At 37.2% G+C, this 144179-nt stretch overlaps 1 protein-coding gene across 1 annotated transcript; it reads right to left on the reverse strand.

Moving 5' to 3' along the window:
* Positions 1-13499: 13499 nt before the first annotated feature.
* Positions 13500-110237, reverse strand: LOC149206414 (cysteine-rich receptor-like protein kinase 2). The gene is made up of 7 exons (XM_089393719.1): positions 109854-110237; positions 109616-109747; positions 15136-15278; positions 14827-15034; positions 14474-14708; positions 14247-14397; positions 13500-14158 (listed from the first exon to the last, which is right to left on the reverse strand). Exons 1-7 carry the CDS (start codon positions 110146-110148, stop codon positions 13730-13732), a joined length of 1593 nt encoding a protein of 530 aa, XP_089249845.1. The 5' UTR covers positions 110149-110237; the 3' UTR covers positions 13500-13729.
* Between the last annotated feature and the right edge of the window lie 33942 nt (positions 110238-144179).

The following is a 144179-nucleotide window of genomic DNA, read 5'->3' on the forward strand; positions in this document are numbered from 1 at the left end:
TTAGGCCTAAGGGACTATCTATGAAATGGGACATCTAGATTTTTCTTTTTTGCCTCTTTTCCAAACTCTCTAAACATGAAAAATATGTCGAGTTTTACGTTCACTGGACTCGTTAAAACATCAAACAGTGATGGACTTGTCGAACATGATGAGGCTGAACCACTCCTTCTCAAGGTTCGTTAAATATACTTGGAGGGATTCATCTAAAGGATGGACTTACAAATCAATCATATGTTATCCTCCTCAAGCTTGTTAAAAAATAAAGAGGTACTGACTAGTATGGTTGGGGAAATTTGGAAAACAAGGGATTCCATTTTGCTAATGGCAGCGAGTCACTCTTGAACACAACACTCTTCCACTTCATCTTTGTGGCTATTGGGTTGGGTAATCTACTTGTCTTTTGGTTATCATACCATTTTTAGAGCCTCCATCTCAGTTTTGGGTCAATGCTGCCAACTCCATTCAGTGTTGTCGGTGTGTTCAAGAAAAGTCATTTAGTTGATCTCTGCTACAATGCTCTTAAACCTTCATTTCATGTTTAACTTTCTTGATCCAGTTTCATGTCAACATCATTCTTCTCATTCTGTCTCAATCATCATACATGTTTATGTCATTGATGGGGGATACATCAAGGCCCTTCTGATATGGGTCACTTCCTTTCGACTTCAGCACATCATCCAGGAAGTTGACGTAGAAACACCCCTTGGTACCTTAGTGCTTGCATACATCAATGGCAAGTTTCTTTGCTCTTGGTGACAGGTTTACATGAATGGCCTTGGATTGAAATATTTTGTGTGGTGTTTGACATCAACCCATTTATTCACACCATACGGATTTTACTATGCTACCTTAAGATCCATTAACATCATTGGTGGTTTCTCTTGTGCCTGTTAATGGATTACATCATTGGACGGTAATCAAATGGTGTCTACCATGTTCCACTCCAGCTCATTGATTCACATGGTTAGACTCATACTTTTATTGGTCATGTCAATGAGATAAAAGACCCCAGATCTAGTTTCATCCGTCCAGGCTATGATTTTAGGATTATACATAGATCACAATGTATGGTGGTCATGATCATATTGATAGTCATCTAATCATGGGTCCACTAGTTTCATCTGTGGATGTGTCATTTGATCATTGTTCATGTTATGCTAGCTTATGACTTGAGTATGGGTATGCCTCCCTCATCATACAAATATGTCATGTTGTAAATGTATTGTAACTATAACACCCTCCTCCCACATCTACCCAAGAAACCAGTCATCCTAGGTAAACATGCGACGAGAGGCCACTATGATATGATTCGACCTCCTAAGTCACCTTAAGGAAGTGGAACCGACAAAAACAGACCATACAAACATTCAACATCAGCTTCAAGACCCTTAGTAACCAATCCAACACTTCAGACAACTTGCCCTTGGATCCCACTGAACTTTTGGACAACTTAAGCCTCACTCGTTCTCATGTTATAGGCATGACAACATCCAGAAATCCAGAGTCGCTCTCACAGGCTTGCTTCCAGCATCCTGGGAGTCATTTAGTCAGTGTTATGCCAGCATCCCTAGGATTTGAGCCACTTTTTCAGGCCTAGAGCCCAAGTCACTGCCCAGAATTGAACCATCTCTTTAGAACAGTAAAATAACATGGAAATGACAGTACTAAAGAAAATACTTGTTTAAGACCTTGACTGGATCCCTCCTAGCCATGGCAGGCATTTCGTTAAACATATCATGAATATGTAAACTACAAGTGTAAATAACATATCTGAGCATAGGGGTCTCATACTTATCCGAGATTCGCCATGAAGCATTGATGTCTCAACATATTAACTTCCACTCCATACATTAGACCACAGATACATTAGACCATGAAATCATAGCCATATAAACCACATATAATCCAGCATAATACTCATAGAAATACAAGGGGAATAACATTTCATTAATTATGAAAAATCCAAACCAAGGATGGGACTTCCACATTCCACCCGACTATAGAATGGCTAAGCTAAATATCTCTTCATCCATTCACCCTCATGCCATATTCCAAGCATGAATGTGGGAGTCAAACCAAAAGAACCAACCAGGGCATACCAAGGCTAAACCACCTCACCCTCATCAAAATAAACCAAGCTTTATCATGATCCATCCCGGATCACTAGTCCAACACAATAAACATATCATAACATGCTTTACCATGATCTCCACTCGATCACTAGACCAAACAAGCATCGATACCACCGTATTTCTCCACCTACACCGTGAGGAATTTTCTTGTCTCCTAGTCTCTCAAGCTTTACCTCAATCCAAACCTGAATCACTAGGCTCTAAACTTACACCCCTATTTCTTAGGCTTTACTGTAATCCACACAGGATCACTAGGCCCTAAACCGAGATCCACTCTCCAAGCTTTACCACATATCCCAATCTGGGATTACTAGGCCCAACAAAGAGAGAACCACCTCTTGGATTTACCATATATCCTTCCATTCACCAAGAAGGATTCTTGGGCCCACCAAAGCAACACAATCTTGCCTTACCGTAACCCATAGTCTAGCTCAGGGTTCACTAGGCCAGTGGCTTCACCGTGATCCACAGTTTGGTTCAGATACCACTAGGCCATGTGCTCTATCATTCGAAGATCCACCCCACTACGCTTTAAATCCATCCAACTCAACCAAAACATGAGAACCCCATCACACCATGGTTATCCAGAAATGGAAAGGCTAAGCTGAAAACATTGTTACACCTGGAAAAACCCATGCCATAACAACAAAAGAACCACATGAAATACCATGCATGCCAAATCTAGCAAGGAAATCACACATGTAAAGTGATACCTGTAGAGAACCATGTTGTAGATGTTTGATCCTGCTCTTCCTTTCTTTCTCCTTCCTTCTTTTTTCCTTCTTTCCCTTTCTTGATCCCATGCATAATCATAGAAAAAGCTTGAGCCAAGAGCTTACACTGACTAAGATCTTTCTCATTGATTTTCAGAAGCCTTTTTATCAATGAGGCCTCCATTTTCTTCATTTTCCATTATTTTCCTTCAATATCCTCCTCACATTCAACCTGTGACCTTTCACCTTCCTTTACTCCTAATTTCCATTATTTTCATAAATAAATGTACCAAAATACCATTTTGCCTTTCCAAAGCCTTATCCATTTCCTTTACCAATTTCCTTAGCCATAAACAACCAAATGAACACCCCCTGGGATGTCTTGCCTCGCCATTCAACTTGGAATATGTGTCCCATCACCGTGGCCTTATATATATATATATATATACATGGAATTTTCACTAAGGTTGTTACAGAATCCTCCCCCTTGTGGGAACATCGTCCTCTATTTTAAGCCACGCCAAGACCTCGAAAAAGCTGCTGAAAAGCAAACACACTGCCCATGGAGCTTTACAATTAGCTCGTTGCAGTATTTACAAAGAAAAACCTGCTCAAAAGAAGTACATCATAACAAACTGACCAAATAACAACCATACCACATACAGGAGATTTATAGCACAACTCATTACGATATTTACAATAATCACATATACATATTCACTAAACTAGCAAGTAAAAGGATACAATGCCCATATCAATCAACAAGGGAATTCAGAGGATCACACCCCCTACCTCAAAATAATACCAGGATTCACCTCCTTCACAGGAAGTCCAGAATCCACTATCACAGTCAAAGCTGCATCCAAAGTCCAACATTATAATCTTGTGCCACTTGTCCCCTCAGTGAACAATTAACTGCTCATTTTTCCATGGCACACTCCCAATGTGTATCTGATTCAATCTGGCAATGCTAATGACCAAAACCAATATATCTGTGATCTTCCCTTCTTTGCTACACAGTCCCTTGGGAAATCTGGTCACCCTCTTCCGTGAAGTCACTCACCTTCCATGTTCCTCGACATCCCCTATCATGGGCAATTCATTCCTTCGCAAGGATTCCTCGCATCGGAAGATCAAACAACCAAGGCATATACCTTCCACAATCATCATACCAGTCATAACATGCTCATGGAAATCAATGGACACTATTGGGTACCAGTGCACCACAATGGCCCTGATCCTGAAGTGCTTTACCGACATACTATTGAATTTTCCAATTCCTTTTGCTATTGTTGCTAATACTTGCAGTCAATTTCAACCACCCAACTAGGAATGTTCATGCACTCTTGTTTGAAGCACATAATTTCTATTAGATTCAAAATAAATGGAAATAAATTCACATCATACCTCATTGATAGCTCGTCAATAAGGTACACTTGCAATAATGTTTACTTCCTGTCACAAAAGTCAAAATAACATCTCTGATCAAATCAACAGGTATAAAAATATCACATCAGGTTAGCTCAAACACAATCATCATAGATCAAAATCATAAGTCACATGTAATCATCATAAACTAGAATCATAGATCACATGTAATCATCATAGCCCATAATCCTAAATCACATGCATAATAAAATTGAAATAAAATGTTGATACTTATCATTTCTTCAATCCTTACCTTGTACCTTTGTCTTTTTCCTTACGCACTCTAGATCAGTTGTCACATACACAGTGCCAACTCCTCAACCATGTACACATACACGTAGTGTGCTTCACACACATACAACCACACATGACATACAACACTATGCAATACATGCACCTAGTACCGCGTGCCTTCAACATAGCATGTATGACATGCAAATGATATCACACGTACACTAGTTCCATATGTACAAGGCCCCATCTGCACAGCGTGTGCACAACGTCACATGTACACGACACCACCTACATAATGTGTACATAACACCTCATGTACACTGCACCACTATACAACGTGTACACAATACCACATGTAAACATTACCACATGCAAGACATGTATGCGACATGATATGTACACAATGCCACATACATGTACACATCACCACCTACACAAAATTCCACTTGTACAACATGTACACAACACCTCATGCACACAACACTATATGTACATAGTTCCACATGTACAACATGAACATAACACCACCTATAGATAGCACTGCATATCCAACATGTACATATAATCATTTGTACACAACAGTGTATATGTAATATTCGCACAACACTACATGCACATAACATCACATATGCAACATGTGCACAACAATAGTACCACACATCCAAAACCACATTTTCTTTACCAAGCAACCTTGCTTCTAGTGTCTTATCCATTCTTGTCCCATCATGTCACAGAGCTCACTGCTTTCATTTCGCTATTGTATCCCTCGGTATAACCTGTCCATAACATAGACATAATATAATCACATAATATAAACTCATAACCATATGATATTGACCTTGTATATTTTTCATGACTGCTCTTCTCAATTGATTCCTCGTAAGACTAGGAACCTCTTCATGTCATTTGCCTGTGTAAGAAATCATTCCTCCACAAGAACAATTTTTGATGACCCTATCATACAATGACATAGCTACATACATACATACATATATAATCATTAGCATAAAATTATCATCATTATGTGAGACAATGACATACATACATACATGTATACATATATAAACATTAGCATAATCATAATCATAACAAAATTACCAATAACATAAGGTATAGGTTAAGAGAACTTCCTTTATTCATACACAACATGCACAACATTGAGAAAAATAGTTCCCAACATAGCCAAGGCATATAACACCTCAGATCAATTTACTTTACCTTTTCTTGTTACCTTTCACATGTTCGTATTGTCACTGTCCATTTACCACTATGGACCAACCATTCCAATCAACTGTCATAGTCCTAACTTTTGTTGCACTTACTCATACATAAAGCTTCATCCATGTCTTATATTACCTGTTGTGTACCACATAGCTCTCCCCGAGCTCCAATAAATTTCCTCTTTTCCCAACCAATTCCCAAGACTTAAAACATACAATACCAAGAAACAAACAAGAAGCAAAACCATGAAAACCAATAACAACACAACACTGCAACAAAGTGGCATAACTATGCACCAAACACACTCAATATCGCACATCAAGCACAACAATCGTAAAAAACCAAAAGCACAAGGCTAACAACAAACACCATGACTCAATCCCCATGGTTCCCAAGGAAAGCTCAACCAGATCCTTCTTGAAGATTTCATGGTAACCTCTTTTCCATGCAATCCCCTCCATCATACCACCATAAACACATAATTGTCAGTGCATAAATAAATATAACAATACACTAGATACATTATCTTGTTTTGCCAAGCATGTTTCCTTGTAGCTGAACACGTCCATGCCATCTCTCAAGGAACTCCAATTCCCTTGACAAATCCACCTGTAACTAGAGACTAGCTAATATACCTGTCAATTATAGGTCCATGAATATAGAACATATCCACATAATTTTAGAGAAATCAGTTTTAAGAAGACGTCATGTGTGCAAAGTACTCATTCGTTTGGAATTAAAGTTTCCAAACATAGCCAAAGGAATTATTGCCCAATTCCTTTCATTTACCCTTTTACCTTGCTACAATCGAGGCTTACTATGTATTGTCACATCACCCAACTGTTAGTTATATAAACACATCAACTATTACCTTGTCACACTAATACCAAGCATGTTCCCTGCAAATGCTCACACCACATGTTCCAAATATCAAGACAATCGTATATATCAATTTGAAATCAACTTTTACAAACAATCATGTCATAACGCATGGTCAACTCATAGCCATTAGACATAATTTTACAACTATCAGCTACATTCAAGTACATATCAACTGTCTCAACACATATGTGTTAGTAGAATCATCTTAAAACAAGCTCATTGGAGCACATACTCATATTATGAAATTCATCAAACATTCAACTAACTTGCAAACATACCATGTTAAATAAATCAAGTAGACACCAAGCACTCAAACACCAAATAGATGCCATAATCAAACAATCAAGCACAAGGTAGGTGACATAAACAATTTCATACCTTAATGTATCTTAGGGGAAGCAATATTGTCTGCACAATCAATCTAGTTAGCATGATATAACTTTACAAGATATTAATTCAAACATAAATAATATCACGATACCCAAAATAGTCACTAGATAACATGTTTATATCATAACTCATACACAATTATCATTTATGCATAACAATCACATATGTACAATCAGTCTAGATTAGTGCCACACAATGCAACATGATAAGTCGACTCATACCTGAATTTCATAACCCTAACCATCTGCATAGGCCAATCTAATTTTGCATGATACATATAACATAAAGATATAAATTTTATAACCCTAATCACAAAGTTACTAGCATATAACAACAACACTCTATATATCATGCTCATCAACAACATATAACCTAACCATTAAGTTATCTAACATAAAATAATAATAACAATGCATACGAGCACATGTTACTATCATTCTTGACTATTTGACACATGTGCTTATGACTATACTAATCAACTATCATCTATCATGTATGTAACCATAACATCAAAAGACATGTACATAAACCTAATGTATATAACCTAATTCATATAACAATCCTTGACTTACATACATGGATTCCAAACATACAATACCTATATGACGATCTCCTCTTACCCCAAAGTCCAATGTTGCAACCTCATTATGATTATATGCATCTCCTTCTCTATCGCATCCAACATATTAACATCATAACATACTTATATCATCATGATAACCTAAATTACATACCATGCCTTCACAAGTCATGTTTGACCTACATTACATGCATAACTATAACCAAGACCATTCATGCATGACAACTGCATATACACATATAACAAATGAGTACCAAACCATATACACATCATTCTAGCTAGAGTCCAGTCATCAATGCTTGACCGTATCAACTACAAAAACCATGACCTCATGCATGACAACAACCATTACTCCGTTGTACACATTGTCATATGAAACCATCAACATGCATAAGAAATGCCTAATCAACTACCCATACACATGAATGCATGTAGTCAAGCATAAGCAATTAATTCATGTAACCAACCTACAAGACTGATAGATGTAATCAAACATACAATAATGAAACCTACCATACAAGGATGTAATCAAGAAAAATATAACATGTAAGCAACCTATAACAATATGTAACTAGTCATATTCTCATGACGATGCATTCCACCAAAATCAAAATCAAGTTCCTCATGACAACCTCAAGTTTCACATGACGACATCACTTCAACCCTGATCGACATCATGCAAATGCAACAAACATATGGAATGCAAGTGTAAGGGACATACATGCAACTGACATGCATGCATGGCCAATAAACATTTTCCATCTAGTCTGATGGGTGAACCATGCTCTGATACCACTAGGTAACACCCTCCTCCCACATCTACCCAAGAAACCAGCTAGTCATGGTAAACATGCGACAAGAGGCCAATATGATATGATTCGACCTCCTAAGTCACATTAAGGAAGTGGAACTGATGGGAACACACCATACAGACATTCAACATTAGGTTCAGGACCCTTAGGAACCAATCAAACACTTCAAACAACTTGCCCTTAAGTCCCACTAAACTTTTGGACAACTTAAGCATCAGTCGCTCTCATGCTATAGGCATGACATCGTCTAGAAACCCAAATTCACTGTCACAGACTTTCCTTCCAGCATCTAGGGACTCATTTAGTCAGTTCTATACCAGTGTCCCCAAGATTTGAGCCACTTTTTCAGGCCCAGATCCCAAGTCATTGCCCAGAATTGAACCATCTTTTCATAACAGTAAAATAACATGGAAATGACAATACTAAAGAAAATACTTGTTTAATACCTTAATTGGACCCCTACTAACAATGATGGGCATTTCGTCAAACATATCATGAATATGTAAACTACATGTATAAATAACAAATATGAGCATAGGGGTCTCATACTTATCTAAGATTCGCCATGAAGCATTGATGCCTCAACACATTAACTACCATTCCATCCATTAGAACATAGATACATTGTTCATTCATATACAAGTAAAATATGATGAGAACCATACATAGTTGTTGTCATAAAACACATACATAACCAACATAATAGAGGCAGAAATAGCCATGGAATCACAGCCATATAAACCACATATAATCTAGTATAATTTTCATAGAAAAACAAAGAGAAATAAAATTTTATTAATTATGCAAAATCCAAACCCGGTATGGGACTTCCACATTCCACCTGACCGTAGAATGCTTAGCCAAATCTCTCTTCATCCATTCACCCTCATGCCATATTCCAAGCATGAATGTGGGAATCAAACCAAAAGAACCAACCAGGGCATATCGAAGCTACACCATCTCACCCTCATTAATAGAAACCAATCTTTACCATGATCCATCCCATATCACTAGGATAATACAATAAACATATCATAACAGGCTTTACTGTGATCTCCACCTAATCACTAGGCCAAACAAGCATTGATGCCATCAGATTTATCCACCTACATCGTGAGGGATTTTCTTATCTCCTAGTCTCTCAAGATTTACCGCAATCCAAACCAAAATCATTAAGCCCTAAAACGAGACCCCAGTCTCTCAGGCTTTACCAGAATCCACACCGGATCACTAGGCCCAAAACTGAGACCCACTCTCCAGGCTTTACCACATATCACAACCCAGGATTACTGGGCTCAATGGAGAGAAAACCACCTCTTAGCCTTACCGTATATTCTGTCATTCACTGGTAAGGAATCCTAGGCCCACCGAGGCAACACAATCTTGACTTTATTGCAACCCATAGTCTTGCTCAGGGTTCACTAGGCCAGTGGCTTTATCGTGATCCATAGTTCGGTTCAGGGGCCACTAGGCCATGTGCTCTATCATTCAAAGATACATCCCACTAAGCTTTGAACCCATCTGGAAATCCATCTCAACCAAAACATGAGAACCCCATCACACCATGGCTATCCGGAAATGGCAAGGCTAGGCTGAAAACACTATTCCATCTGACAAAACCAATGCCATAACAACAAAATAACCACATGAAATACCATGCATGCCAAGTCTAGCAAAGAAATAACACATGCAAAGTGATATGTGCAGAGAACCATGTTGTAATAGCTTGGTCTTGCTCTTCCTTGCTTGCTCCTTCCTTCTTCTTGCCTTCTTTTCATTTCTTGATCTCATGCATAACCATAGCGAAAGCTTGAGCCAAGAGCTTAAACTGACTAAGAGCTTTCCCAATGGTCCTCAAAAGCCATTTATTAATGGGGCCTCTGTTTTCTTCATTTTCCATTATTTTCCTTCAATTTCCTCCCCACATGCAACTTGTGACCTTTCACCTTCTTTTTCTCTTAATTTCCATTATTTTCATGAATAAATGTGCCAAAATGCCATTTTTCATTTCCAAAGCCTTAGCCATTGCCTTTGCCAATTTCGTTAGCCATAAACAACCAAATAAACACCCCACAGGATGTCTTGCCCCACCATTCAACTTGGAATACATGTCCCATCACCGTGGCCTTATCTCTCTCTCTCTCTCTATATATATATATATATATATATATATATATATATATAGATAGATAGATAGATATATACATATATATACATGGAATTTTCGCCAGGGCTGTTATGGTAACAGATGAAGCTCGCTGGTTGTCTTTGATCCCTACTTGTTACAAGGTAAAGCACTTCATTCATTAGTCATCATCTGTGACTTTGCGCTTTAGGGTGAATTTTCTTATAGGCCATTTTGTCACATCTGATCAGTGAGCCTCCTAATGGGATCAATCAACATCTTATTCCCCCTTGTCACCATCTTGCACAAATCCCTAAGCATGTACCTTTCATTTCCTAGAATTTTGGCCCTAAATTGCGTCATCTAAGCCAATTTGAGGACCAACGCTCCCTATAAGCCTACTGGGGCATGTTCACCAGTAGGTTGCTCCATTGTGGCCTGCGTTGGTCACCAGCAGGTTGCTCCCCTTTGCACCTGTGTTCATTCTAGAAATCTGGGAGGATGATCGGGATTCCAAAAGCTTCACCTTCTAGGAGATTCTAGAATTTGTTAGAACTACTTACCTTGGATAAAGCATTTGGATCCTATCCATCCCTACATTGGATTTTTCACCACTTATTTGTTGATCCTATCCCTCCATCAAAGGGGGATCTCTTACCTTAGGATAGTAATTGGATATGAATTCCCAACTTACCATAATTCTCTATATATATCTAGCCTATTATGAGGTTGGGGATTGGCTTTTGGAGAATAGTTTTTCCCTTATGATGCTATAGTGAGTGGTCATCATTCCATGCATTTATGGTGATTGGAGGTGCATATTGTGACAAGGAAAGGACAAGTCAACAACTTGGAGGAGCTCTCTACAAGATAAACTACTACTTATGGTTGTAATTTCCTTCTGTTTACATTAATGCAATGAATTTATTGTTTTCCGTAATGCAATGAATTCATTGTTTTCCTATATGTATGTTGTTTCATATATTTCAATACCATGTTTATCTATTGAATGAAGTACTTATATGATAATGCATACATCTTTTAGTTTCTTGGCTTGTGTTATCTCAATGTGCAAGTTCTAATTTTGGCAATCGGAGCTGGAATTGGGGCTTCCAAGCTAAAGAATAAGCGAAGCATGCGAAGGATTTGAGGTAAGCCTCACTCCATTATCTATTTATTTTAAGGAAAAACATTGGGTTCCTTGTCCCTTATTTGTTCTAAGTTAGCCACCGACGTAGGGGAGATACTTTTGTCCGCAATCGTAGATTTCGTATAACAGAAAGTTCTAGATAAAGCCTATGCACATTTTTAACATGAAGGGAAGTTTCATAATGGATCCATCTCCCAAATGACTATCTAATGGATAGTAATACAAACCTAATGACCCCAACAAGGAAAGAAAGGAATTTTGTAGTAGTGTTTGCAATTATTTTATTAATATGGAATGTCACACTTAGTTTGATTCTTATTTCATGGGAGTGAGTAAGCACTTCTTGGTAAAGAACATGAATTGTCTTGGTTATTTTTTATTCATTTTTCCATTTTAGGATTTTTTAAAGTCTCTTATACTTTTTTGTTACCATTCTTGGAGAACAATTTTTACATACTTGTTCAAGTTTTGTATATTGTTTGGACCATTATGAAGGAGGTTGAATGACAAGGAATAGAAGCAAGTGAATTCACAAAAAACAATGAGTTTTAATGTTATCTTTATGGTAGTTGTATCTATCAAAAAGGATTAATTGTCTCTATTGTTATTCTAATGGACAATTGTTTAAGCCATGGCTTAATTATGAAGTTTTATGACCTTCATGTTAATAATGCATGTTGCAAGGTTTATCTATCCTTTCAATTCTACTGTAATTGGTGACTAATTAAGAATGTGAATAGGAACATTATACACTAATTCATTTCCTATGAATAGATATGTTCATCATGAAGGATGATTGCCAAACAATAAAAGTAAAAAATTGTTAACATTGTAAGTGCTAATATCAACCTTTATAATAATTATAATTGGTAAAATGGAATTGCAATTGTGATTTGGTTGGACTAGAAGAAAGTTCATAATAATGTAGGAAGAAAATGTTTTTTGTAAACCAATTAAATCATTATTTTTTTTTGTCATTAGACCTAAATAATAGATATCTCTCCTTAATCTAATTGTATTTAACAAAGGATTTTGATATTACAACTTCAAATCTACCTAATTATTTTCCTAAAAACCTTTATGTTTCGATGTTTTAAGAAATCCCATTTTCTCAATTTGACCTTAAATCACGATAAATTGGCTAAGGAATACCTATAAACCAATTGTAAATCCTGTAAACATTCTATAAATTTCAAAATAAATAATTCATTATTGTGTAAATTCATATAATTTTTGTTATTTGTTTTAAGCATTTGTTTATCATTTTAATATTTTTATGTTTATTCCCATTTAAGTTGATACATATTAGATCAAAAAAAATTTATGTGCATTTAAAAGTCATGTACTTTTAATCAATCATGTTCTCATACAGAAATGAGATGATATACACTCCTCGTTAAAGCCAAACGAATATTGTTGTACTTCTTGTAATTCAAATATACTAAATCTATTGATGGTATGCAACACTCCAATAATATATTAAATCAGTAAATTACTACCACTCCAATATTTTTGTGCTTATTCTGACTTGAATATATTAGATCCCTATTTTGCATGTCAAATACATAGCTAGCTCTTTCAATCCATTCTAACACAAGAACAGCAAATCTGTTTCCATCGGGTTAAATTCCAGACGTACACTTTGAAATCACGTGCTTTTCTATTGAAAATAATCCACACTAATATTGTTGCACTTGTTCTGGTTCAACTATATTGAATCCATACATTTTATTCAACACTAATAATATATTAAATCCATATATTTTATTCAACACTAATAATATATTAAATCCATAGATTGCATGGGCCATTCGAACATTGTTTTGGGTATTTTGAATATATTAGATCCCTATACTACATGTCAAGTACATAGTCCTTTTTTCAATCCATTTAAAAACAAAAATAACATATATGTTTCCATTGGATTAATTCCAATGTTACAAAAGTTAGTTTGTACCCCTTCTTGAAAGAATGTTGGTATGTGTTCATAGTACTTATAAAACATAATAATCCCCACCATGTGGGATTAACTAATTCACTAACTTTGAAACATTTCTTTTTATCATCTTGGACCAAAAGAGCTTATTGAAATGGTGTTTAGTGACATTGGATTGTGAGAGGAAGAGTGAACGTTTGGTAATGTACCACCATCTATTAGTGATATAGGTGAAACACTTGTGTTATTATTTGAATTTGAATGGTTTAATGCAACATTGATGTTTGAATTTGAATGGCTCAATGTAACACTAGTATTGATGTTTGACTGTAAATGGGTGACATCTATATAAGGGGGTTGAGTAGGTTCTAGAAGATTTTGGTCTTTACTAATGAGGAATGTGACAACTTCAGACATGGAAGGACGAAGTATTGCAGATGTTTGTGTGCAAAGAAGAGCTATGTGAACAACTTGTAGTATCTCCTCTTGGCAATTTTCTTTGATGTTGGGATCAATTATGCTTGCAATAGTGCCTGATAGATGATAGTTCCAAACCTGCACCATACATACATTATAAATTTGAATATTATTAGAATTTTATTTGAAGAAGCAATGAAAATTGTCTATATGATGATTCCATTACCATTGTTAAGAGAGATGGTATGTCATCTCTGTGCATAGGAGTTTTATTCCTTCTGCCACTAATAATCTCAAGGACTAGCACCCCAAAAGCATAAACATCAACCTTTTCTGTCAAATGGCCATGAACTAGATATTCTGGAGCCATGTAACCTCTGTGAAAACAAAAATAAGAAATCAGACACATTTTCTATTAAAAAAAATAATAATAACTATCAAATTCATTCTCACCGAGTTCCAATGATTCTTGTGCTAAGATGACTTTGATCTTCTGAGAAGTATTTAATCAACCCAAAATCTGCAATTTTTGGCTTGAAAAGGTGGTCTAATAGAATATTGCTAGCTTTTATATCTCGATGGATGATGCGTATATCTGATTCTTGGTGGAGATAAGCTAGCCCACTTGCAGTGCCTAGTATAATGTCAAACCTCCTTTTCCAATCTAGTACATTTTCCAGGGTCTCATCTGTTGTAAAGTACAATTCTATATCAAATAACTTAAACATAACTTGAAAAGATAATATTTCTCAACATTTGAAGATTGATCATAAGGAAAATCAGTTTATTGAGACAAGAACTATTACCAAATAGAAATCGATCAAGGCTTTTGTTGGGAAGGTATTCATACACCAAAAGTTTTTCTGGGCCATCCACACTACATCCAAGAAGTTTGACAAGGCTTTTGTGTTGAACACAACTTATCAAATTGACTTCATTGAAGAAATCGTTCACACTCTCTTCTCTATTGGAAAATAGTGTCTTCACAGCAATTTGTCTACCATCTAGAAGGCCCTGGAAACATGCCCATTTTATTTTGTTCAATAATGATGTAAATTTATCTATGTATTTTAAAAAATCAAAAGTTTAAAATGAAATTAGAAAATTGAAATAACCTTATACACTGAACCAAAGCCACCTTGACCAATTTTGTTTATGGGATCAAAATTTTTAGTGGCAGTCTGTAGAGTTTCAAATTTGTAATTTAGTTTTGATTTGGATATAGCTATTGAGAGTTCACTTGATGGTTTGTAGTGACCTGTAAAAAAACATGTCAAAGTTTTTAGAAATATAATATAACAACATTATCAATGACCATATGATATTTTACACATTTTATTGTCTGTAGTCTACACATTTTTCTTTGAAGCTTATTGTAGTTTTGATACTTGTGTTTTAATAAATGTGAAAAAAATGCAATGAAAACATACAATACTTTACAACATAATATCGATATAATTTTAATTAATTAAGGTTATAACATCCATTGGAATTGTGATTATTGGAAACTTTTGGTATTAGTAGGATTATAACATCTATATTGTTCGTATTTATGCTAACATTATTTCAATAGAGTTACATCTTGGTGGGTGACTGAAACCTTGAAAATGGTTGTGCCTAGGTTCAAAAAATAACTCATTATACAAACTTCATAGCTTTCATAGAGATGGGAGAGCCAGGGTCATCCACTTTCAAGGCCATAATCATGAAGGAATGACTTATAAAGCCTCCCCCCCACAATCGTAACAAAGGAAACTATAGGAAAAGACAAACAATATTTTCTTAGAAAAAACAACAAAGGCCCCATGCTATGAATCCATCTCCATGTGCATTAACAACTATATGATATGCATCAATGTTCATGCAGAGACGGGAAATTTTAGGATTTTTCAATAGAGAAAGACCTTACTCACCTCAAGGATAAGAAAAAATTGAAACCCACATGAGTTGTATAGCTCAAGCTAGGCTATAAATAATGCTTTTCCACTAAATTCACTAACATAAGATAACATTTTTGAGTATTTTAGAATGGCCCCTACTTCTCTAATTCAATAATCTTTTTTTTTGCTACTAGGTAGAACAATTCAATGTAGAACAAGAGGATTTCACTTAGTTACTCATATCGATATGCATGTATTTGGTACCATAAGAATTTTGTCGTTAAAAAACCATGACAGGAAAACGAAATAAGATTGAATTTTATGTAAAAACATTTAAGGCAACCAAAGCAACAAGATGCACCTCCTATATCAGCATCGATGTCTACATGAATGTCTTTAGTGCCCTTCCTAAATACATTCTCACCAACTATCAAAGCATGGTATGGATCCAAACCCTAGATAAGCACATATTATTAATCTACATAAATTACTACAAATAAATAAATAAATCATTGTTCTAAGAATACCCCACAAATGAGGCCAACATTAAATATAAAGATCTAGAGACAAAATGTGCAATGAACACTAAAAATAAGTGAAATCATAGCTTAACTCCACATGTCGATAAACTACAAACAAAAAATAATGTTGATGCATTACAATTAGAATCAATCCTTCCTTATAATGAGGGAAACCTAAAAGAGGAGGAGCCAACAACCATCACATAATAGAAGGAAAGAATTCCTATAGAGAAAAAGCAAATAAAACCCATCTTATCACCAATAAAGGACCTAGACATCAAAAGAAGAAAAATCAAAAGAGGTAGATCATGTAGTTCCAAGGAAAATAGAAATTAGGGGAGAAATATCATGGAGGAATCAATCTCATCAAGTGTGGCTAAAGAGGTCTCTCATGACTCATATATATATGGACAATATGATAACACTCTTGTGTAACAACCTCGGGTTGATTTTATATATAACTAAAATGAGACCAAGGTCATGTCACACATATTCCAAGTTGAATGGAGGGAAAAACGTTATAGTGGGCATCACTTGTGGTTAATTAATGGCTATGGAAATTGGCGAAGGAAAAGAGGCAATAAATGGAAATATAATAAAATAAATAAAGGAAAATAGGAGAAAAGGAATATTAAGGGACACAAATATACATGCAGAGGAAATTAGATAGAAAATGAGGGAAAATGAAGAAAAGAGGAAAAAGGAAAGGAAGAGACTACACATCAATGATAAAAAGATGTCAAAGAAACAGTTCATAGCTTTTGTCAGTTCTAGCTTAGATCACCTTCATAAATAGATCTCTAAGAGAGGAGAGAGGAGACACTTGGACACAAGCAAGCAAAGGAGAGTAATGGATCACAAGTAAAAGGTTGGAAAAGAAGCTACAATAAGAGGACATTCCATGTAACAGGTTGCATGTGTGATTTCATTGTTGAGATTTGAATGCATGGCGCATTCATTTGGTTGTTTAGTTGTGTTGTTGTGATTGGCGTGGGATTTTCTTGGATTGACAGTGGTTTTCATCATTACCTTGTCATTTCCTAGTTAGCCATGGTGTTGTGGGTTCCTTGTTTTGGTTTAATATTTGGATGGCCAATAGACTTTGGATCTTGGTGAGGTGGTCTCAGGAAATCCCCAAGGGTCAAGGGTGGAGATGGGATTTCTCTTGGAACTCTTAACGAATGGGAGGAGGAAGGAAAAATCCGTTGAATATCATGAAGAAATTTGGAGGCATCCAAGCTTGTTTGTTATTAGTAATATTTGGACTGGTTTAGGTGAAATTATTGTGGTTGAGGGTTGAGGTGTTTTGGCCTCTGGAAGCCCTGGTTTGTTCAATTTTGATTCATCTCATGAGATCCCACATTCATGATTGGAATATGGCATGGGGGTGATTTGTTGAAAGAGAGATTTGGTTCATCCCAATCTATGGTCGGGTGGTACGTGAAGTCCTTGACTTGGTTGGTATCTATATATGTTAATCTGAGTTATTTCCTTATTGTGATCGATGAGAACATGTACTGGTTATTTTGTTGATTTATCATTGACTTGTCATGAATTCATTCTAGTTATATGTTTGGTTATATGCATGGTTAAATGATGTGCTCTTGCCATTGATCTTGTTTATGATTTTTTAAAGTTAATGAATGGTTATATGGATGCATGGGATAACTAGTGTTGTTGCAACTAGTTTGAGAGGGAATTGAGCATTCTTGATTATTCCTTGATGAAGTTAAGGAGACATGGAACATATATGAATTCATCACCCATATTTATTATGTTTAGTATGTGTTTGACGAAATATTTCTCATGTGTTTAACAACTTTTTCATAAGATATCTCCTTGGTACTTAAAGTTCTAGGTTGTTCTAGGCAGTGGCTTGTACGCTAGCCTAGAAAATATGGCACTGATTTCGTGCCTACATGCATGGAACTGGGAAATTTCAATTGCAACCACATGGAGGGAGGCATGTACATGTGGTTGGGCTATGAGCTCAGTTTAAAAGAAGTTCCAACTCAGGACTTGAGCACTAGGGATTGTGATCTAACACCTAGGTTATCTGATGTCCCTAAGAGGTTTCAGTATGTTTTTGTTTAGTAAACCCCACTTCCATAATTGGAACTTTGATGTTGGGTCATGTCATAGTAAATCTCAACTCATGTTTAGCTGGAGAGCTTGTAAAAGCGAGTAAATGTGGGATGAGGTTGTTACATCTTATTCCAAGAACAATTTGAGTAGGAATATCTAAATTGCCTCCCTTAAGAGATATCACACAATGATACAAGGAGGACATGTAGAAAAGGACCAGGGGAGGAGGAATTACTTTCAACCTAAATCACTTCAATGAATTGGGCATGAAATTAATCACTCTTAAATTAGAAGAAAATAAAAGGAGTAAAGTGTTGTGGGGAAAAGTATCTGACTCGGAATGACCCTATCCCGACTCTAAGGGTGATAGTTCCTTAGAAACAACTGAAAGTAAAGCTTTGATAGTTTTCCTTTATGAAAATACAGAGAAGGAAGAAAAGATTGACCAACCGATGTCTTTCGCTTTTGTCGATCCCGTCTTCTCTCTTTGCCTCTTGCTCCCAGCTCCTTGCTCTCTTGCCGGCCCAGCTACACACAGATCCTGCAAAAACGAGAGAAGGAAACTACAAGAAACATGTACTCATAACTGATGCATGGATTAGGATGAATCAAATATACAGATGAAAACAATACATCATTGCAATACAAGTATATAGGAGAACATCAAAAGCTTTATTGATAGAAGAAAAAGGTTCTGATAAGGTTACAACCATAAATGGCTCCAATCCAGCAGCACCTCCCCAGCAGCAAGAAATCTCCTCTTCTCCTCTATAAAAGCAATCACCCAATAGCTCTAACTGTAAACCAACAGCACTTCCTTGCTTTGCACAAAATTCCAGCCTCCCTAGACCTCATAGAAGAGCTCTATATATAGGAGATTTGGAGAAAGGATGAGTCAGCTTGAGACTGACCTAAAGCTGCCTTGTGTCCTCTCCCTCTTCAGTTAAACTTCAGTTCTTGAGTCCACTTGGAGATCCTTGCTTCCACATGGAGATCAAGTACCTCTTACTCATCATAGGGCGAATTCCTTGAACCAAGTGTCAGTTTGGAAGCTTCCTGGGCAGTTGACACCTTGCAGAATGACTGTGCCACTTGGCCAATCTCGCCCAGCGCAGGTAGCCTTCATTGGTTTTGACTTTCAGCGCAGGTACAAGGAGGAGCAGTTGACATTCAGCGCAGATGCTCAGTGGAGTAGCTGACATGATCCAAAAATAGCCTGTTTTTGAGTGTTTTCAGGTGGAGAACTGATAGGAAGTGTTGTGGTTTGCTGACCTTGTTTCTCTAGGGGTAAGAACAACATGTTTAGGGACTGAGGATCCCTGTAATTATTGACATTTCATGCTCCATGCTGCGAGGCACAAAAATGTCTATAACAGTTGCCCCCTAAAGTATGAGGCCGTTTATCGGGTGAAATGCTTTATCCAGAGGGTCCGAAGTTCATTCAAGTGCTGAGAGGTGCCCTGTAATACAATACAATACAATACATTATTTTTCATTCTGTTTTCATGATCTAGCTGAGGCGGGCATTCCCATGCTCAGCTTTATAAATACATTTTGGTACATAGAACAGACGACCATCTGATGGTAGATTGATAATTCTCTGCTGAAATTATCATCCTTTGAGTAGGATGATCATCTGCTGCAATGATGTACATGACAAATGCTTTTATATTTCCAGAATATGTATCGTAGCCCGGATGGATGAAACTAGATCCGGGGTCTTCAAACTCGTTCGATCTTCACTCTAAGTACAAGTCGATCCATGTGAGAATTTCGCTGAAGTCGAACATGGAAAGACATCGCTTGATTACCGGTCAATGATGAAAACCGTTAACAAGCGCGAGAGGAATCACCGATAATGATAATGACCCTCAAGGTACTGCAGTACAATTCAAGTGGCGTGAATAAAGGACTTGGCGTCGAACGCCACGCAAAATCTTCTGGTCGAAGGTCATTGATGTATACCTGTCGCCGGAAGTGAGAAACTTGCCATTGAGGCATGCAAGCTTCAAAGTACTGATGGGGTTGTTCCTAGATCAACTTCTTGGATAATGAGCTGAAGTCGACAAGAAGCAATCCGTCAAAGGAGGGCCTTAATGAATCCCACATCAATGACACGGAACGGAGCTAATGATTTTAGTGGAGGTGAAAACAAACTGTGACATATGATTCAGGGTGGCGATCATGAATGGATGAAGGATAATGTATGGCAGTGGATGGGACACGGTTGAGACTTTCAGAATGACCTCTCTTGAACATATAACGACACTGTTGCGATGGATCGGTAGCATTACCCCAAAATGTGGATGGTTTGGCGAAGACCATGGTGATGAGACCGGTGAATGAAACAACCCAACCCGATGTGGTACGGAAGAAAAGTGTCATGTTCAAGAGCGACTTGCTACCATTAAGCTTTGATGTTCTCCCAATTTTTCCCCAGTCATTTCTGACCAGTACCTCTTTATTTTTGTCAAGCTTGAGGAGGATAACATATGTTTGTTCTATAACCTGCCCTTCGGGCAAGCCCATCGCTATGATTTAACGAGCTTAGCGATAGGGAAACTCGTTCTCGTCTAAAGACAAGTTTGTCGCTATTTAATCATTTTAACGAGTCTAACGACAAGGAAAACTCGGTCCTTTTCATTTTTAGAGAGTCTGAAAAGGTACAGAAAGTTAACTCTATAATTCCTTTTTCGTCATCTAATCCCTTAAGTCCAAAAAAGTATAAAACAATACAGAAGGGATGGGTGTTCAGTACTTTTAACGAGCCGAACAAGACAAGCGCTCGATCTTTTTGTGTAATAATCCCTCAGGTCCAAAAAGATTAAAGTCTAAAAGAGGGATAGCTCTTCCGGTCCCTTTAACGAGCTGGAAGGCCAGAACTCGGCAAACTTTTCATATTTTACGAGTCAGAAAAGAGCTCAAAGATGACTCGTCTTTTGAGGAACGAGTGATAAACAGGGATAGCAACTGATTCCAGGTACAAGTTGGAATTTTCCAATCACGGCAATGTCACAAGGATGGCTAGGTGAAATCACTCTTCGCAGATGTTCCTCAAAATGGGTAAACACACAAATGGAAGTGAATGATCGGCCAAATGACGGTGGAAGTGACGGTGCACAAACACGACCAAGGCTTTTATGGCTGATGAATTTACGATCTCAGAAGGTTATTTACCGGGATAGGTTCTTTTTTAGATAAAAATGAGCTTAAACTTTGGAGGGAACATTGCTCACTGCTTTTATTTATTTTTTAACGAGCATGAAGACCGCGTTAAAACTGCTCGGATCTTGCGTTTATTTTTTAACGAGCATGAACCATGTGCTAAAACTGCTCGATATACCAGTCATAAGATAAGAATGCCTCCTCTAAGGATCCATTTTTTATAGAGCTTGCGCCTTACCACAGCTATGCTCCAACTCATCCTCCCTTTATGTAAGTTCCGAAAACGGTTAATCTTAAAACCAGATAAATAACCTCCCCTAGCTTGCACTCCAAAAGGTTTGCATGCCCCCAGGTATAGGGTAGGATTTCGAGGCTGCCCCTCCTCTCCCCCACCTCTGCTTTTCTTTGGGTGTTCACAGCTACTTGTCATCTTGCCAATCTAATGTTAACGATACTAGTCTTCTCGTTATTTTAAGGGGTCTTACGCGGTACTTGTCTTCCCGTCGGCCCAACTTTTAACGAACAGCTATTCGTGACAAGAGAAGAACACTACTCAAAGACAAAACATTGGTATTATTGAGGGAGGCTTGCCTCTTTCTTATTATCCGAAGAGGGTTCTATTTGCTGCCGCAAATCAATCTCTTTCTTCGGCGATGTCTATCATTAGGTTACTCAAAGATGGTTACCCTATGTCACAACAATAGAATCTCTTTCTTTGGAGGCTGCCCCTACTTATCCTTCAAAACATTTGTTTTAATGGGTGAGGCTTGCTTTTCCCCAAAGATGGTTACTGCTTGTTGCAATAAGGGAATTCCTACTTGGGCATTGCCCACTTCTTTAGACAAAGGTGAATGACTCTTTTGCCAAACACATAACTTTAACAAAAGATTATTATTCCAGAACAACCCCTCTTCCATCCACGGACGGGGTACGGACTAGTCATATTCTTCTGCGGAAATTCTACCTTATACCCAGGGTTTCTTCTGCCCGAAGCAGACCAGGGTGCATGCCCCCTGGGTTCCAGTCCCTCTCTCCGAATCACTCACATTCATCGGGAAGGAGGACTGGGGGTGGAGGCATATCTTAAGTGAACAGACCATTTAGGATTGGTATTTGACTATTTGCGATGCGAGATCCCGGAAATGAAAGTTGGTCTACGAGCTTGACCACCCTCCCTTCGTGTGGAAAACACATTACTCTAAAGAGTGAGGAGACTATCGCTCCCATGCAATAAATATAGTCACGTCCAAGGAGTAGGTTATAATCCAAGGGTCCTTGGACGACCATCACGTTCAAATTAACGGTCTTCCCTTTCAATGTAACAGGCACATTGGGGAGGATTCCTAATGGTCGACTGGTTCCTTTATCAAAACCTGAGAGATTTCTTAACTCAGGTAAAAGCGCCGGGGAACCCAGTGCTTTCCAAGCAACAGAGGAAAGGATACTCACAGATGCCCCTTCATCAATGATAGTACCAGCCATAATCATTCTATAGATCTGGACAATGATTCTGAATGGTATACTGGCTGGTAACCGGGGTCTGCCTAGTTGATTCCAATCAAAGGATACAACCAGGTTGCTTGGTGGTGGGACCGAATATACGGCCGGGTATGACCCTGATGATGTTCCTTCCTGCGATAAAGGAATGGGCGCATTGCCCTGACGCTCATCAGAGTCGGTGCTAATGAAAAGAACCTGGATGGTGTCATCCTTATTCTCTTCAGTGAGGGTGTCGCATGAAGATGACTCTTCGGCGACAGTGTCATTTGAAGATGAAACTTCTGAAGGTAGAACCGGGTCAACTGCTGTATCGACCTTTGGACTTTCGTCCGGTCTGGATTCAGTAGGTTCATTTTTAGTGACTGACGATTCAGCCGACCACTTGAGCGGGCCAGCTGTATTTTCAACCAACGAAGGACTTGGCACGAGTTTTTTGTATCCAGGAGGAAGTTTTACCGGTGAAACCGGACGATCTTCCAAAACTCTCTTCGCTTCGTCTAAGAAGGGACAACGGTGGATGGCATGACTGCCTTCACACAACTTACAGGGGAATCTTACTCCCCCTTTTTGTCTTGATCCTTCACTTTCGCTGGTTGACGGAAAGCAATCAACCTGATTGTTAGAGGTTGATGCCCCCGAATTGTGCAGACGAGGGGACCAGTCCCTTAGTATCCGGGGAATACAGGGACAATCTCTGTGGAAATGGTCTCCTCTACATATGACACATGGCGATTTAGGCCCGGTCTGTGCAGTGGGTGGGTTTTTGTCAGATGTCTTTTGCTTGCCCCCAGTCGCCTTAGGCTCCTTCTTCTTCTTTTCTTTCTTCTTCTTTTCCTTCTTCTCCTTGGGAGGCTGACTTTTGCCGGCTCTACCTTGCGAAGACGAAGGATCGGAGGAAGAAGTTTTGGAAGTAGAAGGCTGGTGGGCAGCTCTAGACTGATCTAACTGTTGACTCGATTGATCAGGAACCATGGTGGCCTGAACTACATTGGTTGCGAACAACCAAACTGGCAGGCCTATTGTCAGTCCTGGAAACGACAATGTGGCCATATGGGGCGCGCCAAATTCTCCCCAAGAGGAGAAAGGACTAGGACTTCCATCTTGTGGACTTCCTTGGTTGGGGCGTTCCATGTTCTCAACTTACAGATCAACGCGGGAATAAGAGGTGATTATGTTCCGTTTAAAATGAATTTTATAACGACGCTTTATTAGACACAACTTTGCTTTTTCATGTTTTAAGAGTCGAGAAAAAGCTAAAGATGACTCTAGTCGCCTTCGATGTATTAACGAGCCCGAAGTGACAAATGCTCGGTTGGACTTTTTTAGTTATAGAGTTTGAAAAAGGCCAAAAGAAACTGCTCTGGAGATCTAGGCAGAGGGTGTGCCAAACCTTTCGCGAAACCACAGAATACGTTTTACGGTACGGGTGGTCAATCTTCGTGAATGCTGTGTTCACTGCATCGCAATCAGTAGGGCGGCCGACACGGCTTCCTAAGGATAAAGGCTTTATTCCTATAAGGGTCTCCCAATATACTCGACGGTATGCGGGAGCACAAGTCCGTATTGATACTTATCGCTTCACCGTGGAGGAATCACCCAACCACTCAACGCTAAGATATCACGTTTAACGACGCCGGAACACGTCTCTAGCTTAGACCTCTATGTGTTTGCGTTATGTTTCAATGCGTTGTTATGTAAATTCAATTCATTTTAATGTTGATCTTGCTTAGTAGTTTGCCTTTAAGGATCACCACGAGATGTATATATACAACTTCCTAAATGCAATCTAAGATGAGAAGCAAAACTTTTCAATCTTTCAACTTTGAAAACCTTAATCTACTGAGGGAAAAGAAAGACATCAACTTTTCACACAGATCATAGAACACACACTAAATGCACTTTTTCCTAAATCAACATGCAAACTGTCAATAATGCATATGCACAATGCAGATATTTCTTTTCTTTATCCTTAATGTTGATGTAAGACAAAAAGGAAACTGTTGTATAACTTTGAATCTAATTTCAAGCGAAAGTAAACAAGCTTGTCCAAAATCAAAAGACACCTTAAGATCGACTTGTTTAGACACTGGAAATGTATAGATTCAAACCACAAAATGAAAAACAAACAAACTCAAACAGCCATGAACAGTAATAAAACTAGCTCTTAAGATCACAAAGACACTTTTACAGTTCAGGATCTAAGAGGCCACAGCTATACTGGTTTGCTTTTCACAATGGGAAACTGTAACTGAAACAAGAAATACTGAAAGAACAATCACAGTTTCATCACACAACTGAGGCGGAATAATGTCAAGGAAAGTTGGTTTACAGCAAGTACAAATGACAAGCAATCAGCAGCAAAATAACAGTGAAAACAGGGCCAAGACTCAGTGGGAAACCTCAGGAAGACATAGCCTAACTGGTTCAGCGCAGGCTCTGGTCTGTCAAACTGACTCTCAGCGCAGTTCCCGAAGGGAATACCTGCGTTGAAATGCAGACTGCCTTTGGACAGCCTGCACTAAGACACGAGAGTTGCGTTCACAAGGGTTTCCGGGTCATAAAAAGCTCAAAAATTCACTGTTTTTGCTGAAATAAAAAGCTATAGGTCAAGTACAAGCTAAGGGATGATCAAGAGGATGAAAAGCTATCACAAAGAGCACAAGAGTCCTTGTGGATCAGCTCTTCAAATCATAAACTTGCTCAGAAACTGAGCCAGAGCAGCTGCCCTCTACTTTGCAATTGAATGACTCAATTGCAGTTCGATTTGGTGCTCTCCTTGTTTATGAGATGAATAGCAAGAAACACAATAAACCAACAAGATACTATTTTCCCCAGCGGAGTCGCCAGTTTGTTGTGGGGAAAAGTATCCGACTCGGAATGACCCTATCCCGACTCTAAGGGTGATAGTTCCTTAGCAACAACTGAAAGTAAAGCTTTGATAGTTTTCCTTTATGAAAATACAGAGAAGGAAGAAAAGATTGACCAACCGATGTCTTTCGCTTTTGTCGATCCCGTCTTCTCTCTTTGCCTCTTGCTCCCAGCTCCTTACTCTCTTGCCGGCCCAGCTACACACAGATCCTGCAAAAACGAGAGAAGGAAACTACAAGAAACATGTACTCATAACTGATGCATGGATTATGATGAATCAAATATACAGATGAAAACAATACATCATTGCAATACAAGTATATAGGAGAACATCAAAAGCTTTATTGATAGAAGAAAAAGGTTCTGAGAAGGTTACAACCATAAATGGCTCCAATCCAGCAGCACCTCCCCAGCAGCAAGAAATCTCCTCTTCTCCTCTATAAAAGCAATCACCCAATAGCTCTAACTGTAAACCAACAACACTTCCTTGCTTTGCACAAAATTCCAACCTCCCTAGACCTCATAGAAGAGCTCTATATATAGGAGATTTGGAGAAAGGATGAGTCAGCTTGAGACTGACCTAAAGCTGCCTTGTGTCCTCTCCCTCTTCAGTTAAACTTCAGTTCTTGAGTCCACTTGGAGATCCTTGCTTCCACATGGAGATCAAGTACCTCTTACTCATCATAGGGCGAATTCCTTGAACCAAGTGTCAGTTTGGAAGCTTCCTGGGCAGTTGACACCTTGCAGAATGACTGTGCCACTTGGCCAATCTCGCCCAGCGCAGGTAGCCTTCATTGGTTTTGACTTTCAGCGCAGGTACAAGGAGGAGCAGTTGACATTCAGCGCAGATGCTCAGTGGAGCAGCTGACATGATCCAAAAATAGCCTGTTTTTGAGTGTTTTCAGGTGGAGAACTGATAGGAAGTGCTCTGGTTTGCTGACCTTGTTTCTCTAGGGGTAAGAACAACATGTTTAGGGACTGAGGATCCCTGTAATTATTGACATTTCATGCTCCATGCTGCGAGGCACAAAAATGTCTATAACATAAAGGGTAAACCAAGGGGGAAGACCAATAAACCAAAATTACAAAAAACGGGTTCCCTATAGATCAACTCTAACCAAAACAAGGCTCTCTTAGATAAGTTCCAATCCACTCTCCATCTAGTGAAACATGAAAATATTTTGGAATAAAATAGGCCTCAATGGTAAATGGTAAAGGAAAGAACTACCTCTTGAAGAAAAAAAACCCTATTAGAGAAACGAGATATCATGCTTCTATAAGAGACGAAACATAACTATGAATCCATGCTAATATAATAAATATAAAATGTAGTGTTATAATGAACTCATCTCCTTGTAAACAACTCTAGTGGCAAGGTGGATGGTAAGGTCATGGTATGGAATGCAACTTGAATCACCATGAGATGCCTAGTAGTGGTAGTGAATTTCATCTAATGACTTTCCAAGAATTAGGATCTAGGGATAAAAGGATAATCACCAACATCTATGGACCCCAAACAACCCATGTAAACAAAATCCTCCTCTATTCCCCAAAATAATTGGAAGAAATAAAAAGGGAACAAGAACAAATTATTGGTGGAAGATTCAACCATAACAACCCTAGGAGAAAAAATCGGATGAAATATGAATCGAGAGAAGAAAATCAATGTTTTGAAAAAATAATTGACTCTCCAAGGCTCAAGACATGCCCATGGGTTGTACATTTGCAACAAAAAACGGTGGGGGGGCCAAAGTGTAGGTTTTAACCCCGTACAAAAATTATCTGCATATGAATCTAAAACATAGAAAATAAACAATGCGAGAGCATAACACATAAAACACATATACACAGAGATTTTCCCTTGGATCCCAAAACTGAGACTACCAGCTTGATTTTTCATTACATTCCTTTCAACGTTACAATACTTATTTACACATGTCGAAGCATCCAATACCATGGACCGAAAACCATCGTGTCCAAAACCATGTACGAAAAACCATGCACAAAACCATAGGTAGGTTCACCCAACCTAATATAGGGTCCAAAAAAAATTTCTCAGGTCGCTACCCCAGACCCCGTAGAGGGGGGCTACCCGCCCCCCTCAAACCCCGCCTGTGACCCCCCCCACTACGCAATAGACGCAACGAAGGGGGTACTCTGCCCCCCTCTAACCCTTGGGTTAACTACGTAGGGTAGTCGTGGAAAGAATATAACACAACCCAACATTCTCCCACTTCTTGTTTTCTTTCCACAGAAGAGCTTCGTCATTTATCCAGCCCTGAAACGCCCATTGTTTCTCTACACCAAGAGAACTTCTCTGAGCTCATAGATATTTTCAATGCATCTGCAATATTCTTCAAATTGTCCACCTTTACCAGCAACACCTTTTTGTCTTCTATCATATCCCTCACCAAGTGATATTGAACATCAATGTGCTTTGCCTTTGAATGGTAAGAAGGGTTCTTTGCCAATAAAATTGCACTTTGGTTGTCACAGTCTATCCTTATAGCTCCTTGTACTAACCCCATACTTGAACACAATCTCTGCAACCAAACTGCTTCCTTGCTTGCATGGGTGGTTGCCATGTATTCTGCCTCTGTAGTTGATAGTGCCACTACAGATTGTTTCTTACTCATCCAACTGACTACACCTCCAAATAGGTTAAACACATACCCACTTGTAGATCTTCTCTGATCCAAAACTCCAGCCCAGTTTGCATCAACAAAGCCACGAATATCCAACACTCTATCCAATCCTGGTCTTCCTTGGTAGCACAAACCATAATCACTAGTGCCACGTAAATACCTGAAAACCCGCTTCACTGTTGTCCAGTGCTCCACCCTGGTTTTGACATAAACCTGCCCGATACTCCCACTGCATGTGCAATGTCTGGTCCAGTACAAACCATTGCATACATCATGCTACTGACTGCACTTGCATATGGAACATGGGACATGTCCTCTTCCTCTTCTTGTGTCTTGGGACACTGTTCGGCAGATAACTTTACACCTACAGGAATAGGAACCTTCACCGGTTTACTATCCTGCATATTAAACCTCTACAATATTGTCTTGACATACTTCCTTTGGTTTAACCAGAGCTTCCTCTTTGCCCGATCTCTTTTAATTTCCATGCCCAAAATATAGTTTGCAGCACCAACATCTTTCATGTCGAATTTGGAGGACAATTGGGTCTTCAAATCCTGGATAATTTCTTTGTCATTTCCAACCAGCAACATATCATCCACATACAGGACCAGATAAATAACACGGTCACTAATTAATTTAAAATAAACACAGTGATCTTCTCTGCTTCTGGTGAAGCCAAGTCCCCGTATAAATGTATCAAATTTCTGATACCACATCCTTGGTCACTGTTTTAACCCATACAGAGACTTATTTAACTTGCATACCAGTTCTTTCTTACACTTCACCGCAAAACCTTCAGGTTGCTTCATGTAGATCTCCTCTTCTAGATCCCCGTGAAGAAATGTTGTCTTCACATCCATCTGTTCTACCTCAAAATCAAAAGCAGCAACAACAGATAAAATTAATCCAATAGAAGCTACCTTGGCAACAGGGTAAAAAATATCACCAAAATCAATTCCCGGCACCTGGGAATAACCTTTTTCTACCAACCGAGCTTTGAATTTCTCCACCTTTCCTTATGAATTTGTCTTCTTTTTGAACACCCATTTGCTGCCAATGGGTTTCCTTCCAGCCGGCAACTCCACCAGATCCCATGCCTCATTTTTGTGCAAAGATGCCATTTCAACAACCATGGCCTCTTTCCAGAGTTTTCCATCCTCTGAATCTACTGCTTCCATCACAGTTCTGGGATCATCATCAGTAATAGATAAAGCAAAATTTGAATAGAAAGCAAATGGACTACACCTTTCTGGCTTCTTCTTTCTCGAACTGATCTTCTCACACCTGGAGTTTGGGGCTCTTCATCTTCTGATTCCTCCTCAGTTGTAGAGTTTGATTCTTCCTCCTTAAACTCAAACTCTATCTTCTCAGGTTCCTTTGGTTGGACTTCATGTTTAATAACATCTTTCACCTCTCTGAACACCACATCTCGGCTGTACACAACCTTCCTTATTACTGGGTTCCAAAGCTTATAACACTTTAAACCATCCTTATACCCAATAAAGATGCACTTTTCAGATTTACTATCCAACTTGGTTCTTTTCTCCTTTGGAACATGTACATATGCATCACATCCAAATACCCTCAGATGTGAAAGAGAGGGTTTCTTACCAGTCCATACCTCTTGTGGAGTCTTATCCTCCAACGCTGATGAAGGTGATCTAATGTTGTCTCCACCGCCTTTGCCTAGAATTCCTGTCCTAACCCGGCACCACTGAGCATGCTTCTTGCCCTTTCCATCAATGCCTTGTTCATTCTTTCTACAACTCCATTTTTCTTAGGTGTGTATGGAGTAGTCTTCTGCCGTGTTATACCACACTTCTTATAGAATTCTTCAAATTCCTTGTTGCAAACCTCTCCACCGTTATCTGACCTCAGCACCTTTATCTTCTTCTCTGTCTGGTTTTCCACCAGAGCCTTGAATTCTTTAAACCTACTCCAACCTCTGCCATCGCTGTAACCTCTGCATCTGCTTTATCTTCTACAGTCTCCTCATGGACTGCAATCCCCTTCACTGCTCATTGGCCTCATCGAAGTACCCCAAAAGCTAACAAATTGTTAGTTGCGTGGACAGTGCATGACTAGAGGGGTGAACTGCTTGAAAATCACCTTGTTAGAATCACAGGGCATGAGGTTACAATTTCTACAAATTCAACCCCGAAAATGGAACTGATAGATCTGTGGCTAGATCTACTGCATCTCGATCACGAAGGTCATAATCAACCAAATAAGCCGCTGCTTCAAGTGCTATTGGTGGTACTTATGCTGAACCAACATAATAAATTTCTGAATTGACAAAAGTTGCGTAGGATGCTGCTAGTTTAATAAGTAGTGCTGTTGTTAGTCCTAGACCGATTTCGTATATTTCTTTTTAGTGAAATTTACCCTTTACAGATCATTTCCCTATCATTTCCAGGTGTTGATATCCACTCGATCCAAGAAGAGTCAATCCAGTCGATCCTGGTTTCAATGCACTAGATGCCGGTACTCCATGCCAAGAGGGGATCCACTCAATGTTGGTACTCGATGAAGGAAATGACAGGTTTCAATGCCATTACTAAATCCAGGACTCTTTTCCGACAGTACTCGCCTTTTCTCATTATGTAAAGACTTCAGATTTCTTCTTAAAGAAATATATCCATTTATTCCTTGAGAAGTCATCTATAAATTATACATAGTACACAGACTTACCCAGTGATGGAACCTTCATATGTCCAAACACATCACTGTGCACAAGCTCTAATATCTATTTCTCCCTCTTACCGCCAGAGGGGAAACTCACCCTATTCTGCTTCCCATATACACAATTTTCACATAAATCAAAATCCAGAGAGCTATTACTCATACCTTATACCATACCTTTACCATGAAGTATTCGAAGGCCCTTCTCTCCAATATGTCCAAGCCTTTGATGCCACAACATGGTCTTCTCTCCAGAGACCACAAGATTTTCTACTCCACTTTCTGGAACCACAGAACTGTTGCACCCATCAACAACAGTGCTACCTTGCAGCTTCTATAGAGTTACAATCTGAACTACCCGCAACAATACCAGTGCTCCCCGAACCATCTTGCAGGTATCCTTCTCGAACACTATTTTTACATCTGCATCATCCAGTTTGCTTACAGAAATCAGATTTCTGGCCAATGCAGGAATATGTAGAACACCCTGAAGTTTTCTAAGCCTTCCACCTTGCAACTTCAACTTTACTTTTCCGCGACTAACGATTCTAGCCTTCCTATCATCCCCTAAGAATACATCACCACCATCATATTTCTCATACTCGCAGAACCACTCTCTATGGGGAGTGAAGTTAAAGGATGCACCTAAGTCAATCAACCATGCCTCATGATCTACATGTGTACTTCAAGAGTCCAAGTACACATCCCCACCTTCATCTGAGGTGTTTTTCGGCTCTGCAGAAGGACCATCATCAGATCCCTTTCCTTTGTCAAAAGCTTTAGATTTACAGTCCCTTTTGTAGTTCCCTTCCTTTCCGCATTTCCAGCAAACTACCTTTACAAGTTTTCCTGGAGATTTAGATCTCCCTCTAGATTTAGATCTCTCGCTCGATGACTTATTGTTGTTTCTATTTTGGGACCATCCTCATACAGACAAGGCATCACCATTCTGGCTCTCCATATTTTTTCATCTCATCTCCTCCGTCAGGAAGGATAAGACTTTTTCATCAAACTGCAAGGTAGTTGCATTACTATGTATTGCAATAACCAGACTATCCCACAAATCTGGTAGAGAACACAACAAGCTGATGCACTTATTTTCATATGAAATTTTAATATCAACAGATAATAACTGACTTACCACAGTATTAAATGCATTCAGATGCTCTGTCACCGAGTCTCAATCTTTCATCCTCAGGTTATACAGCTTTTTCCGTAGGAACAATTTACTCACCAAAGACTTAGATTGGTACAAAGTCCCTAACTTGTCCCACAAAGCCTTAGATGTATCTTCCCTTGATACAATCAACAATACTGAATCTGAGATACACAATCGTATTATGCTCTTTGCCTTCCGATCCAACTTCTTCCATTCTTCATCGGACACTCCCATTGGTTTAGTACCTGGATCTACTGTGATCCACTGATCTTTATCCACTAACAGATCCTCCATCTTGAGTTTCCATAACTCAAAACTCTAACCATTAAATTTCTCGATCTCTATCTTTCCACTGCTCGCCATCTTCTTTCACCACCAGAATCGATCCTGCAGATCTCCCACTAAACAGGGTCTACCACAAGCCCGAGCGAAACCCCTCAACAACAAAGGCATCCCCTTGAAGCCAAAACAACTCCGATACCAAATGTAGGTTTTAACCCCATACAGAAATTACTTGCATACAAATTCTAAAACACAGAAAATAAACAATGCGGGAGCATAACACATAAAACACATATACACAGAGATTTTCCCCTAAATCCCAAAACCAAGACTACTAGCTTGATTTTTCATTACATTCTTTTCAATGTTACAATACATATATATACATGCCGAAGCATTCAATACCATGGACCAAAAACCATCGCGTCCAAAACCATGGACCAAAAACCATCGCGTCCAAAACCATGTGCGAAAAACCATGCACAAAACTATAGGTAAGTTCGCCCAACCTAATATATGGTCCAAAAAAAATTCCTGGGGCGCTGCCCCAACCTTGTAGAGGGGGGCTACCCGCCCCCCTCAAACCCCACTGTGACCCCCTCGCTGCGCAATCTGTACAACGAAGGGGGGGCTCCGCCCCCCTTCTAACCCCCCGATTAACTACATAGGGTAGTCATGGAAAGAATATAACACAACCCAACACAAAGAATAATATTAAAGCTAGATAGACTCTTTCTCTTAAAGGAATTATGAAAAAGAGAATACAATGGAGGTGCTACCCATCATAGGTTTAGAACATTGACCAACTCATATCCTTAAAATGGGATAATTATAGAAACTCACAAACCACACCATTCAAAATTGAGCAATTCTAGCTCTCTCATCCAAACATCAAGGAAAAAATGGGGGAATGGTAGGAGGAAAACAACATACAAGGAACAAAAATGTACAAACTCCAACAAAACCTAAGCACATGAAATACAAATTCAAACAATGGAGGAAAGAGAAGAATTGAAACACCTTCCAAGACATATGGTAATTGGAGCAAAAAAATTGTTGTAATATAAAAAACAATAATGGACATGGGAATGACTTAGAACTTCAAGAAACAAAAGAATAGCCCAAGGACGGAATCATAACCTGCAAATAGCAAGAATAATGTCTATGGAAGAAAAAATCTAGATTCAAAGAGAGTGACAAGAATATGATATTCTTTCACCAAATTTCCATAGAAATGAGAAATTACAATAAAATAACTACCTAAATAATGTCCATGGAATAAAATTGCAATTCCATGATGAAATATCTAGGATCTCATGGACTACTTTGGCAACCTTCTCTTAAAATTGGAGAGGGAAAGATTTTAATAATGGAAGACATCATTATGAAGATATCTAAGCTAGTCATCGATGAGAAAACACCATCCTAATGCAATGAATAACTTATGAGGAGGTAAAAAATGTTGTAAATGACATGGCCTTGGGCATGGACCATGGACTATATGGGTTCACAACAAACTTATTTCATTTTAATAGGAGGTAATTGATCTGAACTGGATCATTATATTGTTTTTCACCCATCTAGATGCTTTCAAAGTGGAAGAAGTGGAGGAATCATCTCACGAGACTATTTTTATCGGTGGGACCTAATTTTGTAAATTAGGGCCTAGAACATTTTGAGAGCATTTTGAGGCATCAAATGACATTTTTTGGGGTTAAAACTTTGTCACTTTGGTATAACACCTTTTTCTCCTATTCTACACACAAATACCTTTCCAACAGTGTAAGATCACCTCAATCAAACTCTATATGCAAAATATATGCCGTGCTCAAAAGTTGACCTTCCTATTTTCACCACTATAATTCAACAAGAGGCCACGTCAGCCCCCATAGCTCATCGAAAAGGTGCTATCCATGCGATTATGGTGAATAAAACTCTAGAAGAGTCCATATTGTAACTCTGATTAATATTTGACAGAGCTATACCTAACCACTAGTAGGCTATCATAATGTGTTATTAGCAAACCACTAGGAGGAAAGGGGGTTCCATTCTTTTCGAGTGTATCTTGTTCCATAGAAAAGTAGTCAAGAGGGATAGGGAGAGAGAACAAAAAGAGGATTTTTTCATTGTAGCCCATGGGCCATGGGCCATACTTGTTTGTACTCACATCCATTTTCTATTCAGAGAAAGAGAGCAGAGCGATCTCACCTTCTAGCTAGGTTTCCTCCTGAATGGGTTTCCCGAGATATATCTTTGTGGCAATCATGGTTTGTGATTTTTTATTTTGTTTTTCTCTATTTCCTACATAATTATAATTTACATGCAAACATAATACAAAATAATTTATAGATCCAAAAATATGAAGAGAAACAAATCCTCATTGTTTAGATTTCATATTTTTAAGTATAATTTATCAGAGTTGTTGTGATAAACTCTCTAGTGGAATGTCCACAACGCTTTACAAATCCTATTGGTATGAGAGTCAGGTTTCTTTGGCTATCTTGTGGATATTTGTGGGGAATCTAGATCGGCTAAGACAAAGGTTAGAAAACCCTAGTCACAACCAACAAATCTATTAATAACCCTTGTGATCGTGTAGAGGAGAGGTTTTCGCGGTTGGAAGCACATATTGAAAATATAATTTGTAATGTAAATCTCCTCATGTTTTCTTTGTAAAATGAGATCATGTTATTTAGAAAAGATGGGGGATTTAACATAGAGGACAGATCAAAGGGTAGATCAAGAGATTGGGAAGAAAAAAATAACAAGCTAAAGAAAGGACCCAAAAGAGATCAACCCAGTTTCACTGTCGTGAAATATTCAAATTCCTTGTTCAAAATGAAAGAAAAGGTCGATATCAAGCCATACCAAGGTGAGATCGATGCTATAAATCTAAATCATTGATTCCAACAATTAGAAGTTTATCTCAGTGTTCATCATATAGAGGAGGAAGAAAATATTTCATTTGCACGACTAAAATTAGAGGGCCATGCCCTAACTAGGTGGGAAAGCCACACGAAGACCTTGAGGTTGGAGGGAGATCCTCTAGCGACCAAGTGGGGGGATTTTAAAACCCTCATTAAGTCACAATTTGTTGGGCGCGGGATCCCCCAAGGGAATTTTTGGGGCCTAAAGCCTAGATTTTGGCCAAAAGTTGTAACTCCGATGTAAAGACTCCACATTTTGTGGGCACAGAGCACATAGCTTGTAAATGAGTCATAGGGTTGTCTGCCCTCAATTTTATTATTGTAATGTCAGCTGTAGAGATATACCCATGGTCCGCAGACGATGGGATTGTATAAATAGAGCGAGGCTCTAAGTAGTTAAGACATCACGATAAGGATGAAGAGTTGAGTCATATCTGAAGTGTAAAGTCTAGTTGTGGGTCATAAAGTAGGAGAAGGCTCTGCAGCTGAGTGCGCGGACCCCTGCAACTGAGTATGAAGGGCGAGTCATGTCTGTAACCATTGGAGCATTAATAAAGAGAAGTTTCATATCAATTCTGTGTATTTATTTCCTGTTTAGTGCATTGAATATATTGGGTATAAATTGCACTTCTACTGTTTATATGTTTTGCAAATATACATGACTGTGTTGATTAAGTGAATGTGAGATAGAAGATCTGTTTACGCGAAGTTAACTAACATCTTTAAGAAGATAAGTAAAATACGCAGTCTAGTTTGGGGAAAATAGCACAGGTCGCTGCCATAGCAACGCGAAAGCATCTCAACCCCTCGTTAGGGCTGCGCGAAGGTGATTATAACAGATCGTGAAGGTATTGCAGGTCAGAACAGTGTGTGAAGGTAGGCACCGTTGGACTAAATCGACACCTCAAACATCTCAGGGGTGCAGAAACTTGGTTCCAGCATCCCCCCATACTGCTTCGGGTGAGACTTCAGTCTGCGCTCCGCGGGTTGATGATGAAAGGGCCAGTAGTGTAGTATAGATATGTGATAGGTGGAGGAGCGCTAAAAATAGATCCTGCCAAGACGAAGGCTACCATGAAATCGACAATGCCTACTAATGTTTTTTAGGTTAGGAGTTTCATTGGAGTGGCACAGTACCTGAGGAAATTCATAGCCACGTTTTCAATTGTAACAACACCACTCCACGCAAGAGTTTCCGTTGGGCAAAGGGTCAACAAAAGGCCTTTGAGGAACTAAAGAAGAATATCAATCAAGCACTAGTTCTGGCATTATTGAACTTGCAGGAGCCCTTCTATGTGGAGACAAATGTGAGTGAGTATGTTATGGGAGTGGTCTTGATTGAGGGAGAACGCCTTGTATGCTACCTTTCTAAAGTATTTCATGGGATAGTTCTTAACTACCTTACCTATGATAAGGAGTCGTATTCCCTAGTGCAAGCTATGAAGAAGTGCAAGCATTATCTAATGGGAAATGAGACATTAATCCGAAATTCACTAGCTATTACAATACTTGTAGGCCTAGAGTAAGCTACAACCCATGCATTACAAGTGGATGAGGTTTCTACAACAATTTCATTTAGTGATCAAGTATATGAAGGGAAACATAAATAGGTTGGCTAACATGCTTTCATCTCCACCCACATAATAGATCATAACTTTGGGAACTCTTATGAATATGGAGCCATTCACCCATGATGCATATAGAGAACCATATTTAGCGGATGAGGACTTCAAGGAGGTTTTTTTGTAGTTGTAGAGTCAAACTCATGTGTACGATGGTGACAACACAGTTGACTACCACCTCCAAGACAGGTTACTCTAAAGCTTGGACAAGTTATGTGCTCTTAAAGGTGAGCAATTGCAACTAATTAGAGAGGCTCACACCTACAAGGTTGAAATGCACTTTGGTGTAGAGAAGACAATGGGCAACTTGTAGAGGTATGTGTATTGACCCAAGATGCAAGGATAGGTAACTAGGTTCATAAGAGGATGCATGCTTCATTTTACGAGTAAGCCTAATAACAGAAAATAGGGTATATATAATCCCTTGCATATACCCACTCATCCATGGGAAATCATTTTAATAGACTTTGTGAGAGGTTTACCAACAACCAGGAAGGGACATGACTACCAATTCATGGTCATTGATAAGTTCACCAAGATTTGTGTCCTTGTTTGCAAATGTCACAAGAAAAATATAGGACCAAGCATGATTAGTACATAACAAAGAAGTTGTTTAAGGTGGGAGCTGTGGTTATAGTTGAAAAAGGAGAGGCTACAAGGTCCCAATAAGAAAATAAAGGCTATGGGGTATGGTCCCTTTGAGATAGTGGAAAAGGTGGGAGATAACACTTATAGATTCAGTCTACCCCCATACATGCATATTTACTCAGTTGTGAATGTAGAGAATCTGAAAGTCTATGAGCCTTCCATGTTAGATCAGGAAGAGGAATAGGTCCTACCTTCTATAGAGGATATGGCACCAAATGCTCAGGAAAAGTTGACAGAGGATACAGTTTTTCAAAAGAGGCCCAAAACTATGAGACAAGGACAACATGCCCTTTGGTGGATTGTGTTGAAGGACAAATTCCAAGTAAAGCTAAATGGTACACTTGATAAAAGGTGGAGGAAAAATTTCCTCACCTCATTTAGTAGAAGTTGTTTGGGACCAAAAGACTCCCAAAATGGAGAGGTGTGATCCGGATTGGATCATTATATTGTTTAAATATAATTGATATCTTTTTTAATGAACTTTTGAGTGGAATATCCATACAAGTTTACAAATCAGTTATTGAAAAGGGAGTCTATGGGGTGGTAGAAGATTATAGATGAACAAGAGGAGTTATCAAGGAATCTAATGGCACCTACCCTCCCTCATCCCAAAGGAAGGTGAACTAGACTTAACATACAAATTCTTCCTCATCTCACTTTGTAATGTCATCTACAAAATTATTATTACCTCAACCAATCACACATTTTACTAAAGAATGGAGGATATATCAAATGTAAAAAAAATCATAGATAATGTCATAGTATCCCATGAAGCATTCCACGCCCTTAATAGTAGCAAGAAGCTAGGTTTGTTTATTAAACTTGACATGTCAAAAGCCTTTGATGGACTAAATTAGAATTTCTTATAAATTATTTTGACAACCTTTGTCATCCTTTGTATTTGTACCTGAAAGGTACTAAACCTAGTCTATATTGTCCTCTTAGTCTATGATATTGGGGTTCCTTTGACCCCTTTCATACCCTATAAAGGTGTAAGGAAACATAACCCCCTATACTGTTTACTCTTTTTCCTCATGACAAAACACTAGGATTCTCTCTAAAATTAGCCATAATTGGTAATCTAATCAGAGCCCTAAAATTCTTCAACAAAGGAGAATCCTTCTTGCATATTCATTTGATTGATGAAGACATCCTTCTAAGCTCCACTTTTAAGGAAAGCAAAGCCCTCAATTGATTGATGGAAATATTATTGCTAGCTTTGGGTAGCCAAATTAACAATGTCGAATCTTAAATCATTTTTTTTGAAATTAGACTAGCTATCCAAGATAATATGTACACAATTATAAGCTTCCAAAGGGGCATCCTTCCCATCTAAATACCATGGCATCACCCTTCCTCAAACCCTCTCTTAGACATTCGTATTGGAAAGACTTGCTTTGTAAGTTGAAATAGTTTCTTGACAGCTACAGTTTCTAGTGCCATCCTCTAGTAGGTAGTTATCTTGATCAAATATATGCTCTCATCTTTGCCCCTATATCTCTTCTTTTCACTAACTGTCGAACAGAAATCCTCGAATCCTTTCATGTTATACAATTGAAATGAAGATGGTAAAGCTATTACAATCCAACCTTCCATGTGTCTCTAAGACCAATCAATCTTAGACATTTTTAGTTCATTAGCCCTTTTTTCTATAGCTAAGAAAAAACCAACCCAATGTGGAAAGAAAGAACAATCTACCTACCTAGATGTTTTGACCTATCATTAACCTATAAATCAATGACCCCAACAGCGTTAAACATAATTTCAGAAGTAGAGATGGTAACATTAAAGTTCACACACTTTTGTGCCCAAATCAAGGGCAGATGTCGATGAGTCTAGCCGTAGGGATGCGTGGATGATGGAATTCTTTTCCACGAGCAACATTAAAGGGAGAATTTTGGTGTCGAGTGATGGGAAAAGGTAAGGTGTTTTCTTATGAAGCGGAATGCAGGGTTCTCTCAAGCTCTCATTCGGTAGTTATAGAAAATCCAAATGATTTATCTAGGTAGAGCTCAACATCCTATCATCTCCTTTATGAAATAGTTGTAATAATCTCATTTAGTTAGCTCATGAACCCATGGAAATGGATTTGTTTGCAGTTTTTTTTTTTCAATACCGAGGAAACCCGACTTAGTCGTACATAAAACCCTTTTTCAGGAATTGTTTAACATAATCATGTCATGTGACTGGAACCTGGGTGGGGAGGTTATCATTAAACCCTCCCAACCACCCGGAATATACATCAGAGTTACACATCTCAGTGAAATGCGAGCAAGAGAAATTCACTCCAATAGAAATTCCCCAAATCAAATTGTGTTGTGATTGCTCTAAATTCGAATTTGCCAAGAGGGTGCTCTCTCCATGTCCTATAGAAGAAATGTGCAGTTCTTGGTGAAGCAATGATGGGCTTTAGGAGTTGGTCAAGCCTTCAGACAGAGGGAATGGGAATTTTACAAGCAAAATCCATAGGTTGACAAAGAATACCTATCAGTTCATTAAACGTGTTGTTAAAAAAACTCAAGTAATGGATGTTGTGGCTAAATTTCCCTATTTCAATTTTGGTAGGTTGACAAAGAATACCTATAGGTTTCATTAAAAGTGTTGTTAAAAAAACTCAAGTAATGGATGTTGCGCCTAATTTTCCCTATTTCAATTTTGGTTGGCCAACTCCTAGAGAAAAGTAAGTCAAACCAAGTTGAATTTAAAATTGATTAATGGGTTTTCTTTAGTGGAAGAGGTAGAGCTGAAGCAGGGTCAAGAGGAGATGAGGTTCAAGTATTTGGGTATTCTCCAAATCACCGTGTTCAGGGAAACCATTTTCCTTTCTAGTTTATATGAATATGCCAAGGAAGACACAAGACAAATCTATTCACATATATAGTGCCAAAATTTACGAATTTATGAACTAAAAGTGCTTGGGGTTGTATGTCTTTATGAATAAAAGAGGATTTTAGATCATTCACAACATTGCAACGATGGATTACAGGCATTGTTGACTGGATGAATCTTGAAACAGATCATCAAGGTTTTATGCGACCATTTGTGACCATACTTGAAATTTCCCACTGTGCAAACCTATCTTGAAAAACCCATTATTATTCGACAACTGCCAAGGAAACATGCCATATATTTTTGGATTTTGTTAGGGTCTGATGGTTTGATTCTCTCTGGAAATATATCTTAAATAACTTCGTTGGACTCATGGGTGTATCACGACATGGGACACAGTTGGGTACAATCTATGGAGATGTTGTTAGATTCAAAGCGCGGAACAAATATCAAGGATTTAGATTTGAACTTTGGTCCGACTTTGACGACTTCATGATCACAACATATTTCATATTCCAATTCTTCGACGTTTAACGAGCTTTAATCGAAGATCATTTACTCATCTTGAACATTGTTAAATTATTTCTTACTTGTTCATAGGATTAAGCATTCATACAACCGAGGGAATTATAACCGAGCTGTCCATATCTAGAAGAAGGGACAGCTAGACCATGTCATCTATGTCCAGGGTAAAAGGTACATTGAGTTATAATGTATACAAGTGATAGTATTGGCATGTCCAAGGGAGTCATGATGATTGATGGAAGTGGTACCATCAATTACTCCCAAGGAAGCAAAGAGATGCTTCCATCAATAAATATAAATAGGAATTGGCCCTGTAATAATTATTGTGAAGTAACAGGTTGAGTTTTATGCTCAAATGATGGCTTGTACTGGGCTATGATATACTAGTGAATTGGATGGTAATTTACTTTAAAATTACAGTAGAGAAGCAGTTCATGTTTGAGAAATTGATTTTGATTCGACTTATATATAATAATAAGAGTAAGGGCTCAGCTATGGTGTGGGATGTAACAATAGAAATTTTAAACAAAAAAAAATTGTAGGTAAAAAGCCTACAACGAAATTTTCCATTTTCTGAGTATTCCCTGAGCAAACTCCACAAAAATATGCAGTTGGATATCAAGAAATACTGGTTTTTTGAAGATGAGTCACCGTGCCATGAGGATGCGAATTATCTCCATATATTAGGAATGGATATTGTCCACGAATGGCCATTTACTATTGTCTTGGTCTGCTAAGGTCTTCTTTTCATTCCCATATCACTTCCATGAACAAGTACTTCAAGAATGCTTATGAATTCAAAGATTTATAGATTGAATGTGAAGTTGGTTTTGGTTAAAGGATTCTCTGACTCAAATCTCAAGATATACCTATAAAGCAGATTTAAAAGTTTATCCTTATGATTTTTCTAGTGATGAATATGCTGAGTCAAAGCTAAAGCTATGTTCCAGTTAGAGAGATTGATGTCCAAAATCCTCATAAAATCAATATAAATGGTGACACGTAGCATGTTCAAAGTGACAGGTGGCATTTGGAAAAACTTATAGTGGTTGGTTAACCTTTGTAAGGAAAATATGGCAAGCATAAAATGATGCCCATTTTGAAAAATAAATTAACAAATGCAATAATATAGTTCCAATCAGAGATAAGTTTGAGAATTGGTACTAAATGCTCTTAATTTATTATTAGATTACCATGAATTTAAATGTGTCAAAACACTTAACCACCTTTCACTATTTGGAGAAATACAGTTAAATTCTCTTAATTTATTATTAGTTTACCATCTGTTTAAATGTATCAAACCATTTGATGTTTTATCAACCACCTTTTACTATTTGGGGTATATAGTTACACAAAAGGAGGTAAATATAAAGATAAAAAAGGAAGAAGATCAAAAGATAAAGATCATAAATGTAGAAGACAGAAAGATAAAGATCATGAATGTAGAAGACACAAAGATAAAGATTAAAAAAAAATAGAAGATGAAGACAAAGAGCATAACTGAAAAAGATTGAAGGTGAATGGCACCAAAGAAGAAAATGAACATTCAATCAACTCAAAGGACCTTTAAACATGAGAAGATGATTGTATCAGAATTATTTGTTAAGGGGGAGTATGAAGGATTAACTCATATTTGTGAATCATGATTAATATTTAAATTATATGATGGTTTTGTGATGATTTGTACCAAGCATAGAAGTCTACTTAAGAAACAATCATGAGGAGAAATAAGTGGAAATTAGAGATGGAGATCAGTGAAGAGATTAATGTAGATATTACGGGAGATAATTATACATTAGGTTGAAACACATATATTATGATCTAGCTATTATAAACACCTAATGTTATAAAAAGGGACCAAATTTTACAACTACTAAATGTAGAGGAATGGTATAATTGAGTAGAATTCCCCCTCAAGGATTTACAAGTGTAAACTCTTTATGTCCCTTGTTTTATAGTTTTTTGTTTGTACTTTCTACTAAGCTTGTAAACCTAGCATTAATGGTACATTTCCAGCTAAGATTGACTGAAATTTAAGCCGTGATCTCTTTTGCAAGTCCTCTAACTCAGGGAATCCCTAGGCTTTTCTTTGCACTCTTTATACTTAATGTCTTGAAATCAGACTAAGTGAACTTTAGAAGAAGAAATGGAGCTACAAAATAGGCTTATGTATTCTACAATATGACTTGTTGAAGAGAAAAATAGATATCTTCATAAATGATCACTATAATGCTCATACAAAACTATAAAAAAAGGGTTGTTGCTCTTCTGAAAAATAGAAGTAGCTTCCAAACACAGGTATTAGATAGATGATCTTATCTTGACTTTGAAAGTTGTTATTAAATAATAGAGATGAATAAACATATTCTTCTATTATCTTTATCTTTTCACAAAGGTTGTGATGTGTTGACCCCTAGATTGAACTTGAGGGTTAAAGGCCATCTTGCATCATATCGCAAGGGACTAGTGATGGATTTCAGGCATTGTTATATGAGTCAAGGGTTGTTTGCATTGCCTCAAAATCTAAAAAGCCTTGTGAGGGGAACTCGAAAATAAAAAATCTAGACCAAGTGACAACACTATGACATGTGGTCACCATAGCCACTACCTCCAACTCTTTAGTGGGCTTTCACCACAAGGGAGGCTTCCCTATATTAGGTCACCAAAAGGATATGTCTATTCCACTGGGTAAAGGTGACTAAATAGGTCAAGGAGGGATGCTTTTCTTAGGAACAAGGCTTAGCTACCACAATTAGGGCAATGAACATTTTCCAAGAGGCCTAGTTAGGGCATAATGTGACTTAGGATTTGAGAATAAGCAAGGTAAACATGCTTATATAGTGTTGTAAGGCCAAGAAAAAGGCTTAAAAAGTAGGTATCCAATCAACTTATGGCACAACAAGCCTTCAATAAGCCTCAAGTTGAAGCTTAGGTAAAAACTAGGATTTTGCTAGGGCAAACTTTACCTATGGAAAAGGACGCCAACCCTAAAATGCCTCACAACCAAGTGTTGAATCCATCCACTAGGCAACATGGTCAACCCTAGTTGAAACAAATGCCCTATCCATAGATAGTGGCTTTCCTTAAGAGGTCGGGTAGAAAAATGAGATTTAATGTCAATTTTTGGTGTGATCAACAATGTGACCAAGGCCAATGCCTTGACCTTGGGTGATGGAATCTGTGAGATTCCTAACTTAGGAGAAAATACTAAATCCTAGCAAGTAGTAAGGGAATATTGAAACCCTAGGTTTCAAACCCTGGCTATCATTTTTGTGAGGGAGAAAAGACAATGAGGAGAGCTAGTTGAAAGATTCACTCATGGGATTGTCATACAAATTGTATAAAGGGGTAATCCATATAATACCATTACAAAGATTCCATAGAATAATTTTCAACAATAATTAGCACATAGAAACCCTAGATAATTAACCATTCCATACAATAGCCACAGAATACATTGTTTTATTAAATACAAGGAAAATTTACAACATAGAATGCATCAATAATTCTTTTTTTGCTCCATAATGACATATCCAATACCAAAGAATAGCTCCATAACCAAAAATCCTCAACATATCACATCTCAACAAGATACAAGGTGAATTTCAGCTAGGTTGAAATCTTTAAGAGGGCCAAAATAAATCACAAGTGATGATACAAATGACATGAGACTAATCTCTATTTATATAAGGTTAAAATCTCCTAATTTAGCCTAATGAAGCCCCTAAAAACATGTTTGATCTTAAATGAACTTGGGTTACAAGCCAACCCATTAGCTAATGATGAAATAAACCAAATTAGCCCACATGTGTGAGACATAGCCTCTCTAAATGATGACGTAATACCTACTGGAGGCTCTAAATGCCATGCCAAGGTGTGTTGAGGTGAAAAACTGTGTGAAAATGCCTAGATGATCCAAAATTTGATGGATGGCCCTCAAGTCCTCCCCTAGGGTCCCAAGGGAAGTCATGACACCATCAAGTGGTCTCCATGGGTCTCCAATTATTAAACAAGGCCTCCTCATCTCCAACAATAGGGCTTCCTCTAGTGAAACAAGCCCTTTGTAATATCTCAATGGGAGACAATCCTCATCTGGTCTCTAAATCAACTCATACTCATCAGATTGTGTCAAGGCTAGCCTGGGGGCATACTAGGTCCAATTGTGTCATCATGAAGAATCCTCAAAGCGAGGTTAAAGTTAGCCAACGTCACGGGTCTTGGAGGTACTATGGGATATATGTCATATGCTAATGTTGTCAGGAGACTCCAGTCTCTCAACGTTGAATCTGCTTATGCCATGTAGTTCTCTAAAAGGCCTATTACTCGTGGAGTGGATGCCCTCAAGGCCTGGGCTGCCAAACCACTTGACAAAAATAGCATGCATTCTAGTGAAAGCAACCATCCATTAAAGACTAAGATCAATATTGCATCCACATGAACCAAACTTGAATATTAAGAGCAATTTAATAATTCAAATAGAGATCACCTTTCAATATTAGGACCAAGTCCTCACAAAGGTGTTTTCTCAGAATACTTCTAAACTTTAGGAAAGGATAAAAATGATTTATGACCATAAGACTAAAGAAGATAACTTCAACATGGGTGATGTGGTTCTTCGTTGGGATGCATAGAATTAAGAAAAGGGTAAGAACACCAAGTTCGAAAATCTATGGAAAGGACTGTATAGAATCTCATCTTTCAGAGGAAAGAATGCTAATCTATTGAAAGAGATGAATGGACAAGATTTTTCGGGAGGAGCGATCAATGGTAGGCTTCTCAGACACTACCTTACTTGAAGAAATTTCTGGAAATTTTCATTATCATTGTATATTCTAGTCTACTTTTCATGTCAAAGTGTGAAGTAGCTATTATAGAAGTTTGAAGGCCAAGGAGAAGACCATAAGGCTTCTTTGATCAGCTGCTGGTTTAAAAAAAATCAGTTTGTTTTGTTTATTGTTTGTCAAAGTTAGTTAGTCAATCTATTTTCAGTTTGAGTTTGGTCTTTTTCATTTTGACTCCATGCCCAATGAATAAGGCTACCTGTTCTACGGTGTTCTTGACACCTCCAAGGAGCCACCATCCCCAGCTGGAGCCAATGTTAGTGCCTGCATGTCATGTCAGTCACCGATGATCAAATGTGCTCTTACAAGTTTTTTCCAATGAGTTATAAAGATCTAAATTTGGAGCATGGGAAGGCCTCCAAAATCCTCCTGCAAGCCAGGCACTAGGCATATGTCTGAAGGCGCTACATATATCCTTGATCGCACTGCGCATATCTCTGTCAGAGCTTTTCTTCAACATTTCTTCAACAAATTTCGACTTAATGATGTAATATTACTATTTTGATATCTAAATGCTGTAATTATTGGTAAATTATCTTATTAAGTTGTTTTTATGTTTAACTTAGGCCTTATTAATGAGGAAAAACTCAAATCAAAGTCTAAATGAAGAGTTTGTATTCAACCTTCTCAGTCTCAGTTGTTGGTTGAGATATTCTTGGGAACTGTTCCACCACTCATGGATTTGACCCCTGAGAGTGGGAAAACTATTTATTTTGGTCTATATGTATCATTTTCTCAGTCAGAGAGAGGGTTGGACATCAGAGGAGAGAACTCTTGTAGTTTTGTACTTGAACATTTTCAGGAAATCAAAGGAGCAGTTGCAGTGATTATCTAGGAATTCATGTGCAAGTAGTTTGTGATGTTGTATTTTCTCTGCTATAGTTTTATATGAAGGATATTCATCTTCACTTTCCATTCATCATTTCTTCAGTGATTTTCTTAAAGTTTATAAGCATAATTCTTTACATAAAGCTCTGTTTTGATGGGAATATCATTGTGTGTTGTTTTCCTTCTTTCTTAATGAATTCATGATGTACATTCTCATTAAGACATCTTTCTTCTTCTAAACACTACACTACACTAACAAACACTAAGCGATCACAAAACTATTTCTACCTTGCTCCTCTATATCTTTGTTGTTGTAACCCTTTGATCTTTTTAACCTAACTACCTGGTTTTCATTCCTTATCCAGCATCAAAATCCTAAAAACTCAAAACCTACCTGAGCCTAGCATATCTAGCCTAAAATCCTTTTACATTCCAGTCAATTCTTTGGTTGTGACCTCATAGAGAGAGCCCTCTTTGGTTTGGTAGGGCTAGCTACCAAACTGAAAGCTTGGTCTATGGTTACCTCCGTCGATTCCTCTCAGCCTGGGACATTGTGGAGGATAACAACAAGAATGAAAGAGTGGAAATGGTTGCATGATACCTCAAAAAGAAGTAGGCTTGATGAAAGAGATGTGAAGATAAGAAGGAACCATGTAGCTATGAAAAACTAGTTATAAATGATACTATGATGAAGACAAGCTAGAAGGCTTGTGATGTTGGATTCCATTATTGGAAGGAAGGAATCTCCTCTGTTTTTGAGAGGGAGGAAATGAGTCTCTTTGGATAAGGAGCAAGGGCCTATTCTCAAAGAGTAAGTTAGAATAGGGATGTCCTCTCTGGTTGAGAGATAGTGATGCTGGACATCACATGTGTATTCTCCACTTCAGGTGATGAAGAGAGAATGGCGGAGGATTGGATAAGAATTTGTGGTTTCCTTGAATAAGGAAAGGGACTGGTACTCCTTGAGGATTTTGAATCCAAGATAGGCAGTGGCCTCGAGGATCGACATTCTTTAAGGATGGGATCGGAATCTAAGAGAAAGAGTGGTCGAAGAGGACCAATATTCTTTGAGGACTCAGGTATGGAGATCCAAGATAAGAATAGTCCTAAAAAGACATACCTTGTGGACATCTGGATGGGGTATGTACCTTATATAGGTAGTGTGGTATCACACGTAAATCCTCCCAACATAATGCTCTTGATTAAAGTAGAGCTTGTCTAGTTATGCCTTAGGGACAATTTTGGTCATAATGATGATGCTTACAATATGGATTATCAATCCAACTCTTCTTGAGAACTCTTCAGTTTTAAATATGATGTTGTACTAGTTGTACAATTATGAATACTTCCCTAATTAAGAGGGAGTGTTGGAAATGTAAGTAGTTTCGGTCTTCATAATTGTTGTACTCATTTCAATATGTATCCTATGTAAAAAACGAGAAAAGAAGAAAGAAAAATTGTTATTATTAAAGCATTAGTTTCATGCTCATTATTGATGGTCTTCTAGGTAAAAGCATGTTCTTCGTGCTTCTAGGGTTTGTTAGGTCTTAGGATTTATTGTCATGAGTCAAAGGAGTCAACATCATGTGTATAAGACCCTTCTTGGCAAGTTGCAATTGTAAAAATAATTAATTTCGAGTCTAGAAAGTCCTAGAATCTACAAGAGTACAAGTCAGCCCTAGGATCCGCAAGTTGGCCTAAAGAAGGGAATTCGATGCCTTGAGAAGGCTATATAAACAGAAGTTCGACTTCAATTGGAGACACACACTCACAAATTCGATCCATCAAGGAAAGAGTTTGATCTGTGGTTAGGACACTGGGAAAAGAGAGAAAAAGTCTAAGAGAAGCTGGGAGGAGGAAAATTGTGGTTTTTGGGCTCTATCTCTCTCACACGTGTGAAATGCTAGAGTTGCTCGCATTAGAGAAATTTTGAGGTAAAAAATGGGCCTAAAAAAATTGTATAAACAAAATAAACTTTATAAGAATTGATAGGATTCAAGATGATGATGTCAACCATGGGGGATGATTCACCATTTTTGGACTTAAAAAGTTAAAAGATTAAAAAGTTAAAAAAATAAAAAGACTACTTTATCACCTCGTATTTTCAACTTCTATCCCTGTGGTTTTACTCAAATTTCAAGTGGGAGCACTCGTTGGATGCAAAATTAATTCCTCATCTATGGAGTAACCATGTTGCATACTTTCTATGGACATTGGTACATGAAAAATGACAAATACATGAAAAAACATGATTACAATCATGTTTTTCATGTATTTATCATTTTTCATGTAGCAGGGTCCATCAAAAGTATGCAACATGGGTACTCCTTGGATGAGGAATTGAATTGTGCATCAAACAAGTGCTCCCGCTTGAAATTTGAGTAAAATTGTAGCGAGATAAGTCAAAAATATGAGTTGAAAAAGTAGTTTTTTCTTTTTTCCCTCTAAAATTTGATAATGTAATCTAATATTATTTTATTATTTCCACTATTATTTTATATTATTCCTTAGGAGGCCCATTTTAGACCTCAAAATTTCTCTAATGGCAACAGTGGGAGGCTGAAATTGCAGGTTCGAGTTGCAGGAGGGTGAAGTGCAGAATTTGTAGCTGGAAGAGGGAAAACCTTTGTCCATACCTCGTTAACCTTAGGAGAGATGTCTTTCTCTAAGTAGGTCTCAGAATGAGGTTGTATTAGGGTTTCCAAGAAGTTGCAGGGACAAAGAAGTTGGCCCAAATTTGTGGGTCGAGTAGCAATAGCTAGGAAGTTGAAGTTGCAGGTCAAGTAGTTGTGTTGTTGTTGGCATAATGAAGTTGCAAGGAAGAAGCTAGTAAGGACTTGAGGAAGGGACGACTTGGTACTGGGAGAAAGACTTGGTCTGAGGATTAGGTCTTTGTATCTCATTCGAAGCAGATTCTAAGAAGAGAAAAGTTTTCGGGTTTTCCCCTTGGAGGGGTTTTGCCCTGGCTGAGAGCCTATATCTGTGTCCTATTTTGTTGTTGCAGTTTCTTGATATTGTTTGATGAATAGATCTAACTAAAAGAACAAAAGAAGATAACTAAGATTCACAAGCAAGTATCAAGGTTAAAGAAAATAAGTATAACAATTTTCCACTTTGTCGATTTTCTAACACTTCTCACCACCTCAATCATGATAACTTATTCTTAACTAGGTCAACCTCACATATCCTTTGAGTTTGATCTCCACTCATTTATGGAAACTACCTCTCTCTCTCTCTCTCTCCCATTCATTCCACTCCACTCCTAGCTTTCTTTTAAAACTTGCACAATGGAAAATTGATCTTTCCCAAAACGAAGAATAAGGCAATGATAAAAGGGAGGAAAGGATTCATCCAAAGGGGTGATTTTCCTAACAAAGCAACAACACGCCACAACATTATCTCTCTCATTTTTCTAATATATTTTCTCAGCCAGCAAGGATATACCAATAGATTTATTTTGTAGCTCGGTCATTGCAGTGAAACCATCTCTTTGATTAATATAAAATAAAGATATTTTATGCTTGATGTTCAAATTTTCTATCTTGTTAGTCTTTGATGTTCAATTGCATAACTGAAAACGTTTTTCTCTGCCTTGTGTTTTGATTCCTTAACCACTTGTGAGAATCTATTTCTTTCTGTCCACTCACATTTTATCAATTATTATTTTCAAGGAAAATTCTACACAAAGTTTCATTTAATTCCAATCTATTTTCTAGACATTTTGTTGGTTAACAAAACATGTTTATGATGTTGTCTGTTGTGTACAAAATCTATAGATTTTGAAGACCAATGCACAAGCAGTCCATAGACACCCCCCTACAATTGTCATGCACCAATCCAAAGGAGAGGAAAATTTTATCCAAGCTATCTAAGGAATGAGACTAAACAATGACAATAGAATATGTCACAAGTGTATATAAAATAATGTAGAGGAAATATCAAAAATAGAATACATCACAAGTGTATAGAAAATAAGGTAGAGGAAATAATAATATGAAAAGAGCTTATTTCTTTCTATTAAATGGTAAAAATGTCATAAGACTACATCATGAGAAAATCCATGGCTTTCACAATGGTGAAGGTTCATATTTATATTATTTATGGATGTCTTTTCACCCAGAGTCATGCACTTTCATTATATTTCAAATACCATGGGATACAAAAAAACCACGAGTGAGTACCATAAATCACTATGGTAAAAATTAACAAATGGTTGTAAAGGGTGAAAACTAATTGTATAATTAGATTTTTATTTTTTTTCTTCCACATTTCAAATACCATGGTTTACTAAGACGATGGGCTTGTAAACCACCAACAGTAGAAAGAAATTATTGATCGTGGTGATTTACCAACATCCACTTGGATCAATCTCCCCCCTTAGAAAGAAATAGTATCCATTGCGTCAAGTTCCATCATTAAATGGGGAATTTTTTTTGAATTTGGCTCCTAATCAACCACTTTCCTTGATGAAGAAGTTGTATTTCTTTGACAATCTAGTAGAGTTGTATGCTCTACTAGTGTTGAGAAACCAAGTACAAGGTGTACAAGAACTAGTTTTCAACTACTTATAATTATTTGTGAATTATTAGGGCTTTTTTTAATCTTTATTCTTCATCAAATAATTACACTTCAAAAATTCAACTAATAGTAATGATAAGAAAGTAGAAATCACAGTGCACAGTAGACAAGCGACACCATAATTAAGCAAGTGGCCAGGGCAAAACTAACATGGGGAAAACCCAACAATCTTCTTTCCTTAGAGAACCAATCCAACAAGATATATCAAACACAAGATATGGTCAAACTAACCAACTCCACCAAGTGTACAAGTCACCCCTCTTTATAACAACTTTGTACTAGGTTCATATCTTTGTCTCGTTAAAGCATACCATTAATAGCCCCTCTCTTCATCACATTCAAACCCTCTTGCATTAGTCTTGATTCCATAACCCATTTGGATAGGCTCTTTTTCTACCAATAATTTAAAAACAAAAACAAAAACAAAACATTTTTTTTAGTGTTTTCTTCCTTGTGCCAGACAAGAATGTTACCACACAAACTTTATATTAAGATTCAAGCCCAAATATCAATGACAACTCTTGGATAACTCAAAAGGATGGCGATTGTCGCCACACCAACCTCTTCTCAATTTACACTAGCTCTTCTCTAGGATGATCTAGGTTAAGATTACTAGAACAAGCAGTGAAGCACAAGGTGAAGTGAAGAGGGAGCTCTAGTCAAATGGGTTTTTTGAGGTTACAGAGAATAAGAGGGATGAGAGGGTTGGAGGCCAGTGGCTTATCAATTTGGGCAAATTGGTCAATAATATCTCTCATGGGGGGTTTCAAAGAATGTTTAGCAATGACTATGGGTTTCCAAACCTTAATCATTTCCCAATGACATGCAAGCTTCAAATGTCTACAAGAGGAGAAAAACCAGCTAGAAATATTGGTTTTAAGTCTAATATTTTCCAAGCTAACTGATTAGAAAAGCGCGTACAAACCAACCTAGAAATCATGCATCACCTATGATTAACCATAACATCCATCAAGAAATAATAGTAATATGCTTACTTCATGCTAAAGACCCACATTGTCGACATCATCAACTCATAAAGTCATGAAGCACATAAACCCTTGCAATAGAGCGGTATACCAACCTTCCATACCGTAAGACCAAAAGATATTCAATTAAGAGGCTCAAGAGGTAGTTCTCTCACAATCCAAAAATACAAATGAAGTGAGGGGATGCAACTTTTTATATAGAGTTATCCTCTATAAGAAAAGACTAAGAAAGTCCAGCTCAAACCTTAAATCTAGGAGGGACTAACTAACTCCTCCAACAAACAATAAAGTACATGGTCAAAACCTAATACAACATGTCACCAATCACCACAGGTTTGGATCAAAAGTCACCAAATACTTCTGTATAGCAGTCACCACAAGTTTGAATCACAACACAAGTTTGGACCTCTGTTTCTCAAGTGTCACCACAGGATCACAAAATTTGGATCTTTGTTCACAATGTATTACCACATTTTTGGCCTTCTAACACAGAATTCAGACCGTGTACAAGATACAAATCACTTCAAGAGACTTCAGAGATACTTTTTAGTCAATATACCTTTTCGACCTACTTCTATATATTGTTTTTATGCCTAGAATGATGTATATATGATCAGACGAAATTGTGCCTTTGAGGAGGACGAAGTGCCTTTATTTATAGCCATTCATGAGATTGAATGTGTGTGTATGAGCTTAGCCGAATTTTAGAATATGGAGGACCGACTTGCACATTTATGGGCCAAAACCAGATTTTCAAACATCAATTTTTTTATAGATACAAAATTTTGATTTTCTTATGAACAAGTACATCAAATATGAAGACTGACCATAGCTACAAATTCAACACTCCCTCTTAGTTAGGGAGGTATTCATAGTGACTATCAATATGATCTCAAGTTTATAAGTTCTCTAAGGAAAGATCAAGTTATCATCATTAATAACATAATCACTAGCATCAACATAATCACATTTTACCATCAAACAACTATAAATATAGTTTATATGAAACACCAACAAGCTCACTCTAGAAAGAGATTTGAGCATGATGCTGGGAGGCTATAGCCTCTAGGACCATTCTCCTTAATTCAGGTCAAAGTGACACATGGATAACCTTCGTAATCAAGGCACTATACAATGACACAAAGATAATCATTGTCCTCTACCAGACCATTTTCCTATACAGGTCAAAGTGACACAAGGACTATAGCCCTAATCAGGTCACTATTCAATGACACAAGAAAATGTCTATCCATCGGACCATTCTTCCTAATTCAGGTCAAAGTGACATAGGGACTACAACCCTAATCAAGTCACTATACAATGGCACAGGAAGAATGTCAGTCCACCAGACTGTTCTTCCTAACCAGGCCTATGTACTAGACATAGGGATAACCTCCCTAATTAGGTCAAAGTACATGACACAAGAAGAATTGCAGTCCATGATGCTATCTAATCTTTCAAACCATTCTCCCTAATTTTGTTGAATGTACTTGATTGAGCGATAACCTCCCTAACTCTTGTCAAAGTACATGACACAAGGAGAAACTATATCTATGATGCAATCAACACTTGCTCTTAATCAAAGAGGCATCTCAATTTTTTCTTTAGAAAGGGGCTTCATCAACATATCGACTATCTACTCATTAGTGGAAATATATGTGAGCTTTATTACTCCCTTCTATTCCATGTTTTTCATCATCGTTGTCACCTACATTTGATCAAAACTTGTAAGTAACCTCTGACATATTTCTTCATGTTTATCTAAGAAATCAAATAGTCCATTATCCAATAATATGAGGTTTACTTTCTCTGAGGTCATAACAAGGCTTTTTGACTTCTCCCTCTGGAGGAAATAGAAACTCCTTTTGACACATGAGTCCTTCAGCTTCTGAGGCAACCCTTACAACTGAGGCAAATGTCTTGACATGATGTTCTCCCTCTTTCTGGGAGAACCTTCTCAAATATTTCTTCCATGCTGCCATACGCTGCAAACTTCAAACTTGTTGATATCTTGGCTCCCTCTGAGCATGGATTTCTATTCAACTTATGATTCAAGGAAAGTCCTCTTGACACACATTTTTTTTGTTCTTCCACTTCTTCCATCCACAACTTTCACTATGTACCTGCAATCCTCATTAGGATGCCATGGAAGAACAATTATGACTAAGCACGAAATATAAACAAGAGACTATCTATTAGTAAAATAGCAATAATAGAAATAATCAAACAAGAGAGATAAAACACTTATCTTTTGAGAAGATGTCAACTCTCTCTTAATCTTGATCTTCTTGCATCCATCAACAACTTCATTGACTTTATCTACATCATCATCATCATGTCATTTATTTCTTGTGAAGGTTACGGTTTCTTTTCTTCAGCGAAAAGATTGAACTAAGTCTAAATTCTAGGGTTTTATCCACAGACCTTGGAGCATTCTTATTCAAAATTCCAATTTTCTAGCCACTATTAAATAATTTTAAGAAGGGTTCTAAACAAATTCCAATTTAATGTGACGAACCCCTTCAGCTCCCTCTTGCTCCCTGACTACTTGCAGTAATCCTAGTAATACAAGTCTTTAATATCATATGCTAAACCCTTTGAAGAATCATTCTTGAATTTCTTCTTCTCAAGAGGATGCTCATCACCATCATTGTCGTTCCTCTTCTTTTCGTTTCATGCTTTAGGATAATTATTTTTATAATGTCCAAATTTGTGACATCCATAACATTAAATTTTGGACAAGTCTTTCTTTCCTTGGGGATTGGATCTTCCATCTGCATTCTTATTTTGAGAACCAAACTTCATCTTACCATCATTCCTTCTAGATCTTGTAGCAAAATCTTGAGATTCTCCTTCATCATGTCTTTGGATCTTCCCTTTAGCAATAAGTCTAGATTTCTCTGGTGCAATTGGTCCATAATTCTTCAAATCTTGGAGAATCCTTTCTATCACACATGCCAGCTGCAAATGAATCCCATAAATCTGGTAGGCCATTGAGAGCAGTAGTGATTAATTCAGATTCAGAAATAATTTCACCCATACTTTGTAGTTTATCTCTTATGTGAGCAATTCTCATGAAGTAGTAGGCCACAAGTTCATCTATTGAAATTTTTGCATCACGAAGTTGATTTCTCAAAGACATCATTTGACCAATGTTGTTCATTGAAAATAATTTAACAAGAGTATCATACACTTCCTTTGATGAAGCTAATTCTGAAACAAATTGAATCAAATGATCCTTAATAGATTCAAATAAGATTTTTTGAGCCTTGAATTCACCCTTTCTATACCTTGCTTTCACATCATGATCATGATCATCATCTGGTTTAGGAACTTTGCCTTGGACATACGGAAATACTTCATATTCTTATAGGAAAAGGTCAATTCTCTTTTTCCATCCTCTAAAGTTAGAGGCTCCATTAAGTTTGTTTCCCTCCTTGCATATAAGTGCCATTAGATCAGAAGTTCTGGACATAGAGATAAGATATCCAAGATTGATTCAACAAGATGTGATCTTCAACTTTCTTCCTTCACCAAACCTCTGATACCATGTTGAAAAACCAAGTACAAGGTGTACAAGTACTATTTCTGAATTATTGATAATTATTTGTGAATTATTAGGGCTTATTTTAATCTTTCTTCTTCATCAAATAATTACACTTCAGAAATTCAACTAATAGCAACGACAAGAAAGTAGAAATCATAGTGCACAATAAACAAGAGACACTAGAAATAGCTCAGCGATCGGGGAAAAACCCACAAGGGGAAAACCCAACAATCTTCTTTCCTTAGAGAACCAATCCAACAAGAGATATCAAAGTCAAGATATGGTCAAACTAACTAGCTCCACCAAGTGTACAAGTCAGCCCTCTCTGTAACAACTTTGTACTAGGTTCGGATCTCTGTCTCACCAATCATCACAGGTTCATATCACAAGTCACCACCAACCTTTGTATAGCAATCACCACATGTTTGGATCACAAGTTACCACAAACCTCTATATAGCAGTAACCACAGGTTCAGATCAACAGTCACCACAGTCCTCTGTATAGCAGTCACCACAGGTCTAGACCTATGTTTCTCAAGTGTCAGCACTGGCTCATAGAATTTGGATTTCCATTCACAATGTATTACCATAGTTTCGACCTTCTAGCATAGAATTCTAGTTGTGTACAAGATACAAATCACTTCAAGGGACTTCAGAGATACCTTTTATTCAAGATACCTTTTCGACCTACTTCTATATATGATCTTATGCCCATAATGATGTATATATGCTCAGACGAAATTATGCCTTTGAGGAGGATGAAGTACCTTTATTTATACCCATTCATGAGATTGAATGGGTGTGTGTATTAGTTGATACGACTTGTAGAATATGGAGGGCCAACTTGCACACTTGGGGGCCAAAACCAAATATTCGACAATTTAAATTTTTTATATGTACAAAATTTTGATTTTCTTATAAGCAAGTACATCAAATATGAATACTGGTCATAGCTACAAATTCAATAGCTAGCAAATATCCTTCATCTTGGTGTCCATGATTCAATCCACTATAGCCTAAAACTTGTGGGAACTCAATGTTGGTATTGCTATTGTTTGTACATGGAATTGGCCTTTTGCAGGACATCATGAACTGTCGTTGGAAGTGTTAGATCCTCTCAAAAATTTTGGTTGCTTCATCTGCTTCGACTTGAGCATGGGAGGACTTTGTTGGTGAAGACGTAGTCAAAAGAGTGATATCAATGGGATTTGTTGGCTAGAACCCTAAACGCATTAGAAAAAATCTATGGCCAATACAATTATGAAGAGAAAAGTTGTAGCCATGTTGAGCATATGGAAGACTATCATCCCATATATGTGGATGTTTGACCTGGACGTGTAGAGGCACCCTTCTAGGTTAGGTGACTATATATCTAAACCATTCTACAATCTTGTCCGCCTATTTATGTTCTATAGAGAGAGATTATGCTGAAGTTGTGGTGGTTGTAGTGCCATTTTATTCTCCTTCTAGCCAAACTATGAAGAAGACAAACTTGGAAGTGTGAGAAACCACTTTTTGGCATTGTTTTTCCAAGAATATTGAATTTCCCTTAGTTGGAACTACCTCTGGTATCTTGTAGAGTTGTTCCCTCAAAGTAACAATGATATTATGGGGTCAAGACTCATAAACAAAACAATATCTTCACATAAGATTTTCCTAAAATAACATCACAAACTTTGCGTGGGTAACATCACATGGTACCTTATCTTTGAAGGGCTTGATGTCGTGGGACATGCAACTTTGTTGGCTAAAACAAATGTCATGTCCATAGCTCAACCAACCAATAGTGTAATATCGGGGTTATGGCACTGTCGACAACTTATCTATTGATGACCTTTGTTGAGTTTAGGTTCTTCTGGATCCCACAATCAATAATAGAATGTAGTGGGGTATGTTACCACTCAAACTAGTAGGGGACCTAAAGGGGATCCCTAAAGGGCAAATGCTAGACCAAGGGAAACAAATGGAAACTTATCCCACTGTCATCTTAGCTAAGGCTCCCTACTATTTACGGAATTTCACCGATGGGAGGAGACTTTATATATTATGGAGTCACCAATGAAGGATAAATCAATGAGTGGATGTGGAGTGACCCAAATGTTCCCTTTCCAGAAGAGGTTCAAGGATAGAGCTTGCTTGCTTTCTAAGCAAAGGTACAATGTCTTCTAGGAGAGGGATGGGAGGATTTGAGGGTTAGGTTTAGGGAATACGACTTGTGAAAGAGTTTACCAATCCCTAAAATCCTTATTGAAATTTCTCTCCTAGATGGTTCTTGAAGAATTGACTTTTCATAGGAACGAGACAACACAGGACCAAGTAGACCCAAACTAGGTTAGGAGGTAAGAGTTTAGCAACCAATGATGTTCTTAACCCAGAAAAGGATGGGAAAGGGTCAAAGAAACAATATTCACTTGAAGGAGTTGAATTGATCCTATGAGGCACTAGCCTTGGGGACACTAGGGAAAAGTTTGATCTCGGAGCTAGGGCTTGGATTTTCTCACAAATACACCATTGGAATGGCTTAAAAATTAGAGGAGTCCTTGGGGAGACACCAGCACAAGAGAGGCTAGGAGATCAAAATTTTTGGAGGGCTATCTTGTCAGGGAAATGATGCCCTAGGTGACCCAACTTGGCTAGACCTAGGAAAAGGTGAAAAAGAGTTGATTTTAGGTAACCACCTCCTGGTAGATTAGTGCCTTAGTCTTGGGAGAATGGATTCTATGATAAATATGAAGTAGGACCTTTGGTTCTTAGTCAAGGAGGCCTCAAGACTACTTCGCTAGCCTTCTAGGTCAAAGAGAAGCAATCTGGTAGCTTTTATACTTCGATGTGCAAAAGGTGATGGATTATCAAGATGAATTCGCTGATAGAATTATCCCTAGGAAATTTTATTCAAATTACATGGCCCATACATTGAGAGATGTTATATAGAGACTAAATTCCACAATTTACACAGTAAATGCATGCAACAATTAGCCCTAAAAATAGCAAAAATCTCAATCCAATGTATATGACAAAGTAAAACAAGAATAGCATTAAAATCATGTACTTACATGTAATAGAACATATCCAACCATCCATAATTTGACAATAGATAAGGTGCAAGATAAGATAAACTAAATCCACACATCAAAATTCATCCATAAAGGTCCAATTCATCCTCCAAGAAAAAGTGTGCAAATTCTCAAGAGAGAAAAGAGATCCAATCCAAAGTGGTCATGAGAAAATGAACTAATCTCACTTGTATTTATACACTAATGAGGAGTTTGAATTAGTCTCCTTGGCATAAATAATCCCCAAAAATAAAATAATGTGCTAATATTCTAACTTTTGGTGACAAGCCCATCAAACTAGCTCACAAATGAAAGAATACGCCTCTTAAGAGCTCAAATGATGAACAATACATGTTGTAGAGCCCTCTAATAGGCTTGATGAGGTCCATGGGTGCCATAATTAAGAGTCAGACCCTCAAAAGTGATGGGAAAGGGGCTGGCCCCTTGTTCTCCAAACAATAAACCTATGGAGCTCCCAATGGGTGTGGGGGCACAATAATAACCTCATGGGTCTCCAAATGAGTCAAAGATGCTTGTAAATCATTTGCAAGGGCTCTGATGATGGTGTAGGGGATACCACATCCTCCTACAAGTCCTGGGCCAACTTCCAAGTGCATGGTACATCTGCGGGGTTGGCTAGGCAAAGGTGAACCAGGGGCATCTTCCTCGTCCAATGGGAGTATCTCAAGCATCTCTAGCCATCTTTGGGGATCCATGGTGTTATGAAACCAGCTCAAGAAAAGATAGAAAAGATAGATCAACACCTTAGAATTCAGCCTCTTCGAGGGGGCAACCTCCTTTACATTACATAAATGAACAATTCTTGGATGATTCAAATGACAAAACCTCCTTTCTATATATAGGAGTCTAAGGAGTCACAATATAATCCAGCCGACCTAACAATAATAATATAAAGCCAAAAAAATAACAATAGATGGATTCTATGGGGCACAGTAATAACAATATGGGGGCAATAGGGGCACAACAATATTAATAAGGGGTATAACTACAATAGTAATGGGGTAATCACTAGTATTAAGGGGACCCAACACATGGAGTGCTTTATACTAGTGTGGAGGCTCATGGCTTTCAACACACACCCTACATGTGCCAATGTAGCCCTCTGGAGGGTTAGGACCCCATATAGGGAGACCAAACCCAAGGTGGAGACCACCTACATTCCTGCATAAGATCTAATGCATCCCCTAGCCTTCCAGTACAACAAGTAATCAAAGAAATCAAGTAAAAGAGATTAGAAACCATGGACCACAGGTGGGGACTTCATGATGATCTACCCTTCCATAATGGTCTTTGACATGTGCTAATGTTTCCAAACTCCAAATGGGGTTAACCAAGTATCTTATTAGGTGGCTTCTACTTCTAAAGGGGATAATATGTCTAGGGTAGATCCTTTAAAAGGTGGTGGTATGTGATAAAGAGGTGAATGGAGTAGGGGATTAGAAGGGATAGCCCTGGGCCACATGTTGGGGTACAAGGGTAGCTAATAAAAGGGAAGCCCACACTTGGGTATATAATTTATAGGAGAGAGCAATCGTGGTGGATGAGGTGCCCCAACCTTGAATTTTCCACCCTTATCTATATTCCTTTTGTCTTTTCATGATTTTTTTCTTTAATTAATTGCTCGGGGCTCAAGGGGTAAGAGCATGATGTGTGAAATGTAGGAGTGGATACCCTCTTTTAAGGTATGGTGATTCATTTCCCACCAAGGGTTGGGACAATTGTGGGTTCCTATATGATGAAGGAGGCTCATAGAACCTGTAGGAACTAGGGTGATGGCCATGATGATCGGGTAGAGATCATGTATTAGATTTTTCCCACGTGTTAAATGTGTTTTTCCTCGCCATATTTTGCATTTTGTGGTACATTTTCCTGTTGAATGTGGCCAATTATGATTTTACTTTTCTTTTTAGTTGCATCAACCTCTAAGGCATCATTCCAGGCCTGACCTAAGGTGTGGGCAAGGGGAAGGGGAGAACTAGCCCTATGTGGACCCAGGGGGTAGAAATGATGAATGGGGTAATAATCAGTGGAAAGGGGGTAATATATGCGGATGAAGGAGTGGGACCACGCAACCAAAATCAAGGTTTCCCATGAAATACCATCCCTAAAGCCAAATTGTCAGTAAAAGAGATACCACTGGACCAGAATCCAAGGTTAATATCCAAAAGCGGTCTAGGGGACAAGAGCATAGACTTAACCCAGTCTTTCCAATGAATCCTCCCATTAATCCATGCCCAAAAGTGTCCATGATAAGCAAACTACAATACTCAATTACCAAATGACAAGGCACACCTTTAGGTTCAGGAGGCCCACCTTCAAACATACGATCATGACAGATGGGTGAGGGACCACATGACTGGCTCAGATGGCATAGAAATGGCACAATGGGCTAGTTGGTGGTTGCAAGGGGTTGTTGGATGCCGACCGAGGACCATCTTGGAGAAAAACGATTCTCCTAGGGATATCACCCATAAAACAATGGGTAACAGGGTCCCCTTCACCCACTTCTGTGAATGAAAGAGGCACTCTCCCTCCATCGCCGCCTCTGACTCTTCCTATTGGATATTTGTAGTTGCAATGGTAGCATTGAGTTATGCATTGATGATCAACTTTCCTTATCCTATTCCAAGTTAGAATCCAAGGTCGCTTGCACAAAACTACCTGAAAAGGGTTGGAGTCACAGTTTTAAGACTTCGACTCGGATCTGGAACCGACGGAGGCTCGACTCTGACTCTGACTCCAATTCGGTATTGACTCGGCCTAGTTGATTTCCATGACTCGGTCGTTGTAAAAAATACATTAAATATTTTTTTTTATGAAAATCCATATTTTTAAAGATCTTCATTCATGTTTCCCAACTCAAAGCATTAGAATATAGAGAGAAGACAACATATGATCAAAGTATGCCCATGAATATATATATTATATCAAAATGGTACCCAGTGCACTATCCAATACATGTAATATATAGAGATCAGAACAAAAACACATAACAAAGGAGGCTCTAAATGGCATCTACAACAAAACATCACTAGTCACTATTGCTAAAAAAGACAAGATCATCTGGCTCAGACTCTGAATTAGAGTCAGACGGGGAAACCCATGGCTCCTCCTCACTACTGCTCCAAAAACCAACTCCAACTCTTCACAAAGTCATCACAAATGCTCACACAAATGCAATGAGATAGTTGTGAGTAAATCTGAGGGGGTTGGGTAACTTTTATGGGGTTGGGTAACTTTTATAGGTTTGGGAGAGGGGTAGAGGCATTAAGAAAAAAAACCAAAAAATATTTGAGTTTGAAGTCCGCGTTGCTGCCTTTTTTCCCCGTGGACTAGCTCGACCGAAACGGGTGGTCCATTACCGAACTAGCCGAATCAGTGTCTAGCTCAGCCGGTTTGGTAATGGACCCGCTGTCGGATCGATTTTTCTACCTAGTCGACCTGGGCAGGGGTCTAGCTCGGTCTACGAGGTCGAATCTGATTTGGACTGACCTAGTTTTAAAACATTGGTTGTAGTCGCATGGATGCCTTGTTGTGCATGCAACCAGAGGGTTTCAGTCACATGGAGGGCTTGTCATCAGTGCGACTGGGGCTCTAGATTAGTCAAACAACAAGTTGTCTCAGGGATTGAGCACCTAGAAGGGTTGGTTGGCTCCTTGAGGTCCTGTAGCATTTGAGGAAGGTTAGATTGGTCTGGTCTCATTAGTTCCACTTCCTTAACTATACTTGGGAAGTTGAATCATATCATAGTAACTCTTTGTCACATGTTTACCTTGGTAAGCCAGTAACTTGGGGTAGATGTGGGAGGAGGGCGTTACACTTCAATGGTTTTGTTCTTCCTTTTTGCAACTTCATTTTTCCCAGGGTTGTAGGGAATAATGAGCTCCCTCTTAATACCTGCCTCTTTATAATATGTAATCAGCTCTTTTGAAGTGTATTTCCCTCCATTTTTGGATCTCAAATTCTTTATCTTTGTTTTGGTTAAGGTTTCCACTTCGGATCTAAATTCCTTAAACTTTTCAAATACTTCATTCTTTGTCTTGAGAAGATAGAACCATCTCTTTCTGGAGTGATCATCAATGAAGGTCACATAGTAAAGATGGCCTCCAAGAGATCTATTAGACATTGGCCCACACATATCGGAATGAATGAGGTCTAATATCTCTTTTGACCTTGTATCATCGCTTGTAAAAGGTTTCCTATTATTATTTCCCAAAGTACATCCCTTGTATGATCTTCCTTGATGTTGGGGATGCCCTTTACCATTTGACTAAGAGAGGGTATTAGCTTGTAATGAATATGCCCATATTTCCTATGCCAAAATTTGATAGTATTGGTCTCTATCTGAACTAGGGCTTGAGGAAATGGTGTTATAACTCTATATAGTCTTCCTTTACGAACTCCAATAACTTTGTCCTTTTCAATACTTAAATATTTTTCCCAAACCAAAAGTTTTCAATCAATAAATGCAACCGTATATACTTTATCTTCTAAACAAGAAATGGAAATAAAAATCTTTTTCAAACCTGGAACATAGAGTATGTTGTTTTTGCTCCACTTTCCAGCTTCAAAGATGTAGATCCAAGGCCCTTGACTGCATAATTGTTGTTGTCTCCTAGCTCCATTGTATGAGATGATGGTTTCCTTGATAGAGTATGAAGTTTTCCACTTTCTCCCATCATATATCTTGATACTCCACTATCAATGATCCATGTGTTTTCATCATCAATACTACCTATAAGTGCAGCCAAGAATCCTTCACTCTTGACTCTCCTAGATAGATTGTAGATGATCCTTCTAGTCCAACTTCCTGCAATTCCCACAATATTGAATCCCATCTTCAAGTAAATTTCCATAGAGGGACTAACTTGTTTTTCCTTTCTTCAAGTAATTGCCAACAAAGTGATCTTCAACCTTCTTTTACCTTAGCAATGATACCATGTTGAGAAATCAATGCTTGTAGGAATTAGGGTTTGATTCCTCTTTCTTGATAATTACTTGTGAATTATAGCTTACTTTACTTCTTAATTAGTTTATCTTTAATCAAGCAATTACCAAATTATATGTATATGAAGACCAAAAGAATAAGAGACACAAGATGTAGGCACTCAATTAGAGCAAAACCCCTAAAAGGGGAAAACCCAGTCACAAACTCTTCCTTCACTAAATTCAAATCAAGATGAGACACTCCCATATTTCTTAGACCTAGACAAAGACCTCCTCCAACCACCAAGTTAGCCCTTCCATTTAATAGATAATCCCTGACAAAATCTCCAACTGACAACTCCCTAACAACATCTTCAGTCCATAATTTCAGCCCCCATTAGCAGAACTTCGACCCCCATCAACCGAATTTCGGACCTGTAATAGACACAGAATTTCAGCCCGAGCGACTGCCCAGAAAATTCGAATGTGTGAGAGATAAATAGCCCGAAAACTAGAATTAGGTCTTCCTAGAAAATTTTGTCCTTCTCCAGTTATTTCGCTCTCTTTTTTGCCTCTCTTCCTTGAATATTGAACTTGTTGAGTGAATGCTCCAAACAGGTTGAATTTCCTCTCTTTATATAGCCTTTTTGTTGGGTCGAATTGCCCTAATGTAGACCGACTTCATGGGAAAAGGGACGACTTGGTGTGGAGGTGACAAATAACCTTTTTGACTCAAAAATAATTATCTTTACATGATACAAAAGCCCAAGAAGGGTCTAATAAAAATGACAATGACTCTATTGACTCAAGAGAAAACCTAGAAGTCTTCAATGGAGGCTTTGACCTAGAAAACATTGACCCAAGCATGAAACCTATGCTTTAATAAATCATTTTCTTTAATAATAAAATTTCTTTTGACAAGTACAATTATTAAGACCGATACTAGTTACATTTTTCAACAAATATTTCTATGGAAGCTTCTATAATGGAAGTTATTGCTATAGAAGTTTCTACCGTAGAAGACATTGCTACAAAAACTTTTAGAGGCTATTGCTATAGAAGATACTACTGTGAAAATTTAGTGAATGGGCAGCAAATTCAAGGTTTTTACTAGAAGGTCACACCAAAGAATGGAATTTGCAACCATCAAAAGAAGAAGAAGATAGATATCCTTGCATAGGGCAAGGAATAGAGCCTAGTGTTCTTTCTACATACATTTTTTTTTGTACAAGGTTGAGAGAAAGATCAAGCACATACTTCCACAAAGGATTCATGTTGGTGAGATAGACATTAGGGGAATTTTGAGGTCTGAAATGGGCCTCCTAAGGAAATTATAAAATAATAGTGGAAATAATAAAATAAGATTAGATTACATCATCAAATTTTAGAGGGAAAAAAAAAAAAACTACTTTTTCAACTTGTATTTTCAATTATCTCCCTATGGATTTACTCAAATTTCGAGTAGAAACACTTGTTGGATGCAAAATTTGATTCCTCATCCAAGGAGTACCCATGTTGCATACTTTTGATTCACCCTACTACACGAAAATGAGAAATACATGGAAAACGTGATTGCAATCACGTTTTTTCATGTATTTCTCATTTTTCATGTAGCAGGGTCCATCAAAAGTATTCAACATGTTTACTCCTTGGATGAGGAATTAAATTTTGCATCCAACGAGTATCCTTGCTCGAAATTTGAGTAAAATCTTAGGGAGATATGTTGAAAATACGAGTTGAAAAAGTAGTTTTATTATTTTATTATTTTTTAATCCTTTTAATTTTTTACTCCAAAAATGGCAAATCATCCCCCATGGTTAACATCATCATCTTGAATCTTATTGGTTCTTATAAAGTTTATTTTGGTTGTACATTTTTCTTATGAGGCCCATTTTAGACATCAAAATTCCCCTAATGTAGGGCATAGGCTAATGGTTTACAACTCATGACTCCACTCTTTCCTTCCTCCTTATAGTGTCATGAATCCATTCACACACTATATTTTAATGATTCTACTAGGGATTTCCCATCAACCCTTCCCTCTCTTGACTGAAGTTTGTTTCCTCTATCCTTTTTCCTCCCTTGTTCCTTGGACTATGGAGTGTTCTTCTACTTCTTGTAGTGTTGTTTTCCCTAATTTTATGAGTATTGGAGCCAACCAATTCTACCTTGAAATATGTGTTATCTATCTTATATTACTCAAGTTGTGATGTCCCACACTAGATTTCACAATAATCTTCACTATTACTATCGAGGTATTTTTAACCAATGCTTTGCAAAAATAGCATTGCCAATGATTTTCTACTAATTATAATGTAAGGACATTTTGTCAAACATATCACATTTAATTTAACATGAAACCCTTGTTTGATAGTAAGAAAAAGCAACAAACTCAACCTTATTATATTAAATATGAATCTGAATATACTTGAGAACCTATTTAAACACCCAACAAAATTGGCACAAATGGTTGATGATATAAATGGATAACAATGAACTCTGCAATGAATTCATTGGTGCCCAATGAGAAACCTGGATGGCTCCTCCTTCAAGACTAGCTAGGGTGGAGTCTTTCACCACCGAACACTAGTTATTTTAATCAACTAGGGTGGGTAATTGATCCACCAAAGAAGATGCTCAGGGTTTTAAACCCTCAAGCAAGTTTCAAGAGCCAAAATAAACAATTCATCAGATATTTAGACATGTCTAAAGAATGATCTTAATCTCCCTTTTATAATCTTTGGCCATCCCAATACCATGGGTAAGTATTCCATGGGTGTCAATACCATGGGTACCAATACCATGGGCTAGTAATTTATGGGCACCAATACCATGGGAAAGTAAATACATAATAATATGACTTTATAAAGTTACCCCTTGTTCTCTTGACCACATTGTTAAATCAATGATTTCCCCTACAGAGATCACTCAGAAAAGGGTCATGACAAAAGATAGTATTATGAATATACTTGTTGGTAGCTCTATCTAAGTAGTACTCATAAAATAACTCTAACCCATTGAACCTTATAACATGGGGGAGATCCTCCTCCTTATTACTATATAAACCAAGTTAACCATGGAGGATATCCACCACTTCTCCTAGTAAGACACCTAGTCCTCCTCCTCCTATCCAAGTTAATCATACAACCTTTCCCCTCTATTCCAACAAAGTTAATATACAACCCACTACCCCATGTAAGATATGTCACAAATTCATGCACTAGATGTGGAAAATTAAGGAGAGAATCCTTAGAGAATTTGTGGAACTTAAAGACTCTTAAGAAGCCCTTCCCTCCTTAATGGGGTTTCTAAAGTTGAACCTATAACCTCTTCTTCTATTCATACCTACATATCTCCATCCTAAAAGTACAAGGAACATGAAGCTCCACTTCCTTAGACAACCACTCATACAACTATTTATAAAGACCCTTGTCCTATTTTAGACAAGTGATGTAAGATTCAAAAGCACAATGATAACACTATAGCTAAATGTCATGTCCTTCAATTATAGAATCCTCATTCTTCTTTTGAGGCTAATGATACATGACCCCAATCCAAGTTTATACCTACATGGATCTTCCCCAATCCAAGATATCTCATCTCAACAAGGCACTTATATGAAACAATGCCCCTTTTCAGCTTGACACTTTTACTCCTCGAGCCAAGTTTGAGTCTATATCTAAGACAAGTGGGGATGTACCTCTTTTTCACACCGAGATTTCATCCTTTTTCATAGATTCTATTAACATGATCTCCCAAAACATCGATACTAGGTCCTCTCTAGGACACATTGACTACAATGTACGCTAACCATTTGACTACACATATTGCATTGATGCCTCCTTTTCCTTATCTGGTCCCTCAATGACCAAGTGACCCTCTTCCTTGGAACTTTTTCCTTTAAAAATTATCCTTCATCATCCCTTGTAAGAGACATAAATATATAAATATGAACAATAATAGCCATAATTGATGAAAAGACACTTTAAATGAAAGGACATATCTCTTCATGAAAAGGCACCTATGCATAGGTATATATATATATATATATATATATATATGGTGCCCTCATTTGTAATCATTCACAATGTCATATCTCATATTTTTTATTCAATATATGATTTTGTTCCAAATATTTTGAATGTTTATGATCTAAACTAGGTCAATTCATTACATTTAGTATCCAAGCTAGTTTGTTGATCATAGCCATAATTTGGTCTTGTACTCATGTGGCACGGGTCAATTCCGATCACTACCACTATAACATCCACAGATACCCACACTGCCCCGCACACGACACACAAAGCTAGTCGAGGTTTGAACCAATAACATCACAAGAAGTGCCTTAACAATGCACCCTATTTCCAACGTATCTACACTGGCCTTTAACCACTAGACCTTCGATCAAAATTTCTAATCTTAATCATTCGCCATATAAATTTTCATAATTTTTTTAATCTATCCATTCTTGACCCCAAAAAAATAGAAAAGCACAGGCACTTGGCCATTTTCTTAGAAAATCTACTTGGAAAAATTACTCTACTATAAGACAATTTGAGAAGGAAAAACCAAAAATAAAGAAAAATACAAACGACGCACTCTTAGTCACTCTTAGTCGTACCTCTGTACATGATCTGCATACTATCAACATATCAACTGCCATCCTTTTATCATACAATATGCCATATATTTCTGTACGGTTTCAATTACCATTCTAAATTTTTATTGGGTCGTCTGAATTTGCTGGTGTACAACGATTGCAATTAAATTCTAATATGTACAATTAATTATCAATTTGTATTTTCATAATTAATTAAGATCTATAAACCGTCGTACAATATCGTACACGACCATTAGGAAATGCCATACACAAAATTCCTTACATAACACTATTCTTTGATCACTCCAAATAATCGCTTTTAGAAAAAAAAAATCATGTGAAGAATAATTTGTTGAAGGACTATTGTAAATATTAGTTTTAGGAATGTCGTGTCAGTACACTTTGCAGAGGAATTTGAGTTAATTTGGATGTTAGCTATTTTTTTTTTTTTAACCAACAAGATTGCACCTAGTTCAGATTCATATTAGTTTCGAGAATGTCTTGTGAGGATATTTTGCAAAGGAATTTGAGTTAATTTTGAGTTAATTTGGATGTTAGTTTTTTTTTTGTGATTAAGAAAATTAACAATTAGGTTGGTCTTGTACTCATGTGACATGGGTCAATTCTGATCACTACCATTATAACATCCACGGATACTTATGTTACCCCACACAGGGTACACAAAGCTAGTCGAAATTTAAACCAATAACATCACAAAAAATACCTTAACAAAACACCCTATTTCCAACGTATCTACACTAGAGAAGAGAAACTTGAATACTAACCATATTATTATCAAAAATCACAACCAAGTTAAAAATCAAGGTTACACATAAAAATTATATTGGCTACACATAAAGATTATATTGGCTAAAATAAGATGAAGGTTGTAGCATATTAGATAATATGAACTAACATTAATATATACATAAGATCTTATAAAGTTTCAAAGGGAAGAAATAAGTTAAATGTTAAATGAGAAGTATTAAAAACGTCATTTAAAAAGAAGTGTTAAGGCATAGGATGGAAACATTAAAAAAAATAAAAAGAAGCAAAAAGAGAAAAAAGTTAAGTGAATATAAAGATATATTTTAAATGAATATAAAAGTATATTTTAAAATAAATAAATAAAATATAATTTTGGTAGTATAATAAAGATTTATTAAAGTTTTGGTAGTATTTAATTGTTTGAGGATTTAAAATCAATTTTAATAAAATGGAGGAAAATGAAAGATTTTTGAAAATCTAAATAAAATGTGTTTCTATGTTATTGAGACTCAAAGGGACATTTGTATGAAAGGATATTGCTATTTTTATTACTCTTATTATGGATAGTAATTATATTAGTACCAAATTTGTTAACTAGTTAGTGATTCCTAAGTCAAATATAATTGAAAAGATAGGCTTATGAGACGAAGAACAATATGACAAGCAATTTACAACTGAACATTGAAGAGTATACTTTTGTATTGCAGTTCATTGTTAGATCCTTATTTTGTGATGTCAGTGACATAATGTAGGCTCACCCTGGGTGGAAGTACTAGGGACCTAATCTTAAATACAAAGAAAACTATTTTGACATTCTCCTACAAAAAGAAAAAATTATAGTATGAAATGTTACATTCGAATCTCGGCTCACCTTGGGTGGAAGTACTAGGGACCTAATCTTAAATACAAAGAAAATTATTTTGACATTCTCCTACAAAAAGAAAAAGTTATATTATGAAATGTTACATTCGAATTAGATTTGGTTACATCAAAAGAATTTAACGATATCTCAAAAGTAACCTTCAATATAATCAAAATTCAATGCAAAAGATGCAAAAATAATTTGACAAAGTCACCACAAATAAAAACAATGAAATTTCTAACCTCAATAATCGTAGTCAAAACTTGATCGCAGAAATTAAGAAGTTAAATGTGAAAAGAAATTGCTAGAAGGTAGGTTAGAACAACTTATCAAGAAGGAAGCATGAAAGTCTTTAGCTGAAAAATTCTACGTTAAGGAGAAGGGAACAAATATGGATCCAATTAATATCACAAGTCAAGGAGATGTGAACCCAGTTGAAGTAAAGACACTCAGATGTTGGAGTACAAATGATAGAATTTTCCATTGTAATTATTAAGAGAAGTTTAATGATTCACAATGCAATATTAGTGCAATAAGAAAATAAAACCTTAAATAAATCAAGAATACACTACAAGTACAATAAGAGAAAGTCAAGGTACAAAGACATTTTATTGACATCTACTCACAAAAGAAGATATATTAACTAGTCAATGTATCAACATCTCTCAAAATGAAAATAATTAACTTATCTTCTAAAGAATATTAATAGAAGTTTATTTACGAACCATAACAACAATTAATCATAGAATCTTGTAAGCGCAATGTTTCATAAAAGATCAAATTAAGATGGTCAAATTATTTTATAGTTCAACAATTATGCTTAGCAATTAAAAGTTCATATTGTCTCGTAACATCAACTATGATAGCTTCAATAATAAAGAGTCATACGAATACATTACAAGCTGTGTTGGGTTGTGTTATATTCTTTCCACGACTAGCGGGGGGGTCACAGGGGGGCAGCAGCCCCCTGTCGGGAGGTATGCAGGGGTCATGGATTTCGCCCTATGGTTTTGTGCATGGATTTCGCACATGGTTTTGGGCACGATGGTTTTCGTTCCATGGTATTATGTAGATCCGGTCAAGGGAACTACGATTATGTTCTAATCCAGGGTTAATGGATTAGGGTTTATGGATGCTTCGGCATGTATATATATGTATTGTAACATTGAAAGGAACATAATGAAAAAACAATCTGGTAGTCCCAGTTTTGGGATCCAGGGGAAAATATCTGTGTATATTTGTTTTATGTGTTATGCTCTCGCCTTTGTTTATTTTCTGTTTTTGAATTCACATGCAGGTAATTTCTGTACGGGGTTAAAACCTACAAGCTGGAGTAAAAGACAAATCTTTTCTATAAATATGTTTTTGAGGACAAATAATTTCTTAAGGGGAAAGAAATGTACTAGACATAAATATATAATTATAAATAATAATAACAATAATTAATGATGATACACTTTAAAAGAAAGGAAATTTGTATTAATGGAAAATCACCCTATGTAAGTATATATATGGGCCCTCATTTGTAATCATTTATACTACTATATCTCCTATTTTTTATTTAATACATTGTTTTAACCACATGAATTTCATGACATTGTTCCAAATAATTTTGATGTTTGTGATCTAAAGTAGCTTTGTTTATCACATCTCTCTCTTTCTCTTTCATTGAAGATATCTACCCATTCTTCCTCTTCTTCTTCTTCCTTTAAGTTGGGATTCCTATTATCTTCATCAAGATAACTTCAACCTTCTAGATCATTTATTGGTTCTCTCTAAATTGTCATATCCTCTTTCTTTTTCATTATCACATTAAATATAAAGATTATACATAAAATACAATAACATAATCATTTACCACTGTTGGACACCTAATCCTCTAAGGGTTGGTGTGGAAGCTGAATAGTTTAAGGAAGTCCAAGAGACCTTGGAATACAAAACCAAAGGTCATATGAATGTACTATAAATGTATATCATTTGTTAATAATAGAGACACACTCATGTTTATCATTTACACTTTGTGTTTGCCATGTATGTGTCTTAACATGGTATCAGAGCTGCCGTTAGGCCTGGGCATTTTCAGAGATTGTCAGTGCTGCATTCTTTTCAGAATTTGTTTGCCATTTCCCTATTTATAGAAATATACTAATGTTTCTCTGCTACACATGGGCGCTCTAGCAGACCGTTTCATTTTGTGAATGTATATGCATTGAATCTCTTTTTGTTATGTGCGCTAGTTCATATGTTGAATGTATATGCATTGTATTCATGTCTATTCAAGGTTGTTTCTCTGTCTATTGGTTGCTCTTACCCTATCAGAATTCTTCTATCAAAATCTGCATTCTGCAAACCATATATCTATGTAAAATGCTTTTGTCTTAAATGTGTGTGATCCCTAATTCAGGGCATAAAACCAAACACCATTGTTGTAATCCATTAATCGAAAGAAATACAACCCGTACCTCACATGCACAAAGAATGGCTAGGTAAAGCAATTGGTGGAGCAATATGTAAGACTCTCATCCTGGATATATCCCTCCTCCCTTGCTTCTCCCATACCAGTTATCCCAGTTATGTCAAAATAACCAGTGCCATTTCCGCGATGATAGTTAATTGCAAAAAGGCCACCTGCAGCCCTGCCTGATGCGCATATATGTGAAATAGGTCTGCAATTTGTATATACCGACTTCCATTGCCCGTCGAAAACTTTCACAGCCACCACGTCTTGCTCTGTTCAAGGCAATGAGAAGGGGACGGGCGTGCCATGGCAGGCAAGGGAATATGTCCTCCTGAATGATATCATTAGGAATACTAGGGATCAACGTATCGACCATGGCAACGGAATGGAAGTGTTCTATGGACTGTGGAGATGCAGCAGCATGTATTCATCTTTGTTCCTTATTTTTGATGGACATAGAAAATATGTTGAGAAAGACACTCGGCCCTTCGCAGCGATGACATCAGAAGTATTGCAAAGGCACAAACCCATGACCATCTATCGGTGAGGAATTTTATCATCATGCATTAGAAGCATCTACGTTTTATTTCTCTGGTTCCAAATCGAGTCTTCACCTTCATATTTTGTGCTCATGTTCATCGCCAAATGTCACAGAGAGTTGTAGGGTGTACAGAGATTTATCTTGTTGATGCCTTAGATCTTGAGATTCGAACGTTTCTTTATAAACAACAGAATTGTCACTCAACTCCCATTGTTTGAGTGTTTTGTCTCTGTTTCACCCTAAAGGTCCAAGAAATCAAAGTTAAGCACCGACTTGAAGAAGGAACTAGTCCGCTTTGATGCGCATGTATATTGATATCACCACAACCCCAACTTGATTCATCAATGACAAGCTCTTATTCTATCTCCTGTCTAGCCTTGTGAATCTCATCAGAGGAGCTGAAACCGAGACGTCCTCCATGCGGGCAGAAACCCTGAGATCCATCTGTGGCAAAGGAAACAACAGTAGTGGCAGAGGCGGTGCTGGTGCCAACAAGTGCGGAGTCAAGACGAGGCCCGAAGGAACAGCCTTTAACTCCTTCTCCTGGCCTTAAATTGATTGGTTGATCTGCCTGCATAACACTCTTCTTCTTCACCAACTTCGAGCCAAATAGATGTATCCCTCGCCCCACAACAATACCACCCGTAGTCAGCCTTCGATTTAGAAAGCGGAGCGTTACAGAGGCAGATCTCTCCTCAGCCTTCCTGGATGAAAGAACGCGCTCTAAATGGAAGAAAAATATTTATATGTATGTCTGTATATATTTATATATAAATGTATTATGTTGTCTAAATATATTTATTTATAAATAGATTGGATTCAATCCAGGAGGAGAAGAATCCACAGAGCGAAGAAGAAGGGCTCCAGAGGCAAACATAGAAAGAAACAAGGAGACAAAGAAGAAGGGATGATGGGAAACGGGGCTACTGGTATCTGAAAGCTTCCTATGTTTCTATGCATGTGGCAAGCTTGCTCCATTAATGAATGGTTGGCCAGAGTCATTGAATTTAGAACTATTTAAATTGTTGAATTTGGTCTTATAGATTGCAACCTAAGATATTAATTGTAAGCTGCAACAAGCTTGGCTTGGTTTTGATGCACTGAATACATTTGACTGTACCGAGAATTGTGGCAAGTTTTAGAGTGATCATTGGTTATATTGCCAAATTTGAGTGTATTTTGGTTATTGTGCAAAATTATCTTTGTGTATTTTGTCCAACAGGGTATCTTTGTTTATTGTTGCAACCATTTTAGCCATATAATTCGAGAGACTAGCCTGATTTTTTCAATGAAAATAACCAAAATTAATGCAATATTGGAGTTCTTGAAAATTCTGATACTATCTACTTCTGATGACACATTCCAAATCAGAAAAGGCTATCTCTCAGAAATTCAGACTTGTCTACAATATGCACAAGAACAAATTGATTTTTTGCAGCTTGAATCTCAACTACAGCAATGGAGTCATCATTCTGAACCTGTTTCTGTTCATAAGATTGAAACAGACTCCCATAAACAGCAATACAAGAATGTTACAGTTCATTCAGATTCAGTACCCAATGAAGCAGCAGTTGTACATGCAGATGCAAAAGTTCAGTTTGCACTTCCCAAGCCCATCATCAGACCTTGGGAAGAGCTTGTCCGCAACAAGCACAGAAATAATCTTGGATATGACAAGAACGTGTCCTTTCATATTCCAGATTGCCCAATGCCCATCCAGTTTTAGAGTGTTGGATTCCTTCAGGACAGTTCACCTTCAGCTGTTCCAGATTCTGCTCCTCTTCCACGACAACAACAACAGATTGTGAAATGCAAACACTATGACCGAGTTGGCCACATGAAAGATCATTGTTTTGGTCTTCATCCATGTAAGCCTTGTCATAAAACCAATGATTCTTCAAACAAATGCTTCAGAAACAAACATCCTGCAAGAACAAAGATTCATCTTGGATGGATTGCTTCTTGGCAATGGGCTTCAACAGCCAAGAAGATATTTCACTCATACAACAGGATTTGTTCTCGAATATTGAAAAGTCTTGCAGTTGAGATCTCTTCATCTTCTCACCTTGTATCTAACAGGGGGGGAAATGATGGTCATCTACAAGCTTCAAAGCCACATCAAGCTAGAGACAAATATGCCCCTGAGAATGCCTTCAGTCGGTGATACCTCTTCAAAGAATTGGGGACACTTCCTCTAGCAGAAGCCTTCAACTTCTTGCCAGTTTTGGAAGAGTTACAGGAATTGCATTAAGCATTCCAAAGTTGTTGGCCATCCTTAAAGCATCACAGGTTGAGACCTCCCTTTTCAGGTTGAGGTTCTCCCTTTTATGCGGGGTGAGACCTCCCTTTCATGGTTGAAGGTTTCCCTCTTCATAACATCAAGAGCACTTCCTCTAGCTTTAGACCTGAGCTTAATGCCAGACTTGGAAGAGTTCTGGGAACTGCACTAAGCATTCCAGTGTTGGTGGTCATCCTTAAACCACCTCCCTTATACCAACATTTTAGAGAGCACATTCAGCGTAGTGCTGCCATGCATTTTTGCATGTTTTGTATTACAAATCTCTTCTTAGACTCATACATAACCCTTCGAATTAAATGGGGGGGGGGATGTTGGACACCTAATCCTTTAAGGGTTGGTGTGGAAGCTGAATAGTCTAAGGAAGTCCAAGAGACCTTGGAATATGAAACCAAAGGGCATATGAATGTACTATAAATGTATATCATTTATTAATAATAGAGACACACTGATGTTTATCATTTACACTTTGTGTTTTCGATGTATATGTCTTAACAACCACTTATAAAAAGAATTAGGTATGACCATCAATAAGTTCTTACGAAAAGAACCACTCCATAATCTATGCTCATTACCATATAATGTTCAACACAAATTGATACAATAATACTCATATTGATATATACAATTTCCCCTCATACTAATGTTACATAAAAATGAGAAAATTAAATTAAATACAACTCAAAATAAAAATCTATAAAACAATAACTACCTTATTTTACTTTATTATCTATATTTTGAAAATAAACCACTTATTCACACCATTTAACTCCTATTAAATATAAACCACTTATTCACACTATTTAACTCCTATTAAATATAGCTAATAAACATTAATGCATCTAAAAAAATCCTAATAAAAATCCATGATATCATTTTTCTTCCCTAATATTCTCATAACAATGTCAAATAATCATTTATAATCTCTTAAACTAAATTTTCAAACAATCACTATAAATGCATCTTATAAAATTCCAATCATTCACATCATATCTAACCCATTAACTTTTAATCCTTATAATTAGGAAACTATTTTGCTAATTCTTTCTTTGAATAATTGCGTATTTTTTTCTATATATAATAATGTTGGAAGAATGCACGTTACCATGTTAGCCAAAATGATAATATAGAACTTTTAATCATTATAACTAGGAAGCGTAATTTTTTTATATATATAATAATGTTTACCGTGTTAACCAAATGATAATATAAAAAGAAAGTAACTCCTTTTTTTTTTAAATTAAGGCTTTGTATTATTTATAAAAATAAAGATATATAATTTTTCTAAATTACTTTCGAAGGATATTGTTTTTCAGAAAAAAGTTTCGATTGGAGAAACTTAGACTAAAAGATCTCCAAACCAGCTTATACACAGTTGAGCACCTAAGCCAAGGGTGAATCCATTAACCCACAATACATTACATAACCAACAGAGATATCAATAAAAAAAAGATCCACATATACTTCATAGCCAACTACATCATAACAAAAACACATTGTAATATGTCGAGACAGGCAAGCAAACAAACATAAATCGAGACCCTCATAAAAAAATATACCCTGCTAACCGGACCGAAGATAGACACATAAGCCACCGAACTGCAAAGCCATCCTAGTAGGTCATTGATCGTTATCCGAAGAGGAGATTGCTGCAGGAACCCTTGCACTAAATCCCGGAGGGTTTGTTAGATCACCACTATCCAATTAACAAGCAATATGACTTTCCACATGTGCCAGGCAGGACTCAATCTTGTCCAGGCAGAAGCGTTGCTTTCTAAGCATCCTTTTAATGTATTCCAGTGAGACGAAGACATTATTCCTCTCAACTTGCTTATCTTTCAAGACTAGGCCCAACAAGGTTTTCTTCTACCAATGTAGAGCCACAAAACTCAAATATCACTTCTTCCTGCCCTTGGTGTGCCCAAGTTTAGGAACCCACGATGACATGCCCTCCAAGATTTCAGAGTCAGAATGGGATTATCTTTCAGCACCCACTTGAGTCTCGAGCTTGCGAATTTCTTTCCTTTTCTTTCGTGGAACAATTGATGTAGGTGGCAATAGAGTCATGAGCCTAGAGTCACACTACTCTCTAACCCATTGGAGCATTACCACCTCTCCCTTGTCTACACTGCATTCTCTGCCTCGACAACATGGTTAAGACCCAAGGGGCACACCAAGAGAAAATGATGTGAATTCCTTTTCTTGCAAAGCACAAGCGAATAAACCAAATCCACCTGCTAGGGACCAAGACACCAACCTATAATATCATTCCCAAAACTCAATGCATAAACCTCAGAATCGACATAGGCCCTATCATGGACAACGAAGGACATGACTGCCTCTATAAAGGACTCACACTCCGACACCATTAAACAAAGGATTAGACACAGATGTAATAGAGAGCCTCAAACGCCTACACGACGCAAGCAACCCTAATGCTCAACTCACCAAGGTTTTATCAACTTTTCTATAGGCTTCGCTCAATGATGCCCTAAATCATTAACTCATATAACACTAGCCTGCCCAAACTTTGACCAATTCAAGGGCCCCCAACACAGGATACACAAACAAATTGACCAACCAACCCAAACTTTATCCTCGACTCGAGACTGGTACTTTGGATACACACGCATAAAACCTAAGACCTTAGACCCAGAAACGACACTCCAATTAAATGAAATAACTAGATGTAGAAAGAACATGACTTGACTTTCCGTGATGGGAGAAGCAATTGACAACCTAACCAACCCACCAGAATTTCAAATTCTCAGCGACAATGCATGGACCAGGACATCCAGGAATCTTATTTTCTTCCTCCACCACCCTCACAAGCCAACTTCTTCACCTCTCGCCGCCACAGTTTCAGACATAAGTCCTAATGTCATGCTCTTCACTAATACCAACAAAATAGGATACAAGTAGCAGGAGGTCGAGGACCAGCCCTCGCCTCCACTTGAACCACAACAAAAAAAGTCAAAACACGTCATACGACCTAATTTAGTAACAATTTTCAACTAGATTGCTACATGCAAATGCATCTGATGGCAGGTCACGTCCCCCTCACTTAAATGCCCATTACATCTACGGGGGGTGGGCACTGCCTCCAAAGCTCCCGCTTCAGCGTCATTAACACTCCCATCAGAGGAAAATTAAAGTAACTCTTATTGTAATGACCAAGTTATAATACAAGGATGTTTTGAATAGATTTTTCTTATTCATAATTAAGAGATTATCTTGAACAAAATAATTATAATTTAAACTTTTTCATTATTTTACAATTATATATATATATAGATATATTATTGCCTCATAATATCATCAAAACAGATTACAACATCCAATCAGTCATTAGTTTCCATGGACTATGTACGTGGTTTCCCATGGATATTGTAAATTAATATTTTTATTGCCTCATAATATCATCAAAACATATTACAACATCCAATGATTCATTAGTTTCACATGGACTATGTAGGTGGTTTCAATCTACTATGAGGGAACTAAATATTTTTAACCACCTACATATTAAAAAGAGTCCAAAAAACTATCATTTTTAGTACAACTTGCCTAACTAAATCATAGTTGTAATATAAAAATTGTCACCAAGCATTCCAACTAATTACGAATCTAAAGAAGTAACAGGTGTCGGGGCTTTGGCATTGGTTCAAGGAGGGGAAGGAGGGTTTGATTCTTAGTATAGGTGGCCTTCCAAATAAGCCATCCTTGCATCCAATCTATCCAGGAAAAAGCATTGATTTCTTAGAGCTATATTGATGTCTTCTATGCAGGGAAAAACATTATATCTCTTCCCTTGTTTTTCCTTTAACACCCTACCAAGCAAAGTCTTCATTTTCCAATGCAAAGCTATGGAATTGAAATACCATTTCCTTCTTCCCTAGGGTCAAAAACCCAGTGTGAAACTCTTTCAATATCTCTGAATCTGAAAAGGCTTGACGATCTACATCAACCAACTACTCAAGATTGCAGATCTCATGTCGAGTCTTGGGAGGAACAACAGAGTAGAAAGTATCAAAGCTTCCTGGGCTTGTTGTTGAGTTCAGTTTCTACGTTGTGGGCCTCAACCACCTCCTCCATTGTGGCTTTGCATTAGTTGCCTTTGCATAATGCATAGAGGAGGCACTCTCTTAGAATTATAACAAAGATATGCAAAAGCAGGGATATGCAAAATAGAACCGACTAAGCCAAACTTTCTGACATAAAATTGTAAGCACTTCCAAGGGCACTGAAACATACCCAAATAATACACAAGCTGAGGGATAACACTCTCACTATAGATTTGGGGAGTTGTCATATTACAAACTATAAACCCCCTACCAAGAAGTCAACACCACCCCCAACCAAAGGTTTTGGACAACTGAGATCAAATGACCCACCAATACACGAATTTCCCAAGAAAAAAATAAATAACAGAAGATCCCTTCACAGGGAGACCGAGAAAACACCAAAGCTCATGAACAAATCAATTAGCAGAATCTTCAACCAAACTCCAGAATGAGAGACCACAACATTATAAACTAGACAGACAAGGCCAAAACACTTAGTGCCATGTCAATTGACAAAACAAGAAAGGAGAAACAAAATTACCCTTTTCTAGGTGGTTGTAAGCGCACTACGGTTGGCGAACAACATAGTTGGTGAATTTTGCAACTAGCCTCTTACGCAAAAACCCCTACCTTACCAACAACCTTCACCTGCAACTCCACCGCTTCAGTCAATTTCACTCTATCACTGCTTCTCCCCTGAATTTCTTTGCCACCCAACCAAAATTGCATTCACATCGCCTGGTAGAACCCCGCCACCATAGGTCAACTCGTGCACACTGCCACTAACTAACACTCAAGCAAATTGTTGCTGTCCTGAATCAATCTCAGTGCTTATCGGAAAATCTCTACACATTCCTTCATGTAGCAAGGGCTTTGACTTTTCCCCTTGCTCAAGCACTAGTGCTCAGCCTTCTTGCGAATGCCCTCCCCCACCATCTTCAATCCTCAAACCATTTACTTCGGTGCCATGTAATTACATGCTCGTGAATGCATGGGGCGGACCACACCACCCCTCTATTAATGTCCATCTCGTCAACAAGGTGGTAGATTTGTGCCCCAAACATCCTCTTTGCCCCACTATCCATCCCATTAGAAAGAAAGAAAAAAAAAAAAAAAAAAAAAATATATATATATATATATATATCTATATAGATATATAATTTCAAAATTTAATTAATTATAACAATATATTAGTAAATCATTTTCTCTTTTTACCAACCATTACACTTACTAATCTTACATATTTAGCATTTACTATATGATGCAGGGTTACCCCTGCTTTCACCCACAGTATGCATTTCTTATGCATATATATGATATGTCCCAGGAATTTTAACTCAATAAGGAGTCAAATCTTCAATTCTTAAAGTTTAAGGCCCCTTTCTTAAACTCTGCGGAATGATCTATACACTAACAAAGTCTACCATTAATCCACCCTTTCCTTTATATCAAAACTCATTCTCCATCTATCGAGACTTAATCACTCCTCTAAACATTCGTTAACCTTTTGTTAACCCAAATATATATATATATATATATATATATATATATATATATATATATATATATATATATCCGCACATTAAACTAAATCCCACTCATTCCTTTGGACTTACACAAGAAATCCTTCATATCGCGCTATATTCTATTATAATGTTTATATAATAGAAATCACCATAAACATGCATAAACCATACCTTTTCGCCTTTTTACAGCCCTTGCACATTTTCCGATGCATGCCTTTATCGCAATCTGGTATCAGCTCTCCGTGGTCACACTACACATGAACCTTCCACTTTCGATATGCGATTACAATACCGGCTTTCAAATACTACAAAATGAGCCATATAATTCTATCAGGTCCGCCATCTCAATGCCTTTGTCGCGAGCCTTCTCCACCGTTGATCTTATCCTCAATCTGACGGCTATACTGCTTCCCGATCAACAGACTGGCCCAACGCTTTACAACCGTTGATCAAGATCCGCTTGATCCGATGCTCTACAACGATTTCGGGTGAACAAGATACGCGAGGGTTAATGCCTTTTCAGATCTAATGGAATTATAAACTCCCAACTTATAAAAGTTCAGGTCCACCCCTTACGGTTAACGCTCGATCAACTTATGGCCTGATATCCATTGGATGACGAGGTTTTTAGATCCTACAGTCCAAATCCATACCCGTCTTCTCTCTCCGCCAGTACTTAGATTGAATCTCCACCGTTGTTCTTCTTCTTGATCCAACGGTCCATGCTTGATATCGCTTGATCGCAATCGGGGATTTCTTAAGGCCCTCGTTCACTGCTCCTATTGCTCTCCTCCGATGCGATATATCGGAGTGATCGCACTTCGCAACACTTCAAGGCTAGTTCATTTTTCTTACGATCTAACCCTGTCCATTGATCCTAAAGATCCAACAGATCCTATGCACCGATACTTTATTCTTTCGCCCATTAAGATCCTTTGTCTCTTCTCTTCCTCTGTGTATTCGCCTCGACTCTGCCTACACACATAATTATATTGAATTCCAGTTCAATCATCACTCATCATTTAATACTCGAACACACATTCGAACTCAAAATTGAGTTGATTATTTTAAAAATATAAACAATGATTACAAAATGAGATCTCTGTCTCTCTGGCTTGATGTTCTAATATCAATGGCCTCTGTTTACACTCTACCCGTAGGCTTAAAACCACACTCTAACTATCTATCTAGCATTTCTAATTTCTTATATTCTAACCCCTGTCTTTGCATTTTAGGCTTACGTTTATACAAAGGGATTCTAAAACCAATTCTGGTTTAGATCCATAAATTCCTTAACAAAATTCTTAAATCTCGTCCTTATTCCTAAAATTCCTCTCTAATCCATAAATTCATGAACTGACTCCTAATCTAAGTTTTACAATTATTTCTCAAATCCCTCTATCTCTCATGTTCTCCTACGTTTGAGAACATTTACAAATATGTCTCACTATATTCAATTAAATCATATTCTCTTCAAAATCACTCAAAAGCCTAAATAATTACATTAATTCACACTTAGGAGACCAACTCCCTTGAAAACACAATACCCCTATGTCTACTAAAATACAATGACATTATTGGGCTGAATGCTCCTGCATCAGACTCCCAAAGTAGAAAATTTTCATGATCTCCTGATCATGTGTGTTCATAAGTTGATAGAAAGCCTCCAAGGTCCCAAACTTTAGTTTGTAGCTGCCCAAATGCCTTGCACCTTTGTTGCTGCTATATGTCTGTTGTATTCTGTTCATCTTCCTCTCCTTGTCAATCAGGTTCAAGTTCTGATTGATCATCCTTCCTGCTGCTATCAATTTCCTCCACATGGACTGTTTCATCATCAACTACCATAATTCTTCAATCTCTGTTTCCAGTTCATCCTTGGACTAGTCCATATTCTGCCACTTATTGCTATTTCTTTCTCTCTATTTTAGGTTGTTGTTGTTATCCACTAATTCTTCAAATTGTTGTTGGTTACTTTCACTTTGTAGTTGTTGGTTTACTTTTTCTTCACTTATTATGATTGCCTCCCTTTCATCCTTACCCTCTGTCAAGATTATTTCTTTCTGCACCGAATCTTGACTTTCTAGCATTCTCTCTAGCAATTGAACATCTCCATTCCATGGATTAAATTCTTCCATAGAATCTTGTTCTTCCATTTTTATTTGGCTGCTCATCTGTGCCAAATTTCCTCCAACATTTGCAACTAAACCTGCACTCATAAAACAATTATTAAAATAAAAAACATAAGACTTCTACGTATTTTCCTCCTTTGGCAACAATTCAGCTTGCTGCTCTGTTTTCAGCACATTAGTATGCTGATTTGAATTCTCAAAAGATTCATGAGACTATCAACTAATCTCTCCTCCACACCATATGTTCTAATGATGTCTTTTTGTCCCTATCCACTGTAGTGAACTTCTTCATTCTCATTCAATTCCGATTTTACAACCTGAACACTTACTTTTTGGTCTTCTACCCTTTTATCCAAAAGACTTAACTCATGCCACAATTTTGCCATCTCACTTGGAATTTCTCCCAAAAGTTCTGTACGATCCTCACTATCTTCTTCTTTGTCACAAGCATAACTTATTGACACTATTTCTTCATTCTCAATTACAATAAAATTCTGATCCTCCATCTCTTTGATAGTTTTAGATGTTTGTTCATCGCTCTCCCTTTGATCATTTAAGAAAATCAATTCCTCGTTATTCTCTTCAATAGAAAATTTCTTATCATAGGACATAACTTCTCATCCCCACTAAAGATATTTCCTCCATTAAGCATGGAATTTATGAACTCCTTTTGCTGTAATAACTCAACTTGATCTTCATTTGAAAAGCAGTCATCATCATACTTTACTTGGCAATTTTTAGCTTCATTCAAGACATTTCCATAAAATGGTTTATCTTCTGCAATACCTGCATTCATACACAACCTGTCAGTTGTAAAACCATGAGACCTCATCATCTCATTTGATGATTCAATCACCAATTCCTCCTGTTGTTCCAAGTCCTTTACATGACTTAGAAATATTTCGATGGTCTTCTCCTCAATCTCATCAAGTCCTTTACTTGATTGCTTGATATCCTTCTCTACTTCCTCTTTTAAAACAAAATTTAGATTTTTCCTGTCTTCTTCCCTCTTTATGAAAATATCAACAAATTGTCCTTCTTTACATGTTTCACCTGTAAACATACACAAATTATCAGATTTAAAATCATCAGACCTTTTGGTCTCACTTGAAGTTTCAGTCTTCAAGTCTTCATCTTCACCTAGAACTTCACCCTGCTCTGGTTCACAAATGGACACTTCCATTTCCAACTCAGCTTCTCTGAGTTTTTCCATCAGCCACCTTACTTGCCTCTGTTGTAGCCTTCTCTGCAACTTATGCCACTTCACTGGCTTCTTCTTTAATACCCAACCTTGTCTTTGACTTTCCTCTAGCAGCATTATCAATACATCGAGTTGTTCTTTCATCTCAGCAATCTCTCTGTCAATTTCCTCTTGACTCATCCTCTTGCCATTTGCCTTGGCATTTTCTTTCTTAATCTTTCTTTTGTTGTAGTCTTCCTCAGAACCTCTACTATGACTATCAATAGCCATCTTCTTCTCCATCTTCATGAGTTCCTCACTCATTCACTATGAGCTGCACTAAAGCCTCTGCAACAGCAAGTCCTCCCTGCTGCCACTTACCTCACCAAGCTTTCCTCTGTACTTGGTCTTTTGGCAAGCAATTGGTTCTCTATCTCTGGAACCTCCTTTGAGCACTCTTCTCTGCTCCTTCTAGGCTTCAACTCATCTGCACCTTCTCAAGAACACAACTTTCCTCTTGTATTTCAATCACCATGAAATACATGGTTCTGACCACTTCTTCTTTCGCTTAGAAAGTCTTACCAGCTTCCTTCATTACTTAGCAATTCTACCCACATCCTCTGTGGAATTACCTTTGTGATCTGCAACAATACCTCTTCAGTAACAAGTCTCCTCCTTGCTACATATGCCTCACTAAGCTTCTCTCCTTTGAGCTCAGTCTTTTAGCATCTCTCTGGTTCTTTCCTTTGGAACCAATTGAGCACTCCTTGCTCTAGGCTTGCTGCAATCTTCTCACCTCCTTATGATGTCACCTGTGCAACCATATAAAAACCACATATTCTCCAATATTCAAATCAAAACAAAACATGTCATCTCACCTTCAAGATCTCTACATGATCTTGTTCCACCATTCCACCTGTACTTTGAGTGGATTGTCCTCTGTTTCTTGCATCTGCTACACATCACCTCTGTGTACCTTTTGTTTGTCAAATTAGAATCTGATCCCCTCTTGCTTGCATACACATCTTAAAACACATAACTCTGTTCTAAGTCCTTTTCTACAGAATTCCCTTATTCTATTCTGCTATCAATTGTTCCAATAACAATTATGTTTCGATACCAAATGACACAGGGTTACCCCTGCTTTCACCCACAGTATGCATGTATTATGCATATATCTGATCTGTCCCAGGAATTTTAACTCACTAAGGAGTCAAATCTTCAATTCTTAAGGTTTAAGGCCCCTTTCTTAAACTCTGCGGAATGATCTATAGAATAACAAAGTCTACCATTAATCCGCCCTTTCCTTTATATCGAAACTCATTCTCCATCTATCGGGACTTAATCACCCCTCTAAACCTTCATTAACCTTTTGTTAACCCATATATATATATATATATATATATATATATATATATATATATCTGCACATTAAACTAAATCCCACTCATTCCTTTGGACTTACACAAGAAATCCTTCATATCGCGCTATATTCTATTATAATGTTTATATAATAGAAATCACCATAAACATGCATAAACCATACCTTTTCGCCTTTTTACAGCCCTTGCACGTTTTCTGATGCATGCCTTTATCGTAATCGGGTATCAGCTCTCCGCAGTCACACTACACATGAACCTTCCACTTCCGATATGCGATTACACTGCCGGATTTCAAATACTACAAACTGCGCCATATAATTCTATCGGGTCCGCCATCTCAATGCCTTTGTCACAACCCTTATCCATCGTCGATCTTATCCTCGATCCGACGGCTGTACTCCTTCCCGATCAACAGACTTGCCCAACGCTTTACAATCGTTAATCAAGATCCGCTTGATCCGACGCTCTACAACAATTTCGAGTCAACAAATTACTTGAGGGTTAACACCTTTTCGGATCCGATAGCATTATAAACTCCCAACTTATAAAAGTTCTGGTCCACCCCTTACAGTTAACGCTCGATCAACTTATGGCCCGATATCTGTTGGATGACGAGGTCTTTAGATCCTACAGTCCAGATCGATACCCATCTTCTCTCTCTGCCAGTACTTAGATTGAATCTTCGTCATTGTTCTTCTTCCTAATCTGACGGTCCACACTTGATATCGCTTGATCACAATCGGGGATTGCTTAAGGCCCTCGTCCACTACTCCTGTTGCTTTCCTCCGATGTGATATATCGGAGCGATCGCACTTCACAACACTTCAAGGCTAGTTCATTTCTCTTGCGATCTAATCCTGTCTGTTGATCCTAAAGATCCAACGGATCCTGTGCGCCGATACTTTATTCTTTTGCCCATTAAGATCCTCTGTCTCTTCTCTTCCTCTGTGTATTCGCCTCGACTCTGCCTACACACATAATTATACTGAATTCCAATTCAATCATCACTCATCATTTAACACTCGAACACACATTCGAACTCAAAATTGAGTTGATTATATTAATAAATATAAACAATGATTACAGAATGAGATCTTTGTCTCTCTGGCCTGATGTTCTAATATTAGTGGCCTCTGTTTACACTCTGCCCGTAGGCTTAAAACCACACTCTAGCTATCTATCTAGCCTGTCTAATTTCTTACTTTCTAACCCCTGTCTTTGCCTTTTAGGCTTACATTTATACAAAGGGATTCTAAAACCAATTCTGGTTTAGATCCATAAATTCCTTAACAAAATTCCTAAATCTCTTCCTTATTCCTAAAACTCCTCTCTAATCCATAAATTCATGAACTGACTCCTAATCTGAGTTTTACAATTAATTCTCAAATCCCTCTATCTCTCAACTATCCTAAATCTCTCATGTTCTCCTACATTCGAGAACATTTACAAATATGTTTCACTATATTCAATTAAATCCTATTCTCTTTAAAATCACTCAAAAGCCTAAATAATTACATTAATTCACACTTAGGAAACCAACTCCCTTGAAAACACAATACCCCTCTGTCTACTAAAATATTATTGGGCTAAATACTCCTACATCACTATACCAACTGTTATACTTAATAATCTTATATCTTTAACAATTACTATATTTATGTATCCAAAACTCTCCTTTTATATAACTCTCCCTCGTTGTACATTCATAATTATGCGTATTATTGCTTTAACTGCATTCTCATTATTTTTCAATAATGTAAATTATTTAACAACAATACATATTATGAAAATATAATTTTGTTGGTTTATTAAAGTAATTGGATAGTTAATTTTTAGTCAGAATTATTTGTAGAGAGATAATTTTAGACATTATTATCTTAAATATTTTTAGAAAATTTTTGATATTTATGAAAGTTATTAGTGCAATAGAATTCTCAAAAAATTCCTAATTTATCGTATAATCTATTTAAATGTTAAGAAGGCATGCAATGCCCCCATATATTTCTAATTAATTTCAGTTTTTAATGGTGAAAAAACATGCAATGCCTCGTATGTTTCCAATTAGTTTCATTTATATCAATCTATGTCTATCTATTTAACATGGCATTGGAACAGATTTAAAACTCTTCGCAGAATGAAGAGCACACAACAAATCAGGTTAGAGATTTGATAAAAGAGAGCAGACAACCAAAAGAGCCAAACATACCAAATCAAGGTTAGAGAGCAGACCACCAAAAGAGCCAAACATACCAGAGCAAGGTTAGAGATTAGATTTGGTCTTCCATGCACGAAGAGTTGTCGATTCACTGTTCACTACCACTGCAGTGTCTCGAGCTGCTTAGCCATGGACGTAGTCGTTTAACGTTGATAAAAGGCGGCCCCGAGTCACCCTATTCGTTGATATAACAAACTTATTCGCTAATAAAGAGGGTCAACAGCCTAACCTACGTAGGAGTTTGTTTGAGCCGAAGGTATTTCGAAGTTCAAAGACCATCAATAAATATCTAAAGTTTAATTTTGAGAAGGTTTGAAAATTCAAATATTTTTTAAAAGATTAAAGAAAGTTATTTTTTAAAAAGGATGATTGAGTAATAAACTAGTTTAGATTTATTTTAATTTCAGATTTATTAAGTGTGGAGAAGGAATTTTTTAGTGTAAAATTTAAGAAAGATTTGCATCTTGAGAGATTTGATCTTTCTAGGAGCTTGATAGATCCGGAGTTAAGATAGATCTAGGCTAGTTTAAGTATTAATTTTACTTTTTACTTTAATTTTTATTTTTAGATAATTTTTCAGTGAAAATGTTCTAACTAATAATTTTATTTTTTATATTTTTTGTAATTTGACCGGGTCAAAATGTTTAGATAACATAATATAAATGGACATTACAACAACTCCTCCATACTGGGATAGAGAGTCTCTTTGCCCAAAAATGTAATAGAATTATATTTTAAAAAAATATTTATAAAATATTTTGATTGTGAAATGAGAATAGATTTTGGCATGTGGTATTGATGAGCCATGGTATTGGCCCATGGTATAGTATGGTTAAAAATATCCATAGTAAAGTGGGGTGAGTATCCATGGTTAAAAGTCTTGTTAATGGTAAGTATTATTATTTTGATTGTGAAATGAGGGATGGTTTGTGGGCATGTGGTATTGATGAGCCATCGTATTGGCCCATGGTATGGTATGGTTAATAATATCCATGGTAAAGTGGTGATGAATATTCATAGTTAAAAATTTTGTTATATTGTAAGTATTAAGATTTTTTTGTGTTTATTGATGAAATTTAAATTTGGTTACATAATTATTATTTTAATTTATTTGGTGAAATAGATCTTAATTTATAGCTACTATTTATATCTTATATATTTTTTCATGTGATAGAGGTATAGATATATCTCAAAAGTAATTATAATAATTTTTCTTTAATTTAATAAAATATGCTATAAAATTAAATTCAAATAAACTATTTATAAAATATTTTTAGTGTGAAATGAGAGATGGTTTTTAGGCATGTTGTATTGAAGAGCCATGGTATTAGCGCATGGTATTGTAACAAAGCCTATTTACAAATCTATGGCAAAGTGGACATGAACGGTTTAACATATATTGTAAGTTTATGTGCTTATTAATTAAATTTAAATATAGTTACATAATCATTATTCTATTTTATAAGATAAAATGAATTTTAACTTATTGTTGCTACTTATATATTTTAATGTAATATGTATATTATGAATTTTTTTAACCTAAAAAGTTATTCATAATTTTATTAATAATAACAAAATTACAATGTAACAAATCGGAAATTTATTATTTTGATTACTTTTAACTTTTTACAGACACTACAACATCTCCCTGGGGCTCTATATTAATTTAACATACATGTAAATGTTTACCAATAATATAAATTCAACATATTAGGCCTACATGTAAAAATGTTTACAAACTTTCTTACATTGCATCTACACATTACCCCTATACTAGGTTGTAGAGTGCCTCTCTGCGCAAAAAAAAAGGGTGTCCCCGCAAGTATATTAGTATATTAGAGAAATTAAAAACATTCTTTTGGCATAGAATTTTTTCATTTATGACTTTTATAGGTAATTTGGGTAGACACTAAGACTAGTTTTGTTTGGCAAGAACTTTAAATTTTAGTTTATGAGAATGAGGACCCTTTTGCAAGTATAAGAATGTTGGGAAGTGTTGGAAGGCATCCTCACACTTGTATGCAACCCCACTCACTTAAATCACATTACAACCATGCTCTTTGTAACTCTATGCAATCACATGGGCAATACCTGCGTTGATCTAGAGTTTTCAGGGGCATGTCCAACATCACCGTTGCTTGATCTAGGAATTGACGATGGCCATATGCTTCTTCCACCACAACATCTACGACCACCAACCCGCTATCATTTGGAGCTTATATCATTTAAGGCATTAGCCATTTTCCAAGCAGACATAGCCCATGCTGCGTCTATCAGTTTTGTGTGAGAAATCACGTGCCAATATGCTCGCATTTCCTTGGCAAAGCTCATCAAATCTTGCATTGCACACCAATGACCCAACAACCATGGATGCAATGTGATAACCATGACCACTTGGGTGCAACCACATGTAGCCCTAGAAAAACACATGGCACTAATCAACCTTTCACAGGGCTCATTTCTTTATTGGCAAAGTCTAGGCTCTTGAGCTAGACATCGACATGCAACACATCAATGATGACATGGACAGCTTGATCATATGCTAACCATGTTGATCCCTTATTCTCATCTAATCCCAAAAAATGTTTGGGGCTCCTTGTGGTGTGGAGCTCATATAATATTTTTAAAAAATCCCTTCTATGCTTTCTAGAGTCTCAACCTGCGCACAACACAATCTTTCAACTACTTGTTTCTTCTAGCTCGAGCACTCCATGACAATTTGGCAGCGTTGAGAGCTTGATCGGGATTTCCTCTCACCACTTCCGCTTTTTCTAGCCACACCTCCTTACTCTCCAATGCTTCTTTGCCCACCCAAGTACCATTGATCCATTAACTCACCTTAGAGTCATTAAACCCTACAACAATCCTCAACAAGCAATCATCTGCGATCCAACTATGCATAGCAATGATCCATGATCAATGATTTTTCGCACTTGTAGGTAGTTTCAAACCTCGCTCTCAGCTAGAAAAAAAAATATTTACTTATGTTTATTAGAGGAACAATAAACCATTACCACATAAACATAAAAAAAACACATGCAAACATAAACACCAATGTTTATTCTGGGAAAAGGAAAAACCTAACCTAATGGAATTCTATTAATCTCTTTGGCAAAAACCCTAGCCAAGCTAACCAAGTGAGCCTTCATTTCTCACATCCCTAGCCTTATGCCCCAAGTTAGTACATAAGAAACAATAACCATTAAATATACTAGGTTACCTAGATAAAATGGATTGCTTTGATGTTGTTGGAATTCTGAAGACATTCTTCCATGGAGGAGATACAACCCTTTGTTGAGTATCATTTTCAACCTTCTTATGTCCTTCACTTCGATTTGGCCTTTGGAGGATTTTGCTATTAGGGTTCTCTTCAACCTTGCTTTGCAAGGGCTTCGAGTGCCTCTGTTGCATGGAGATTCACCTACTTCTTTTTCCTTCATCTTCAAGGGAGAAATTTCTTGATCCTTCTCATTAATGACATGATTTTTCTTTTCAACATCTTGCAATTTCTCCTTTTACATTCCTTGAGAATTTTTATTTCATCTAAAGCTACATCAAGTTCCTTTTTCTTTTGATTAACTTTTGCCTCATATTTCTGAACAGATTCTTCTAATTGACTTGCCAAGTTTTTCTCTTTCTTCTCTTCTTCCTCTACTTGAAGTCTTAGAAGGGAAACTCATTCTTCAAGTATCTGATTTCACTTCCTTTCTTTGTTAAGATCACATAAGGTGCTGATAAATTCTCTTTCCATGTCGAATACTACTTCCTCTTCATATACTTCATTGGAATCACAATCATCATCATCATCATCGTCTTCATTTTGATCTGCATGCTTCCTTGAGTAGAAATTATGAAGCTTCTTCTAAAGCCTTTTGGCTGATGAGCATTGATCTACTTTGGCTTTCACATAATCTGATAGAGCATTAAGAATAAAATTCATGGTTTTGTATTGTACCTTTTATATTTGTCAGTAGATGTGTCTCTAGAAACAACAAAGTTCCATACATCATATCCATGAGATTTCACATAGGCTTACATTATGGATTCTGATATGTCATATTTGGTTTCATTAAACTCAAGAGCTTGACCAACTTGATTCTCTTCATTAGATGTAACAAATTTTGAGACCATTGTGATACCAAAGACTTCCTTTGATTCCTTTTAACATTTGGCGGCTTGTTTCCTCGACCTTCCCATCTTGATTCACCTGAGGTCTACCTTCCAGTTGTTAGACTGCAACCGAAGGAGCCTGCTCTAATTCCAATTGTTGGAAATACTGAGAGGGGGTTGAATCAGTATTTCACTCCAATTAGTTATTTTTTAATCTTCGAGCATTAATTAACATTAGCATCAGATTAAAACATAAATTAAAAACACCATTGAACAATGCATAATATCAAAGGCAGTAGCCACAATATTTTTAGGTGGAAACCCTTCCTGGAGAAAAACCACCGAACGCTTCTTAATATAGGACTTTCAAAAATACATGAATAGGAAGCTCCAACTTCCAAGATTTATCAGCTCCAACTAAAGGGATGCTCCAACACCCTGATTTACGAACTCCAATTGCAAGGACGCTCCAATGCCCTGGTTTACCAGCTTCAATTGGAAGGATGCTCCAATGCCCTAGTTTACCAGCTCCAACTGGAAGGATGCTACAACACCCTGCCCAGGACCCAACCTACCCTAGCACCACCCTGTCGCCCTGAGGTATTCTTAGGATTCAACCTGAAGGACACTCCAATCTCTGCCTTGAACCACCCTACCACCCTACTCAGAAAACTACCACTTTCCTTGAAGATTTCATCCTTCAATTTACCACAATGAATCACATTTCACAATTTTCACACTGGACCCACATCTGCTCAATAAACAACATGAAACTGCAATGCAATATTTGCTCAACAATCAAATATGCTTCAATGCCAATGATATCCAATAATCAAGACAATTTGGTTACCAAGGTAAAATCAACAATAGTAAACATTTACTCATGAATAACATCAATCTCAAACAACCTAACCATCAAACCATTCTACCCTATCATCTTAGACTAGAAAATGTCATTAATTAATGTGAAAACCCTAACTCATCAATTTCATCATATTCTCACTAGAAACATCATGAACCTCAACAACACTACAAGCAACAATGTATTCAGGAACAATGCATAGTTGAAGCAGCATAACATAGATCAACAACACTTTGTATCTTTTATCAATGATAGAACCTTAGCATCAACAATATGTCATCATTTGACATTGACCAGCAATCCTACTCTAGCTTAGCAATACATCTCACTACATCCTTTGTACCAGCGCTTGATAGTTGATACTCTCTATACTACAATTGAGTACATTTCTGCCCATAACGCCTACTACACAAACCATAGCAGCAACAAAAAAACCTATGCTCCAAGACCCAAGAAACATGTCCTTGACATGAGTAGTGATAATACAGGGCTTCTGCCTCAACAATACATATTAGCTATAACAATCTTACGTCAATAATGACATATATAAATAGATTAGCACTGTTATCTCTTCCTCTACATGCAATGGTCAACAAGAATATGTCGTGAAGATCAATCAACAACCTTTATTGAACTGTTAAGTTTAGATACAATTGTAAGAATCCCTACTATAGTTCAAGAATAGTTTGGCTCATACCTCTGATTTTTTCAATTGTCATCTTCACAATAACAAATAACACAATTCACAAATATTGTTTCATATCTTGATGAAGAATGTACCACATTACCTTGCAATTTATCTTTTTCTGAAGATGCCCTTGTTGATGAAGAGTTTACCCCTAATTCATCACTCTGATCATACCCTGGAGACTTCCTTAAGTCTGTGCCAAGATGTCTAGGTATCACCGTGTACAAAGTTCTTGCCCTAACCACAGTTGAAACCAATTTAAAGTGGATGACTATCACAAGAATCAACCCAAGACATAGCTTGGCCTTGAAGACAATTTGTAGTGTAGGCTATCCATAGAAATCTTGCCTTCAACAACAACTTTACTCAATTCTTGACCTTGTATGAATTGTCAACACATTGCAACAAGATCTAATAATTATTAGGCATGTAACAAGATATACAGTATTCGCACCTTTGCCCTTAATAATCAACTGTTATAGACATATTTCGGCACTGCAACCCCAATCACATATGTCCATAAACCAAGGGCTTCTAAGTCCCTAAAAGTGTTGTTTCATACCCTAAAGGAGCAAGGTCAACTAATTACATCATCTTCTAGAAATTTTCCATGAAAAAACTGCTCAGAACTGGTCAAAATTGGACCATCTCACTTGCTCCATGGTCAAAGTGCAATGCATCTCACCTAATGCACACGGGGGGTGCGATGCATACTGAAAAGCCCTTCTATGGGGTATGATGGGTGAGAGTAGACAAATGGCAGAGACAGTTTGCAAGGTGGATGATCATGGAATCTTCCAGAAACTACTCCTGTGACACTTGTCTCTTTGAATTCGCCTAGGGATGAGTAAGAGATCATGAAATCTCCAAGTGGAATTGAGAACTATCAGAGAAATGACACTAATCAAAATCCCAGAAGCTGACTCAGCCACCTGCAAACATCTATATATGGATCCCTCATCCTAGAGATCCAAAGGCTGGAATCTTGTATTTTGTAAGGAAGTGTTGTTGGTTTCTTTGTGGAACATCATAGTGTTGGGTGATTTAAGCTTTTCATGAGGTGAAGAAGGGCTTTCATGTTGGGAGGATAATGTTGGGTCAGATCAATGGGTTGTAACCCTCTCTTCTACTTTTTATCAATAAATCTATTTGAGTTTTCCTCCACATTCTTGTATGTTTGAGTTGATATATGCATTTGTGTGGTCAATATATATCTGGTCCTATATTGTTTATGATTGTAGATCTCGGTGCTTTGATGGTATTATGCTGCTTTGACTTTACAGGTGCTCTTTGAAGCGGGGTAAGTAAGGGAGAATCGGCAAAGATCTGTCAGAGGGGAGAGGAAATAAGCAAGGAGCCAAGCGAAAGACTGAGGTTGGTACTCTCTGTTTCTCTCTCATCTACTTATCATAAAGGAAAACATAAGTAACTTTAGTTTGTTTGTTTCTAAGATAGCTACCCATCTTAGTGGGACTAGCAGCTCTGAATGGACACTAGATTTCCCGATAACAAAACAGTGACTCTGCTGGGGAGCGAATAACTTGTTTGCTTGTTTGTATTTGTTTGCTTTATAAACTAAAGACGGAGCCTGAAGTTAAGCCAGCTAGCCTTCGAACTGCATTTGCTATGCAAGTGCAAAGTAGATCAATGCTGCTTCAGTCCATCTCCGAGTTTTGTTTATAAACTAAACAATTGATTTGCAAACATCCTAATTGCCCTGGTGGTGGCTCAAGTAACCTCATTAGATCAGCCCCTATGATTTGTATTTACTGACTATCATTAGCTCGGCCTAAATCCCTGAACTAAGCTGCAAACTGTGACCAAAAACCAAGTTAAAGTCTTGTCCCTGGACCATCGCACTGTCTCCTTTTGGCAGTCTAGATGCATCGCACCTCCTGTGTGTAGTAGGTGAGATGCATCCCTATTTCCCTGTGTTACAGGTGCGATGATCAGATAAGACTGTTTCTGCCTCCAGATTTTGGTTTTTCTTCACTCTCTTTAGCTTTATTCAGGAGTTTTGTTGTCTATGATCAGTATACCACTGTTGAAACTCCCTTCCTTTGCATTATTCAACCTCCATTGTACAAAGAATTGTGAATGTTTTTATGTATTTTTCGCCATTTACAGTTCTCCTTTACAAAGAAGTAGCTTAATCGAACTGTCGTCTTTTGATTTGGAAGTGTCGTAAGTGTCATTTTCAGTCAAAGAAAAGAATCCTACTCTTTTGATGGTCGATTACACTGTTACTCTTGTATTTGATTTGAATTGATAAGTATTTCAAGTGTCGAAAGCAGTTTTCGATTTGAAATCACAAAGTGTCGTCTTTGTCTTCCTTTCGTATTTTGAAGAGAAAATTGTTAGTACTGTCTCTTTGAGAGAAAATATAGTTCAGATTTGTACTTAGCATTCTTTTTGTCAATCACACATTAAGAAAGCGGAAAACAAATACATGCATGTGCATTTGCATTTAGACTGCTTGTTGATTTTGGTTTAGGACAGTGCATTTAGTGTGTGCTCTCTGCTCTATGTTGAAAGAATCTCGCTTCTCTTTCTTTAGTAGCTAGGATTTTCATTGCAAAAAGAAGAGTAAACGATTGTTTATCATCTTAGATTGCATTTTTAGGAATTGTATATCTACATCACGCGATGAACCTTAAAGGCAAACTTCTTAAGAAAGATCAACTGTAAAATAAATTCAATGAACACAAAAACACTTTGGAACCTAATGCACAACATTTAGAAGTCTAGGCTAGAGACATATTCCGGCGTCATAAAGCCTGGTAACTATCACTTTCATCGTAGGTTGGGTGATTCCTCCTCTTTGAGACAACAAGTGCCAGTACGGACTTGTGCTCCCACGTACTGTCGAGTATATATTGGGAGACCACAATAGGCTATATCCTTTATTCTTAGGAAGCCGTGTCTACCGCCCTATCGATCGCAATGCACTGAACACAGCATTCGGGAAGATTGACTGTTGTACTGTAAAAAGTATTCTGCAGTTTTGTGATTGGTTTGGTAATCCCTCTGTCTAGATTTCTAGAGTAGTCTCTTTCGTTCCTTTTCAAACTCCTTAAAGGAAAAGGTCCATCTGAGCACTTGTCACTTCAAGCTCATTAAAAATCGAAGGCGACTAAAGTCATCTTTAGATTTTTCTAGACTCTTAAAAATTGAAAAAGCAAGTTGTTTCAAAGCGTCATAAAATTTATTTTAATCGAAATAATGTCACTATTCCCTTGTTGATCTCAGGTTGAGAAAATGGAGTCCACCAACCAAGGATTTCCCCTTGGGGGAAATCCTAGTCCTTTCTCCTCTTGGGGAGATGTTGGTGCACCTCATATGGCCACATTGTCCCTTCCAGGACTGACAATTGGCCTGCCAGTATGGCTCTTCTCGACCTCTATCGTTCAAAGCACCGTGATTCCTGAGCAATCAAATCAGCAACTAGATGATGCTAGAGTTACCCCCAACCTTCTACTTCGTTTGTTTCTCCCTCTCCTTCTTCCTCTTCGCTTGGTGAAGCTAGTAAAACTAAAAACCAAGTAACTGAGAAGAAGAAGAAAGAGAAGGAGAAGAAGAAGAAGAAGCCAACAGCAAAAGGGGGCAACCATACATCATCTAGCGAAAATCCACACATTGCACCATCCAAACCTAAATCTCCATGTGTCATTTGCAAAGGGGACCACTATCATTGAGATTGTCCTTGCATCCCACGGATCTTAAGGGACTGGTCTCCCTGCTTGCACAATCCGGTGTCCTCAACCTCTGACGATCATGTTGAGAGTACACTGTCAACTAGTGAAAACGAAGTCACTGGACAAAAAGGAAGATCTAAAATTCCTTGTAGATTGTGTGAAGGCGATCATGCCATCCACCATTGTCCCTTCCTAGACGAAGCTAAAAGAGTCTTGGATAACCATCCTACTTCACCGCTACGGCTTCCTCCTGGATACAAGAAACTCTTGCCGAGTCCATCGCTAGTTGAAAATCCGACTGACACACCTTTGTGGTCGGTCGAAGCATCTATCATTGAAGATAAACCCTCTGAGTCCACACCGGACCAAAGTCAATAGGTCGAGACGGTAGTCGACCCAATCTTGTCTTTAGAAGGTCCACCTTCAGATGATATAGTCACCAAAGAGAATGAGAACGACACCGTTCAAATCCTCTTTGTAAACACAGACTCTGATGAACATGGGGGCAATCTACCCGTTCCTTTACCGCAGGAAGGAATTTCGTCAGAGTCGTATCTGACAGTTTATTCGGTCCCACCTCCAAGCAACCTGGTCATTTCCTTTGACTAGAATCTACTAGGCAGACCCCGTCTACTGTCTAATGTACCATTCTGAATCATTGTACAAGCTCACAGAATGGTCATGGTCAGTACTATCATAGATGAAGGGGCTTCCGTGAGTATCCTTTCCTCAACTGCTTGGCAAGCGCTTGGTTCGCCATCGCTTCTGCCTGAGATGCGAAATATGACAGGCTTTGACAAAGGAACCAATCGACTGTTAGGGATCCTTCCAAATTTGCCTATAAATTTGAGAAGGAAAGTTGTTTATCTGAACGTAATGGTAGTCCAAGGACCTTTATATTACAATCTACTCCTTGGGCATGACTACATTTATAGCATGGGAGCCATTGTCTCCTCGCTCTTTCGAGTGATGTGTTTTTCGCATGAAGGCAGAGTGGTCCAACTCATAGACCAGCTTTCATTCCCTGGGTCACACATAGCTAATAGTCAAACACCATCCCTAACTGGTATTTTTACGCAAGGAATGTCTCGTCAATCTCCAGTCCGTCCCCCTGATGAGCGTGAGTAATTCGGTGATTGTGACTGAAACCCAGGGGGCATGCGCCTTGGTCTGCTTCAGCAGGAAAACCCCAGTTATAAGGTGGGTATTTGCATAGGAATATGACTAGTCTGACACACCCGTTCGTTTAGGAAAATGGGATTATACTGGAATAAGATACCTCCATCAGAAGGTAGGCCTTTCCCGACAGAGAAAATGTTTTGTCTGCAAATTGAAGGGTAACCAGGAAACTCTACTTCATTATACCTGGGGCATGCAAACCTTTTTGCATGAAAGTGAAAAGTGACCATTTATTTTCTTAGTTTGTAGGTTCTTAAGCCTTTAAACTCGTAGGATTGGTCGTTTCTAGCTTACATAAAGAAAGGATCCGGAGCAAAATTTTGAATGGTGCAAGATCCCTAAAAAATGAACCTATCGATGAGACATCCTTATTATACGACTGGCACGAGCAGTTTTATGCAAAGTTCAAGCTCGTTAAAAAGTAAACCTAGCAATGAGCATATGTTCCACCAGAGTTTAAGCTCATTAAAAAATAAACCCACCTTCGGTAAATAACCATTGCGATCACATTATCATCAGCTTTTGAGCCTTGGTCGTGTTCTTACCATCACCTCCACTCTGTTTTAGCCAATCATACACCTCCATTTGATTGTTTACCCCTTTTGAGGAACAGCTGCGACGAGTGATTCTGTTAGCCATGTTCTTTACACTGCCATGATTGGAAAGTTCCAAAACTTACCTGAAACCAGCTGCTACCCGAAAATATTACTCGTTCCTCAAAAAATGGGTCTGCTTTAAGCTCTTTTCATCTGACTCGTAAAATATGAAAAGATTGCCGAGTAATTGGCCTCTCCAGCTCGTTAAAACGATCAGAAGTGTTATCCCTCCTCTATATTTTAACCTTTTTGGACCTGAGGGATTATTACACAAAAAGATTGAGCGCTTGTCTTGTTCAGCTCGTTAAAACTATCGAAAAGTCATCCCTTTCGTATTATTTTACACTTTTTCGGACTTAAGGGATTACATGACAAAAAGGGAATCCTGGAGTTTTCTTTCCGTCCCTTTTCACACTCTCTAAAATTGAAAAAGGACCGAGTTATCTTTTTCGTTAAACTCGTTAAAACTGATAGCGACAAACTTGTCCATGCAAACAAGAACGAGTTTCACTGTCGCTAGACTCATTAAAACATAGCGACAGGTTTTCCCGAAGGGCAAATTATAGAACAAGCATATGTTATCCTCCTCAAGCTTGCCAAAAATAAAGAGGTACTGGTCAGTAATGACTGGGGAAAAATTGGGAAGAAAACTTGAAGAAACTTTATTGGTAGCAAGTCGCTCTTGAACATGACACTTTCACTCCATCACCATGATTGAGTCAGCTTGGGTTATTCCATTCACCGGTCATATTACCATTGGTCCACCGTACCATCCATTTTTGGGGTTAACGCTACCAATCCACTTCGGTGTCGCCGATATGTTCAAGAGAAGTCGCTCAGAGGATTCACCACCCCAGATTGTGTCTCATCCACTGCAATACCTTCACCCTTCATTCTTTCATGACCGCCACCCTGAACCCTGTATCATCAGATCATTTTCACCTCCACAAAATCATTTGCTCTGTTTCGTGTTGTAGATGTGGGATTCATTAATGCCCTCCTACGATGGGTCACTTCTTGTCGACATCAGCTCATTATCCAAGAAGTCAACCTAGGAACAACCCTTTCAGTACTTTGAAGCTTGCATGCCTCAATGGCAAGTTTCTCACTTCCGGCGACAGGTTTACATCAATGGCCTTCAACCAAAAGATTTTGCGTGGTGTTCGACGCCAAGTCCCATTTTCACACCACGTGAATTGTACTGTCATACCTTGAGGGTCATCATCATTATCGGTGATTCCTCTCACGCCTGTTAACAGCTTTCATCATTGGATGGTAATCAGGCGATGTCTTTCCATGTTCGACTCTAGAACATCTTTTCACATGGATCGACTTGTACTTCAGGCGAAGATTGAAAGAATTTTGAAGACCCCGGATCTAGTTTCATCCATCCGGGCTGTGATATATTCAGGAAAATAAAGACATCAAATGTACATCATTGCTGCACAGATAATCATCCAAGCCAAAGGATGATGGCTCTACCAGAATCATCAGTCTGCCACACAGACGGTTGTCTATCCTATGTACATGAGAATGAATTTATAAAGTTGAGCATGGGAATGCCCGCCTTAGCTAGATCATGAAAATATTATGAAGATAATGTATTGTATTGTATCTTATTACAGGTCACCTTCCAGTGAAAAAAAACCTTGGATCCTCATGATAAAGAATTCCACCCGACATCAAAAGATTTACGACCTCATGCTTTAGGGGGCAACTGTTATAGACATATTTGGGCACTACAACCCCAATCACATATGTCCATAAACCAAGGGCCTCTAAGTCCCTAAAAGTGTTGTTTCATACCCTAAAGGAGCAAGGTCAGCTGATTACATCATCTCCTAGAAATTCTCCATGAAAAAACTGCTCAGAACTAGTCAAAACTGGACCATCTCACCTGCTCCATGGTCAAAGTGCGATGCATCTCACCTAATGCACATGGGGGGTGTGATGCATACTGAAAATCCCTTCTATGGGGTGTGATGGGCGAGAGTAGACAAATGGTAGAGACAATTTGCAAGGTGGATGATCATGGAATTTTCCAGGAACTTCTCCTATGACACTTGCCTCTCTGAATTCGCCCAGGGATGAGTAAGAGATCATGAAATCTCTAAGTGGAATTGAGAACTATCAGAGAAATGACACTAATCAAAATCCCGGAAGCTAACTCACCCACCTGCAAACATCTATATATGGATCCCTCATCTTAGAGATCCAAAGGCTGGAATCTTGTATTTTGTAAGGAAGTGTTGTTGGTTTCTTTGTGGAACATCATAGTGTTGGGTGATCTAAGCTTTTCATGAGGTGAAGAAGGGCTTTCATGCTGGGAGGATGACACTGGGTCAGATCAATGGGTTGTAATCCTCTCTTCTACTTTCTATCAATAAAGCTATTTGAGTTTTCCTCCACATTCTTGTATGTTTGAGTTGATATATGCATTTGTGTGGTCAATATATATCTGGTCCTATATTTTTTATGATTGTAGATCTCGGTGCTTTGATGGTATTATGTTGTTTTGACTTTACAGGTGCTCTTTGAAGCGGGGTAAGCAAGGGAGAAGTGACAAAGATCTGTCAGAGGGGAGAGGAAACAAGCAAGGAGCCAAGTGAATGACTGAGGTTGGTACTCTCTACTTCTCTCTCATCTACTTCTCATAAAGGAAAACATAAGTAACTTTAGTTTGTTTGTTTCTAAGATAGCTACCCGTCTTAGTGGGACTAACAGCTCTAAATGGACACTAGATTTCTCGATAACATCAACTTAAGCAGAACATTGTTATAACCAAGTCAATGCAAACACCAAAACAACAAATATGCGCACATACCAATACACTTTAACTAATTACAACCTCAATCAATTTCCTATAAATTAGATCATCAACTCCACTCTTTGCTATGGGCACTAAATCACATACTATGCATAGAAAAGAAAAAATCATCCACTCAACAACCTTGCAATCATTATCAATGCAATAACACAAAATCATACTCAGAAAACCAAAGTAGATAAGCCAATGCTCAAAACAAGGCACATCAATATGTGATCATCATATCACACCAGAACCTGATCAGAGAGGATATGTCACCACAATTCATTGATATAAACTCAAGGGCCTTTATTCCAAAATTGACATGTGTTCGATTACTTGACACACACACTATAGATCATATGCTACAACCTCACGTCGGGCATACACCTATGTTAGAACAAACTAAAAAGGGCATTCTTCTAAAAAAACAAAGAATGAATGTTGTCGATATTGAACTAGAACAATCACTAGTTCAAATAGATACCTACACACACCAGAACAGTCACCAGATCATTTAAACACCTTTGTGCACCAGAATAGTCACCAAATATATTAAATACATGCTAATAGAACTTACTTCAAAATAGGCTCACATTTAAATACGCCTTCATCTGAGCAAAAACACTTATGCACTAGATCGGATCCTCACACATTCACCTGATCGTAGAAACATTGTTGACATCAATGGAAACACAAAATTTCCAAAAAGTAGAAATGTAAACTTATTGGAGGAAAAATATTAGAACAATTAATAGAATGAAGCATTGAATATAGGTTATCCATCTCTTCCAGGAAATGAATAGGTGGAAATTTCTAGACAAGCCCCTCTGACAAGATTGCAAAGGTTACAGGTGCAAAGTAAGGAAGATAGTGTTTCTTCTAGTAGATTTAGTGAGAAATCAGAGAAATAGTCCATCTCCTAGCAGTGGATTAGAAGATTCGATGAGAAATCATAGAAAAAGGAGCTTAAGAGAAATATATGAGAAATGTGATGAATAGGTTATCCATCTCTTCCAAGAAATGAATAGGTGGAAATTTCAAGACAAGGCCCTCCGACAAGATTGCAAAGGTTACAGGTGCAAAGTAAGGAAGATAGTGTTTCTTCTAGTAGATTTAGTGAGAAATCGGAGAAATAGTCCATCTCCTAGCAGTGGATTAGAAGATTCGATGAGAAAACAAAGAACAAGGAGGTTAAGAGAAATATATGACCAATGTGTTGACATATATCAGCAAGCCAATTTTTCCTTAGTATCTTGTTATCCTAATTATTTTGAATAGGTTGTGAAAGAAGTGCATTGGACATAGGCCATGAATGAATAGATTAAAGCTATTGAAAGGAATGAGACGATAGATCTTGTTGAACTCCCAACAGATAAAGTCACCATTGGTGTTAAGTGGGTGTACAACACAAAACTAGATGAGAAAGATAAATTAGAGAAATATAAGGCAAGGCTAGTTGCCAAAGGATTTTCTCAACACCTAGGTATTGACTATGGTGAAACCTTTGCTCAACTAGCAATATTGGATACCATTAGATCCATGTTACTAGATGGCTGTCAAGTCAACTTTCTTAAATGGAAAACTAGAAGAGGAGGTGTATGTTACTTAGCCACCAAGATTTGAAGTAAAAGGCCAAGAGTACAAAGTGTACAAGTTGAAGAAAACCTTGTATGGATTGATGCAATCTCCAAGAGCTTGGCATAGTCTGATTGAGTCATATTTACTCAACAATGGATTCAATAGGAGTAGTTATGAGCCCACTCTCTATACCAAATCAGATCACGGTAAAATTCTTATAACTTGTATTTATGTTGATGACATGATATATTCTAGGAATCTTAAGTTAGATGATTTCAAAGCCAACATGAAAGGATAATTTCAAATGAAATACTTTCATATCATATAGTACTTTTTGGGAAGTAAATTCAAGCAATCTACTCAATTGATTTTCATATGTCAACAAAAGTATGACACATTTATCTTAAAGAGGTTTAGGATGGAAAAATGCAAATGAATAGAGACACCTATTACAATAAGAACAAATTTGAGCAAGTAGGTTCATGGACCAGGAATAGATTCAACTTGTATAAGAGTCTTGCAAGTAATTTCATGTACCTTACTGCATCTAGACCTGATATTATGTATGCAATTACTTTCATTTCCAAATTTATGGAGTCTCTTAAGGAATCTCACTGGAAATTTGGAAAAAAAAAGAAATGAGGTATATTATACGTACAAGCCATTATGGAGTTTGGTACACACATTCTGAAGACAACATTCTCATAAGATACATAGACAATGATTTTTTTCTTGTATTAATGATAGGAAAAGCACATTAGGACATGTTTTTCACTTGGGCACAAATTTGATGTCATGGGCTTTTAAGAAACATTCAACTATCTTAACATCTTTCATAGAAGAACAATATGTAGCAGCTACTACAACATCATGCCATGCAGTTTGGCTAAGAAGATCCTTGAAAGGCCTTGCACATGTGGAGAAGGAGCCAAATTCTATCTTTTGTGACAACAGTTAAGCAATTTCATTGTCAAAGAACCATTTTTTTCACAAGAAAAGCAAGCACATTAACACTAGCTATCACTTCATTCATGAGCTTATCAACAATGGTGATACATTTCTTCAATTTTGTGGATCTTGAGATCAACTAACAAATATCTTCAACAAACCATTAGGAAAAAGTGTTTCAGAGTTCCAAACAACACTTGGGAATTATCAGTGTTGAGGAATTATCAGTGTTGGGAATTATCAGTGTTAAGAATAAGGGGGTTTGTTATTAAAGTATAACCTATCATGTTAATTTAAGTAGTTGGACAGTTAGATCTCAGTCCGAGGTATTTTTAGAGAAATATTTTTAGACACTATCGATCCAAATATTTTTCGAAAATTCTTGATATCTCTAAAGGTAGATATCCTAAACAATTCTAAAAAATCCTTGGCTTATTGTAAAATATATTTAATGGTGAAAAGGGTGTGCAATGCCCCGTATGTTTCCAATTGATTTCATTCCTTCTCTAATTGTTTGTTTAGTTCACATATTTAACAATTTTTTTTAGTAAGATAAGAAGTTTCCATCACTCTGTCAAGAAAGATACATGGCTTTCTATTTCTCCCGCGTTGGTCTACCACTAGGGAAACCAGACCAGCGATGGAAGAACAAAGACTTAGTCAAAAATAGTACAAACAAAGGACATTTGTGATGATAATGGTTGTCCATGATGATGATATCCATATAACAATACATAGTATCTATCTGAGGCTTAGGAAAAAAAAAAGATAGCTAAACTTAATATATAACCTATAAAAGACCAACATGAAAGCAATATAAGCCAAATAGCAACCCATGAAGAGAGTTTGGGAGGACATAGAAACATCTATAGGGTTTGCAAGGTCTGTAGCAAGGCAGAGCCCTTGCCTTTCTATAGCAGAGCCTCAATTCTAGCCAACCGAAGGGGCATATCTATGCATTTGAGCCCAATGTCGCAGTGATCCAATTGCTATTCATTAATCGACATAAGGATCTCCCTTTTTGCCTCATTTCATTCCAATAAGACCTTGCTAAGAAAGGATTTCATGTTCCAATACAATTCAATTGTGGATAGATATCGATTTTGGTGCCCATGGTTGTTCCCTAGGTCCAACACCCACTCAACCACCAAGGTGAGAATTTCTGCGTCCATGTATTCTTCACTATCAAAATGGACTTTTTGATCTACATGGTTGATCTTCTATTGAATTGGATTAGGAGTTTGTGCTTGATAACGCCTGCCATCATTGTGGGTGCAAATGCGAGTGCACCCTTCCACCCTCGAGGAGGAGCCTATACAAATCTTTTCTCTCTGTCTTGGCATGGAGGTAGGGCCATTGTAAGAATGTTGAAGCGATAGGGAGAGTAAGGAGCTAGTGAGGGGGCGGACAAAGGACAAATTGTGAGGAGAAGCACCCGATAAAAGAGAAAGGGAGATTGAGCAAGAGGAAAGATGGAGCATAAAGGAGGATTTGTATGGAGAGAGAAGGAAGAGAGAATCTAAGAATCAAAACAGTTCACCATCCCACAAAATAAAAACCTTGAATTATATGACATATAAACTGATGCAACCAATGAAAGTTCGCTTTTTGAGAATAACTATGAACTGTGCAACCCCCTTGACTAACAAAATATCCTCACAATTTTTTACTAGTGGGAGAAACTAATCAAACCAGAAACCATACATGCCAATAACACCACTAAGAAAATGGGACACATGTGTACCTCTGTTGGCATGTTAGTCGACGGAATGAGAGTAGTGCGTAGTGCTCTTGGACCAACTTCCAAGCCCAACATCTGCCTCAAACTTCAAAATACCACTCATTCATAAGGAAGAGACTGAAGGTGATAAGAACTAAGTGTACCCAGGGCTGAATGAAACACAAAAATCCCAAGATGGGCCAAAGAAAAAGTGAGGTGGGGGTGGCCAAGTTAGGAGGACCATGGCCAGCCCCCTCAACAAAGATAGAAACAATTGTGCAAGCATGGAATTTCCCACAAAGACTATCGAAAATACCGAATGAGAGAACTCTTTTGCAGATTTCCTTTGCATAAATAAGATTATGGAATAACCAAGCCATATTGATTGACATGTGAGCCTCAAGAAGAATTGATGAGTGAGACAATTCCAACATGCTTCATTATTCAAAATAACGTGAGATGAGAGTAGATACAATGAAAGAACCTATGGAGAATGAGACAACCATGCTTCCCACCTAGCTTGAGTGAGTTGACGATGGTGTCTCCATGCCTTCTCACTCCCATCTCTCATTTAAAACCCTTGTGTGTGTATTTGAATAAATTTGAAATATCACTACGATAAAAAAATTATATTTAACATTTATTACTATATACTTGAAATTGAAATTTTATTTATAAGTTTAAACTAATATAAAATAAATAAATAAATAAAATAAAAAATAAAAAATAAAAATTTATATATTACTTTTATATACCCCATTTATTTTTATATATCATGTATTTTATCTCATTGCTTGCAACTTAGTTTGAAAACTTTTATATATATATATATATATGGTTTTCCATCTCCCACTTAATACTTAGTTTCGTAACCATAACTAATAAAATCAAGAGTATCTTTCAATTATAATCGTACGAAAATTTATTTTTATTTCCATGCTTTTTACAAATAAAAGGTTTACAGTACATTGATTCTCAACCGTGTTACAAACAGAGGCCGACCATGCAGGCTCGCTGCCAGTGGCGCATATTGTATACAGATACATCCATATTCAGAGGCCGACCATGCAGGCTCGCTGCCAGTGGCGCATATTGTATACAGATACATCCATATTCAGCAATATATATGGACAACATATCGTGACCATATATTGACCTTCGCTGTGGGGTTTGTCACCCATTTGATTCAATAGTTCATGTTTTCCAAACATCATTCCCTTTTTGTCTTAATGCTGCCTGCAACTTTCTCGCCTAAAGAGAAGGGAAAGATAGATAAGGATATTGATCAGAAGCCATAGTCTTTAGCCTAAGCCATCAAAGAATATAGATGGAGAGCTATAGTCTTTAGCCTTGACCATCCCTAAAGAGGGGAGAAGGAGAATAAGTATACAGATCGAGAATTACGGTCTTTAGCATAGACCATAGCCAGAGAAGGGATACAATCCCTTCTGCCCAATGAAAGCCTTTGAAATCCTCGAAGTGAGTTATAAAAAAATGGGTTTATTTTGAGAATCATCCATGGTTAAATTTAATTTAATAAATAATTTAATTTAATCCGTATTTATTAGTATTTGTTTTAAGTATTTAAGTGTAATTTAATTAGTATTTTTTTTAATTTTAAGTGAAAATTTTACATTTTAGTTTAATTAATTTTTAAAATTATCAATTTAATAAATAGATTAAAAATTTATCTATATTTAAATTTCGTATTAAAAAATTATTTGAGAGAAATTAAATATATATTTAAAACTATAGTATTTTAGATATAAGCAAATCTAAATTAAAATAGAGAAAATAAAAACACTATCAATTTTAAGAATTGAAATTCTAAAATAGAGCGTAAATTTAATGGTGTCACTGCTAAGCCAGACACCAAATTGGTGTATGAGACCCCCTTATTTGTGGGGCAAGGGGATACATACTCTACCCCCTTCTGGTTTTGAACATGTGAACTCTTAGGAGGAAACACATACTCTTAACCATTAGGCCCACTCAAGCTGTATAATGATATAACAATTTTATTTTATTTTATTTTCTGACTTTGTATGTTGTTTTTTAGATAATATATCTTAATTTTTATAGAATGGGTTTATGTCATGATTGGAAATGGAAATCTCAAATGAATGGTTATCATGGCTCTTATAAGTTCCATTAATTCTTAGTTGAATCTAAATGTCTTTAAATTTGAGCTCTTAAGACTATAGAATGCTAGTGGAAAAATTCTGTCTTCTTTACTTGTTGAACAGTAAAAAAAATTCAAAACTTATGCCCTCAATATTATTAGTACTTGTTCCATATATTATTATTGCTCTGAACATTAAAATCCTCCTAAATTCATATTTAAAAATAGACTGAAACTTATTTTACTATTTATAAAATCTTCATAAAATTTTCTTTTAATTCAAGTGAGAATAATTCAATATGGTTTGCAAAAGCTGTGAAAACCTAAGAAAGTATAAAGACTCTGGATAATTACACTAAATTATTAAATAATTTGAGAGTAAAAATACAATTAAATATATTTATTTTTTTAATTTCATTTTATTTTATGATCCAATGAAATAAAAAACTAATAAAAGAAAAATACTAAATTTTTATTAAAAAAATTATTATGATATAATAATATAGTAATAAGTGTATTCTAATTTATAGAGGAAATAGTTTTTCCATCAGAATTTATCAAATACAGGCAATACAATTTCCAAATTATGTTCTTTAAAATACAGTTTTGAATGCATAAATGAATTCAACACTGTGGAAAATCCAAAAACAATTAAATTAAACAAATAAAATAATTTAAATTCAAAATTTTAAAAATCTCTATAAAATTTAGATTAAAATTAACTGGACAAGTTAATTAATCTATTTCCTCTCATCCACAAAGAAAACGCCCAGACTCGGGATTGGTGGATCAGGTTGACCGGTCATTCAACAATGTTCGCTAGCTCGGGTTGCTTTCTCTTTTCTCTCATCGATTTCATTTGAATTGGAATTTTACAGTTTCTGTGTTTTCAGTTAAACATTTCCAGGGTTTTTTCCGTCAAGATGAGAGAAATTATATTGTATACATAGGTGGTGACGTCCCAGCGTCGAGCTCCAGTTGTGAAATCTTAAAAGGGGCTAAGACGTGTATTGCAGGGTTTGAAGATGTACTAAAATCATAAAAGCCCTACCTAAATATCCCTAAAAGTGATTGATTTTTGCTTCTTTTGAAAATATGATTTAAAACTTTCGTTATAAAAGAGTCCGGGAAAGTAAATCATCTCACCCGGAAGCCCTTTGCTATTCCCGAACTTCATAACTTTTCGCTTCCAAAATACAGCCACAACCACTCCCACCAATAACAGCACAACAACCGCACCACCAATGCTCCATTCTAACATTTTAGGATGACGTTTTCCTGCAGCTAATAAGAATCAGATTAGTAAATGCTTTCATGACTGAATTTAATTAGCAGATGCTTTTTCAGATATTACCACTGATCTAAATATGGATGACAAGATTACCTTCTGGTGCCCTTGGCGGCGGTATAGCAGGACCACTTCCACCTGCAGTTGAGGCAGTGAGCAAAGGGACACTATCACCGTAAAACTTGTTCCTCGCATAACGAATTACACAGTAGTCATAGAAGGCGCCTCCTTGGATAGTTCTTGCTGGACAGGAGCCCAAAGAGTCGTACAGACTTTGGAGGCACTGTTTACATTGATTCATAGTAAGGTCTCTCCAACATTGAGCCAGAGAATAAACCCTACTCTCATTTCCTGTGGCGAAACCCACATTACTGGACCAAGCACTCGCCATAACCCTGGTCAATAGAGAGGCAGTATTCCAATCTTTGAAACCCCCAACGTTTCCAGCTGCGCGCTTTGTTGAAGTGTTATCGCAAAATGTATAGGTGTGGGCGTCGATTGATGCATTCTGCAAATTTGTTGGATAAAAGTTGTCAGGGGCATATCTCAAAAAGCATCCGCTCAGATGAATGTTTAGGGAAGTAAAATTGTTCATAAAACCAAGCTTCGTAACGTTTGAAACGCATGCCCGGCAGGCAGAGGCATTGAGGTCTCCCCTGCACTGAGCAAGTCCGTACACCTTATCTCCATTCTCTCCATGAGATGAAATAGTGTAGCCCGTCTTATTAACATTCTCCACCAACGAATTCAGAACCACCATCAAATTCCTTTCCAAAGAACTTCCAGCCGTGATATTACCGACACGAGCACTGCCAGTTTCTATATCAGTAGGATTATGTGACTGAGGTAATGGTTGTATGATATCGTTATTGGAAGAATCATAGTGAGCTAATGCTAATGTTAGTAGAAAGAGAATGAAGGGGAGAGATAATTTGGATTTGGAAGTGAAGCGAGTGATATTCCTTGTGCAATTACAGACCTTGTTGGAAGGAGCCATTCTGTAATTGAAATCAATGTGCGGAGAACCTGAAAAAGTGTCCGCGCTGCCTTTCTTTTATCAAGAACAGCCCCCCGGTTGAAAGGTAAGGCAAGGTTGCAGTGCCTTTTTGAAGCGGATGAGAAAGTAAACACGAGATTTAATAGCAGCGCAATCTCTGAGCTTCACATTTCCATTCAACATCAATGTTATTTTGGGTTTATATTTTTATTATTTTGATTTTAAAATAGATAACTCTGGGAGTAAGTCCTGGGGTAGGATTAAACAAAGGTGTTAGATAATGGTTATACTTTATAATCTGGACAGATGGTCAAATGTGTTATTAAAAAAAATTGGAATATCAATTATCAAGTATTGCATAAATAATATTAAGATGATATTTTGTCAAGAACAAGGTTATATATATATATTATTGTTATTGATTTAAAAGTAGTTAAATATTTTGAAGATTCTAGGCCGGCGGCGGTATACTCATTGTTTTATCCCGTACATCCATTAGTCCAGCTAAAATATCGCGATTCGCGATTGAAAGTTAAAAGTCATTGGCTGAGTACTGGGTTTTGTGTAAGGGAAGGCACTATTTCTAGGAGTTGTTTTTAGTGTGATTTTTTGGAGATTCCGGTGACGGAATTTAGTAGAAAAATTGAGGTTAAATTTTGATTTGTATTATTTAAAATGGTTTTTTAACTGTATATTTGGACACTTTGATTGTGCAGAAATTACCTATCAAACTTGCAATTTCAATAAATTGCTGCCGGATTTTAGAGAAATTTGACCAGAAAAACCCACCTGAAAAGCCTCCAAAAAATGACACTAAAGACTACTGTGTATTTTCACCCATAAATCACCCGATGGATCATTAATTGTCTCATCTTAATGAGTAATGTTATTAGATTTGGGATTAAATATCAAACACCATGTTATGAGTCAAAAGTCAATAATTAGTTTATTGATTTTACATATTGTTTTATTCTCATTTAATAAAAGACTTTTCAATGTGAAAAGGTACCAACATGGTTTTCTAACAGCATATTTCCACAATGCTGGGTCTTATTTAAAATTATACTACTTAGATTAAGTTAATTATCGGTTTTTAATTATTGGTTTGTTTGGAAAAGATTAAAATTTCTAAGGTGTAAATCTCTTTCTTATTATAAAATTAAGAAAAAAAAAAATTGTATTTCTATAATAGAGTTTAGGCTTCTGTGATCCACACTAGTTGGTTCGAAACGCGTAGACAAATGAGATTCCATGTGATTTTCGTCGAAATCTTTCTCTAAATTGTATTTCTAATAATTTTATTTTTTTTAATTCCTTTTTATTACAAAATTTTAGAAAAAAATATACTTCTAAAAATTTCATTTTTTTAAACTCTTAATAAATATGTATTTAATATAGATTTATGTTGATTTTAGAAACAACTAATAAAATGTTTTAACTATGATAAATTTTTTTTTGACATTGAAATATATATATATATATATATATATATTCTAATTTATAGATGAAATAACTTTTTTTAGTCATTTTTTTCCTGGTTAATTTTAACCAAAATTAGCAGAATTTTTAAAAAATTTGAGTTTAAGTTGTTTAATCTATAGAATTAGAGTGCCCCAAGGGTTTTTTACTATGTTGAATCCATTTATGTATTCATAAATGTATTTTAAACAACAAAAAATCACAATTGTGCTATAAATTGTATGGTTGGATTTCTATGAAAAAAACTTTAAGTATATATATATTACAAATCTCCCTCATACTTATTAATGGAATAAATTTTATGGCTGGATTTCTATGAAAAACACTTAGAATATATATATATATATATTACAAATCTCCCTCATGCTTATTAATGGAATAAAATTTATCTCTATATATAATACAATATCTTGAAATATTTGATATATAACTAGGATTAAGAGAATGCTATTAATACCTTTCAAATGTTTTATATCAATTTTATATTAATAATGGAATAAATTACACATTCTTTTCATAATAGAAAGTAAATATATAATAAAACTTTTAATTTAAATTACTTTATTTTTCTCTATATAAAATTGATAATATTTTATTGATAGTTGACACTAAAATACTCTTTGATTATTAATATATATGTTTTAAATATTACATGTCAACTAAAAGAAATAAATTACACATCATACAATATTAATAATATTATTTTTATATGTCATATGTCAACTCCATATTAAATAGTGAAGGAATTACTACATAACTTCTTCATAATCAAAAATAAATTATTTTTTTTACTTAAAATTACTTTATCCCTCTATATAAAATTGATCATATAATATTAATAATATTATTTTTATATGTCATATGTCAACTCCATATTAAATAGTGAAGGAATTACTACATAACTTCTTCATAATCAAAAATAAATTATTTTTTTTACTTAAAATTACTTTATCCCTCTATATAAAATTGACCTAAAATTGACCTAAAATGAAAGTGGAAATTAAAATTTTTATTTGTAACCAATATTAATTTTTTATTATCATTATTTTTTAATTTGTTATTATAAATATTTCTTTTTTTTTAAATGTAACCCTTCGATATTGATTCCCTATGCAATTAATAGTGATAATATTAATATAATAATAGGAATCTAGTATAAAACCTATTAATAATATCCTTGAATTTATTTAGAATAAGGTTAACACATTAACTTCATTAGATTAATAATATATTAGTTATCAAGTATGTCCCTGAATAGACTTTTTCTAGCTCGTGAATTACATAAAATAAGTAATAGTATAACTAACCATTTATATAATAATTCAACTTAATTAATATAAAAAAATTATATAATAATTCTACTTAATTAATATAAGAAAAATAATTTTCTTAGATCTTGAATTTTTAAACAATTAAATTTAAAATATTTTAATATTATTAATTTTTAGTAGTTATATATTGTATAAATTTACTTGTAATTTAATAATTTTTTTTTTTTTTTTCACTTCTGGTTCACGGATGGGTTGTTCAATGGCTAGCCGCTACATCCACGGTTGTTCAACACCCCTATTTACTGACCTAACCCCAAGAGCTTTCGGGATTCGACCCTGTGACCTCCCATTGGCGAGGCACTTGATTTGACCGATTGAGCTAACTCTTGGGGCTCTTGTAATTTAATAAATTAACTAACTATTAATTTAATAAAAAAAACCTCAAACTAAATAAAAAATTGATAATAAACAATTAAAATATTGTTTAATTATTTTAAAAATATTATTATTTTAATATTAATATTATTAATCCTTAGTAGTTATATGTATTGTAATTTAATAAATTAACTAACCATTAATTTAATTAAAAAACCTCAAATTAAGTTACAAATTGGTCTTTTGCCCCTTTTTCCCTGTGTCCAGTCAAACTAGTCGTTCCCTCATCTAATTCAGTTGTTAGGTAGTCAATCTAGCCGTTACTTGTCAATAATTATAGTTGTTGGAAGTTCTGCTCTAACTATTTAACTTGCATTCTAGATCCGATCCTTCAACTTGTCTTGTTGATGAACCAATAGTTGTTGGAAATAGTTGTTGGAAGTTCTGCTCTAACTATTTAACTTGCATTCTAGATCTGATCCTTCAACTTGTCCTAATGATGAACCAATAGCTGTTGGAAGTTCTGCTCTAACTATTTAACTTGCATTCTAGATCTGATCCTTCAACTTGTCCTGATGATGAATCACACTGGTTGGTTCTAAACGCTTTGACAAATATTATATCATGTGATTTTAGCCGAAGAATTCTCTTAACATTTCTCTTATTCTAAACTCTACATTTCCCTCGTACTAAATTGTATAACCCTTATAAATACAATAAAAACAATAAATTAATTCTTTTAAAATCAAAATCAAAATATAATAATAATATCTATTTTTAAGGTCAAGACGAAGCCAGACACCAAATCTATTTATTAATTCTTTTAAAATCAAAATCAAAATATAATAATAATATCCATTTTTAAGGTCACGACCAAGCCAGACACCAAATTTGTGTATTAGACCCCCTTGTTTGTGGGACAAGGGACCCGCCTCCACATAGCCACACACCAAATCTGTGTATTAGACCCCCTTGTTTGTGGGACAAGGGACCCACCCCCTTGTTTGTGGGACAAGGGACCCGCCTCCGCGTAGCCACACACCAAATCTATGTATTAGACCCACTTGTTTGTGGGACAAGGGACCCGCCTCCGTGTAGCCACACACCAAATCTATGTATTAGACCCCCTTGTTTGTGGGACAAGGGACCCGCTGCTAAGTCTACAAAGGCATACATACTCTACCCCCTCCAGTTTTGAACCTGTAACCTCTTAGGAGGAAACACATGCTCTTAACCATTAGGCCCACTCAAGTTTTATACATAGACAATAAAACTTAAAAAATTTAATTACCAAATTATTAACTCATTATAGTACGAATCATATATTATATGGAGTACAAAATAAAAATATACCTCGACAATAAAACTTAAAAATATTAAATTACCAAATTATTAACACATTCGAGTACAAATCATATATTACGTGGGATACAAAATAAAAATATACCTCGACAATAAAACTTAAAAAATTGAATACCAAATTATTAACTCATTCGAGTACAAATCATATATTACATGGGATACAAAAACTAAGTGTTTGGAACTTTCGATTTTATATCATAACTTTTGATTTATATTTAAAAATATGAAAGAACTTATCCTTTGAAATTTAGATGGATGTATTACTCTATATTAATAGAGTAAATAAATTTAAATAGATATATTAAAGTATATTAATATAGCAAATAAATTTATTTATTTATTGTGTAAGTTGGAGTCGTTTTTATTAAGCCAAAAATTTTATAGAGTAGTTTGTATTTTTTCAAAATTTTGTTAGCCTCACTCATATTAGATTCATTGGTTAATGGTTAAATTTTATATTAGTTAAAAAAAATTTCAAAATTTTGCTAGCCTCACTCAGATTAGATTCATTGGTTAATGGTTAAATTTTATTAGTTAAAAAATAAAACACTGAGAGATGCGAAACAAAAGTGAACCCACAAACTAGTAAACAACCAATATTTTCACACGTCCTGTAATCATGAAGTGTCAGAAGAAGGTATCAACACTGGATTCACCTAGCTAGAATCTAGGGTTGGAGGCTGAGGGAATTTGCACTTGACGTGCCACTCAATATGCTCCAGGCAAGCATCTAGACAATTTATGCAAGCCTCCAAGCACACCAAACTATCCTGCATTTTCCATTGATTTCTCTAAAGGTCATTGAAGAACACAATTATTTCATTATGATCCTCATGTTTTTCCATGAGGACCTATCCCAACAAAGGCTTGAGCTGCCAATGTAAAGCGATCAAGTGAATGTATTGAGATTTCCTCCCCTAGTGTGATCGGGGTCTAGTAACCACTGAGAGACTTCACCAATGACCTCTAAATTAGAGAGAGATTGTCTTTCCTTGTTCATTGTACATTCTAGTCTTTGAATATTAGCTTGGGTGCTAGGGGAGGTCATAATTTGCAAAGCAGTAGTCACCTCCTGAGCTCGAACCTTAGCCCTAGACAAGTTGGGTTGGTCGCGACTGAACTACCCACATTCCCCCCTTCCTTGTATATGTAACATACCCCCTACTATTCCCAACCCAAATTAAGGTTAGCAAGAAGAAGTTATTATGATGACCCGATTCCCATAGTCACATTTTGGAAATGGGGTCTAAATTTTCACTTTATTCTACCCTTTCGAAACTCCAAAAAATGATGTCATTGCATTCGTTTCATTGAGATCATTTTGATGATATAAAATTTGTCCTAATATGACTCCTATATCGAAAGATATGGCCAATTGAAGTCACAGCCAATTAAATAATTTCATGACATTAGGCATGCCACATGGTGCCAACACGAATGCCATAAGCCACTTGTCAGCTGCCAACTTGTTCATACTCCAGGTCATGGGTAGACCCATGTTGTTGGCTCATAAAGCCTAGTGGCAGACTTTTATCACACACACACACACACACATAAATATATTCACTTAACAAGCGTAGACGCATGCCACCCTTGCCGCCTCACCCTCAAGACTACAATCCCGAGCATTAATTTTATGCTCTTTGTCCCAACCTGTCAGGATGACGAGGACCAAGACAACGTGGGCTTGCAGAGGGACATGGAAGCATTAACAAAATGCTAGAGTGACGTGCGTAAATGCATGTCGGCAGATTATTACAAGACAGAGACAAGAACTTTCTCATTTCCCCGGAGTCCATCTCTTGGGAGGAACAAAGGCACACTCCAAAGAACAACTTGAGCTAACAAGGCTCTGGGATTATGTGGAGACAAAATATGCATTTCCATTACGATGACTAAGTTGTCCCAACTCTTGAAGGTGTTAGGGTCCTATAAGTTATAGGATCTCAAGGTAATTGAGTATTGTATCTCAGGAGTCTTATTTTGTAAATACTTGTCAATCTGCCAATGATTTCCAAATAAAAGAAAAAATAGAATAAAAAATGAAATGAGGGTATAAACAAGAAAAGAGAAAAAATAAGAATATTGAAAAAGAAGAAAAGATTGAACCCCACCAAAAGAAAGAAAAATTAAAAAAAGGAATAATACTAAAAGTGTTGCAAGTTTAAGTGCCACTACTGATAGTTAGTTTTCTTCATTATTGTTAAATAAAGGTTGTGTGCAGCTTGTTCAAAATGCCACAATCACTAGCTTTTAGTTTAATCATATAGTGTAATCATGATTAAACTCCTTTCAATTTCTGTAAATTAGGTTAGAGAATAAAGATTTGCCCAACAATTTAATCTGGGTAAATCAGTAGTTAGGTAGAAAATGACATTGATTCAACTGTTTAATCTGAATCAATTGGAGAAATAAGGGATAGGCTAGATAGTTTTTCATTCTGTAATAAAACAAAATAAATTGGTTTGCTAGGCTAAGTGCACCCTAGAGAAAAAATAAAATGTTAGTTTAGTTATGGGTAGGTAAACTAGTTGGTTTTGTAAATATTTGCCTATGCTATTTTTATCCTAAAGTTTTAAGCATATGGTGAAAAGGGCCAAATATGAGCCATGGGATAAAGTACTTTCATATATTTCATTATTTATCCTTATCCTAATTTCAAAAAGAAAAAGTGAAAAGCGCAGGGCGACAAAGCTCCTTTGTCGTTTTCAATTAAATGACGGCGTTGTTGAAGCATCAGGATCCCCTCCCACTCCTCATCTGCCTTCGGCCCCATCCCCTACCACCCGGGGGGGGGGGTCCGAAAATTTGTTTCTCCCACCAGGTCCCATCCTGTATGTGTCACCCTCTCATGATTTTGCACCCCACCCGTGCCCCCCCCCCCCACGGACATTCTCGTTTACTGCTTCCTACCCCCTCCAAAATTGTCATCCCCTTGCCCGCTTTACCACGCCCCCACTACGACTTCCTCCCCCATTCTCCTCTCGCCACGTTGCATAGCTATTGGCCAATTGAATGCTTTCCCGGCGAATAACCATTCGACATTAATTTCATTTTCCAGGGTAATCGTTCGAAAACTAACGGTCCCACGCCATTTTCAAATGCACCTTCACAGTGTTTAAAAGCCTCTGAACCCATCACTCCCCTTTCTTTATTGCTCATCCTATCGCTCTCCTTCTTTTCACCATTTATTTTATGTTATTGACAGCTTCTGTCTAGCTACTGTTATCGGAACATTTCCATAACTAGACCAACATAGAAACTGACAATTCCTTGTTTCTTTCACCCGATAGTTTGTTATCCAAATTGTTTCTCGGTAAGCTCCTCTGATTAATTCCTTCTTGTCTTTCACTCAATTCTCTACTCTCTCACTAATACAGTCATGCCTCTTAAGACTAAAACCCAAGACAAACCTGTTAATCCTTTGATTCCCCCTTTTGTAGACTTAGATCATATCCCTTTGACCGACAGGGATTACAGGATTAATGAAACCCAATGTGACTGTGATTTTCTTGAATTATATTGTTGGTTAGAAGACAAAAATGCAAATAAAACCAATGAAATTGGGCTCTAGGAGACCAATCTTCCCCATTACATTTTCCCCTTGACATTCCAAGCCCCTGAGTTTACCAGAAGGTGTCAGGCATGTTATGTCCTTTCTCAAGGAGCTATCGTCACCCCTACAGGTGACATTCTCTTCACAATTACTGCCCAATCCATTGACCAAATGATCTTGCCTCCCATTGTGAAAAATACTGCTTCTTTCTCCATAGAAGCCCTCACCCAGCTTTATCAGAAGCTGAATTTTGCCACCAGAGCCAGAATCTTTGAGATCTTCTTGCCTGAGAATGCCCAGTTTCCCAAAAAGAATCTTCCATATCCTTCCTCCATCTTCCCTGATCAAGCCAAACAAATTATATCCATGATTTCCTACATTTTAGGTTATTATTCTAATCAGTGGGTAGATAAGCCCATTTTAGGATTCCTCTCCATATTTTCCATAGACGGAAAGCCTTCCATTGTTTTTAATTTCAGTCAATTCTTGGTTGACACTAATCATGAACAATTCATAAAGTTTTCCACTGAGCAGATGCTCAATTACACCTCCATTTTGATTTATATGTTCCTCTACTATCAGGTAGACAAATTCAATTTTTCATTGCAGAAGCTTGATGATGCAGGAAACCAACAGTTGGTGATCTTTTGGACAACCTTGGTCATGAAAGAACAACAAGAGTTCACTTATAAGCAGTTCATTGACGATTTTGTTCATCCAGCCATGAACATCCTTAACAACGCAATTCAACCTAGGATCGGTGAAGAAATCAAGAGAATTCTCCACCTAACAGATCAAGCAAAGACTGGGGATTGGTATTTATACCAAAATTATATAGAGATCAGGGTGTATGGTTGTGAATTGGCACCATACAAACTCCCTAAATAGCTCCCCATGAGGATTTTTTCCCTGGAGTATATCAGACAAATTCTCAATTCAGATGACATCCACTTTGTAGTGGCCAAGAAGAAATCACAGTTCAGAATAAAGACACAGGTGGGCCCATTTGTATGTAACACAAGAACAGTAGGTGAAGAAGCAGATAGGATACTTAAAGAAATGAAGTTCAGTCTAAGCTTTACATGGTATTATGACCCTTGTGGCATCATTTCAAAGCTCAGAGTAGAGAATAAACGTACTCCTTACATCCATACTTCCAGACCTAAAATAGAGAAGTATGCCAATCAACTAGAATGGACAGAAAACACTTTGTAGGAATCCGAAGAACAACTCTTCTCCACTTCCAGTCTGCAAACTCCCACTCAAGAAAAATAAAGCAAAATATAGAGGGAGGAAGGTTCTTCATCAACAACTGGGAGTGAAGCCAAAGAGTTCAGGATCAGCTATAGGAAGAGGACAAAGTTGACTCCCATAGTAGAGTTGGACAAAGAGACTGAGGAGCAGGTTGTCATCATAATCACAGATTCACCACCTGCAACCAACAAAGTCACAACATCTCCTACTAAACCTTCATCTTCACAAGGTCACAAGGAAACTGAGCTAGAGTCATAGAATGTCCAAACAGAAAAGGAAAAGACAATTTTTGATAGGTACAGGGAGATTAAGCTTAGAAATGAGATTCTAAAAAAAGTACCTATAATCAATTATGGAAGTAGACCTCCAGCTCATAGAGTAGGTTGTTGTCGGTCTTTGACATAAAGCATGGCAATATTTAGATGGCCTTTCTTGAAGCCCAAATTCCACAGCCAAAATCAGCAGCAGACTACAAGAGCACTACTTTTGAGTTTAGCACTAAAGACATACATTCGATTGTCAAATGGAGATGCACAAACAAACTGGTGAAATGATATCCTCCACTTTGACTAACACTGCTATGTCACTATCTAAATTGTAGGTTTCATTTGCCAATGTTCAGTCACAGTTGAAAATGGAGAAGGTGTCCTCCTTAGCCAAGGATAATAGGATCAAGTCTTTGGAAGACTTGGTGGTTAAGATAGGATATGATCCCAAAGATGTCAATGTTGCTGAGGAGATTATTAAAAAGAAGAATCTAGACATTTTAGCCTTGAGAAAGCAGCTCAAGCTACCAGCCATAGAGGATCCATTGACCAAGGACATTGAAGAAAGTGAAGCACAAAAGGCAGACATGATGAATCTGATCATAGAGCAGAATATACAGATTAGAAAAATGGAGGCAGAGATGGAGAAAATGATAAAGGATAAAGAAGAGAGTTAGAGGATGGCCATTGTCCCCCTGGATGCCATACCCATTTCTCAGCGTCTAGCAATAGGAACAACTACTGCAACTACTTCTTTTACTTAGACTGCAAGTGCTGAATAGGTAACAAAGACACTGCAGAACATATCACTCCAGTCAAAGGAGATTGATACCTTTTAGGGCCAACTCAAAGCTTTAGAAGCACAGAAGTCTAAAGCTGAAGCTTCTTGGGTCACTGAAATGCAGAAATCACAGAGATTATTGGAAAAGTTGCAGAAGGTGGAAAGAGACACTTCAATTTGTCAGACCTTGGCCGAAGCTAAGGAAACCATTTGGATGAATATACTAGACTCTATGAATGAAATTTGGCCTTCTATCCAAATCATCTTTGAGCAGAATGAGCTAATAGAAAAGGCTACATAAAATCTTGTGTAGGGAAGAGAGAAGTTGGGAGAAATGCCCACAAAAGCCTCTAACATAATTAGGTTCTTGAATTCTAAGTCCAAGTATGAGCTTGAAGAAGTAGGAATTAGTGATAGAATTTCCACCATTTTGGAAGTCAATAAAGTCTTGAAAAATAGGAACCTTATTGATCAGTTGAAAGAAAGATGTGAAACCTTGGAGCTACAAGTAAACAGGTTCACTAACAGGATTGAAGGATTGATCCAAAAAGGACTGCCCAGCATTTATGTGATAAATGACAAATTAATCACTCAAGAAGACTATGTCCTAAAGATGAAAGAAATGGCTAGAAGAAACATCAAGTTCAGTGGGATTAAGGGCAGTATGACAGTAAAGGCATTTTTGGAAACCATGTCAAATGATTTCTATGTACAAAATGAGGTAAACACAATTTTACTGTGAAGCCAACATTTTCCAAATACATAGAGGTAGATGAAATTTACCGCAAGGTAACAAAATTGACCATACCAGATGAAAAGAGATGGGAAGAACTAGTCGATTTACAGGATTGAAGGATAATTTAGAAGGAGTAAAACAATTTCTAGTGCAGCAACCAGCACGACAGTCAGTTTAGCGATGCAACACAGTTTCGCGTTGACTCAGCAACTGAAACCATCAAAATAGGGTCGCCTTTCTTTTCAGCTATCTAAGTGGCCTATTTTTTTTCCAGTATTAGATCATATTGTTTGTAATTAGGCTAATAATACACTGTCGATTTGACATCAATTTTGTAAAGGATTTTTGTAATTATCAATATATATACTTCATTGTTTGAAGTATTAAGGGTTGATTTCTGAATGTAATTTCTTCTGCATATTGTATTTTTCAAAGTACTGGAGCATCAATAATATAAGGACCTTTCACAAGATTCATGTGGTGTACCAAATGGTGATGTTGTTATAGGCATTTTTGGGCACTGCAACCCCAATCATAAATGTCCATAAACCAAGGGATCCTAAGTCCCTAAAAATGTTTTTCCAACCCCTAAAAGAACAAGGTCAGCTGATTACATCATCTCCCAGAAGTTCTCCATGAAAAACTACTCAGAACTGGTCAAAACTGGACCATCTCACCTACTCCATGGTCAAGCTGCGCTGCATCCCACCTAAATTCACACAGGAGGTGCGATGCATACTGAAAAGCCCTTCTATGGGGTGTGATGGGTGAGAGTGGACAAATGGCAGAGGCAGTATGCGAGGTGGAGGATCATGGAATCTTCCAGAAACTTCTCCTGTGACACTTGCCTCTCTGAATTTGACCAGGGATGAGTAAGAGATCATTATTCTCCAAGTGGAATCAAGAACTATCAGAGAGAGGACACTAGTCAGATCCTAGAAGCTGACTCATCCCCCTTGCAAACATCTATATATGGATCCCTCATCCCAGAGATCCAGAGGCTAGAATTTTGTATCTTGTAAGGAAGTGCTGTTGGTTTCTTGTTGTAACATCATAGTGTTGGGTGATCTAAGCTTTTCATGAGGTGAAGAAGGGCTTCTTGCTAAGAGGATGACGCTGGGTCAGAACAATTGGTTGTAATCCTCTTTTCTTTTCTTGATTATTAATAAAGCTATTCAAGTTTTCCTCCACATTCTTGTATGATTGATGATATATGCTTTTATGTGGTCAATGTATATCTGGTCCTATATTGTTTATGATAGTAGATCTCTATTCTTGGATAGTGTTATGCTGCTTTGATTCCACAGGTGCTCTTTGAAGCTGGGTAGATGAGGAAGCGAGTGGCAAAGATCTATCAGAAGGGAGAGGAATCAAGCAAGGAACCAAGCGCAAGACAGAGGTTGGTCTCCTTCTTTCCCCTCTTATCTACTTCTCATAAAGGAAAACGAAAGTAGTTTTAGTTTGTTTGTTTCTAAGGTAGCTATCACCCTTAGTGGGACTAGCAGCTCTGCATAGACACTAGATTTCCCGATAACAAAATGGCGACTCCGCTGGGGAGCGAATAGCTTGTTTACTTTTCTATATTTGTTCGTTTTATAAGCCTACAGATGGAGCCTGAAGTTGAGCCAGGTAGCCTTCGAACTGCATTTGCTATGCAAATGCAAAGTAGATAAATGCCGCTTCAGTCTATCTCCGGGTTTTGTTTATAAATTGAACAATTGATTTGTAGACATCCTAATTGCCCTTGTGGTGGCTCTAGTAACCTCCTTAGATCTACCCCTGTGATTTGTTTACTGGTTATCACTTGCTCGGCCTAAATCCCTGAACTGTGCTGCAAACTGTGACCAAGAACTGGTTTAAAAGTCTCGCACTGTACCATCGCACCCTCTCTTCAAGGATATCAGTATGCATCGCACTTCCCGTGTGTTGTAGGTGGGATGCATACTGGAATCCCTGTGTAACAGGTGCGCTGATCAGAAAGGGCTAATTTTGCCTTCAGACTTTGCTTTTGTCACTCTTTTCAGCTCTATTCAGGAGTTTGTTGCTGTCTATAATCAGTATACCTCTGTTGGAAACCCCCTTCCTTGCCATTATTCCACCTCTATTATGCAAAGAACTATAAATGTTTTTATGTATTTTGAGCCATTTTCAGTTCTCTTTTACAAAGAAGTAGCGTAATTGAACTGCCGTTTCTTGATTTGAAAGTGTTGCAAGTGTCGTTTTCAGTCATAGAAGAGAATCCAATTGTTATTGATAGTCGATTACACTGTTACTCTTGTATTTGATTTGAATTAGTAGTTTTTCAAGTGTCGAAAGCAAGCTTTCAATTCCAAATCGCAAAGTGTCGTCATTGTCTTCATTTTGTCTTGAAAAGAAGCTTGTTAGTAATGTCGCTTTGAAAAATAATTCAGATTTGCGCTCAGCTTTCCTTTTATCATTCACACATTAAGAAGGCTGAAAACAAATACATGCATGTGCATTTGCATTCAGACTGTTTGTTGGTTTGATTTAGGACAGTGCATATAATGTGTGCTCTCTGCTCTATGTTGAAAGAATATCATCTCTCTTTCTTTAGTAGCTAGGATTTTCATTGCAAAAAGAAGATTAAACGATTGTTTATCATCTTAGATTGCATTTTAGGAATTGTATATCTATATCACGCGGTGAACCTGAAAGGCAAATTTCTTAAGCAAGATTAACTGTAAAATAAATTTATGAACCTAAAAATGCTTTGGAACCTAATGCACAACATTTAGAAGTCTAGGCTAGAGACGTATTCCGACGTCGTAAAGCCTGGTAACTGTTGTTTTCATTGCTGGTTGGGTGATTCCTCCACTTTGAGACGAAAAGTGCCAGTACGGACTTGTGCTCCCACGTACCGTTGAGTATATATTGGGAGACCACAATAGGCTTTATCCTTTATCCATAGGAAGCCGTGTCTGCCACCCTATCGATCGCATTGCACTGAACACAACATTCGGAAAGATTGAATGCCGTACCGTAAAAATTATTCTGCAGTTTTGTGGTTGGTTTGGTAATCCCTCTGTCTAGATTTCTAGAGTAGTCTCTTTCATCCCTTTTCAGACTCCTTAAAGGAAAAGGTCCATCTGAGCACTTGTCACTTCAAGCTCATTAAAAATCAAAGGCGGCTAGAGTCATCTTTTGTTTTTTCTTGACTCTTAAAAATTGAAAAAACAAGTTGTGTCAAAGCGTCTAAAATTTATTTTAATCGGAATAAATATCACCTTTCCTACGTTGGTCTTAGGTTGAGAAAAATGGAGTCCACCAACCAAGGGGTTCCCCTCGGAGGAAATCCTAGTCCTTTCTCCTCTTGGGGAGATGTTGGTGCACCTCATATGGCCACCTTGTCACTTCCAGGATTGACGATTGGCTTGCCCTTATGGCTCTTCTCAACCTCTGTCATTTAGAATACCGTAATTCCTGAGCAATCAAGTCAGCAGCTAAATGATACCAGAGTTACCCCCCAACCTTCTACTTCGTCCAATTCTCCCTCTCCTCCTTCCTCTTCGCTTGATGAAGTTGGTAAAGCCAAAAATCAAGTAACTGAGAAGAAGAAAGAGAAGAAGAAGAAGGAGCCAAAGGCGAAAAGGGGCAACCAGGCATCGTCTAGCGAAAATCCACACACTTGCACCATTCAGGCCTAAATCGCCATGTGTCATTTGCAGAGGAGACCACTATCATCGAGATTGTCCTTGCATCCCTCGGATCTTAAGGGACTGGTCTCCTCGTTGGCACAATCCGGTGTCATCAACCTTTGACGATCATGTTGAAAATACACCGTCAACTAGTGAAAGTGAAGTCTTTGGACAGAAAAGGAATTGCAAATTTCCTTGTAAACTGTGTGAAGGCGATCACGCCGTCCACCTTTGTCCCTTCTTAGACGAAGCTAAAAGAGTTTTGGACGACCGTCTGGTTTCACCATTACGGCTTCCTCCTGGATATAAGAAACTCTTGCCGAGTCCGTCACTAGTTGAAAATCGGCTGACACGCCATTGTGGTCGGCTGAAGCGTCTATAATTGAAGATGAACCCTCTGAATCCACACCAGACGAAAGTCAAAAGGTCGAGGCGGAAGTTGACCCAGTCTTGCCTTTAGAAAGTCCATCTTCAGATGATACAGTCACCGAAGAGAACAAGAACGACACCGTCCAAATTCTCTTCGTAAGCACAGATTCTAATGAACATGGGGGCAGTCTACCCATTCCTTTACCGCAGGAAGGAAGTTCGTCAGAGTCGTATCCGGCCGTCTATTTGGTCCCACCTCCAAGCAACCTAGTTGTTTCCTTTGATTGGAATCTGCTAGGCAGACCCCGTTTACCGGCTAGTGTACCATTTTGAATTATTGCTCAAATACATAGAATGGTCATGGCCGGTACCATCATAGATGAAGGGGCTTCTGTGAGTATCATTTCCTCAACTGCTTGGAAAGCGCTTGGTTCGCCATCACTTTTGCCTGAAATGAGAAATCTAACAGGCTTTGACAAAGGAACTAGTCGACCGTTAGGGATCCTTCCCAATGTGCTGATAACATTGAGAAAGAAAACCGTTCACATGAACGTAATGGTAGTCCAAGGACCCCTGGATTATAATCTACTCCTTGGATGCAACTATATTTATTGCATGGGAGCCATTGTCTCCTCACTCTTTAGAGTAATGTGTTTTCCACATGAAGGAAGAGTGGTCAAGCTTGTAGACCAACTTTCATTCCCCGGTTCACACATAGCAAATAGTCGAATACCATTCCTGAATGGTCTTTTCACACAAGCAATGTCTCATAAATCCCCAGTCTGTCCACCTGATGAGCGCGAGTGATTCGGAGGACATGACTGAAACCCAGGGGGCATGCACCCTGGTCTGTTTCGACAGGAAAACCTTGGGTATAGAGTAGGTTTTTGCGGAGGATATATGACTAGTTTGACACACCCGTCCGTTTAGGAAAATGGGATTAGACTGGAATAAGATTCCCTCATCAAAGTTATGTGGGTGGAGGCGTCTGCGCCACTCACCTTTGTTTATTTCGGTAGACATCGCCGAGGAAGTGTTTTGTCTGCAGTGCGGTTAGAAAAATCTTTGGTAACCTGGAAATTTTTCGCTATACTTGGGGGCATGCAAACCTTTTGGTGTGCAAGCAAAGAGCGACCATTTATTTTTTAAATTTGTAGGTCCTCTAACCCTCTAAACTCATAGGATTGGTCGTTTCCTAACTTGCACAAAGAAAGGATGCGGGGCAAAGCTTTGAAAAAATGCCATCTTAAATGAGACATCCTTATTATACGACTGGATCGAGCAGTTTTAACGCGGAATTCAAGCTCGTTAAAAAATAAACATAAGCAATGAGCAAACGTTCCCCCAGAGTTTAAGCTCATCAAAAAATGAACCGATTTCTGGTAAATAACCATCGTGAATGCATTATCATCAGCCTTTGAAGCCTTGGTCGTGTTCTCATCATCACCTCCACTCTATATTGGCCGATCCTTCACCTCCATTTGATTGTTTACCCTTTTTGAGGAACAACTGCGAAAAGTGATATAGTTAGCCATCCTTGTGACACTGCCGTGATTGGAAAATTCCAAACCTTACCTGGAATCAGTTGCTACCCGAAATTATCACTCGTTCCTCAAAAAACGAGTCTCCTTTAAGCCCTTTTCAACTGACTCATAAAAAATGAAAAGATTGCCGAGAAATTGGCCTCTCCAGCTCGTTAAAGTGACCGGAAGTGCTATCCCTCCTTTAGATTTTAATCTTTTTGGACCTGAGGGATTATTACACAAAAAGATCGAGCGCTTGTTTTGTTCGACTCGTTAAAATTATCGAAAATTCATCCCTTTTGTATTATTTTATACTTTTTCGGACTTAAGTGATTATATGATGAAAAAGGATTGTTGGAGTTTTCTTTACGTCCCTTTTCAGACTCTATAAAATTGAAAAGGACTGACTTATCTTTGTCGTTAAACTCGTTAAAACCGAATAGCGATAAACTTGTCCATACAGACAAGAACGAGTTTCACTATCGCTAGGCTCGTTAAAACATAGCGATGGGTTTGCCCAAAGGGCAAATTATAGAACAAGCATATGTTATCCTCCTCAAGCTTGAAAAAAATAAAGAGGTACTGGTCAGCAATGACTAGGGAAAAATTGGGAAGAAAACTTGAAGAAACCTTATTGGTAGCAAGTCTCTCTTGAACATGACACTTTCACCCCGCATCCGAGTCGGGTTGGGTTGTTCCGTTCACTGGTCATATCACCATTGGTCCATCACACCATCCATATTTGGGGTTAATGCTACCAATCCATCATGTCAGTGTCGCCGGTATGTTCAAGAGAAGTCGCTCAGAGAATTCACCTGTGTCTCATCCGCTGCAATACATTCACGCTCCATTCTTTCATGACCGCCACCCTGAACCTTATATCATCAGATCATTTTCACCTCCATTAAAATCATTTGCTCTGTTCCGTGTCGTAGATGTGGGATTCATTAAGGCCCTCCTACGATGGATCGCTTCTTGTCGACATCAACTCATTATCCAGGAAATCGATCTAGGAACAACCCTTTCAGTACTTTGAAGCTTGCATGCCTCAATGGCAAGTTTCTCACTTCCGGCGACAGGTTTACATCAATGGCCTTCGACCGAAAGATTTTGCGTGGTGTTCGATGCCAAGTCCCTTATTCACACCACGTGAATTGTACTGTAGTACCTTGAGGGTCATCATCATTATCGGTGATTCCTCTCGTGCCTGTTAACAACTTACATCATTGGCTGGTAATCAGGCGATGTCTTTCCATGTTCGACTTCAGAACATCTCTCACATGGATCGACTTGTACTTTGAGTGAAGATCGAACGAGATTGAAGACCCCGGATCTAGTTTCATCCATCCGGGCTGTGATATATATTCAGGAAAATAAAGACATCAAATGTACATCATTACTGCATAGATAATCATCCAAATAAGGGATGTTGGCTCTACTAGAATCATTAGTTTGTACACAGACAGTTGTCTGTCTTATGTACATGAAAATGAATTTATAAAGCTGATCACGGGAAATGCCCGCCTCAGCTAGATCATGAAAATATTATGAAGATAATGTATTGTATTGTATCTTATTACAGGTAACCTTTCAAGCTCGAAAAACTTCGGACCCTCATGATAAAGCATTTCACCCGACATCAAAAGATTAACGACCTCATGCTTTAGGGGGCAACTGTTATAGACATTTTTGGGCACTGCAACCCCAATCATAAATGTCCATAAAACAAGGGCTCCTAAGTCCCTAAAAGTGTTGTTCCAACCCCTAAAAGAACAAGGTCAGCTGATTACATAATCTCCTAGAAGTTCTCCATGAAAAAATACTCAGAACTGGTCAAAACTGGACCATCTCACCTGCTCCATGGTCAAGCTGCGCTGCATCCCACCTAAATGCACACGGGGGGTGCGATGCATACTGAAAAGCCCTTCTATGGGGTGCGATGGGCGAGAGTGGACAAATGGCAGAGGCAGTATGTGAGGTGGATGATCATGGAATCTTCCAGAAACTTCTCCTGTGACACTTGCCTCTTTGAATTCGACCAGGGATGAGTAAGAGATCATTATTCTCCAAGTGGAATCAAGAAGTATTAGAGAGAGGACACTAGTCAGATTCCAGAAGCTGACTCATCCCCCTTGCAAACATCTATATATGGGTCCCTCATCCCAGAGATCCAGAGGCTGGAATTTTGTATCTTGTAAGGAAGTGTTGTTGGTTTCTTGTTGTAACATCATAGTGTTGGGTGATCTAAGCTTTTCATGAGGTGAAGAAGGGCTTCTTGCTGAGAGGATGACGCTGGGTCAGAACAATTGGTTGTAATCCTCTTTGCTTTTCTTGATTATTAATAAAGCTATTCAAGTTTTCCTCCACATTCTTGTATGATTGATGATATATGCTTTTATGTGGTCAATGTATATCTGGTCCTATATTGTTTATGATAGTAGATCTCTGTTCTTGGATAGTGTTATGCTGCTTTGATTCCACAGGTGCTCTTTGAAGCTGGGTAGACGAGGAAGCGAGTGGCAAAGATCTATCAGAAGGGAGAGGAATCAAGCAAGGAACCAAGCGCAAGACAGAGGTTGGTCTCCTTCTTTCCCCTCTTATCTACTTCTCATAAAGGAAAACGAAAGTAGTTTTAGTTTGTTTGTTTCTAAGGTAGCTATCATCCTTAGTGGGACTAGCAGCTCTGCATAGACACTAGATTTCCCGATAACAGATGTGTCTCTTCTATTTATTTGTTTAAACATTTCTTTTCTTTTTCTGTTATTCTGAATATCTGAATTACTTAACATAAACTGTGATAAATAGGAATTGTTACTTAGAGCACCCGATTTTGGCTGTTGGTAATTTTAATGTTTTCCACTAAAGTTAAATCAAGGAATTCTTAATTGCTCCTTGATTTGTACTGAACCTTACACTTATACTATTTCACAATCCATTTAATTTTTGAAAAGATCCAAATAGTTCAACCTATATTGCCCTGTGAGAACTTCTAAAAAAATTGATGCAAAATCCAATTTAATTTATAGACTCCATAGCCCAATGGAATTATAACACTCAAATCAACCAAACCAATCAAATCAAAACAAACAAGTAATGTCATAACTAGCCTAAAAATTACATAAAAAAAACTAAATTTTACAGAGAGATCCCTCTTTGAAGCTGGCAGGGCTAGATCCCAGCTTCCAAAGTGGTTTTGACATTGTCCTATGTGTTTACTCCCTCAACCTCAAAAATACAGAATGACAACATAGTGGTGAACATACTGGGGAGCGAATACTTTTTAAGTTGAAAAATCATTATTCCCTAGTATTTAATCAGTATTTCAACTAAACAAAAATTCTTATTATCATTATGAAATATTTGATCTGAGGTTGTTATCATGTATATATTTGAGTGTGTTTTTAATTTTGATTTTATTAGTTGTGTGATGAATTTTTAATAGACCTGGCTCCCAAAATAATCTTCACTAGAGCTCACCCTGATCCCAACCCTGCTGAATTTGTAGATAATCCAGAGAAATTGGTGAGAAATAAAAGCTTCATAGAGAGTCAAGGTAGTAATAGTCCATTGTCTAGATTCAATTCTTTTTTGGGAATAGTCCTTTGTCAAGGTCTAATTCTCTTCGAGAGAAATTTGAAACTATTCAAGATACAGATTTTGATTTGCCTTTCCAGCATAGTTTGTTTAAATCAAAATCTAAGACTTTCGTGGATAAGACTGTCATTGATAAAACCATATTGCAACCATATATCTCCTAAAACTAGCCTTTTCAAATAGATCATGATCTTGAATCCCTAAATCAATTTGATAAATTAGAGGATCTGGTTTCGGTTTTGAACCAAGCCATTGATGAAGCCTATATTCAACAATATGTTGAATTTAACAGTTGCAGTAGCCTCTTTTTCCATCCAATCTTCCCAATATGTTCATCTACAACCTCCCAGTCCTACTCATTCTATAGTCTCAACTTCCTCACTTGTGATATCTCAAACTGTTATTCCTACTATCCCTGTAGTTATTACAACTACACCTACATCAGGTCCATCTTCCAGTCAATTTTCTAGACCAGTTATGGCAGGTAGGTATGCACCTTTGGTGTTACCAGGCTAGCTAAATGCTATGCTTGGAGATTATCAATCTAAAATTGTGATTTTTGATAACATTGGTTCTCATACTACTCATCAACATGTGGATAGAATGAATGATGTGTTTGACCTTCAAGAAGTAGACGAAGCTGATGTAAAAATGATATTGTTTGCTCAAAGTTTAGGAGGTGATGTCAAGAAATGGTTTAGGAGTTTACCTACAAGAAGTTTAGCCAACCTTGAGGCTTTCCATAAAACTTTCTTAGCTAGGTGGGAGATCAAGAAAAATCCACTTCAACTCCTAAATGAATATAAAAGACTGAAAATAAAACCAAATGAAAGTGTGGAGAATACTGTGAACGGTTTAACATTGTTTACAATGCCATTCCACAAGACATCAAGCCCTCCCCTGGCCTAGCGTTAATTGATTTTCCTGATGGTTTCGATGTAGACATGGAATATCAACTTAGAGAGAGAGACCCAACAACTTTGGAAGAAATGCAAGCTAATGCTATCAAAGTTGAAGCTAACATCTTAGCCAAGAAGGCCAAATTAAAATTTGAGCATGGGGTTACCATAAAAGAAGAGCCTTCCACTTATGTTGTTGATCATAAAATTGATAACTTAGTGAGGGTAGTGAACCAGATGATGCAAAGAGTAAACATAAATGACCAAACTCAAAGTGAGAGAAAACTAAAATGCTCCTCAAAATAGAAACCAAAACTTTAGAAGGAATGTTCCCCAAATTAAACAAAGAGAACAAAAGGGTCCATACCAATAGGTTCGACCTCTTTTTCAGGAAAACTACACAGATGATGAGGGGAATATTGTTGAATTTTTGGATGATAATCAAATAAATCTGATGGGGATAAATGATGATGAAACAATTTTCCTCACTCAATAGGAGTAAGAACTTTTTCTCCCAGCTCAAATGAAACTAGACTCTGAAGAATCAGATGAATATGAACAAGGGTTTGAAAATGCCATAATGGAAGTCCATAAGTAGTATAACCTTACGAGCAAAAAGAATCTAGACACTCTCTGATCTGGATTTAAACAAGAACATAACAAATTACAGATATAACCATACATATAGAGTTGCAACAGAAATAATACTTCATTTCATTACTGTAAAATATTGAAATATGCTTACAAACAGAAATGGAAATAAACTAGCTAGGGCAATGGTAGCTTATCTCCGAGAAGAGATGTGGTGGCTACATGCCTCTGAACTGTTTTACAATGAGGCACGAAGGCCTATTTATTGTTGAGAAACAATGGAAAACCCTAAACATCCAAAAACCTAACCCTAGAAGATGAAATACCACATCGTGGGGCTCGTTTGGGTAAATTGGTACATCAACTTCCCGGGTTCATAACTTTGGCATACGATCTCCGTTTGACGCGCACAATATCTCATTATAAATATCTATTCGAGAACTACAACTTTGGTAGAAAAACATTGGGCCATGGACCCATGTTGCTCCCACTTTTCCCAAAAACATCGTTTAGGGCCTCAAAACGACTTCGAAAGTTCAGGACTAGAAAAACTGCTAAAAATAGTAAACTTTGCTACAATTAAGGAAACTGAAAAGCTAAAAGAAACAATGGTGGGGGTCCAAGTGGACTTGGCGGAAGGCCACCAATATCCACCTGGATCGTTCCTTCCCCCTTAGGAAGCAATGGTCCCCATTGTGTTGATTTCCTCCATGAGATGAGGAAACATCTGATGAACTTGGTCCCTGGTGAGCCACTTGCCCTGTGAAGGATTTGGCCCGCTTTGACAACTTGATATAGCTGGATATTTTTTTGGCGAGTGTGATTGATTTGTGTGTCCATGATCCAATCAGTTGCAGCATGTTCCATGCAATCCGGATTTAACTATGTGGGTGTGAGTTGTTCTGCAATGTTGGATGTGTCTAGTAATTGTGGAAAGTATGGCTGAAGGCGGTCCACATTGAACACTGGGTGCAGGCCAAGGAATGGGGGAATGTTGAGCTCAAATGCATTGTCTCCCATGGCCTTGGTAATGATGTAAGGACCATATCGGAGTGGTCTGAGTTTTTGATAGGCTTCAGTAAGGTGTTCCTTTTGCAAATGCACCAGACTTTGTTGCCCACTTGAAACTTGTGTGGCACCCGATGTTGATCATATCGCTGCTTGTACTTGGCATTTGATTTCTCTAGAATGACGTGGACCTTCTTGCAAATATGTTGGATGTGCTGAATGAAGTTGTTTGCCTTATATGTTTCAAACTAGACATGAGCCGAATCTGCTTGAGTAACTGCAAATGGCATGGCCACATCAATGGGACATAGTGGTTGGAATCCCAAGCCCACCTAAAAAGGGTTGTGGCCAGTCAAGCTGTGGAGAGCCCAGTTGTAGCTGTGTTGAGCATAGGGGAGGATCTCATCGCATGTGCATGGATGCTTTGAGTTGTACATGCACAGAATGTGTATGATCATCCTGTTGACAACCTCTGTCTGGCCATCAATTTGAGAATGGAAGGCTGTGGACTTAGTGATTTTGGTGTCCAGCATTGACTAGAGACTAGACCAAAATGTACTAAGGAACCTACTATCCCGATCTGAGATGATAGACTGTGGGATCCCAAAGTGTACCCACACTCATTCAAAGAAGAGTTTAGCAGTGGCTTCCGGTGTGATATTCTTCTTGCAGGCTGCCATAATGGTCATCTTCAAGAACCTACCAACGACCACAAAACACAGTCGTTTCCATGCTTAGTAGAAGGAAGGCCCGACATGTAATCCATGGAGATGGATTTTGAAGATCAACTAGGGGTAGGTAGTGGGGAATAGAGACCTTGCTTCTTGATGGTCGGTTTGGTAATGGCACAGGCAATGCATGATCTGATGTACTTCCTGACATCTTGTCAAAGATTCGGCCAATAGAAATACTTCTACAATACTGCCACCATTTTCTCGACCTCGAAATGCACAGTAGCACGACTGTAGTGTGCTTCCCAAATCATCTTGGCATGCTCTCTTGAAGGAACACAAATGTGACCCAGGTGGCATAACAATGCATCCTGGAGGTGAAAATCTGGAACATGCTGACCCTCCAAGAGTGTCTTGTATGTGTGGCCAAATTCTGGGTCGCTTTTGTAGAGAAGTTGCTAATTAGAAGTCTCGTACCCACAAGAGTTGAGCACAGTGGTTAACGCCATGCTCGGTGGTCGACTCAGGCAATCTGCAACATTATTGGTGCTGCCCTTCTTATACTTGATATTCAAATGGAACTATTGCAGGTATGTGGACCACTTCTGATGGCGATCATTCTACAATTTCCCTTGGGTTTGTATGAACTGCAGGGGTCAGTGGTCTATGTGGATGACCGTTTCCTTCCCAAAAAATGTAATGCTTCCATTGTCGACAGGCCTACACAATGGAATACATCTCTTTGTCATAAGTGGGATACTTCCGGACTGTGTCTGAAAGTGTCTCATTGTGATATGCCACTGGATGCCCATGTTGAGTAAGGACTAATCTGGATTTAAACAGGAACGCAAAAAATTACAGATATAATCATACATATAGAGATGCAGCAAAAATAATACTTCATTTCATTACTGTAAAATATTGAAATATGCTCACAAATAGAAATGGAAAAAAACTAGCTAGGGTGATGGTAGCTTGTCTCTGAGAAGAGATGTGGCAGCTACATGACTCTGAACTATGTTACAATGAGGCTTGAAGGTCTATTTATTGTTGAGAAACAATGGAAAACCCTAAACATCCAAAAACCTAACCCTAGAAGATGAAACGCCACATTGTGGGCTCCGTTTGGGTAAATTGGTACATCAACTTCCTGGGGTCGTAACTTTGGCATACAATATCCATTTGACGCGCACAATATCTCATTAACAATATCTATCCAGGAACTACAACTTTGGGAGGAGAAACATCATTCCATGGACCCATGTTGCTCCTAGATTTCCGAAAAAACGTCGTTTAAGGCCTCAAAACGGCTCCAAAAGTTCAAGACCCGAAAAACTACTAAAAATAGTAAATTGTGCTACAATTAAGTAAACTGAAAAGATGAAAGAAACAATGGTGGGGGTCCAAGTGGACTTGGTGGGTGGCCACCAATATCCACCTGGATCACTCTCAACACCAAAAACTCAGATAATCTTGCTAAAAACTCCTCTGAACTTGAATTGAGGAAAATCACAGACAATCTTCCTAAGAAAACTGTGGATAATTATAGTAAGAAGAAAGTGGAAATTCCTACTCAAACAAATGCCCCAACCACAAGTCAGCAAAAAGAGCCTATGACAAAAGAAATGACAAATCAATCTAAACTTCCTAACCTAGTTAAGATACAAACATAGTTCAATATTGAGAATTAGTTAGCTAAATTGAAAATCCCTATTCCTCTCACATAGTTAATGAACAAGAACATGTACAAACCCTAAGTAATGAAAGCTCTAAATATGGGGGAAAACACAGATTCTGTAAATCTGAATGATGACAAGCCTAAACTCTTATTTGGATTGGAAGTTGAGGGCAAACCACGGGAAGGAGGATTTCCTCCATTCTATGTTAGCCTGAATATTCATGACAAAATTATCCATAATGCTATGCTAGATTCAGGTGCCTCCCACAATTTAATACCTAAAGCTGTTATGGAGAAATTAGGACTTGACATTACTAGACCTTATAAAGACTTGTATTCCTTTGATTCTGACAAAGTAAGATGTCTAGGTCTTATTAAAGACCTATGTGTTACTTTAGCTCAAATCCCTTCTAAAAGTCTAGTAATGGCATGCTGTTGTCATGCTCATGTGGAGCAAAATTACAAGGTACCCTACAGATGGATATGACCTTTGCCACCATACTAGTTTTTGGACAACAAAGAAGCTTGTATAGGGAAACTTTGATGAAATTCATGGTGAGTAGCCAAGAGAAACACCACAATTATCCACCTTACTTTGTCCACATAGATTTAGACTCTTTCATTCTTTACAATGATGGAGATATCGATACTCAGGTGATTAATGCTGAAACTGAGATTTCAGAAACAAATCCAAACCAAATACAAGCAATAGAACCTTATACTCCTCCTGAACCTCTTTGGAACATGAGCTTTGATGGCTCTTGTAGCAAAGATGGTTCTGAAGCAGGAATATGGGTAGTGAACACATGAAATAATCATGCTGAGGGTCACTCATACAGGTTTAATTTCCAATGTACCAATAACATAGCAGAGTATGAAGCCCTCATACTAGGACTGCGGTTGTTGAAAAAAGTAGGTGCTAAAAGAATCTCCATTCAAGGGGGTGCTGAATTAATTATAAAACAAATTAAAGGAGAGTATTCAGCTAAACACCCTAGAATGAGAGCATACATAAATGTTGTGCTTGACTTTCTAGAAATTTTTCTTGAATATGACCTTTATGCAATTCCTAGAAAACAAAATATCATTCCAATTATTCTGGCCTTTTCAGCCAGCTCCTGTAAAATTCCTTATCCTAATCAAGAATATGTACTGGAGGTGAAACATCGACCAATTTTACTAGATAACATGAGGTATTGGCAAGTGTTTGGAAGTGATAAGCAAATTGAAAGTTTTCTACAACCCAAAGATGAATTTCAAGATGATAGTATTGATTTGGAATCTGAAATAGATAACCAAATAGTTGTACATTCTAATATAGAAAGGCAATTACATAATTCAGATGTAAATACACCCATAGATAAAGCTGTAAATAAATTAGAATTTCTTGAGATAGACCCTGAAAAAGAAGAATTCGAAACACTCTGGCTCAGAGATAATGTTTTGCCTAGAGGTCTAGTTCCATTAGAAGAATTATTTGATTTCAATGATGTCGCTAAAAAGCCTAAGATTTAGCCCATAGGAACAACAATTGAAGAATGTAACTTAGGTACTGAAGAGACCCCAAAATCGTAAAACTATCTAAATCAATCCCAGTTGCTAAAAATAAAAGTACATTGCTTTATTCAAGGAATTTAGTGATGTTTTTGCCTGGAGCTATGAAGATATTAAAACATATGATACAGAGATTATACAACACAAAATTCCAATTAAAGAAGATTAGAAACCATTTAAACAAAAACTTTGAAGAATAAATCCGGTTCTGATGCCTTCAATTGAGAATGAAATCAAAAGAATGTATGACTCTAAAATCATAGTTCCTCCTAGGTACTCTAAACGGGTTTCCAATATTGTGCCAACTAGGAAGAAAATAGGTGAAATCAGATTGTGCATAGATTTTAGAAACCTTAAAAAAGTTTCCCTAAAGGACAACTATCATTGACCTAAAATGGATCATATTCTGCAAAAGGTAGTTGGATCTTCTAGGATTTCTTTATTAGATGGTTTCTCAGGTTATAATCAGGTTTTAGTCCATCTAGATGATCAAGATAAAACCACCTTTACTACTCCATGGGGTACCTTCATGTATGTGAAGATGCCTTTTGGGTTAATGAATGTTGGAGCCACATTTCAAAGAGCAATGGATATTGCTTTTGCTGATGAAATTGACAGATTTATCATGATCTATCTAGATGACATCATTGCATATTCTAAAACTAATGAAGAACATTTGTCACATCTCAGAAGAGTATTTGAAAAATGTAGGATGTTTGGGATTTCACTAAGTCCTAAGAAAACAATGTTTGGCCTTGAAGAGGGAAAACTTCTTGGTCATATCATATCTAAGGAAGGTAATAAAATTGATGCTAAAGGAATTGAAGATATTCTGAAAATAAATCATCCAAGAAACATTAAGTAACTTCAATCATTTATTGGTAGAATAAACTTCCAAAGAAGATCTGTCCCCAACCTTGTATAACTTCTCAGAAACATCACAAACATGCTAAAAGGAGATTCTAAAATCAGATGGAACATTGAAACTAGGAAATCATTTGACAAAGTTAAACAAGCATTGAAAAAAGCACCAGTCCTTATCAGTCCATATTTTACTAAGGATTTCATATATTTTATATTTTCTTCTGAACATACTATTGCAGTTGTCCTCTTACAACAAAACGATGAAGGATTTGAATATCACATTGCTTTCTTTATCAAGGCCTTGAGGGATGCTACACTCAAGTATAATATAATGGAGAAACATGATTTCGCATTGATAAAATAAATTAAAGATTTTAGAGTCTATATCCTTCATTCTCACATAATTGCTTATGTACCAAATGATGTAGTTAAGGATATTTTAACACAGAATGGACCAGATGGAAAAAGAGGAAAATGGATTGCCATCATTCTTTACTATGACATGGAAATCAAGCCAACCAATCTTATAAAAGGACAAGGATTAGCCAAATTGATGACTGAATCTAATTTTAATGCTTTAGAAATCAACTTTGTAGCTGAATTGGATGATCAAGAGGAACAGGCAACTCCACAACTAGATGAGGCTTTCATGACCTCACCCTGGTATGTAGACCTTATTTATGTTTTAATTAATTTAAATTCTTCTCTTGGTCTAACTAAGACAAAGCCTACATTTCTAAAGCTAAAAGCAATTAAATTTTGCATCATAGAAAATGTTTTATATTGGAAAGATGTTGGTGGTATTATACTAAAGTGTCTATTGAGAGATGATGCAGAAAGAACAATGTAGGAATTCCATGAAGGTGACTATGGTGGCCATCTGTACTGGAAAACCATTGCTAATAAGATCCTCAGAGCTGGTTTTTACTGGCCTACACTTTCCCATATGTTCATAAGAAGGTAACCTATTGCCACAAATGTCAGATCTTTGAGGGAAAAATAAAGATTTTGCCTCTACCTTTGAAGCCCATATCTATTGAAAACCCTTTCCAATAGTGGGGATTGGATTTCATTGGATAAATCCATCCACCATCCTCTGCTCAACACAAATGGATCCTTACCGCTACTGACTACTTCACCAAATGGATTGAGGCCACTCCTTCTAGACTAGCCACGAATGTTGTTATCATCAAATTCTTAGAAACTAATATCCTGCCTAGATTTGGTTATCCAAACAAACTCATTACAGACAATGTTGTATCCTTTAGGTCTAGGAAAATATTTCTGCAACAAATACCATATCAATTTGGGCAATTGCTTATTACCCACAGGGTAATGGTTTGGCTAAATATTCAAGCAGAACCATCCAAAGAAGATAGAAAAAGAACTAGGTAAGTGTTGAGTCTTGAAAATGTCATTCATTTGCATTATACTTTCACTATTATGTCCATTATATCACCTCCATTTCACCTCCATTTCACTACTATGTCACCACATTCATCCCACTTTCATTATCATTGGGCCACCTTTATGTTTTTCCAATATTTGTTATTTCTAATCCTTTTAAGTGAATTTGTGGTTAAACATTAGAAAATAATGTGCATATGCTTATACCTAACAAATGGGTTGAGATTGTTGACATGTGTAGGTTGAAAGGAGGCTTCTAGAAGACCCTTATGTGGCACTCTAAGGCCAAATTCGAATTTGGTTGGAAAGAATCATGGGATCATGAGGATATGTGTCACATCTCCTAATTGTATTGTAACTCTAAAAAGACATGTGTCTTATCAGTTCCTATTTTGATTAGGAATCTAGAGGTAGAGGGAGAGATTCATGGACTATCATTAATGAGATGGCTCTCATCTTTTTGTATAAATAGGAGATCTCTCTCCTTCATTTGCTAGTCTTTCCTTTAGTCTTTTCTTAGTCCTTTTAGCTTGTTAGTCCCATGGCTTTTGAAAGCTTTTGTACTTTGCACTTTTGAAGAAATTGAATAAAGCTTTGATGTTCTCAACATGGAAGAAGATGTGAAGTAGATGTCATGGAGCATATTAGGATGTAAGTAGATTAGATTTCATTTTGTAAATATTGCTTTGTAGAATGTAAGGTAGATTAGATTTTCATTCATGCAATTTTAATTTATGCAAGTGTGTTTAATTTTGCTTTGATTTCATAGGTAGTAGGGGGCCCCTGCCTTGTACAGTTTGAATTACTGCATTTTATTTTTTTCCCGGGATTGTGTGTCTTTGTTGTATTTGCTTTATATCTGATGGTATTTTCAGTTGACAGATTCAAAGTTGCTGCCTTTACTTTGATTTTCTAGCTTACTTCTAGTTTAGTTTCTCAAAGTTGTATGTTAACATATTGATGGTCTCTTTATCATAAATTGTTTATCTTTTAGAGATCAGAATACTAATAAATTACAGCTGTCTTTGAGTACTTTTTAGACTAATCTTTAACTACTTTCTAATCGTGCTTTACATAGTACCATATGTTAGAAGCAGAGAGTTAGAAAGAGCTGAATATTATAACTAGTCTTTAAAGTGGATTTTTCTCATTTTTGATCACTTTTTAAACTCATCTCTAGCTACTTCCTAATCGTGTTTTACATAGTACCATATGTTGGAAGCAGAGAGTTAGGAAGAGATAAACATTATCATTAGTTTTTAAAGTGATTTTCTTACCTTTTTATTTGCAGCAGCATGAATGGTGTCTAGTGCCATTAGAAAGTGGTTTTTATGCTTTGCTTTCAGTTTCATTTCAAGTTATTTCTTTCAAGCTCTTTCTTTGCAAGTTTAAAGTTTGATTACTTTTTAGACTTATTTCTAACTACTTTCTAATCGTGCTTTACATAGTACCATATGTTAGAAGCAGAGAGTTAGAAAGAGTTGAATATTATAACTAGTCTTTAAAGTGGATTTTTCTCATTTTTGATCACTTTTTAAACTCATCTCTAGCTACTTCCTAATCGTGTTTCACATAGTACTATATGTTGGAAGCAGAGAGTTAGGAAGAGTTGAACATTATAACTGGTCTTTAAAGTGATTTTTCTTACTTGTCACCTTAGAGCTTGATTACTTTTTGGACTTATTTATGACTACTTCTTAATCGTGCTTAACATAGTACTATATGTTGGAAGCAGAGGGTTAGGAAGAGTTGAATATTATAACTTTATAAAACAACGAAGTAAGAAAGAGATTAACTAAGCACATATAGTGCACCACACTTCATCAGTTTACGATACCCGGATTGATAATTTATGTAGAGCAATTTAAGACGTTAAATTGACTAGACATTTTGGCGCCCTTGCCGGGGAAGTGTAATTAGGAGACCTTATTTCTTACATCTAAAAAAAAAATTAATAATCCTTGAGTATGCTCTCCTCTTGCACTTTGTGTGATCTGGAGGATCAGAAAAAGGATTGTTAAGTAAAAAAAAGACAAAATAATAATTCTTGAGTATGCTCTCCTCCTGCACTCTGTGTGATCTGGAGGATCAGAAAAAGAATTGTTAAAAAAAAAAAAATAGGAGACAAAATAAACTTCAAACATTTCAATTGATTCAATAAAAAAAAAAATGAAAAAAAAATGAAAAAATGAAACTCAACTGCTTTGATAGGTTCAAATTGTCCAAAATTGTCTGGTTATGCTTTGTAGTGGTCTTCAAAACACTGTGTCCTGTTCAAATAAGGTTTTGCAACTTAGCTGCAGAAACTGCCCTGATCCCGCAGCTATCTGACAATTCCGCAGCTGTTTCAAGGTTTAGCAGGTTACAGGCATCTAATGAAAAAACCGACCACATGGGCATCTCCAGAATTGTCCCGACATGGATCCTATCCTAGTCACCCAGCTCAGATCGATGAAAAACCAGCCTAGGACCTCAGTCAAAGTCTTGTTTTTAACATGTTTTTCTTGAAGTATTTGCTGCCTGAAATTGAAAATCATTAATCCTTTTTATAAAATTTTACAATTTCAGAGAGAAAAAAAAAGAGAGAAAAACAATCTATGGCTATCTCCATTCTTAGTTTTCACTGTGGCTTCAATAAAAAAAAATTATGCCTCCCTGTTCAAGCTTTGACCTATTGATTCCTGTAGGAGGCATTCATCATTTAGTGGCAGATTTTTGAGTTGATTTCACCTTTGGATAGCTACATTATCGATTAGAAACAGAGGGTCGAATTCTTGAAGGTAGCCTCTGGTGATTCATTAAATTATTAAGGGCAGAGTAGTCATTTTTCTCCAAGGGCGAGAGCATGTAAGCCGATTGCATTTGCTGACAAAAGGACAAATTTGTTAGCTGAATTTTATCTTATTTCAGGGGTCAAATCCTCTTACTGTTGGAGCCAATTTCCTCTGCCATTATATCCACCAGATTACAGGTCTACTTCATGGGATGAGTTCAACATTCACCATAATTATTTGGAGATTGATCTGAGCTAGAATGAATCAATAAGCTCAATTGCTGCCACTTAGATTTCCGCCACCTACAAAACCTGTGATATAAACAACTTAAGCTCAACAAAATTTTTAAGTTGTTGTTTTAAAAAAATGCAAGGAATCATTATTAATCACTACAACAATTGTTTGGAAATGTTTCAGATAACCTGTGACAATCAGTCGCCCCAATCCTTCAACTCTGTCCCTCTGTCTAAAGATCACAAGCTTAATAGGGTTGATGAACGGGAGCGTATTGAGCAAGCCAGGCTGTGTAACACACCTGCAAAACAGTAGATCAAACAAGAAAGGCCGAATGCAACAATTCAGAACAGTAAAACTCAGAAAAAAAAAAACGTAAACACAGAAAAAACGTCAAACTTAAAACGTTCGATTTTCCCACATGGAGATGAATTTCAAAAAACTAAAACATGGGTTTTTTTGCCAGGTGGGTTAATTAGATAACCCAGAAACTGTTTGAGGAAATTCGTGGCGGTCTGGGAGAAATATTCGGTTCTTTGGAGCCCATTTTTGACTGCCGCGCGTGAAAAAATTGAGTTATTAACTGATAGTTTGATTAATTGATTAACTCCGCGTGCCTGAGGGAAGGAGTTCTAATGGGGATCAATTACATGCTGGCATATACAACCAATTACACGACTTTACACCTGTTTAGAGACGTGTTTCAATTGAACACGACTCTCTGTCATTAAATCCCATGAAGTCGCTGCAAGTTAAATGTTGGGAAGAAATGGAACTAAAGTGGAGCAATTTATAAATTCAATCTTTCTGATCAGCGATTGAAACTCCTAGATATGAAATTGGTTTTCATGTGGACGTATCTTGACTCACAACACCTTCAAACATTCAGTATCGTAAGGCATTGCGTAAAGACAGAGATTTCCGTATTCTTTCATACGGTACGAAGGTTGAAGTTTTGTGGGATGAAGTGAATGAAGAAATCGTTTGGGAAATAGCTAGAATGCAGTGTTGGCAGAAGTTCTGTAATTGGACAATGACAATCTTGAAGAATTTAAAAACAGAATTCTATTGAAACGATCCAAGGTGATAAGGTACACAGCTGGGTTTGAATAGACACCCGTATTTCCAGACACATCAGTGGGATAAGACACCTTGGATTAGATAAAACACTTTGTTATTGGTAACTCAGTGGAATAGCTATGATTGGTTATAATTATGATAGATATGTGAGGGATATATTTAACTGGATAGCTGGCAAATTTGTGATTGGCAACCATTCTATTGTCTTATGCATCAAAGATATATAAAAGTAGGAATGGATTGTAACAATTTTGGAACTGATTAAATTGTATGGCGGTTGGCAGTGTCTTCCCAGGAGTCCCGTGGGATGAGGGGCACATTTTTTTTTTCTCTTCCACGCACACAGCCACTCCATTTCACAGTACTTTCTACACTCTGCACTTTCCGCAGCCAATACAGTGTTTCCGCAACTGTTTTGTTAAACTCTAGGTTGCAGGTGTCAT

Source organism: Pinus tabuliformis, chromosome 1_2 (genome assembly GCF_031772625.1).
Source record: "Pinus tabuliformis cultivar Carrire ecotype Pingquan chromosome 1_2, CPIR1, whole genome shotgun sequence".
NCBI classification, from domain to species: Eukaryota; Viridiplantae; Streptophyta; class Pinopsida; order Pinales; family Pinaceae; genus Pinus; species Pinus tabuliformis.

What these genes read in the sequence shown, in the direction of transcription:
- LOC149206414 (XM_089393719.1), bottom strand. Translation starts at nt 110,148, where the DNA reads ATGGCGAGTGCTTGGTCCAGTAATGTGGGTTTCGCCACAGGAAATGAG. An exon ending in GAATAGCAAAGGGCTTCCGG is followed by an intron (nt 15,279 to 109,615) that starts GTGAGATGATTT and finishes GTTTTTTTACAG; the next exon opens with GTCACTACAAACCATCAAGT. An exon ending in TACCATCTCTCTTAACAATG is followed by an intron (nt 14,159 to 14,246) that starts GTAATGGAATCA and finishes TGTATGGTGCAG; the next exon opens with GTTTGGAACTATCATCTATC.